Genomic DNA, 144,179 nt, shown 5'->3' with positions numbered 1-144,179 from the left:
TGTATATCACAAGTTCTTTTATAATATTTATTTTATTTTATTTTATTATATAAAATTGATTTGATTTTATAATATTTATTATTAAAAAAATATTAATATAATTCAAAGGCTGAGCCGTTACAATTATTGAAATTTATCCATATCTGGGTCTGATAATTTGTGGTAGCTCGAGAAAGTGAGGCTCGAATGGCGCGAATGGTACGGAAAATATTATCTTACCGGTAAGAGAATAGAAAAACATCCTAAAACGACGTCGTTTTGGGATTTTGAGCCACTCGAGCCACGGAAAATTCGAGCTACGAATCGGAACCGATCTGGGTCTATTCCACACTCTTTTTAATGAAGTAGTGTTTTTAATGAAGTAGTGTTTCGATTTATTGATCTATGAGTGTTTTATACAGATAAAATTTTTAAGGGAAAAACATAAATAAAATTTTAGAATTTGACCTTTTAGCAAAATAAATTGTGTTTTTAATTTTAATTTTTTATTTTAATTTTTTTTGATTGTTTTCAATCTAAATCGTTTATATATTTTCTTTAATTAAAACTAGTAGTATTTTAATGATTAAACTCAAATGATTGAAATATTATTTTTTAGTCATTTTAAGTAAAAGAAATAAATGATGGTTTAAATTTTTTTAAAAAAAATTAAAAATTAAGATTTAAATTGATGAAATTAAAATTTAGAATTTATCTTGGGGTCAAAATTCTTTAAGTTTGTTTTTTTAATTTGTTTAAATTTAAATGTAGAACGATATAACTTTTAAACAAAAAAGGATTTAAATTAATAAAATTCAAATTTTAAAATTTATTTTTTATAAGAGTTAAATTTTAGAGTTTGTTTTTGTAATGTTTAAAAATTTTAATGTAGAATGATGGGTAGCTCTTAGATTTTATATCTTTAAAAAAACAAAAGCCTATTGAAGTGATTTATATTTTTAACCTGAGTAATGATATATAAATAAAATTTATGTTCATAAGTTTTATACAAAATGAGGTGATAAAATTCTATAAAAATAAAAATTTCAAACATAGTTTTCAAAAATCAAACTAAACATAGGTGTTTTATTTTATCTATAAAATCTTTTTCTAAAACAACTTTGCATAATAATTTTAGAGTTAATGAAAGCCAAATAAATCTAATATATAGATTGTGATTGTGATTGTGATTGTGATTGTATGCAGATTCTTTGAGGGAACTGAGATGGGTGAGGCAGCTGAGAATGGTTGCAAGTGTGGAGCTAACTGCACCTGTGACCCTTGCACCTGCAAATGAGACCCAATCAAAATCATCAACCATAATATAGAAATATAATATATAATTAAGTAGTATTAGCAGTAGTGTCTGCGTTTGAGGGTATGGAAGCTTCTTTAAATTATGTAACCTTCAAAATAAAGTGGCCATGGTTGTTTCACGGTTTACTTGGTTGTTTGTTTGGTTTTGTTTGTACACAAAGGTTAGTATGTCAAGGTTGATGAGAGTCTCTTTTTATCATGGGAGGTTTATATATGATAAATATGTATGTTGAGTTTGAATGACTTAATGAAAACTCGTCTTTAGTGTTTGATAAATGGTCTCTCTTGTTTTATAATCACAGTTGCTGTTTCTTACAACAATTAATGTTTTGGATCAGATTTATTGTGATTGTTACTTGTACCAACACTGAATTTAGGTTTTGCCACGTTTGCAATCTCTTGGGTGAGAAGTTCGAAAGTTAAAAGCGTGTTTGATTTAGTTAAAAAGAAGCTTTGGAATGTCACTAGCATTGTTGAAAGATGATTTTACGTTTCATATTTTGAGACTCCTTTAGTTTTAATAACAAAGATGCAACAATTATAGGAAGGTAATTTGTAAGTTTGACCAGTAAAATATAAACAAATATAGAGAACCAATCAACAGTAACAGTTATCTCTCATTTTCATCGTCATGGTCATCGTCACCTAAAAAGTAAGAAAAGTGAAAAAATAAAGAAAAGTAAAAAAATAAATGAGGGTATTAATTAGTGTCACTATTAATGATGTCACAATAAATTCTATTCACTTTCTGTTTTTTTTTTTTTTTTTTTTTTTAAGTGAATATTACATAATTAATAATTATTTTAAAATATTATTTTTAATGATCTCTAACATTGTCCTAAGAAGTATTGATATCCTTGGTGGTAAGTGGCATGTAGTGGTTTCTTTCTTGCCATCATTCTGAACCCAAGTCCAACTAGAAAAAGGCTAATCTCATGGTCTGTGAATCAAATTCAAAACCCTCCTCAAGTTGTGATATTAAAGTGTTTTTGCTTGTATGACACAAAATTATATAAAAAATTCTGATGACGTAACAGATTTTGGGTCGTCATTAACATTAACATTATGATATTTGAATTGCATCTAGTCTGATGGGAAAGCATAAGCAAATCAAGATAATACTAAATAATCATAAATAAAATTGACAAATTTCAATGCTGTTTGACACCAAATGAGTTCTCTACCATAATCATAGTGTTAAAACAATATTACAGAGATAAAAAAAATAATAATAAAAAAAAATAAAATAAAACAGACCATAATCAACAAATTGAATCAACCACATGTTTCACGTGCGTGCTGAGCAACTGAGTGTTGTACAGTGTGGTAGTCAATCAAATAATCCTCTTGCAGTTCTATTGAACATGTTATGAACCTGCTTGGACGAGAGGCCTATCTTCTCCAAATCACTTAACTACAAAATTCAGAATATGCATTTCAGTCTTGCTTCCTTTTAAGAAGAAGCTTGAAGTTCTCATTCATACATTTCTTACCGATTTCAGTGGACTCGTTTCTCTGAGCTCAAGTATGTACTCGGCCATCCTCTCTCCAATTCCCTGGATAAAAATCAATCAGCAAAACTATTGGTAACATGGGTTTCAGGATAATGATGACATTCAATTAGATGATTGATCTCTTTCACATACCTTCAATTCCATAAGTTCCTCCCTGAAATAAAGGTATAGTAGGCAATGGTTAGTTCTTCATGGCTTTTCAGCCAGAAAAAAAAAAAAAAAAAAAATCTGTATGAAAAACATTTGAAACTAATATGCTAGTAGTTGTATTAGTAAGAGGTTAATCCGAAAAATGTTTTCCACCTTCAAAAAATGTCCACGCAAATAAATTTATTTTTTATTAACTTTCATTTTCCATCGTATCAAACGGCAAAAAATGTTATCAAGAAAACATTTCCCAATAAAACAAATTAGAGAAGACACAAAAGCAAACCAGAATTTACCTGCTTGCTGAATTCAGAAAATCAATATATTCTTGGATGAGAGAGCACTGTAAATTCAGGTTACAGAGATTAGGAGATAGAGCCACAAGTGCTGATAAAAAGAGAAACATCATAAAATCAAATGCCACTGCATACCTTTAAATTAGAGCCGAGTGCATTAAATTTATCGAGTGGAGTGCCAATCTTTTGTGATTTTTCACTCGCACAGCTAAGAAGGAAAGGTGTTTTGGGAGTCTTGGGATCAAGAAGAACTGCACATACTTGATCTCTGGAGGACATATTCTCAATGTTTATCTTGGATTTGATGGGAGAAAGAACTTTTCTCAGAGAACTCTGAAGTGCTTTAATTTTCTCACAAATTGGTGAGGATCCATCAAAGTCGGCAGCATTGATAGTTATCATCTTCTCCGCTTTGTCCAACAATATAACTACACAAGAACGAAATAATTTTTAAAGCGTTCAACAACTTTTAAAGCTTTAAACCTTAAAGTAATGGATCAAGTTAGCGGCAAGATACCAGGTGTACATGTTGATTCAAACAAGGTCTTCTCAGCAGAGACCTTAGTCTCCTCTCCTGTATTTTCCTCAGTAGTAACTTCTAGACTCTGTGGAGTCTCTGCATTGTCCTCAGTATGAACCTCTAAACCCTGTGATGAAGTTTCAATGTGTAAATGCATGGCGTTAAATTGCCCTATAGTTTCACTCAGGGGTGAGTAGCAGATATATCGATCCGCCCAAACCGACCGGACTGAACTGATCTGATCCGCTGCATTTTGGACGGATGCATGATGATGAGTGAACGGTTGTGGATTGATTTTTTTCAATCCGCCTAGTTTTAGACGGATGGCGGATTTGAGGTTCATTTGGCCACAACCGATCCGCCAAACCGCGAGCACCCCTAATAATTTGTAACTTTGTGTTTTCAATTAAAAAAGAGTTTAAATATTCTGTTGAATATATTCTGTTAAAAAAGAGTTTTAATGTATTATTTATCTATATTTTTTGGTTTTGAAATCTAACTCTAAAAATAATAAATAAAAAAATGATATATGATAGTAAGTTTTTATTTTCAAAAATAGATATAGATGTAACAATATAGAGGCATACAATTTCCACTACTGCTCTGTTCATGGTTTTGGTGGTTTGAATTATTTTTATATTTTAAGAACCACATATTGTAATCATTTATGTGGATGAGGCATGTTGTAATTGTAATATGTGGATGAGGTATGCAGTGATTGTAATATTCTAAAGTTTCAAAAAAAATTTCTTTGGATGAGACATGCGGTGATTGTAATACTTTTTTAAGTTATGACCGTAATACTTTCTTTTTTTTTTTTTTTTTTTGGGAAGTGTATAAGTTGAATTATGTTAAAAATTTATAAAATTTTAAATTGCCAAACCGATTCGCATCCATCCGTCAATTCACATCCGTCGAATTGGCGGACGGATGCAGATTGATTTTCTTCAATCCGCCAATCTGGTGGACGGATGGCGGATTAGAGATTCTATGGCCGCAACCGACCCGCGCCCACCCCTAGTTTCCCTTTATTACTGAATGCCCTCCTCAGAGTGTAAGGAACTTACAGTGGATGTATGCAGCTGAAAAGCAACATTGGACTGAGCTACTGAAACGTTTATTGAGCTTCCATCTTCTGAAATAACAGCATGCTCTTCTACTTTGCGAAGATACATAGCCTCCTATACAATGTCACCAATAAAATTTTTGAAAATCTCAACTATTATGGTATGGAAGAACATTAGGATGGATTGCGTAGAAATCCATGTTATATGTTTGTGCAGCTGTAAAAACTGTTCTAATATTAATATTAAACAAAAATGATAGACAATTGAGGTTCCAAATTTTCCACTCATAACCTTTGATTAACCTAAAGTGTCCTCGTACTGCTGTGTGTCAAGCATGCGTACAAGAGGAATATATTAAGCCTGTGTTCTTGGATTTGAGCAGAGGTTTGTTACTTTTCCCTTCCCTTTTCCTTCTCCTTTACGAATCTCTACACAAATCCATGATCCAAATACAACCTAAGAAGAGAACATGCTAAGGAACAACTCAGAGAGCCAGGAGTGTTACTTCATCCCTTTACTGTGTATTAGTGAGTGCTAGGTTTTTCAAGCTACAAACAAGAATGTCACCAAATAAATGTTTTACCTTCACGTTTGGATAAACCGGATCTCCATTACCGAATAATTTTTTGCGTGGCACAGCCGAACCCCTACAAACGAGTCAGATAGTTAAGCAAGAGGCTGAGGCATGCTAATGCTGTGTGACAGCAAAAAGTTCAAATCATTATCGTAACCTTTCTTTCACATTAGAAGCACAATGATTGGTGTTAGGCTTCTGTTTTGCAGAGCTGTTGTTGTATGCGCTGGGCTTCTTTGCTGAGTGCATCGAGCTTGGAGTTTTGATTACAAATGGAGAACCAAATGCCCCCATTTTTTGGGCACTTTTTGTCTTGCCTTTTGATTCAAGCCAAGCACAAAGCTTTGCCTCCATATCAACTTTAAGCTTGGGAGTGTCATTTTTTTGAGCTGAAGAAACAAAATTAGAGATGTGGCGGGACCGAGCTGCCAAACTGACCGTATGCACCGATTCTTGATACTCTCCTGGATTCTACAAACAACAATGAAAAGTAAATCTCTGGTAAGGTCATCATAATAAAGTCGTAAAAGAGATGATGGGGTTACTAAACTCCTTACCAAGCAAGCAACCATCAAAGCACGACTAGTTCCGCCAAGAGAATCTTGCAATATCCGGGTTAGTTTGCTTTCACGATAAGGCACTCGGGTTTTGTTGTTATTAAGAGCATAAATCACATTTGACAATGCAAATAAGGACTGATTAATTTTTGCACTTTCTTGTAGACGAATCCCTTCATTACAAGTCCTTCGATTGTCTTCATTACCTGGTTAAATCACAAGTATAATGAGAAAACATGAAACGTTTAAACCTATAAATTCATACTATATGATTTAATTACAATTATAAATAAAGTTATTGGAGAAGTCATTTAGAACCTGCTAAATCTATGAGGTTCAGCTTCCCTGCAACATCAACCCCAGAACCATCATCAGAAGGAGTTGAAACAGTAATTGAAAGTACCCCATGGCTTCTACTAGAGACATCGTTAAGACACGTGTGCGCAACCTTTCTCCTCTGCTTTCCACATGAAAAGACCTCGCGGAATTCGGACATGGAATTAACTGGAACCCGAGATAGTCCCTTGAGATGAATTTGCCCATCTTTGTCTTCCAACACTGCAATTTCCTGTGCTTTGACTTCCATCAGATCATAACACCTGTCCATATAGACTTCATAGTAGGAAATCTCAGCGGTACTTCTTGTGCTTTGGCACAAGGACAGAATTGTTGACATGGCCAGTGGTATTAAACCTGGGATCTCATCAGTACCCTGCATGCATCATCATCCACACCATGGTTTCCATCATAAACATACCAAGAACAATTACGAAAAATGGAAAAGAAAATAACTAAACCAAGCACTAGAAATGGGATTTTCTAGGTGTGTATGCATGTGCAGGAAACATCCATTGAAAATGCCATAAGCATAACTGACTGCTCTAAAAGTTTAAATTGTTAAGAAAATGTCTAACTTCATCAGTCCAGGGTAAATTCGCACACAATCAGCTGCCATAACAAAACATATGTATATAAATCCATACTTAAAATTTGCAACAAACTTGATTCATTTATAAGGAATTCTGGTTGATTTTGATAAATAGGTGCAAATATAATCCTGCAAGTCATGTTAACCTTTTGAATCACAAGTATTTGATCTCTATTTCTATCTATAGACAATTTGTGAGACTAAGGGTCCCTGGTGATTAGATAAACCAAGATTTTGTTGAGATTACACTTTTAGAAAAGCTGCTACTTGATGGGTAGGAGGCAAACCTTGCACCAAAGAAGAGAGAAATAAATGTACGTAACTTTTTGTCTTATTTTTTTTATTTTTTTATTTTATCTCAGCTCACTCATACATTTTTGTTTTGTTTTTTTTTTTGGATTTGGGAGACTCCATGCACAGTAGTATGGGACAAGGTCATTACAACTATTCTTATGACATAAGAATAACTTGTGTAGATGAATCGTGAACACTTCCAATTCGTGAATGAACAAACATGTGAATGCATTAAATTTGTGAAAAAGTTGTTGGACCACATCAACAACTTCTCTAGCAACTTTTCAAAACAATGCAAGCTAGTCATGCATCCTTAAGCTACTCCAACATTACGAGGCATTGTGCTTATCAAAAGTGAACAAAAAAATGCACTCTTCATTTTGCCTAATCACTTTAGCTAACGTGTACTCCAACAAGACTTTTTTTTGTCTAGTCTCTCTTGGCTCTCCATTTGTAGCTAGCCCCATTGCAGACAAGGCATAATACCTAGTGTATTGCCTAGCGAGCATTGAAATTGTGACTTAGCTAGGTAAAATGCCTAACAAGCACAATATAGAGAGTCAGTTGGAGTTGCTCTAGTTCAATAGAGTTATAACCTTTGAATTACATGGATTTAGTACACTTTACTCGTATCTTAAATTAACGTACTTAACAACAAACTCTTACAAACTAGACGATGGTGAAACAAGATGCATTTTTAGTTTCAAAGATCTAAATAAATTACCAAAACAAAAAGAAAGCATTTTAAGTTCAATCAAAATAAGGGCATTTAAAAGTTAAATTCAAATAAGACCTGCATGGTGTAGGTTTTTCCACTTCCAGTAGCCCCGTAGGCGAAGACAGTAGCATTGCAGCCGCGAAACATCCCGGGAATCAAATGGCTGACTTCTCTGTAGAAAATCTTACTCACATTGTTGTCGTCTTGGCCAAAAAATGAATCCAACTTGTAGCACTCGTTCCGACTAGACCCACAAAACACAAAACAAGAATATAAAAACCCTTGACTAAAATTCCAAACAAATTGTGTTCATAAATAGAACAAATGAAATTTCTAACCTGGTTTCTTGATCTTTGAGATGAACAGTGACTTCGTGGTCAGATTCGAGTTCTGAGTCAAGAACAGAGACGCAAGGGGTGGAGTTTCCATTTCTGGCAGCGATTTCATGGGGGAGAAAGGGGCGAATCCTGACAACAACCCTAACTTTTGAGATGGAATTGGAATTTGATTGAGAGGGTTTTGCTGGAGTGGACATTGTGGATGTTTTGGGTTTGTCTAAAGAAGTCATTTTGAGTCTCCCCACAAACAGAGAATGCAGAGAGAGAGAGAGAGAGAGAGAGAGAGAGAGAGGTGTTGGAATTGCAGAAAATGAAGGATGAAAGAGGAGAGAGAGCGTTGGTTGGTTGGTTAAAGACAGTAGAGTTTCGAATGATTTGACCGTTGGGAGTTCGTTTCAATTTGAATTGCGTTTTTTCGTTTAAATTTTGGGTTCAGTGAGAAGGTGCACCGATCTCGTGGATCGCCGTGCTGGGGGCTTCCTATTCCTTTTTTTAACTAGTAAAAGAAAATTAAATAAACAATCCATTTGATTTGGAGTGCTTTAGGGTGGTTTCACAACAATCTAATAAACAATTATTTATTTATTTGTTATAAATTATCACATCATATCTTTGGAGTGATGTTCGGTTTCAATTTTATAAATTTAATTTTTTTTAAATGAGTTTTTTATCTTTCATATATTTTTTTTTAGTGAATATTTTTTAAATTTTAAGTAATTTTTTTTTTTTTTTTTTTTAGATGTATCCTTTGGCACCATAAATATGTAATTATTATTATTTATTATTTATATAATTACAGGACATGTGGCATGGTCCTACTCATTTAGAGGTTATGAGAAGTTATGAAATGTGAAAAGATGATGGAAAATAAAGTAGAAAACATGGAGCATGAAGTGGAAGTTGAAAAAAGTTATGAAAGATCATGTAGTATGAAGTGGAGGAGGTCGAAGAGCGGGTAATTTTAGGTAGTTTTTTTCTACAAATATTTGCTTATAAATAGCCATTCATGGCTATATTGTAAAAGATTTAGAAGTCAAATAAAATACAATTGATTTCAATATTTATTGTCATTTTCCTTATCTTAGGAGTAGTTTAACATAGATTTATATTTTGAAACATTTATTTTTAACATTTCCTTTTCAAAACATTTTATGCACTTCATTTTTGAAGCATAGGAGTATAGATAAGTAATTATTATTTTGATTGCTCACTCAATCATCTTTCTCCGTCTCCCTCATTCTCCTTTTTATTTTTTTTCTCCATACTTGGCAATTTTGAAGTTCTCTCTGTTGAGGCAAAAGAACTATCAACGCAATCACTTGATAATTGGCTTGAATTTAATTTGTAAGGATTTTTTAATCCTTGTTGGCACGCTCGCATTTATGGTATTTTCCTTCGTAGGAAAAATAAGCCAACAATTTTTGGTACGCCCCAGTGGGACGTCAAGGGTAAGAAATGAAAAATAAATTGGATTCATCCATTCTAAAATAGCGTAGATGAAATATTTTGGCGTAAACAAAAAGTTTTGGATCTTCAAGAATAGATCAATTTTCTTGATGAAACAAACTTCCATCCATTATGATATTGTTTGGTAGAAGAAAAAATACATTATTTAATTGAAATAATTCATCAACTTAATATGAGAATTTGCCAATGGAGACATGAGTTATCAACCCTTCTTGTCAAGTCTTCAATGAATGAATTTTGTGAGGTTTTACAAAATGTTTTCAAGTCATTTGTGACTGAAATTAATGAAAATATAATTTCATCAATGGCTTGGGGGGTTCAAGAGCCCGTTTCTAAAGAGCCAAATTATGAAATTAACATAACAAATGAGTATGTTCTTGAGCCAGATTTGGCTAAGAATGAAGTTTCATGCATGGCTGGGGGGTCCAAAAATCAATTTTTAGAGAGTCAAGTTATAAAAATAACATATGGGTGATTTTCAAAAGCCATTAATGGCTAACATGGAAAAACAACCCACTTTGCCAAATAATTATGAAAATTAATTCGGCGAAAGTTATGTTTTTAAAACAAACATAGTCAAGAATAATGAACAAGTCACTGTTCATGAATTCAAAATTTTTGACATTTTTCAAAGTGTCAAAAAGTATGAATTTTCATGGTCACATTATACCATGACTTTTGTTATTCGAAGTCCATTTTGGATTTGTGGATCACATCAAACGTTGACTTTGATGGAATGGCTAACAAATAATATTTCGTTATTGTAATATATTGGGCCAAAAACATGGTTTTTAGTTGATTCATAAAACTATCACAATTTGGTTTTGTGGTTACCTTCGAAGCATGTCCCAAGACACTTCGAAATATATTATTCATTGAAATATCATTTTATAGCCATCAATGGCTAGTTAAAATGCCAAACTAATTTCATAGTAATCCAATTCTTTGGATTTGGTTCGAAGAGATGTCGTGTGCACTTTCAAAAGACGACTTTGATCCTTTAGTAACATATGTGACTTTCGAAGGGGTGGTTTTGTCATCAATAAACACCTTCGAAATGCAACATGGGACGAGAAAACTTTCGAAATGTGTACCTCATTTCAAATATATGTAAAATGGCAATTAATTAATTGTTGAATAATGCATATTTTTTGCATGATAATTAGTGGCTTTACTAATAACAATTTTTATAGCCATTTGTTACATGAAAATGAAACTAGTATTCTACAAAAGTTGGTTTGAAGAACAATAGCTTTGGTGTCTTCAAAGAATTAACAATTGGTTCGAAGCACAAAATTAATATTTTCATCAATGTTTTAAAAACCGGACCGGTGAGGGAACTGGAAAAGAGATCGGGTGGACGGGTCACCGGTTCAACCGTCGGGTTGAACCGGAATCGAACCGTGACGTAATTAATATATTAAAATTATATTTAAATAAAAATATAAGTAATAAAATTATAAATTAAAAATATTAAATTATCTTAAATATTTGTCCTAATATTTTTTTATTGAAAAATATAATAATATATTTTAAAATATTATTAATTTCAATTTTGAAAAATGAAATCAAATATTTAATATTCCCTCCATATGATTTTAATTCAAATAATTTGATTGAAAAGAGAGCAAAAATTTTGGAAGGATATCAAAATTTCAATATTCCCTCCAATATATTTGATTGAATCCCACATGGATTTCTTGAGTCTTTTTGAATGAATTTTTTTCTTATAAATAGGTGAAGACTTTCACAATAATTTCATCAAACTTGTAATGGGATTCCTCACAAGAGGAGACCCTTAAAAAAAAGTTTCAAATTAAAATTTTCTTATATTATTATATTATATTATATATATATATATAAAAAAAATAAGAAAGAACGAAAAGAAATAAAGAATAAAAAAAGAAAAAAAAAAATTCATTTTCACAACCTGGTGAACCGGAACCGGGTCGACCTGCGCGGCGGTTCGACCGCTGGTTTTTTTGGTTCTTCCAAAATAGGTCGGTTTTCCACTATGACCAGTTCAGTGGATGTATCCGGACCGGAACCTCGACCGGTCGGCGATTCAACCGGTTGAACCGGCCGGTCCAGTCCAGTTTTTAAAACCATGATTTTCATTAATTATGTGTGAACTAGAACATATAAATTTGAATAACCACAATATTGGTCAAAAGTTGCTTCGAATGACCTTTTGTCATAATTTTGTAAGCTTCGAAGCACATTATGGAGATTCCGATTTTGACCCAACTTTTGTTATATTCTGGACTCGGCTTTCATGGTTTAATATTGTTACTCATGTATTGTTTTCTCTCATTTGTCTTTGAGTTGGAGTTTTGGAGTGTCTTGGGCATGTTTGGGACAAATTGGTTGCTAGTTATTCAAGTTATTGTTGTCCAGAAATTTGCTTCTTTGCTCGAGTGAGGCTTCTTGTGCTCGAGCGAGCTTTGTGAGTTCCCAGCACTTTTGCAGACCTGCAGAGATTCTGGGAGGGTAATGTTCTTCGCTCGAGCAAAGCTTCTTACGCTCAAGCGACGGTGTGCGTCTGTAAAACTTCTGAAGGTGTGTATTTTGCGCTCGAGCGAGGTCACTTATTATGTCTGGTCGCTCGAGCGACAACTCTTTCGTTTGAGCGAGCCTCGCGTATATCAATTCGCAGCAACTCATTTTTACACAAAAATTTTATATCTTTTCACACAAAAACTTTAGATCAATTCCTTCTCTCTCTAAAACTCAACTTCTCTTTACAAATCCCCTAGGATCTAAGGGTCTCTCTACCCAATTTTTTTTGATAAAAAGTTGGTGAAAAATCTAGAAATCCCCTAGATGTTGATTTGTGATTATGTATCAATTTTAAGCAGTATATAACAATCCCAATTAAACAATCAAGACAAAACGACATAACGATTTTACATGAAAAAAACCACAATTGGACACCTCCAATTGTGATAAAAAAAAATCACGGGCAACAGCCACAAAATAATCCACTAAGAAGATATAAAGGAATTACACAGATATACTCTCAATTACCTAGCGAATCCACGCTCGAATTGAACCAACCTCTATGTGCCTCTTCCAACCCCGTCTTCACCTCGGAATTGTCTTGACGATGAGCCACTCCGGAATCCACCAAAGCTTCAGGCTCGAATTCTTCAGAATCCACCGAAGAACAACTCTCTTTTTTATGTAGAATGAACAAACAAACTTTTGATGTATACTGTTTAAACCATGAGTTGAATATTTGATGAAAACATCAAAGAAAACTAAGCAAAATATCCCCAGATATAAACCTTAGAATCCAAAAAGAAGATCTGGAGGACTTTTCCAAGTTTTGGGAGAAAAACCAACTACTTATAGAAATCCACAGTAATCCTAGTTTTGGAAGAAAACTAATTCCTTATAGAAATCCAAGAATCTGTGTTCGCGCGGTCCACTCAAGCGTGGTAATTGTCACGACCCAAACTCGGCCCTATGGGTTTAGCACCGTAACCGGCCAGTAATCCAAGATTATCGAAGGCCTGCTTAACAGTAGTACAGTAAAACAGAGTACAGGGCCTGGCGGAAGCCAAAACAGTAAAGAAACAAATGCCCAATGAGCTGTGACAGTCTGCATGCAAAAAGATTTTCCAAACATATTTACATTCAGTGGAAAGGTATACACAATATATATACAATCATTCAGAATAGGGATTCAATCCCTATATAACGGTACAGTAAACATTCAGTCTATACAATCCATTTGGTTATTACAAAACAGTAAGACAGTACAGAAGGGGGAGTCCTAAAACACCCCTAAGCCTTAGCATGACAGGCTTGCAACCTCGCAGTGAGGCATGGTAGTTGGCTTGACAAAACTGGAGTAACCCTGACGCTCCCAGCCGCGGTCTGGTGCCTGTACACCTACATATATATATGAGAAGTGAGTTAAAGCCCAGTGAATAACATAATGCGTAAAGAGGTTAAGAATGAATGTCCTTACAGTATGAAAACGGTTCATTTAAACAGTATTTCAGTCGTTCAGGCAGTACAGTCATATGTGGTACACCCATTAGCATAACAGTACAGTAAACAGTAGGTCTTAAAAGACCGAACAGTAAATGATGGCCATCAATCAGTAAACAGTAGTGGTTCCAACAAGGGAACCGACAGAGATCTCTGTAACAGTAACAGTAACAGTAACAGTAGTTGCTAAGGATGCCACAATACAGTTCAGAATATAGGACATACATTCATTCAATTAATAGTATAAGTTCATAAAACAGTACAGTTCAATTGTTCAGAAGATAATCATTTGTGAACATATCTTTACACAATCGTTACTCACAGAGTTTGGGCTACAGTATGCTAGAGCGTGTCTCCCCAGTCGCCAACCCTACACAGTTAACAGATTGAACACACTAAGCTACACAGCTGGGAAAGATAATAACTTAATCCCTAGTTTGCCTCGGTGTGTTCTACATCTATGCCCTCAATAAGATGTCTTAAACTAGGCCTAAGAATGCCTAGGATGAGATGAGGATGCAAAGATGTGATCAGAAAACAGTTTTAGGAGTTTTCAGAAAAACAGAGTCCCGCTCGAGCTCAGGTTTCCCCGCTCGAGCGGTCATGCAACAAAGGTACACGCTTGAGGGTCAAATATCCCGCTCGAGCGTACTGTAAAAGTACTGGATGGGTGAAATCTCCGCTCGACCGACGCTCGACGCCCGCTCGAGCTTGAGACACATGACTCCGCTCGAGCGCCCAATCCTCCGCTCGAGCGGACTGTAAAACAGTGCAGAGATACTGGATGCTCGGATTCCCCGCTCGAGCGTCACTAGCCCACGCTCGAGCGGAAGTGCAGAATCTGGAAAACCCAGATTGCACCTCCAAGCTCAAACCAAGTTTTAATAACTCAAAACTCGACCTCTTGGGCCGAATTTCCAGAAAACATTTGTAAACACATAGAATAACATGATTCAAAGCTCAATTGAGAAATCAAAGCCCAAGGGTGTTTAATTCAAACCCAATTTCAAACCATTTTTCAAGAACAATCCTCAAACATGACATGCATGATCTTTAAATAACTTTCAAGCTTCAAAACATGCTCTAATGAGCCAATTGATTCACAAACATGATGAAAACATGGCCTACACTCAAAACATGGACATGCATGTGACAATTTGCCATGAACTCAACTCAAAATCCAACAATACTAACATGCATGCATGGATTATGCTCTATTTCAACATATGATGCTATTTCATGACTCAATCCACTAAATTTGACATGAATCATGTAAGAACAAGCTCAATTCATAAACAAGAGGGCAATTACTCTACCTTAGGTCTTGAATTAGAAGACTAGGAGCTCAATTTAGCAATCTACACTTCAAATCTCCAAGTTGTCTAAGCCAATCCCTCAAGGACAAATCAATTCTCTCCCTCTCACCCTCTAAGTCTGCAAAGCAATGCAAGAGCTGGTGAAATGTTTTGATTTAAGTGTATACAAGGCTCAACATGTGTGAAGTAGTGGCCACTAAGTGGTCTAATGGTAATTAAGTCAAACTTTGCAATTAGACGCAGTTCAATCTAATTTAATCATACCTAATCAATTTTCAGATAAATATACCATAAAATCACATAAATCATGATGATCGAGAAACATTAATCAATTCCCGGTTCGGCCGTCGATAAGGCCTTCAATTAGCAGTTTAAACACTAAAACATGAACAGATAGTCAAACAGTCAAACAGATGGATTACAGATTAACATACATACTCAGTCAATTCAGTTTCAGTTTTCAGTCAGTCAGTTCAGTACTTTAATCAGTTCAGTTATCAGTCATGATCAGTTCAGTTTAACGGTAATCAATGTTTATCGGTAGGCAGTGGTGAGTGTTATTACAGTCTCCCCTCCTTATAAAGAGTTTAGTTCTCTAAACTCGGGTTACCTTCATTCTGGAAGAAAACAGCATTCAGTGGAAATAGTTCAGGATATCTTTTAGCCATGTCATCTTCCCTTTCCTAAGTGGCATACATGCCACCATGGTTTTGCCAATCGACTTTTACCAGCGGGATTTCTTTGTTTCTCAGTTTCTTGATCCGTCTGTTTACAATCTGTATAGGCCGTTCCTCGTAAGTGTAGTCATCACTCAGCACTACACGGGTAGGCTCTATTACATGGAAAGGATCCCGGAGGTAGTCTCTCAACATAGAAATGTAGAAGACGTTATGCATATGCTCCATTTCAGGAGGAAGCGCAACTTGATACGCCACCGGATTGATTTTCTCAATAATCTCATATGGTCCGACGTATCTCGGTGCTAACTTGCCTTTGACTCCAAAACGAGTCTGGCCTTTCATCGGTGTCACTTTCACAAATACGTGATCACCCACTTCATACTCTCTATCTCGTGTTCTAACATCAGCATAACTCTTTTGTCTGCTCTGTGCAGTTTTCAATCTCTGTTGTATCAGTTTCACTTTCTCAGTCATTTCATAAACAATTTCGGGCCCAAGCAAAGGCCCATCTCCAACTTCTGCCCAGCAAATCGGAGATCTACATTTTCTGCCATACAATGCCTCGAAAGGCGCCATGCCAATACTCGAGTGATAGCTGTTGTTGTAAGCAAATTCAGCTAAGGGCAAATGACTTTCCTAGTTTCCCTGAAAATCAAGGACACACATTCTCAGTAAATCCTCCAGAGTCTGGACGGTCCTTTCTGACTGGCCATCTGTCTGAGGATGATAGGCACTACTCAGTCTCAGTTCAGTACCCAGTGCAGTCTGTAGGCTTTGCCAAAACCTCGATGTAAACTTCGAGTCTCTGTCAGAAACAATGGACACAGGCACTCCATGCAGTCTAGCAATTTCATCAATATAGAGTATAGCCAATTTGTCCGCATTATAAATTGTCTTAACAGGCAAGAAGTGAGCAGATTTAGTCAGTCTATCAACAATAACCCAAATCGAGTCCATACCTTTACTGGAGCGAGGCAATCCCACTATAAAATCCATGGTGATATACTCCCATTTCCACTCCGGTATCGGTAAGGGCTGCAATAAGCCTGCGGGTCGTTGATGCTCGGCTTTAACTTGTTGGCAATGAAGACATTTCGATACAAAATCAGCAATCTCTTTCTTCATTCCCGGCCACCAGAAGTTCAGTTTCAGGTCTTGGTACATTTTCGTATTCCCTGGATGGATAGAAAATCTTGAGTTGTGGCCCTCTTGCAGAACCCTTCTTTTCAATTCAGTATCATTTGGTACACATAGTCTTTCTTGAAATTTCAGTACATTATTCTCAAATTTGAATCCCGGTCTCGGTTTAGATTCTCTTTCTTCGATGATCTTCTTCAAGAAGTCATCCTGTTGCTGTTTCTCTTTAATTTCTTCAATCAGTGCCGGTTGAGCAGAAATAACAGCTAAGGTTCCACCTTGTTCTCGTAAAACAATTTCAATTTCAGATTTTTCAAGGTCACAAAGAAACTCTTTCTGTCCGGTAAGCAAACATGCTAAGTTTCCAATCAATTTCCGGCTTAGTGCATCGGCAACGGTATTGGCTTTTCCCGGATGGTACAATATCTGTAGGTCATAGTCTTTTATCAGTTCTAGCCATCTCCGCTGTCTCATGTTCAGTTCTTTCTGTGTGAAGAAATACTTTAAACTCTTATGGTCGGTATATACTTCACATGTTACCCCATAAAGGTAGTGACGCCAGATTTTCAGTGCAAATACTACTGCAGCAAGTTCCAGATCATGGGTCGGGTAGTTCTTTTCATGCGGTCTCAGTTGTCGGAAAGCATAGGCAATTACTCTCCCATTCTGCATTAAAACACATCCCAAACCCTTATGAGAAGCATCACTAAATACAGTATAACCATCCGTACCTGAAGGTAAGGTAAGAACCAGTGCAATCACTAATCGAGTTTTCAACTCCTAGAAGGCAGATTCCCTTTGATCAGTCCAGTCAAATGATATCCCCTTCTGAGTCAATTGAGTCAACGGTAAAGCAATTTTGGAGAAATCTCTGACAAATCTTCTGTAATATCCAGCCAAACCCAAAAAGTTTCGGACTTCAGTCACGTTGGTTGGTCTAGGCCAGTTCACTACAGCTTCGATTTTCTGCGGATCAACAGAAATTCCATCTTTGCTAACAACGTGCCCCAAAAACATAACATGGTCAAGCCAAAATTCACATTTAGACAGTTTAGCATACAGTTTCTGTTCTCTTAAGGTTTGTAGGGCAAGTCTCAGATGATGTTCATGTTCCTCTATATTCTTGGAGTAAATCAATATGTCATCAATAAATACAACAGTAAAATTGTCAAGGTATGGTTTAAAAATTCTGTTCAATGCAGCTGGTGCGTTCGTGACTCCGAAAGGCATAACTAAAAATTCGTAATGTCCATACCTCGTTCTAAAAGCAGTTTTATCAATGTCATCTGATTTAACTTTCAACTGATGGTATCCGGATCTGAGATCAATCTTCGAAAATACTTTAGCACCCTGTAACTGATCAAATAGGTCATCAATACGCGGTAATGGGTATTTATTCTTTACAGTTACCTTATTCAGTTCACGATAGTCAATGCACAGTCTCAGTGAGCCGTCTTTCTTCTTTACAAACAAAACAGGTGCGCCCCACGGTGAGGTACTAGGTCTGATGAACTTTTTGTCTAACAGTTCTTGCAGTTGTACTTTCAGTTCTTTCAGTTCAGTTGGAGCCATTCGGTAAGGAGCTTTAGAAACTGGCTGTGTTTCGGGAATCACATCAACGGTAAATTCAATCTCCCTGTCAATCAAATCTCCTGGAAGATTATCTGGAAAAACGTCTGGGAATTCTCTGACTATAGGAATACAGTTCACATTAGCATTATCATCAGTAAACACAGTCAATACAGAACACAGATATCCCTTACAACCCTTTCTAATCAATTTTACAGCTTTCACAGATGAAATCAGATACGGGGGAGGTACTACTCCAACCCCATTAAACACAAATTCAGGTAGACCAGGTGGATGAAAAACTATTTGTTTCGTTACACAGTCTATGGTGGCATGATATTTCGTTAACCAGTCCATCCCCAATATTACATCAAAATGATCAATGTTCAATGGCAGTAAATCGATAAACAGATGTGCATCTCCAACAATAATTTCACAAGCAGGGTACATGTATGCACAGGTCATAGATCCCCCAACGGGTGATGATACAGCTAACAGATAATTCATAGGTTCTAAGGGTCTATTCAATTTACGCGAAAAAGCATGCGACACATAAGAATGCATAGACCCCGAATCAATTAGTACATAAGCATTCTAAGTACAAATTGAGAGAATACCTGACACAACGGTCTCGGTATTCTGGACGTTTCCCGGTACTAGGGCGAACACTCGGCCCTGCCTCATAGGCTCTTTCTCGGTAGCTTTGGGGTTCGGTTTTGGTGTAACAGTTGATGCCGCTACGCTTGGTGTAGCTTTACTACTAGCTTGTGGAGCAGAGGGACAGTCTTTAACCATGTGGCCCACCTTGCCACACCTATAACAGGCTCCTGATATCTTGTAACAGACTCACTTGTGATTTTTACCACATTCAGAACAGGGCGGTATTTTACGGTTTCCTTGACTAGACGTAGTCGTTGACCCCGTATTCTGTTTCTTGTTCAATGGACTATGCTTGCCTTTCTTAAACTTAAAACTCTGCCTTTTACCCCGCCATTCAAGCAATGGCGTTTCAGTTTTCAGTGCTTCAATGTTTGATTCAGCCATCAAGGCTCTGTCAAGAACATTTACATAATTCGATAGTTTAAGAACATTTATTCGGTCAAGAATTGCAACATTAAGGCCGCCTTCAAATTTTCTAGCCTTCTTATACTCAGTATCCACCATATGCGGTGCATATCTAGCAAGCTCGGTGAATTTCGTCTCATATTCAGCAACGGACATTGTGCCCTGTCTCAGTTGTTCAAACTCAGTTACTTTTCTGTTCCTAACACACTGAGGGAAGTACTTTTAAAAGAAGGCTCCCTTGAATTGAGCCCAAGTCAGAACGGTATTTTTATCACGGATGAGCATCCACCACCTTCTAGCTTCTTCTTGCAATGTAAAGGTGGCTAACAGTACCTTATGTGCTTCAGAGCACGGGAAAACTTCAAACAATTTTTCAGTCTCCAGAACCCATGCTTCAGCTTTCAGCGGTTCAAGGCCTCCCTGAAAGGATGACGGTTTCATTTTGCTGAACTTATGGGTTAGTGCAATTATGTCCCCATCATTAGGATTCATATTTTGTACATTCACATTTTGTTCCGGTACAGCCGAAAGAGGAGGAGGTAGGGGCTGTTGGTTCAGTTGTTGATCCAGTCTCGCAGTTATCAGTTCCATCATTTGCTCCAGTCTGGCCATTCTGGCCTCAGAGGATGAGGATTCAGTTTCATTTGCAGTGTTTGCGTTATCCATTTCACTATAAGCAGTCATAACAGTTTTAAACATAAGCAGTCACTATTTATACAGGTTCATACTTTAGCATATATTCAGTCAGTCATATCACACACTTATCATGCTCATGAGATGCCCTAATTACTTTTCTAGGACACCCTATAGCTCGTTTGGACATGTGTGTGCGGTATAACTCGTGGTAAGTATCGCTCTGATACCACTCTGTCACGACCCAAACCCGGCCCTATGGGTTTAGCACCGTAACCGGCCAGTAATCCAAGATTACCGAAGGCCTGCTTAACAGTAGTACAGTAAAACAGAGTACAGGGCCTAGCGGAAGCCAAAACAGTAAAGAAACAATGCCCAATGAGCTGTGACAGTCTGCATGCAAAAAGACTTTCCAAACATATTTACATTCAGTGGAAAGATATACACAATATATATACAATCATTCAGAACAGGGATTCAATCCCTATATAACGGTACAGTAAACATTCAGTCTATACAATCCATTTGGTTATTACAAAACAGTAAGACAGTACAGAAGGGGGAGTCCTAAAACACCCCTAAGCCTTAGCATGACAGGCTTGCAACCTCGCAGTGAGGCACGGTAGTTGGCTTGACAAAACTGGAGTAACCCTGACGCTCCCAGCCGCGGTCTGGTGCCTGTACACCTACATATATATATGAGAAGTGAGTTAAAGCCCAGTGAATAACATAATGCGTAAAGAGGTTAAGAATGAATGTCCTTACAGTATGAAAACAGTTCATTTAAACAGTATTTCAGTCGTTCAGGCAGTACAGTCATATGTGGTACACCCATTAGCATAACAGTACAGTAAACAGTAGGTCTTAAAAGACCGAACAGTAAATGATGGCCATCAGTCAGTAAACAGTAGTGGTTCCAACAAGGGAACCGACAGAGATCTCTGTAACAGTAACAGTAACAGTAACAGTAGTTGCTAAGGATGCCACAATACAGTTCAGAATATAGGACATACATTCATTCAATTAATAGTATAAGTTCAGAAAACAGTACAGTTCAATTGTTCAGAAGATAATCATTTGTGAACATATCTTTACACAATCGTTACTCACAGAGTTTGGGCTACAGTATGCTAGAGCGTGTCTCCCCAGTCGCCAACCCTACACAGTTAACAGATTGAACACACTAAGCTACACAGCTGGGAAAGATAATAACTTAATCCCTAGTTTGCCTCGGTGTGTTCTACATCTATGCCCTCAATAAGATGTCTTAAACTAGGCCTAAGAATGCCTAGGATGAGATGAGGATGCAAAGATGTGATCAGAAAACAGTTTCAGGAGTTTTCAGAAAAACAGAGTCCCGCTCGAGCTCAGGTTTCCCCGCTCGAGCAGTCATGCAACAAAGGTACACGCTCGAGTGTCAAATATCCCGCTCGAGCGTACTGTAAAAGTACTGGATGGGTGAAATCTCCGCTCGACCGACACTCGACGCCCGCTCGAGCTTGAGACACATGACTCCGCTCGAGCGCCCAATCCTCCGCTCGAGCGGACTGTAAAACAGTGCAGAGATACTGGATGCTCGGATTCCCCGCTCGAGTGTCACTAGCCCCCGCTCGAGCGGAAGTGCAGAATCTGGAAAACCCAGATTGCACCTCCAAGCTCAAACCAAGTTTTAACAACTCAAAAATCGACCTCTTGGGCCGAATTTCCAGAAAATATTTGTAAACACATAGAATAACATGATTCAAAGCTCAATTGAGAAATCAAAGCCCAAGGGTGTTTAATTCAAACCCAATTTCAAACCATTTTTCAAGAACAATCCTCAAACATGACATGCATGATCTTTAAATAACTTTCAAGCTTCAAAACGTGCTCTAATGAGCCAATTGATTCACAAACATGATGAAAACATGGCCTACACTCAAAACATGGACATGCATGTGACAATTTGCCATGAACTCAACTCAAAATCCAACAATACTAACATGCATGCATGGATTATGCTCTATTTCAACATATGAAGCTATTTCATGACTTAATCCACTAAATTTGACATGAATCATGTAAGAACAAGCTCAATTCATAAACAAGAGGGCAATTACTCTACCTTAGGTCTTGAATTAGAAGACTAGGAGCTCAATTTAGCAATCTACACTTCAAATCTCCAAGTTGTCTAAGCTAATCCCTCAAGGACAAATCAATTCTCTCCCTCTCACCCTCTAAGTCGGCAAAGCAATGCAAGAGTTGGTGAAATGTTTTGATTTAAGTGTATACAAGGCTCAACATGTGTGAAGTAGTGGCCACTAAGTGGTCTAATGGTAATTAAGTCAAACTTTGCAATTAGACGCAGTTCAATCTAATTTAGTCATACCTAATCAGTTTTCAGATAAATATACCATAAAATCACATAAATCATGATGATCGAGAAACATTAATCAATTCTCGGTTCGGCCGCCGATAAGGCCTTCAATTAGCAGTTTAAACACTAAAACATGAACAGATAGTCAAACAGTCAAACAGATGGATTACAGATTAACATACATACTCAGTCAATTCAGTTCCAGTTTTCAGTCAGTCAGTTCAGTACTTTAATCAGTTCAGTTATCAGTCATGATCAGTTCAGTTTAACGGTAATCAATGTTTATCGGTAGACAGTGATGAGGGTTATTACAGTAATTCCCGCTCGAGCGGAGGCTACAAAATTGTGTGATTCATATAAGCTTCACCCTCGAGCGGACGTCCCCACGCTCGATCGTCGAATCACACAATCTAGTACTTTTTCAGGCGAAGCAGAGATGCTGTGAGCTTGCAATCCCCGCTTGAGTGTCCCTTTCCCCGCTCGAGCGGGACGACCAAAATTGGAAAATCTAGAAAACTAGATCCTATGACAACCTCGGTTTTGATCCATGGAATTTGACAGCAAAGAGTCCTAACAATCTCCCCCTTTGTCAAATCCCGGACAATACCATTCTAAAACAGTTTTCCTAACAAAATCACAAAAGTACTAAAACAATTTTTCAAACTATTCTAAAACAATTTTCCAACCAAAATAACAAAATCAACACCACCAACTATGAACCAACATGCACAACCAAATCTCAAATCCATGCTCTTGAACAATTATCTTGAAAGAAAACAACCACACACAAGCCAACCAAAAATATGTAGAACTGGATTAAATAAAAGATAAGTCCATCCATAAACAAAACAACATCCAAATATATTAACCATCCAAAACATATGACAATCCGACTGTACCAAAGACACCACCAAACATATCAAAGTGTTTATGCTAAACAATTCTTGTAAATAGAAAACCAAACTCCCTTACCAACCCAAATCAAGAAGAACCAAACTCCCCCTGACTAAAAGCAACCACAAACACTGAAAATAGTGAACAAGAAGAAAAACAACAAAAATAATATGGTGGAGCAAGAAATGAATTTCAGATTAGTACCTTAAAACACACAAGACTATCCAAGAAGCACAATTACTAGTAAACACAATGTGCACAGTCTGTAGAAGATTCCTCATGAAAGAAAGTGATGTATTATGTGAAAAGTATAGATCCCATAATAAAAGCGTATGTGTGACTCTTGGAGTTCGACAAACACTAGATTCAATCCTAGTAGTGATCTAAAAGTTGGATCTCTGTCAAGAGAATTTAAGCACAACAAAGGAAGGTCAAACCACTAAGAATCAAGGGGTATTTGGTGAGTAAAGGCGGAGGCTCCTCCTCAATTAATGAATCCTTTATTTTTATTTTTATTTTTTTTTACATCTTTTTCTTTTCTTTCTTTTTGCACATTTTTTCTTTCTTTTGCATAATTTTTTCTTTTTCTTTTTCTTTTTATTTTTCTTTTGCATACTCATTGGCGGTTGACACGCTCAAGAGTATGGAAACCGAACCAGAGAAGCATGAATATAATAAGGATGACCTGGTTGGTGACTCTAAGGTAGCCTTTTTCTCATGGCTGGACTACAAAGAATCGAGGGAAAAGCCGTGGGGATGCAAAAAGATGGAAGGTGGTTAAGAGACTCAACATCACCCATGATATGCTAGTATAGGTCGATTCCTCTAGAAATGCAAAAGATCAATGACAGAAGTCCATAGAGAAAAAATAATCATTAAGCCGGAAGACTCCAAAATTTGCTAATCCAAGAGTGTGTACAGAATGAGACATACTCATCAAAAAACACACACTCCAAAACGAGTAATGACCACAGAAAGCACACATATATTAACATGTAATGGATATTCTCATTAATTCCAATATGCACCAAGGACTACTCAAAAATTTCAGGCTTGCAAAACCATACTAAGAAAATCTTTTTGGGATTTTTTTTTTTTTTTTAACTAAAGCAAGAAAAAAAATGAACGAGCACGCATACAATGACAAAAACAAACACACAGAAACCCAAAAACTAAAATGACAAAACAAATTAACACAAGTCAAGTTTTCTCACCCAAACTGCTTTAGTACGAACAAAGTTGTGAGTATTGTGGTTCTTGAGTGGTGTCTTGACGTTGTGATTCCCTTCCCTTTCAATGGGAACCCGTCTCGACGTGGTTTCCAACTTCCTACTTTTAGGTCTAGGCAAATACACTTTCCCATGCAACTTATAACAATAAGGGCGAATATGACCATGCATGCCATAATAATGACAAATAAAAACAGGGTGTACCTTCTTTTCTTTTACCTTACCAACTCTAGGAAGTTTGAGAAGTCCATCCTTATGTTGAATTTTTTGTTCTTCCTTTCCTTGAGTTCTTGTATCATAAGATGTTGAAGCACTCTGTTTTTGCTCTTTCTTACCACCAAAGCCAATGCCACTCTTGTCTGAACAAATTTGTTGAGACCCAATAATATTGTACAAAGTCTTTGATCCTCTGTTCCAAAGACCAATGGTAGCCATAGCACACTTGAGTTCTTCCTCTTTCTTGATCATTAGTTCTTCCAAAGCAACTTGAGACATCTCGAGAGTTTCAATTTTTTCTTCATATGTTGCATAGATTTCTTGTAGCTCGTTCCTCTCTGTCTCACAAGTCAAGAGTTTTGCACAAAGAGCTTGTCGATCATTAGCTATCTTGATGGCATCAATCCTAGCCTCAGAAATCTCATCTTTTAGTTTGACATTCTCACTTTCACATGCTTTGAGTTTCATAGTGAGTTTGTCATTCAATTTAGACAACTTAAGAGATTCCTTATACAACTTTTCATAAGCTTGCTCAAGCTCTTCATCATCACTTCCCGATAATTCATCATCAGTGGCATTCTCAACTAGGCTCTTCGGAGACTCTGTTTGTCCTTCAGTTTCGGAAGCCGCCATGAAAGCAAGGAATTGTTTATGTCCCTCTTCGCCTTGATCTTCGTTATCACTTTCATCTTCATCAGATTCTGATTCATCATCCCAAGTGATGGCCAGGGCTTTCTTCTTCTTCTTCAAACAAGTGGGGCATTCTGAAGCAAAGTGGTCAAATCCTCGGCATTCATAGCATTGGATTCTTTCAGAGTTTCCTTGTATCTTTTCTTTCTCTTTCTTGACTATATGATTAATTTTGAGTTTATCTTTACCTTTAGATTTATGAGTATGAGTAGATTCCAAAAGTTTAGGATTCTTTTTCAGAAAAGATTTTTTAAATTGTTTTATAAAAGCATCTGTAATCTTGAAATCTATCTCATTATCCTCATCAGAATCCTCTCCAATCTATGAGCACTACTAAAAGCAATATCTTTTTGTTTCTTTTTGAAATTCCTATGTGCCTCATAAGTAGGGGTGTGCATAATACCGCCGAAACCGCCAAAACCGCACCGAGCCGCACCGCCAAGGCAAATTCGTTATTATTTGCCAATCGAACCACCGGTTTTTGGTAAGAAAAATGGCAAATTCTAGTGACACTTTTATCAATTCACCAGTTTCTATTTTTCTTCCAAACCGCACCGACTCGCACCGCTATTAAATCATGTTTTATAAGATTCTAAAAATTCTTTTTTACTTAAGTTTGCTTGTTGTTCTATACCTTAGAATATAGTATTACATTACTGCTCGAGAAGAATTCAAGATGTTAGTAATCCAAAATAAAGTTGGATTCCAATTCACTTTTCAATCTTTTTTTTTCTGGCCATGTTGCAAACTTGCATCAGCTCACTTTTCAATCTAAATACTTTTCAACAGTAAACATTTTCAATATATTGTAAACCCTGAATGATATTAATTTTATGTATTGTATTTGATCAATGTAGCTTCCACAGATGCTTGTAATGAATTGATGGCATAGTCGTTGATATTATCATGTTATTGCTACACTTGCTGCATCAGAAGAAAGCTTCGCAAGATGCTTAACATCACGGTATCTCTCGTCTTTTTTTTACTCTTTGATTTAAGTTTTGTAATTTGAATTATATTTTTTATAAACCGCCAATCCGCCTGAACCGCCAAGGCAAATCCACCATTATTTGCCAACCGAACCGCCGGTTTTTTATAAGAAAAATGACAAATTCTAGTGACACTTTTATCAATCCGCCACCCGCCATACGGTTTCTATTTTTCTCTCAAACCGCACCGACTCACACCGCGCACACCCCTACTTATAAGTTTGGAGATTTCCAACCAACTGATCCAGCTTGAGGTTGTCAACATCTTGAGCCTCCTCAATAGCCGTAATTTTTGGTTGGAACCGATCGGACAAGGATCTCAAAATTTTTCCCACAACTTTAGATTCTAGTATTTTTTTACCTAAATTGAAGCTGGAATTTACAATGTCACTCAACTTTGCATAAAATTCATCAAAGGTCTCACTATCTTTCATTGAAAGGTTTTCGAAACTAGACGTGAGCCTTTGAAGTTTTGAGCATTTAACAGAAGGATTGCCCTCATGAATAGTTTGTAAGATATCCCAAGCCTCTTTTGCGACTTTACAATTACAAATACGACTAAACTCTTCAGGTGTGACAGCGCAAAAGAGAGAATTGATAGCTTTACTATTCCAGCTACTATTTTGGTAATCAATTGTGTCCCACTTTTCAATTGGTTTGGGGAATGTTACTCCATCAACGGTAATTGTTGGTTCGGTCCACCCATTCATGACAGATTGCCAAACTTTTTCATCTATTGATTTCAAAAATGATCTCATCCGAGCTTTCCAAAAAGAATAATTGGATCCGTCAAGTAGGGGCGGTCGAACCATAGAAGTTTCCTCACGAATTGAGTCCATTATCGTTTGATTAGAGCGACCTGCTCTAATACCAATTGAAAAATCTAGAAATCCCCTAGATGTTGATTTGTGATTATGTATCAATTTTAAGCAGTATATAACAATCCCAATCAAACAACCAAGACAAAACGACACAACGATTTTACATGAAAAAATCACAATTGGACACCTCCAATTGTGATAAAAAAACCACGGGCAACAGCCACAAAACAATCCACTAAGAAGATATAAAGGAATTACACAGGTATACTCTCAATTACTTAGCGAATCCACGCTCGAATTGAACCAACCTCTATGTACCTCTTCCAACCCCGTCTTCACCTCGGAATTGTCTTGATGATGAGCCACTCCGGAATCCACCAAAGCTTCAGGCTCGAATTCTTCAGAATCCACCGAAGAACAACTCTTTTTTTTGTGTAGAATGAACAAACATACCTTTGATGTATACTGTTTAAACCATGAGTTGAATACTCAATGAAAACATCAAAGAAAACTAGCAAAATATCCCCAGATATAAACCCTAGAATCCAAAAAGACGATCTGGAGGACTTTTCTGAGTTTTGGAAGAAAAACCAACTACTTATAGAAATCCAAAGTAATCCTAGTTTTGGAAGAAAACCAATTCCTTATAGAAATCCAAGAATCTGTGTTCGCGCGGTCCGCTCGAGCGGAGGCTTCAAAATTGTGTGATTCATATAAGCTTCACGCTCGAGCGAACGTCCCCACGCTCGAGCCTCGAATCACACCATCCAGTACTTTTTCAGGCGAAACAGAGATGCTGTGAGCATGCAATCCCCGCTCGAGCGCCCCTTTCCCCGCTCGAGCGGGAAGACCAAAATTGGAAAATCTGGAAAACTAGATCCTATTACAACCTCGGTTTTGATATATGGAATTTGACAACAAAGAGTCCTAACAGTTGGAGCATCTCAAGAGCTACCATTTCATCCGAATAGAGTTTGATTTTGTCGTTTTTTGAAGTTCCTCCACTTTTCCTTTGGGCTTCTACATTTGAGGTAGGGATATTCTACACTTTGTTATGATTTTTAACCTAGTTATTTGTTATCATGTATAAATAGTGAGATTTGGGGTGTTTGGAGAAAAACCTAGGGTTTGGATTCAAATTGAAAATAGGGGTTTCCATGTTGTGTTTTATAAATGAGCGTGGGGTTTTGAATATGAGGTCATTTTGTGTTAGAATGGTAGATTTTAGCCTTTGAATTGATATTTGAATAATGGAGAAATTTGCCCTAATATGTGTTAAATAATTATTTTGTATAAATAATGAGATTAGTATGAGAAATGTGAAATTTGGAGGATGTATGAATGAATGGTGTAGTTGGATTTGTTTAATCACTTACTTGTGGAAATTTGATGAATTATCTATTATAACGATTGTATATCTATTTAGAAATAACTGTATTGGGCTATCGGTGGAGGATAGCTATGATTGTTCTAGAAACTGCATGAGGATTAGGTGAATTGAAACGAAGCATTTAAATTATATCATTGAATATGACGGTGTATAAAGGCATTGAATATACATAATTGATAGTCATTAAATATGACGATACTTTTAAACACATTGTATATAGATGATGTTTTGGGAGGAGAAAAGGGATGTACTCCATGTTTTGGGAGGAGATAGGGGATGGACTCCATTGAAATTAAGTTGGCTGGAATGTCTAGGGTAAAAGTCCCAAAATCATGTGTATACATGGGTGCCGATCTCACAGACGAAATTTTCATAAAATGGCAAGGTTGAAGTGCTTATATGATAATTATGTTGATTGAGAACCACTAAGTTGTAGTTTCAGTTTGGTTATTTGGAGAATTACAAATTTGGTCTATGAATTGAAACAAAATGAATTAACTTAAAATGAATAAATGGGAATGGATTGAGACGCGAATATTGGATCCATGTGCGTTGTCATAAATGTTAAATATATCTCTAATACTTATATCTTAGTTAAACCTCATATATTGTGATAGACTATTTCTATTGGATTTTGGCTCACCCTACTTGGGAAACCACTTTCAGGTACTGGTGACATGCCTCTTCTAAGGATGTAGCTTGGGAGGGCTTTAGAGCTGGAAGCTCTATTTTGTTATTTTGTGTTTAAGTGTTTAATTAAGCCGAGGGCTTTATATGTATGGAGCTTATGACCCTCCTTGTGTTGTAACCCAGTGAATGCCTTGGAAAGATGTAAGCCTGTAAGGCATTTATTTTGTTGTTATTAACTAATGTTACATGCCATAGATTCAGGATGAACATTTATGAATGTATGATGCATGCACTACAAAAAAACTTGTTTTTTGCGACGGTAAACGGCCGTCGCAAATGCCCAGAAGCCCGTCGCTAATGTCTTTTGCGACGGTAATTTGGCTTTTTGCGACGGTAAGGGGGGGTCGCGACAGACGGGGTTGCAAAAGACCTTTGGCGACGGTATGTACCGTCGCCATTAGTTTCTGCGACGGTATGCCAAGTTTTTTGCGACGTCATTTTTCCCGTCGCAAATAATGGTGGAAAAATCACTTTTCGCGACGGCACGTAATTCCCGTCGCTAAAAGTGATTTTTTGAGACGGGAAAATTACCGTCGTTAAAGGCTTTGGCATCATATAAGTATTGGCAACGGCATGGTTTACCGTCGCTAAAGGTGTCCTGTACATTCAATAAGGCAGCTTTTGCGACTGTGTTGGTACCGTCGCAAAAGCCTATTACTGGTTTTTGCGACGGGTTCTTCTCCCGTCTCAAAAAATAAAAAAAAATAAAAAACCCTGTTGATAAATTAATAAAAAAATTAAAATAACCTGTATTAGATAAAAAATTGAAAAATTACAGAATAATATAAATACGTACATAAACAAAAATTGACAAATAATGAAAATTAATAATATTGTTCAATTCATAGCAATACAGAAATAAAAATTCAGAACAATAACGTCGCATAATACATACATAATGTTGCTCCCAAATTTAAATAACATAAATCAAAATCAAAATCAAAATCAAAAGTTTTCGTCTTCATTCGTTCGTGGGTTACAAAAACAAAAATTAGTCATAATCTTGATATGCCCTCATTCCAGAAAAAAGCCAACTGCTACTCAGGAAATATCTGAAAAAACAAGATAAAAATAATTAAAAACCATATAATGTGTTAATATTTTAATTATAGAAAAATATAAAAAAAAATTGATTACTATATAATTAGAAAGATAGTTTAGTAAATAATTTTGACAAACCGAAATCCGGCTCTAACTCCCAAACCGGGAACCCGATTCGAGCCCCGTCTTCTCCCACAAGTCTCTCGTACCTAGGCGGTCGTGTGTGCCAAGTTTCGTGCTAAACCGACGCCGTTTGGTGATTTTGGGGCGTTAACGCCTCGAATTCAAGTTTCTTAAGGAAGTTGTTTACCTAAAGTGAAATCCGGCTCTAACTCCCAAACCGGGAAGCCGATTCGAGCCCCGTCTTCTCCCACAAGTCTCTCGTGCCTAGGCGGTCGTGTGTGCCAAGTTTCGTGCTAAACCGACGCCGTTTGGTGATTTTGGGGCGTTAACGCCTCGAATTCAAGTTTCTTAAGGAAGTTGTTTGCCTAAAGTGAAATCCGACTCTAACTCCCAAGCCGGGAACCCGATTCGAGCCCCGTCTTCTCCCACAAGTCTCTCGTGCCTAGGCGGTCGTGTGTGCCAAGTTTCGTGCTAAACCGACGCCGTTTGGTGATTTTGGGGCGTTAACGCCTCGAATTCAAGTTTCTTAAGGAAGTTATTTGCCTAAAGTGAAATCCGGCTCTAACTCCCAAGCCGGGAACCCGATTCGAGCCCCGTCTTCTCCCACAAGTCTCTCGTGCCTAGGCGGTCGTGTGTGCCAAGTTTCGTGCTAAACCGACGCCGTTTGGTGATTTTGGGGCGTTAACGCCTCGAATTCAAGTTTCTTAAGGAAGTTGTTTGCCTAAAGTGAAATCCGGCTCTAACTCCCAAGCCGGGAACCCGATTCGAGCCCCGTCTTCTCCCACAAGTCTCTCGTGCCTAGGCGGTCGTGTGTCCCAAGTTTCGTGCTAAACCGACGCCGTTTGGTGATTTTGGGGCGTTAACGCCTCGAATTCAAGTTTCTTAAGGAAGTTGTTTGCCTAAAGTGAAATCCGGCTCTAACTCCCAAGCCGGGAACCCGATTCGAGCCCCGTCTTCTCCCACAAGTCTCTCGTGCCTAGGCGGTCGTGTGTGCCAAGTTTCATGCTAAACCGACGCCGTTTGGTGATTTTGGGGCGTTAACGCCTCGAATTCAAGTTTCTTAAGGAAGTTGTTTACCTAAAGTGAAATCCGGCTCTAACTCCCAAGCCGGGAACCCGATTCGAGCCCCGTCTTCTCCCACAAGTCTCTCGTGCCTAGGCGGTCGTGTGTGCCAAGTTTCGTGCTAAACCGACGCCGTTTGGTGATTTTGGGGCGTTAACGCCTCGAATTCAAGTTTCTTAAGGAAGTTGTTTGCCTAAAGTGAAATCCGACTCTAACTCCCAAGCCGGGAACCCGATTCGAGCCCCGTCTTCTCCCACAAGTCTCTCGTGCCTAGGCGGTCGTGTGTGCCAAGTTTCGTGCTAAACCGACGCCGTTTGGTGATTTTGGGGCGTTAACGCCTCGAATTCAAGTTTCTTAAGGAAGTTGTTTGCCTAAAGTGAAATCCGGCTCTAACTCCCAAGCCGGGAACCCGATTCGAGCCCCGTCTTCTCCCACAAGTCTCTCGTGCCTAGACGGTCGTGTGTGCCAAGTTTCGTGCTAAACCGACACCGTTTGGTGATTTTGGGGCGTTAACGCCTCGAATTCAAGTTTCTTAAGGAAGTTGTTTGCCTAAAGTGAAATCCGGCTCTAACTCCCAAACCGGGAAGCCGATTCGAGCCCCGTCTTCTCCCACAAGTCTCTCGTGCCTAGGCGGTCGTGTGTGCCAAGTTTCGTGCTAAACCGACGCCGTTTGGTGATTTTGGGGCGTTAACGCCTCGAATTCAAGTTTCTTAAGGAAGTTGTTTGCCTAAAGTGAAATCCGACTCTAACTCCCAAGCCGGGAACCCGATTTGAGCCCCGTCTTCTCCCACAAGTCTCTCGTGCCTAGGCGGTCGTGTGTGCCAAGTTTCGTGCTAAACCGACGCCGTTTGGTGATTTTGGGGCGTTAACGCCTCGAATTCAAGTTTCTTAAGGAAGTTGTTTGCCTAAAGTGAAATCCGGCTCTAACTCCCAAGCCGGGAACCCGATTCGAGCCCCGTCTTCTCCCACAAGTCTCTCGTGCCTAGGCGGTCGTGTGTGCCAAGTTTCGTGCTAAACCGACGCCGTTTGGTGATTTTGGGGCGTTAACGCCTCGAATTCAAGTTTCTTAAGGAAGTTGTTTGCCTAAAGTGAAATCCGGATCTAACTCCCAAGCCGGGAACCCGATTCGAGCCCCGTCTTCTCCCACAAGTCTCTCGTGCCTAGGCGGTCGTGTGTGCCAAGTTTCGTGCTAAACCGACGCCGTTTGGTGATTTTGGGGCGTTAACGCCTCGAATTCAAGTTTCTTAAGGAAGTTGTTTACCTAAAGTGAAATCCGGCTCTAACTCCCAAACCGGGAAGCCGATTCGAGCCCCGTCTTTTCCCACAAGTCTCTCGTGCCTAGGCGGTCGTGTGTGCCAAGTTTCGTGCTAAACCGACGCCGTTTGGTGATTTTGGGGCGTTAACGCCTCGAATTCAAGTTTCTTAAGGAAGTTGTTTGCCTAAAGTGAAATCCGACTCTAACTCCCAAGCCGGGAACCCGATTCGAGCCCCGTCTTCTCCCACAAGTCTCTCGTGCCTAGGCGGTCGTGTGTGCCAAGTTTCGTGCTAAACCGACGCCGTTTGGTGATTTTGGGGCGTTAACGCCTCGAATTCAAGTTTCTTAAGGAAGTTGTTTGCCTAAAGTGAAATCCGGCTCTAACTCCCAAGCCGGGAACCCGATTCGAGCCCCGTCTTCTCCCACAAGTCTCTCGTGCCTAGGCGGTCGTGTGTGCCAAGTTTCGTGCTAAACCGACGCCGTTTGGTGATTTTGGGGCGTTAACGCCTCGAATTCAAGTTTCTTAAGGAAGTTGTTTGCCTAAGTGAAATCCGGCTCTAACTCCCAAACCGGGAAGCCGATTCGAGCCCCGTCTTCTCCCACAAGTCTCTCGTGCCTAGACGGTCGTGTGTGCCAAGTTTCGTGCTAAACCGACGCCGTTTGGTGATTTTGGGGCGTTAACGCCTCGAATTCAAGTTTCTTAAGGAAGTTGTTTGCCTAAAGTGAAATCCGACTCTAACTCCCAAGCCGGGAACCCGATTCGAGCCCCGTCTTCTCCCACAAGTCTCTCGTGCCTAGGCGGTCGTGTGTGCCAAGTTTCGTGCTAAACCGACGCCGTTTGGTGATTTTGGGGCGTTAACGCCTCGAATTCAAGTTTCTTAAGGAAGTTGTTTGCCTAAAGTGAAATCCGGCTCTAACTCCCAAGCCGGGAACCCGATTCGAGCCCCGTCTTCTCCCACAAGTCTCTCGTGCCTAGGCGGTCGTGTGTGCCAAGTTTCGTGCTAAACCGACGCCGTTTGGTGATTTTGGGGCGTTAACGCCTCGAATTCAAGTTTCTTAAGGAAGTTGTTGCCTAAAGTGAAATCCGGCTCTAACTCCCAAGCCGGGAACCCGATTCGAGCCCCGTCTTCTCCCACAAGTCTCTCGTGCCTAGGCGGTCGTGTGTGCCAAGTTTCGTGCTAAACCGACGCCGTTTGGTGATTTTGGGGCGTTAACGCCTCGAATTCAAGTTTCTTAAGGAAGTTGTTTACCTAAAGTGAAATCCGGCTCTAACTCCCAAACCGGGAACCCGATTCGAGCCCCGTCTTCTCCCACAAGTCTCTCGTGCCTAGGCGGTCGTGTGTGCCAAGTTTTGTCCTAAACCGACGCCGTTTGCTGATTTTGGGGCGTTAACGCCTCGAATTCAAGTTTCTGAAACACAAAGATGTATTTTAGCTTAGAATGCAAAGATAAATTGTATACCTGATCTTCTGGTGGTGGTGTATATGGATTCTCGTCTTCTGCAGATTCCCTAAATGCCCGGTGGCCACTCGATGCATCAGGAACCTATGTTAGTCAGTGCATAATGTGTTAATCATATTCGAATTTCATACATAATCTTGAGTGAAAATTGAACTATCAAACAATTGTGATGTTTATATGGAACCTGTCTGTTGGGATCCACACTCGCCCCCTGTGACACAAGGGCCATCATCTCAGCTCTCATCTGCTGCAAATGTGTAGAGAACTCTGCTCGCAGCTCCTCCCTCAACTCATCCCTTAGCTCAGCACGAACCTGCTGCGTGATCTGATCAATAGTCGATGGATGGGGTGTTGACTGTGATGGCCCAGCACCATCCTTATACACCACTCTGCGAGGCACGATTCTCCCGTATGTGCGACAATATCCATGTCTGTCATGACCTATCAACTCATGGAAAATGGCATTCCTAGCCTCCAAAGTCCGACCATCCTCAGGTAGCATAGAGAGTTGACGCTTAAACTCATCCTGTATTGAATAAGACACACAAGTATACGCGAAATTAAGATGGTTGACACACAAAAAATAAACTTTAAATACAATCAAAGGTGTTTGGAAACTACCAAGGTCTGGATAACCTCTGGGTCATCTACTCTACGTGTCATAAGCCAAACATTCATCTTATCAGTAGACTCCCCCTTACTGGTCATCTAAATTTTTTTTTAGAAATATGAAAATTAGAATCCAAATAATTTGCAAATATACAATGTTTATTTATATAGAAAAATAAAACAATAAAATGTAAACCTCATGCCGTATCTGAGAGAAAGTAGTACGCCCTGTGGTATGAGCTATGCCGTGAGCTCGCCGATTTTTAGCGTTCCTACTTGCAATTTTCTATAACAAGTTCAACAAATGTAAGTATGTAAATATGATTTGTATGTTTACATATCATAAATATAACGTAATTGTATACCTCAGCATCGGAAGTACGCCAATACTCTACAAGTTGTTCCCACTGGCTTGGCACAACGTTCATAGGAACATCATCCTTCAGATTAGGATCAGAGCTTCTAGGCTTGAAATACTTAGCCTTAAGCTTGTTCTTGTGATCCTTCCATATGCTGTTGCAGTTTTTCATGCAGATTGGCTTGTACTCCTCTGGACATATATTCAAATTGTCCTATAAAACACAAAGTTTAAGGCTAAGTATAACACAAATTTGGAATTCGAATTTGTGGACAAAAATATACTTTTACCTTCACATCCTTCCAGATAGCATCAACAATATCATCAGGCACACTGTTCCAGTCAACAAAAGTAAGAGGAACAATGTTACCATTCCGAACAATAATGCCAAGTTGAGTAGTTAACTTGGCCACGTTATCTCCTATTGGGCAGTAATTTCCATCAAATTGTATGTGCAGCTTTTTACCAGTACCCCACTCTTTAATGCCCTTGGCACATCCTCTACCACGCCTAGTCGAGGTCGATGAAGAACTAACATGACCTGCGATATACAATAATAATAAACAATATGCAATGGTAACAACCAAATGCAAATTTAAATAATGTGAATACAAATCATATCAAATAAACCTGATGTGGGCTGTGAAGAAGTCGAAGGGTCTGCAAAATACAATGAGAATAAACAAGTTATATATAATGAACATAAATAAATGTATGTGTAAATAATTTTCATGCAACTCAAAGCAAATTTAAATACCTGCGGATGGCTCATAAGCTGATGATGATAGCTGCTGTGGTGCCATTGATGGTGGACGCACCGATGGTAGGCGTGGAGGCCGAGTACATGGTAGCTGCTGTGGTGCCACTGATGGTGGTCGATATGGTGGTAATGGCCCCTCAGATGCTGGTGGCACTAATGGCCCCTCCGATGCTGGCCGATGTGATGCCTCCTCTAATGGTAGTGCTACTGATGTCCTGTTATGTAGCACATCAGACATCATGCGCCGGGGATGATCAGGCTTCCTCTTCCTTCCCATAATAATCTTCAAGCAATATAACATTAATTGACATTAGAAACATAGACAATGGTTTGTCATCAACTATAATATGACATGATTTGAACTAATACAATTACAAAGACAAAGTAAATTAAGAAATTGATGATTAACTACAACCTTGGCCTTAATTGAATTACTAATGTTGATTACATATCAGCCTATTTGAACATCAACTGTTTCCCCTTCTGCGGCTTCCCTCACCCAACCAACTTCTTCATCACGAAGCATTATATTTTCTTCCAATTGTTGGCTCATGTATGGCTCGATTTGTGGATCAGTTGAACTCATATCAAATAAACCTCTTTGAGACATCTTCACCACGACTTGCCAGTCTGGTTGTAACGGGTCTGCAACATACCAAACTTGCTCTGCTTGGGACGCCAAGATGAAAGGTTCATTGGTAATTCGATCATCTCGGTACAACAAATGATTGAAGTTCACCAACGTGAAATTGAAGACATCTTCTTTCTTTCCGTGAATGTTGTCAATCCAATCACACTTAAACAACACATGTTTCTTCTCATTGGAATATCGAATCTCAACAATATCTGTCAATTGTCCATAATAGTACACAGACCCCAGACGAGGATTCTTGTCTTTTCGACTAGCATAACTTATGGTATCTGCCTTCAAAGCTACACCACAATTTTGTGTGGCTCGACGATCATCCATGGCCTTTACTCGATACCGAAACCCATTCAGTATATACCCGTTGAACCTCCTTGCCAGGTTATGAGGACCATTTGCCAATAGAATAAGCTCTTCAGAAAGTATGACATCAGTAGTCCTTCGCAAAGTTTGGACCTATTTAACACGAAATGTAAAATTTAAAATGTAGATCGACTTAAGTAACTAGAATCTATAGAGTTAAATACATACATGTTCCTTGAACCAAATGTGAAAAGTTTCAAAATGTTCACGCCGAAGTTGATGATCGTCGACGATCATCCATGGCCTTTACTCGATACCGAAACCCATTCAGTATATACCCGTTGAACCTCCTTGCCAGGTTATGAGGACCATTTGCCAATAGAATAAGCTCTTCAGAAAGTATGACATCAGTAGTCCTTCGCAAAGTTTGGACCTATTTAACACGAAATGTAAAATTTAAAATGTAGATCGACTTAAGTAACTAGAATCTATAGAGTTAAATACATACATGTTCCTTGAACCAAATGTGAAAAGTTTCAAAATGTTCACGCCGAAGTTGATGATCGTCGACACGAGGCATTTTGAGCTTAAGTACTTCAAGGTGTTTGCTGTGTAGATTGAAATTTTAGCCATACAAAAATTTTAGTTGAAAATTCAATAAACATAATAAAATATTGAGTGAGTGACTTAACCTACTTTATGAATGGTTGAACCGCGCTTGTATTGCATAAGATGTACCGATGAGCTTGTACCCAAGAAGTATTATCAAGATAAAAGCTTGTGTTTTCACCAGTAGCATGACCCAAATTATCAGCACCACTATAGTTCCTCACGGGTCGACTAGATTTGGTTTCCACATCACTGAGATATTGTGCACAAAAATTCATGCATTCTTCCATAAGATATCCTTTAGCAATTGATCCTTCAGGACGAGCTCTATTACGCACGTATTGCTTCAAAGTAAGAAGATACCTCTCAATTGGATACATCCATCGAAACTGAATCGCTCCACCCAATAACGCTTCATCAGCTAGATGTATAGGCAAGTGCTCCATTATATCAAAAAAACTCGGAGGAAATATTTTCTCTAGATGACAAAGTGTTACAGCGATACGATCTTTAATGTATTGTAAATTCGTCGCACGATTCACTTTCGAACACAATTGTCTAAAGAAATTGCTCAATTCAATCAAGGGTTCAATTACATTCTTCGGTAACGATCTGCGAATAGCCAATGGAATAAGTTGTTGCATCAGAATATGACTATCGTGGCTCTTAAGACCCCCAATGCTTCTATCATGTAAGCGCACACGACGTGATATATTGGATGAATACCCGTCGGGAACTCTTACTTCCTTCAACACTTTCAAGAACAAATCTTTCTCATCCTTGGTCATCGTGAATTGTGCTGGTGGTAAATAGGCTTTATTCGACCCTCTTAACTGCAAATGTAGGGGTTTTCTAATATTCATATCTTGTAAATCACGCCGAGCATTAACACCATCCTTCGATTTTCCTGCAACCCCTAATATTGTCCACAACACATTGTCACAAACATTCTTCTCTATATGCATCACATCGAGGTTGTGTCTTATTAGATTGTGCTCCCAATATGGCAATTCATAAAAGATACTCTTTTTCTTCCAACTATGGGTGCGATGTCCAGCTTTCTCCTTCTCTACCTGTCTCCTATGCCTCTCCTTAAGGTCATCCCTATTGTATTGGGTTAAAATACCCTCAGATTCTAATTGTAGCAACATCTCAATTCCAGACAACAATTTTGGTTTGAGTCTGACTTCCCGACTACCATCAAATGATACTTTATCCTTCCGGAATTTATGGCCAGTAGGTAAAAATCTGCGATGACCCAAGTATGATTGTTTCCTACTATGCTTCAACCAACACGATGTAGTTTCCTTATTGCAACAAGGACATGCATATTCTCCTTTAGTGCTCCATCCTGACAAGTTTGCGTATGCAGGAAAATCACTAATTGTCCACAGTAAAGCTGCATGCATTTGAAACATTTGATTTGTTGATGCATCAAATGTTGACACACCCTCATTCCATAGTTCTTTCAACTCCTCAATCAACGGTTGCATATAAACATCAATCTTGTCACCAGGTCCTTTCGGGCCGTCAATAAGCACAGATAAAATTAGAAATGGTTGCTTCATGCACATCTATGGCGGCAAGTTGTATGGAATGAGCACAACAGGCCAAGTGCTATGAACTATGTTCATCGTCCTGAATGGGTTAAAACCATCAGATGCTAAGCCAAGCCTTACACTTCGGCAATCATTACTAAAGTCAATATTCCGACGGTCAAAATCTTTCCATGCAAGGGAGTCAGCAGGATGCCTGAAGACACCATCATCAGTTCGTTCCTCTGCATGCCATCTCATTAACTTGGCCGTCTTGGATGACATAAACAACCTCTGCAACCTTGACTTTAAAGGAAAATACCTCATCTGTTTTGCAGCTACTTGTTTGCCACCTGTGTTAGGACCATTTGAACCACCATCACCATTTGATTTCCATCTAGAACTGTTGCATATGACACATTTATCAAGATTGACGTCCTCGTTTCGAAACAACATGCAACTGTTGGGACATGCATCCCACGTCTCATACGTGAAGCCCAAATCTGTTGTGACCTTTTGAGCTTTATAATATGAGTCCGGGAGTTTCACACCCAACGGAAACGCCTCATTCAATAACTCAAGCAACATGTCAACAGACTTGTCCGTCCACTGATTAAGCACCTTCAAATGTAGAAGTCGAACAATGAATGACAAAGATGTGAACTTCTGACAACCCGGATACAATTCACTTTGTGCATCTTGAAGAAGTTTGAAATACTTTGCAGTCTCTGCATTTGGACCGAGCTGGGGTTCAGATGCACGGGGATCAGGCCCCTGTGGTTCATCACCCTCAACACTTGTACCGACATGTGGATTTCCCATAGCCCCTTGTATCATTCCAATCATATCATCTCCAATGTCTAAATTAGCTAATGTTTCATTCTCTCGATTACTATGCAGAGATATGTAAGATTCCCCATGATTAATCCAATGTTTGTATTTTTTAAAAAAACCATTCAAAATCAGATGCTCCCGTACACCATCTCGTACAAAATAGTATCGATTCTCACACTTCCTACACGGACAACTGATCATCGAACCTTCAACCCTATTGGTGTAGGCAAACACAAGGAATTCATCAATCCCATTAATGTATTCACTCGACATCCTATTTGGCAAATCAATCCAACTCTTATCCATCATCTGTACACATCCACAAGAATATCTCACCAAAGTAACTCTAAATATAATACCTACACATAAATATTCACTCGACATCCTATTTGGCAAATTAACGAAATGTCTAAAATTCCTATTTAAGAGCATATGATTTGGAAAAAATAAAAAAATAAAAAACTTGAAGGATTGAATGGTAAAATTGATAATTTATGGATGAAATAGAAAAAAAAAATTGATAATTTAAACTTAAAGGATTAGAGCATATGATTAGAGCATATGATTTTGACAAACTATTTCTAATTAGAGCATATGATTTTGACAAACTATTTCTAATTAGACAAACTATATATATATGCATATAATTTTTACTGATTTTGACAAACTATTTCTAATTAGAGCATATGATTTGGAAAAAATAAAAAAATAAAAAACTTGAAGGATTGAATGGTAAAATTGATAATTTATGGATGAAATAGAAAAAAAAATGATAATTTAAACTTAAAGGATTAGAGCATATGATTTTGACAAACTATTTCTAATTAGAGCATATGATTTTGACAAACTATTTCTAATTAGACAAACTATATATATATGCATATAATTTTTACTGATTTTGACAAACTATTTCTAATTAGAGCATATGATTTGGAAAAAATAAAAAAATAAAAAACTTGAAGGATTGAATGGTAAAATTGATAATTTATGGATGAAATAGAAAAAAAAAATGATAATTTAAACTTAAAGGATTAGAGCATATGATTAGAGCATATGATTTTGACAAACTATTTCTAATTAGACAAACTATATATATATGCATATAATTTTTACTGATTTTGACAAACTATTTCTAATTAGAGCATATGATTTGGAAAAAATAAAAAAATAAAAAACTTGAACGATTGAATGGTAAAATTGATAATTTATGGATGAAATAGAAAAAAAAAATGATAATAGTTGAAGAGATATAAATGAAAACAACCATAAAAATAATTAAAAAAACTTAAAAACACTAATTGATAATAATTGATAATAATTGATAAATGTTGATAATAATTAAAAAATAAACAGTTTTATATATATATATATATATATAGACAGATTTATTAATAACCATGAGACAAATCTGTTATATATAGACAGATTTCAGATTTATATACATATATATAGACAGATTTATTAATTAAAGTATGTTCTTAATTAAAGTATGTTATTAATAAACAGATTTATATACATATATATAGACAGATTTATATATATATATATAGACAGATTTATATATATATATATATATATAACAGATTTATATATATAGATTTCAGATAAACAGATTTATATATATATATAGACAGATTTCAGATTTATATATATATATATAGATTTATATACATTTCAGATTTATATATATATATATAGATTTATATACATTTCAGATATATATATAGATTTATATACATTTCAGATTTATATATATATATATATATATAGATTTATATACATTTCAGATATATATATATATATATATATATATAGATTTATATACATTGCATATATATATATAGACAGATTCATATATATATATACACAGACCGAGAGAGAGAGAGAGAGAGAGAGAGAGCATACGCAGAGGGAGAGAGGGTCGTCGCCGGAGCACCACTCTTGTCGCCGGAGCCGTCGCCGCCGCACCATCGCTGTTTTCCTCGTAGGCCGTTTGGGAAATTTGGGGGTGAAGTTAGGGATTTGGTGAGGAGGATCGAGCGGGAGGCAGAAGGAAGAAGGGAGGGTTTTTTTTTTGGACTTTTTGCGACGGTATGATGTACACCGTCGCAAATAGAACGAAAACGGTGCCGTTTGCATTAATCCTTTTTTGCGACGGAAATTTGCCGTCGCAAATGATATATGCCGTCTCAAAAAAAAGGTTTTTTGCGACGGTTTTATTTACCGTCGCTAATACTTCCCCATTTCCGACGCCTCCGCTTAGTTTCATTACCGACGGGTCAGTACCGTCGCTAAAGGCTATTATTTGCGACAGTAGAAGTTACCGTCGCAAAAAATGGTTTTTTGCGACGGGGGGCGCGGCGTCGCTAAAAACCCCGTCTTTTTTGCTATATTTTCCTGTAGTGATGTAATGTCTTTTGTAATACGAACTCTGATGAATGAAAATACACCCATTCTATTATACTCATTTCTCTCATGAGTTGGATTATTTGTATTATTTTGGGGACGTTACACTCCATCTTGTATTAACAGCTTTGAAGAAATAATAATGGTGGTTGTGAACCTTCGAAGCTTTGCCGAGTATTTCCAAGGATGTAATTCGTCCTTTGTCGGCACTTTTGACCTTCGGAGGATGATTTTGGTCCTCTATATCACCTTTGAAGCTTGTTACTAGTCCATAATAGCTAGCATGTGTAATAGCTTGTTAAGGTGAATCATGTTTGAATACTGGCTTTACCTTGAAAATATGAGGTTCTGAATGATTCTAAGTGCAAGCAACAACAACCTACTTCAAAAGGTTCCAAGTTTTCTAAGTGTTTGAAGTACGAATAAAATAAAATTGTTTGATTTCCTTCAACGGATTGGTACCAATTCGAAGTACATATATAATATCTCTTCAAGGCATATATATATATATATATATAATTCGAGACATCTAATCATAATTTCATACTCATTCGAAGCACTTTATTGGTGCTATTATATTATTCGAAGCATTTTGTTGATATTATTCGAAACACTTTATTCCTTAGATTAGTCATGTGCTTGGTTCGGCTCTTCAAAAATTCAAGTGAACATTATTTTTAAGGGCCGCGAGGCGTAATGTTGGCACCATAAATCTGTAATTATTATTATTATTTATTATTTATATCATTTGGAGGTTATGAAATGTGAAAAGATGATGAAGAATAAAGTGCAGAATATGGAGCATGAAGTGGAGGTTGAAAGAAGTTATGAAAGATCATGTAGTATGAAATGGAAGAGGTGGAAGAGTGGGTAGTTTTAGGTAGTTTTTTCCTACAAATGTTTGCCTATAAATAGCCATTCATGACTATATGGTAAAGAATCCATAACTCAAATCAAAGATAATTGATTTCAATATTTCTTGTCATTTTCCTTATCTTAAGAGTAGTTTAACATAGATTTATATTTCGAAGCATTTATTTTCAGCATTTTCTTTTCAAAACATTTTATGCACTTCTTTTTCGAAGCATAGGAGTACAGGTAAATAATTATTATTTTGATTGCTCATTCAATCGTCTTCCTCCGTCTCTCTCATTCTTCTTTTAATTTTTCTTTTTTCTATACTTGGCAATTTTGAAGTCCTCTTTGTTGAGGCAAAAGAACCGTCAACGCAATCGCTTGATAATTGGCTTGAATTTAATCTGTAAGAATTTTTCAATCCTTACTTGCATGCTCGCATTTACGGTATTTTCCTTCATAGAAAAAATAAGCCAACAACACCTCACTTAGATGTATCTAAATAGTAAAATATTTGTGAAAAAATATTTTAAAAACTTAATAAATATACAAAAATATGAAAAATGTATTGAATTTTCATATATATTTTTTTATTTTTGGTATTTAGTGAATTTTTTAAAGATTTTTTTCACAGATATTATACTTTTTAAGTGTATTTATGTTAAGTGTGTCCAAAAATTTAAAAAATTAGCTTAAAATATTAAAAAAATTTGGTGAAAAAAAATACAAAAAATAAAAAAAATAAAATTTTCTAAAATGAAAATTCTAAAAACTAAAACCCAACAAAGTGATTACATTTCTTAATAAAATTATTAAATAAGCAAACCTAAACCATCCCTTAAAAACTTTTGAATTTTCATTTTTTTATTTTTTATTTTTAATAATATTTTAAAAAAGTTTTAGTAAATTTTTTAAATTCATCAACATAAGGCGAATTTGAAAAATAAAAAAATTTTGACATAATTTTGAAAAAAAAGAAGCTAAAGACAAAAAGTTTTTTCAAAAAAATGTGACTTTTTTTAGAGTTGGTTTAGAGATAAAAATTACTTTAACTCAGGTTTAACATTCCACAGTCGCGAGGTCTTTACTCGAGGCTGGGGCTAACGTAGCCTAGTTTCCTTTTTTTTTTTAACGAAAAAAAAAAATACAATTTATAATGTTAAGGATACTCAATATATTATGTAGAAATTAGAGAAAATTACACTCACTTCCCCTGAGATTTCTAATAAATACAAGGACCTCCCTTATGGTTTGAATAATTACACATATTTTGAAAAAAACAAAATAGCTAAAGACAAAAAGCTTTGTAAAAAAATGTGACTTTTTTGGGAGTTGGTTCAGAGATAAAAATTACTCCAACTCGGGTTCAACATTCCATAGCCTCAAGGATTTTACTCGAGGCTGGGGTTGATGTAGCCTAGCTCCGCCTTTTTATTTATTTTTTTAACCAAGAAAAGAAAACACAATTTATAATGTTAAGGATATTCAATATATTATGTAGAAATTAGGGTAAATTATACTCACCTCCCCTAAGGTTTTTAATAAATACAGGGACCTCCCCTTTATTTGAATAATTACACAAACCTTCTCTACTTTACTTGAATTGTCAAGATTCCCTCCTATGTGAACCTCTGTTACCCTAAGTAACAGAACCTGCTGATGTCATCACTAATAAAGTCAAAAATACCAATAATGCCCTCAAAGCAGTTGATCTCACATATATATACCAAGCACAACACAAAGCTCCATAGTGTACAACTCAAAAATTTCAAGCCAAGAGAAAAACCAAAAAGGCAGTCAGAAGTGAATTAACAAAACCAAATCCCCACTTTCATAACAAACATAAATAAAAGTTCATATAATACAATCATAATTGCACAAAATCAAAAATCATAACAAAAAGAAGACCAAAAAAAAAAATATGTCGAACATGTAAAAAAAAAAAAAGGCTTGTCTGGTTGACTGGCCAGACGTTCTGCAGGACATCCCCGCAGACGACCAGTCACCAAACATCTCCCAATCAGATTGCTCATTAGTTTGTAAAGGCGTACAAATTTGAAAAAGACTACAAATCCGAAAGAGACTACAAATCTAGAATTCCAAAATCAAAACAAACATGAGCGAAATTGACTGCTACTCTAGAAAACAAACAGGAATGAAGTATGAAAGAACTAGACTGCTACTCCAGAAAACAAACAGGGGCGAAGTATAAAAGGTTTGAAATCTTACCTGGAAGACCGAAAATCAACTTCTCACAAATCAATCTCTTTCACATTTTGCACTAGCAACGATGATCTTACCAAAATCTCAAGGTTCTTTGTCGTTTGTTCACACTGATCGGTTTTCTTCAAAGATTTCGTCTCTCTCTTTCTTATTTCTTCCACAAATTCGATAGAAATCAGAATAAATAGTGAATTAGGGATTGAGGATATGAAGGTTATTATCGTCTTTTCGTGTTCAAAAGTAAGGGTAATAAGGTCATTTAGTATATGTAAGTAATGTTGTTTGTGCCAATTTGACGAAATGGGAGAACCTTGACAATGTTAAGCAAAATAGGGGAGACTTGTGTAATTATTCAAACCACAGAAAAGGTTTTTATATTTGTTAGAAACCTCATGGAGGTGAGTGTAATTTATCCTAGAAAGTTTGAAACTTATATTATTGTATTTTTTTCAAACATCGAAATAGATAGACTATTTCAGGAATTTTTTGATTTTTTTATAAAAAAGATATGTAAAAAAGTAGAGAGTTAATATGATTTAAAATATATAAAAAAATAATAAATATACTATTTTAAATTGTTCCAAATAATCCCTTAGTGTAATTTATCCCATCCCCCAACCCCCCCCCTCCCCAAAAAAAAAAAAAAAAAAAAATCAAATGTAGGGTCAACAAGGCTGGATTGAACCGGCCCAGTTTTTTCACAAACCGGAGACAATCCAATTACAACTAGGGTTTTAGGGACAGAGACACGCAGACGCAAACCCAAACCAACCAAAACGCTACTCCAACGTTGTGGAGAACCGAGGATGGACAAGAGCATGCTCGGAGATCTCGATTCTCTTCCCGAGGAAGACAAGTTAAGGATGTCCTCCATGATCGACCAGCTTCAGATCCGTGACAGGTTCTCAAATTGGTCTTCTTGTTTTCCCAGTTTTTTTGATTCAATGTTTGTTTTAAGTATACTATACTGCGTTGTGTTGTTGTTAATTTGGAGCATTTCGTATGTATATGGATTCTTATACCTATTTATTTGTGAAAATTTATATTCATATTTGGTTTTTGTGATGGTTGTTTGAGGTGGTCTTGATTTAATTTAGTCAATTTTGGTTGTTTAGGACCTGAGCTTTGATTTTAAAGTCCCAAGTAAGAGTCTTTAGTGAGGCTGTTAGCTAAAATTTTAACATTGACCCCACTAATCGAAACTATCGATTACTTAATTGGGTGACAAAATGGAGATCGAAGTTGATATTTTTTAGGGGAAGGGAGGGGAAGTAAACTAAGGCTTTGTTTGAATCGTGGATTTGGTTAGGGAAAGCGAAAATGTGGGTGAAAAGGTCGGGATTTGATGTTTCATTAACATTTACCCACCTTGGATTTTATATTTCATTTACATTTCACTCTTTATTTATTTATTTATTTCTTTTTTCTTTCCAAATTCCTACCTAAATCTATGATCCAAACATAGCCTAAAGTCATGCTGATGGGGTTTAACATCCATGCTGCTTAGGAGTTCCTTGCAAAGAGGTTTTGATTTGTCTTTCTCTGCTGCAATGGGAATGATAATTAGTTGATGACTTTAGGGGCTTGAATCTTAATTTGGAATTTGGGACAAAGATATTAGATCACACCTCAAAACATCAAATGAAATTTCAGAGGCTGCACCACAGGCCGTTGAATCATTGACAGCACAGGTCTCAACGTGCCTCCTGTATTTAAATGGTATTTATGAATTCGAATACTTTTTTGAGGATTTCTTTAGATCATTTGTTCTTGATATTAATTTATTGCAAATTTAGAAGGTAGAATTGATCTTGTATTCCATATAATTCTATCTGTTATCCGTTGAGTTAGCTTCTTTCAGTTTTCTTTTATTTGTACTAGAAGTGTGGGCACACACTATGTGCGTGAAACAATTAGATCAATCATGACAATTATTTAAATTTGAAGCAATTAAACCTTTCAATCGCTCGATAATGATGAGAGTGGAATTGCAATTAAACCCCAAACCACCCCCAAGTGTGTTATGCCCTTTATAATATAGAATAGACAGAGTGCACATTAATTTCATACTATTCTTCATCTTCTTGGCTTTTATTTATTATATTTCAGATTTAATCTTGTTTTACCTATTCTGCTTCTAAAATTTGTTTCAGCAAAAATGACATAAATAAACAAATGTTTAGTTAATTCTCCATCTGCAATTAATTTTTGTTAGTTTTCCCAGAAAGCAGTGGCTAATTGTGCTTCATCATCAAATCTTTACACTTATATTGATAAAGATCTCTAAGGAAAGCATTTCTATATTGTCCACAATGACACTCTTGCATGAACTTAAAAGAGTTATGGCCGTCAAATGACTTGGCAGAGGGAACCATGCCATGGTCAATACCCAGTGATGGCAGTAGCTTGTCTTTTATTCTCTTAACAAACTAATCTATAACTGCAATTTACTTAGTTTGATCCTCTTAATTGTTATCTGCTAATTATTTTTATACAAAGAAGTTGTTACTTGATGCTTTTGTCAAGTGTTAGATTTAAAAAAAATATATATTTAATTTATTCACACTTCAGTCTCCATTACGCTGTCTTCCTTCCAATGACTTCTGTATCCGTTTATCCTTTTCTGACATCTATCAGATTGCACATGGTTCAGCTTCCAAAATGCCGTCTAACAGCTGTGATCTTGTCAAAAATCTTTTTGTATTAAGTAAATCTATGCGACTTGAATACATAATGAAAATATACCTAGAATTATTTCATACCCCTAACTCATGACCCAAATATTTAGTAATTTTTTTTGATGTTAAATGTATGTTCACATACAATGAAATTGCAGTCATCTTTTGAGGTTGCTGGTGTAGTGATAGATGGCATTGGCTATGATCTAACTGCACCTTTCTGCAGTTTCTGATCTTTGTGCCCCAAAATTTTTTATGCACCAGAACGATTTCTTTTGCTATTGTCTCTCTTTAAGAGAAGAATGATTAAAAATTATACTGTGGTGTGACAGTTTAAGCAATTTATTGACTTTATATGTGCTAATGAAAAATGATACTGTGGTGTGACAGTTTAAGGATGTACAATTCACTGGTGGAGAGATGTTTCACTGATTGTGTGGACACCTTCAGGCGCAAATCCCTTGATAAGCAAGAGGAGACCTGTGTCCGCCGGTGTGCTGAGAAGTTCCTGAAGCACTCTATGCGTGTTGGCATGAGATTTGCGGAGCTCAACCAAGGTGCGGCCACACCAGATTAAGGTCTATCCAATACTTTTGGTAGCAAACTTTGTAACACCCGGAAATGGTTCATGCGGAGAATATTTCTTTTAGATAGTGAATTATTGTCCAGATTGTGTTATGCCCTCATTTCAGAAGTATAAGATTTTTGGTATCTGATAAGTTCTGCAGTTTACAAGAGATCTAATAAGTTTGGATCGTCATACCTTCTTGTTTAATGTACTCGGGATGAAACTGAAAATATGTTCTGGATTCATTGCTACTTGGATTTTGTTAAAATATTCACAAGAATTTATGTGAGGTGTGCTGGTTTTATTAATTTATTGTCCTGGTTGTTTAAATTTGTCTGCTTGTTTATTCTTCATCGCTATCATCATCTTCGTCTTCATTTCTCTAGGGTTGTGTTTGGATCATGAATTTAGATATAGATTTAGAAAGGAAAAGGTAAAAGGCAGGTGAATATAGGTGAAATGTAGTTATTGCATTACCTACTTTTCTGTTTTTATTTTAAATTTTTACTCAAATTTATGATCCAAATACAACTTAGATATCAAACCCATGGGAGGGAAGGATTGTGAGAGCCTGAAAGGGCTGTGTTCACTCATGCATATTGTGCTCTTTGCCATAGTAGAAAATTTTTACTTTGTAAGTTGGTGCACTTTGAACTTACCAAACCTTATTAGAAATTAAAAAATAATTAGAAACATTTAGGGAGGGCCTGTTTGGTGGTAGCATTTGGTAACGTTTACGTTTTTTTGTTTATATTTATAAAAAAATTATAAATTGGTTTTTCATTATTTTTAGAAAAACAAAAATTACAAACACGTTGGTTTGAATAAAATGTTTAAAAAATTTTAAAAACATAAACTAAAAAATATGTTTATTCAAGTTTAAAATATTTATATTTATTTTTATTATATATAACAATGGGATCACACACATTATAATTGAAAAAAAATTAATCAAAAAAATAATTAAAAAAAATTAATTGAAAAAAAATTAATTAAAAAAATTTTAATTGGGGAAAAAAATAATTGAAAAAAAAAATAATTGAAAAAAAAATTAATTGAAAAAATAATTAATTGGAAAAAAAATTAATTGAAAAAAATAAATATTTGAAAAAAAAATTAATTGAAAAAAAAAATTGAAAAAACTAATTATTTGAAAAAAAAAATTGAAAACTAAAAACGTTAACTCATTTTTTGAGTTTACGTTTTTTCTTCAAATTTATAAACTGAGACAACTATTTATAAAGTAAAAATATTATCAAACAAGTTTTTATGACAATTTTTAAATTTTTTGTAAATATAAACTGAAAACTAAAAACAGGATGATTTAAACAGACTCATTTCGTTTGCAGTTTTCAGTTTATATTTACAAAAATTAAAAAAATTGTCATAAAAACTTTTTTGATAATTTTTTTGATTTATAAATGGTTGTCTCAGTTTATAAATTTGAGGAAAAAAACGTAAACTCAAAAAATGAGTTTACGTTTTCAGTTTTCAACATTTTTTTTTCAAATAATTTATTTTCAATTATTTTATTTTCAATTAATTTTTTTAATTAATTTTTTTCAAATATTTTTTTCCCAATTAAAATTTTTTCAATTATTTTTTTAATTAATTATTTTCCAAATAATTTTTTTTTTCAATTAATTTTTTTTTGCAAATAATTTTTTTCAAATAATTTATTTTCAATCAATTTTTTTTTTCAAATAATTTTTTTTCAGATAATTTTTTTTTTCAATTATATTTTTCCCTAATTAATTTTTTTTCAATTATTTTTTTAATTAATTTTTTTTTCATTTTTTCAATTAATTTTTTTTCCAATTATTTTTTTTCAATTATAATGTGTGTGATCCCATTGTCATAAATAATAAAAATAAATATAAATATTTCATGCCTGAAAAAAAGTATTTTTTAGTTTATGTTTTTAAAATTTTTTAAACATTTTGCTCAAACCAAACGCGTTTATAATTTATGTTTGTCTAAAAATAAACATAAACAAAAAACGTAAACGTTACCAAACGCTACCGTTTAGTTTTGTTTCCAAATTATTATTTTGATAAAAACAAACACACAAATATATTTTTGAAATTTTCAAAAATAATTTTCATTCCAAAAAAATCATATAAAAATAACGATTTTTAATTTAGTTTTATTAACCAAACGAGTTCATAATTTTTTTAAAAGGAAATAAAAAATACACAAATTCAATCTATGTGTTGTACAAGTTTAAACTCGCATGGTGCAAGTCTAATCTATAGTGATATTTTTAAAAATTTTAAATTTTTTTTATGTTTGTAATTTTTAGTGTATCACTTAAATTATTTTTAATTTAAAAATATATAAATTATTTAAAAATTTTAGGCACATTTTGGTCAATTTCTTTTATGTTTTTATTTCCTTTAAAAAAATTATAAACTCTTTTGGCTAATAAAATCAATTAAAAGTCATTATTTTTATATGATTTTTTTTTGTTGAGAATTTCAAAAATATATAATTTTTGTATGTTAATTTTCATCAAATTAATTTTTATATTTAAAAAATAATAATTTGAAAACATAACTAAACATAGTAATTACTTTTTACTTATTTTAAATTTTTATTAAAATATATTTAATATTTGTCTTATTTTAAAAGTATGTTTGCCATATTTTCAATGATATTAATTTTATAAAAATTGAAATTTTATATTAAAATTTATATATATATTATTAAAATAAAATGAAACAAGATTAGAACAGATTTTTTTATTCTTTTATTAGAAATGTGATGTGTGTGGTAAGAGTACGTGTGAGAGGGAGAGAGAAAGTGAGAGGGAGGGGGGAGTGAGGATCCTCTCCTTGCAGCTTTCGTGCTTGCGTTTGTCCTTGTAGGTCTTCGGGTCTACTTTTAGGCTCAATTTTGATAATCCGAACCGTTCATATTTTATGATTTGTTCAGTATATCATACCTGTAAAAAAGCAAGTTGATCGGATATCAGAAAGCATATGTTCGGAAAAATGTTTATTAAATTCTTTAAAAAATAGTATTTAGTTCAATTTTTCAAACACATACTTTCTGATATCCGATCAACTTGATTTTTTACAGGTATGATATACTGAATAAATCATAAAATATAAACGGTTCGGATTATCAAAATTGGGCCTAAAAATAGACCCGAAGGCCTGCAAGGACGAACGCAAGCACAAGCTTGCAAGGAGAGGCTCCTGACTCGGGGGGGGTGTGTGGGATCTGGGGATGCTGCTATGACAGCAGCGATACGTTGTGAGTCTGTAGGGGTTTTTTTTTGAATTTTTTTGATAATTTAAATCGTACATATTATAAGATTTGTTGAATAAATCATTCATACAAAAAATAAATTGATTGAAAATTTATAACTTTATAACAAGAACACATTTGTTTTTTAAAAAAATAAACGGTTGATATTATCTTGATAAATTTTGTAAAACAATTTGAATATGATCATGGGGTTATGGATTTATGATTAACTTGATTTTTTTTATATGAATGATATACTCAATGAACCGTATAATATGAATAGTTCGGATTATCGAAAAAGACTTGGAAAAAGCCTACATGATCTCACAGCAAATCACTACTGTGATTTAGTTACAGCAATATCCCCAGGTCCGAGTGTGTGAGGAGGGCGAGAGAGTAGAGAGTGAATGTGTCGAAAAGAGAGGAATCTAGTGGCAATGTGAGTGTGTTATAGAAACCTTTTTTTTTAAAGGAATAAATCTAAGCCACTCATCTCTCTGTGAATGACATGACCAAATCTAAGTTGTCCTCTAGAGGAAGCATCAGAGACAGTTACTGAAGATTATCTGAATACCATTTTATAATGGGTTCGATTAACCGGTGATTTTTGTTTTTATATGATATTACAAGTTTAAATTAATTATTCCTCCCGTTTCAAAATATTAGGTTGTGTTTGATTGTGATTTCAAATCACAATTCCACACCTTAATTCAAGCATGGTGTTTGGTTGTGATTCTCAAATGATGTTTTGAGAACTCTGCACAGAACACCTGCATTGTCCTGTTTTTGACAGACGCGTTTTTTCTTTTGTTGGGGAAAATCTTGCTTGGCGGGACGTCCGATCGGTTGACCGGCCGGCTATCCAGAACAGTAATTTTTTTTATTTTTTAATTTTTTTTTTGCAATTGATTTATATAATCGGAAAAAATATTTTCTGAAATTTTTAAAATTTTTTATGTACTTTAAAATAATTTTGAGTTGTATGTTTAGTTATGAGTTGTAAATTTCTGTATCACATATCAAATGTCACATCAATAATTCCCCACTCAAATCAAAACTCTTTTCAAAACTATTTTCAAAACTCTTTACCAAATAATTTTTCTACACTTAAATCATAATTCCACAACACACAAACTCAAAATACAACTCATACTCTCAAATTACATTTACAAAACACAACCAAACGCGGGCTTAGTTTTTATTTTATTTTGGGTTAATTAGATATAATAATAATAAAAAAACTCAAAATTCCATGTCTTTCTATTTTAAATCTCAGTGTTTTAACTTCGACAAATTAAATTTTGAAATTCATTCCGTATTTCAATTTAAATGAGTTTAAAATGAAAAACATTGGAATTTAAAGTGAAAAATGCGTGAAACCTTAGAGTTTATTTTGTAATTAATCCTTTTTTGTTTTTAGTGATTTTCATTTTTAAAAATAGTTAATTACACAAAAATTTAAAGATTTCACGTATTTTTTCACTTTAAACCCCTCCATTACTTTGGACAAATGGTGGTAGATAGAGAGGACAAATTGGAACATAGATGGAATTTCAAGGTTTAATTTGTTGAAATTGAAATACTGAGGTTCAAAGTGAAAAATGCGTGAAACCAAGATTTTTTTTAAAAAATTAATCCTTTCATATTTTATTATCTCAAAATATTAGTTTTTTTTTTCAAAGATCAAGAACTAAAATAACATGAATTTTATATTTTGTCCTTTTAAAATCATTAACAATAATATTTTTGAAAGAATAATGCTTGAGGGCCCGAAATTAGTGGCTCGAATTTGGCTCAAAATCCAAAACGACGTCGTTTTGGGTTTTGATTTTTTTTTTTTTTCTTCTTCTTCTTCCTCAGTCTGAGAGAAAGAGAAAGAGAAGGAGAGAAAGAGAAGGAGAGGGAGAGGGAGAGGCCGTCGTCGTCGCCGGTCGCCGCGCCTCCGCCTTCGCCGCCTCGCTGCTCTGCTCTGATCGTCGCCGGTCGCCGATCGCGTCGCCGATCCGATCGCCGCCTCTGCTCGTCGCCTTCGCCGCCTCTGCTCGCCGCCTCCGCCTCTGCTCGTCGCCGATCGCCACCTCTTCTTCCTCCGTCTTCTTCCTCCATTTTTTAGGCCCCCTCCAGTCCTTCCTCCCCCTCCTCCTCCTCCTCCCCCTCCCCTCCCCTCCCCTCCCCTCCCCTCCTTCTCTTCTTCGTCTGCTGAAAAAAAAAAAAAAAAAAAAAAAAATTCGGGGCATTCGGGCCACCCCCTTTCGGGCCCTCTATCACTGCCGATTTTTGAAATGTCATAATTGTACTACCCAATGGTAGTTTTAAAAAATTCAGTGTGTTTGGTTTGAGTTTTTTGAATTAAGTTTTTTGAAAACTGAGTTTGTTGATTTTCGTGTTTTTTTTTTGTTTTTAGTGAATATTTTTTAAATTTTAAACATTTTTTTACTTTTTTAGATGCACCTTATTTAGATGTATCTAAAAAGTAAAAAATTTGTGAAAAAGTATTTTTAAAAATTAATAAATACATAAAAATATAAAAAATGTACTGAATTCTCGTTTTTTTTATAAATATTTTTGGTATTTAGTGAATTTTTAAAAGGTTTTTTTCAATTTTTTTTTTTAACTTTTTAGGTATATTTATGTGAGGTATGTCTAAAAATTAAAAAAATTGCTCAAAATATTTAAAAAATTCAGTAAAAACAAAAAAATACGGAAAATAAGAAAGTAGAATTTTCTGAAAAGTGTTTTTGAAAAATAATAACCAAGCATTATATTTTTAAAATGTAATAATTATACTATTAAAAAAAATAGGTTTCTAAATATATATATATATATATATATTGAGACGGAATGAATATAATTATAATAAAAAATAAAATATTTTTTAGGTACCTAGTCAATGGTTAATACTAGTTTAAGGATAATTTGTAAGAAATTGTTAGCTCAAGAGCATAATATTTTTTGAATAAAACTACTTCTATAATAGGGTGTTTAATATGTACTAAATTATTATATTTTTTAGTTTTTTACGAAAAAAATGACATATAAATTAAATTTGAAGTGATGACAGAGAAGTGATATGACATAAATGAGATGATTATGACCAAAATAAGATAATGTGCTAAAATAACATGTACTATTTTAGCACATGCCAACCGTGCCTATCTTACTCATATTAAAAAGTTATTAAAAAAATCAAATAAATTTATATTTTGGGCAAATTACATATACCTCTCTCGAAGTTTAGCTAAATTACAGATATTCCCAGAGATTTATATTTTCATAACAAATTGCCCCCTGAGATTTCTATTTTCATAATCATTTGCTCCCTAATTTGTTATGCAAATAATACATTCGGAGGGATATCTGTAATTTCTCAAACCTCAGGAGGGTATCTGTAATTTTGCTAAATCTCAAGGGGTATATGTAATTTGCCCATTTATTATATTTTTATTCAATGAACAACTGATTTTTTATTTAATTCTCATTCTACTGAAAGAAGAAGAAAAAAAAAAAAAACTTTCATCTATCCTCACACTGTTCGAAATGGGTTGATTTGATAAGAAATGTTGAGAAATGAACTATTTTTCTATGTTTGGATTATAAATTGACTAATGGCTCATTTCGTAACTCAATTTTTTAGTTTAAAAATAAAGTAGTCAAAAATTTATTTTTCTCACTATTTTTTTATATTTTTTTTATAAAATTAAAAAAATTATCCTAAACATACTAATTTTTGAGGTAAATTACAAATATACCCCTTAAAATTTGTTTAAAGTACAGATTGCCCTCTGTTGTTTAGAAAATTACAAATACCTCATTGTTAGTAATTTTTTATTTAACAGAATTAACTAAAAAATGAAATTCATAATTTCTCTTCTATACAATAATAAAATTACTTAAATTATTAATTGAAACATATTTCTAACATCATTAAAAACTGTTAATTAACTTGATAATTTATTAGTAAAAAATGCGATTTGTTATGAAATTTGAAACCTTAGGGGGTGGAATGTAATTTCCAAAATTACAGGGGCGATTCGTATTTTAATCAAATCTCTGGGGATGTATTTGTAATTTATCATAATTTTTTACCTCATATTATAGTAAAAAAATTCAAAAAAATTACTAAAAAAACATGTTTCCAAACAAGTTATAAGAAATGATGAAAATTTGTGAGAAAGACAAAGCCCTTGTTTGGCATGGGGATAATTAGTCACAAAAATACAAAATATGCTAAAAAATCACAAAATGTCATATCTAAATCATAATTATTTTATTTTTTCTTTCACAATAGTAAAAAAAGCAAAAAAGTCAAATCCAAACGATATTTTTTAGCCCCAAGTTAAAATAATCAAAAAAACTTAAAAGCCAAAAACAACTCACTTTCCAAACGAAGCCAAAGGTAGCGTTTGGTTTAATTTTGAAATTACGATTCTAGCAAAAAAAATTAAAAAACTTATAACCAAGTACTCAATTCAAAATTCTTTTCAAAACCCAAAACTCAAAACTATTTTCAAAACTCTATTTTAAAAAAAATATCAATTTTTGTTTTATTTTATTTTATTCTTTCAAAATTATTTTTTATTTTTGAAGAAAGATATATTTTAATTTTTTCAAAAAAACTATTTTGTTATTTTTTTAAGTATTGACCAAATAATATTTTATGACTTAGATATATATAGGTGATCCAAAATTTTATAAAATTAAAAAAAAAATTAAATATTTTAAAAAAATATAAAAAATATTTTAATTTTTAATAATATTTTTAAAATAAAATAAAATATTTAAAATAAAAAAATAAGAAAATATTTAAAATAAAAATTATATATTTAAAATAAAAAAATACAGTGTACAAATGTAGTATATACAACGCGCATTAAAAAAATAAATATTTATAATAAAAAATATTTATCCTAAAAAAAAATTAATACATTTTTACATATGTAAAAAAAAAAAAAAACCCCCAAATAATTTCAAAATACAGCTCATAACCATATATATATATATATATATATATTTTAACTCGTAACCAAACATGTTTCATTTTCAAAACTTATTTAAAATTCTCATAACTCAAAACACAACTTTAGACACTCAAATTTTACGCGCCTTGATCGCTGTTTGATTAATCAAGACAAAAAAAAAAAAAAAAAAAAACTTGATGGGCCAAAATTAAGATTGTCAAAAATTTTAAATAGATGTGAATCCAATTAAAATTGTGAATCTTAACCCATTTAAAATTACATTTTCACACCAAAAGAAAAGTGAACATGTTTTGACAATTGAGTCAATCCAAAAGTATGGGGGCCACAAAGATATTTTGTCAATATTTTGTGGAATAATTCAAATTTAAATGCAAATATGTCCAAAAAAATAAAAATAAATTGCTATTTTCTTAGAAATTAAAATCAATTTTGGAGTTTTCAAAATTAACCATTCTCTCCTAAGCCTATAAATAGAGGCTCTTACTATGTGGATGATGAGACATTGTTTTTGGCTAATGGTCTTGCAAACTCCGAAATGATCTCAAGACTTGCCAAATTCTCTTATAAAAATTATCTCTAAAGTTCTTCAAGCTTAAAAAGAGAGGATTATCAAGCACTTCAAACTTATGTCAATCCTCTCAAGTTATAAATACAAATTTGGTCTCTCTAATGAGATCATTTCAAGAATCGTTTAAGATCAAGTCGTTCAAACTCTCGATCAAGCCTCTTTTTTCCAAGTTTCTACATTCGAAGACTTGAAGAAATTCATCAACTTGTCTAGTTTAACAAAAAACTTTTTATAGCCATTGAATTACAACTATTTCGGAGATCGAATAGAGGATTTGTTCTTTTGCAATAGAGCAAATCTACAGAGGATTGTACGCATTTATTATAATTAATCAAATTAATTATTTGTGCATTTATTTCGTGTCTTAATTGCAGGATACGAAATTGTGTTTATAACAACTCTACATTCAAATCCTTATTTTAAAACTAAACCAAACGGAGCCAAATATCTTATTAAGACTATTTAATTTCTCACAGAAAAAAAATGATGAGATTTAATGATAAACAAGTTGATTGATTGTAAAATATTTATAATACCAAAATCATTTCTAAAACACAATAACAATGAAAATCTCACTCATATATCTTTCTTTTACATAATTTTTTTTTTACTCATCCAAACATCATAATAAAAAATACAATCAGCATGCTTGGTTTCAATTTTATGGATTTAGTTATTTGGAAAATTAAATTTTTTGTTTTTCGTATTTTTTTTTTATTTTTAGTGAATATTTTTAAAATTTTAAGCATTTTTTTAATGAAAAAATACCTTACTTTTTTACTTTTTTAGATATACCTTACTTAGATGTATCTAAATAGTAAATTATTTGTGAAAAAATATTTTTAAAAATTAATAAATACACAAAAATATGAAAAATGTACTGAATTTTTTTTATTTTTGTATTTTTTGTATTTAGTGAATTTTTAAAGATTTTTTTTCACAAATATTATCCTTTCTAAATGTATTTATGTTAGTTGTTTGTAAAAGTTTTAAAAATTACTTTAAATATTAAAAAAATTCAGTGAAAACAAAAAAATATGAAAAACGAAAAAGTATAATTTTATGAAAAGTGAATTCAAATTATTCATATTGTAAATAATTCAAATTATTCAAATTATGGAAATAAGCATATTAGGATATATTACCTTTTGTAAATAATTCAAATTATGAAAATTATTCAAATTATTAGGATAATTATTCAAATTATTCATATTATAAATAATTCAAATTATTCAAATATTATTCAAATTATTCATATTATAAATAATTCAAATAATATTCATGTTGTAAATAATTCAAATTATGAAAATTATGGAAATTAGCATATTAGGATATTTTGGCTTTTGAAAATTAGAAAGGAAGGAAGGAATGAATGAAACTTCCAGAGAAGAGAGGGAAGAGAAAATAAGGAAGGTAAGAAGCAGACTATATATACTACTGATGAGAGAGAGGGAGAGAGTATATTCATGTTCAAATGTGTCTCTCTCACTCAGCCATCACTGTCTGATAAAAAATCTCCCTCCCTGTCCCCTCTGTCTATCCATATATATTAATCACTTTCAGTTCAGCCATTCCACACAGTCTCTCCCTCACGACAGTTTTTGCAGCCATTCACAGTCTCTATCTCTATCTCTCTCTGTATCTCAAAATGGCCGAGTCATAGAATAAGGTTTTTGCCGGCTTTTGGTACTCCATCATAGGCCGTCTCCTCTGCACCAACAGCAGAAAGGAAGATCAGAAGGAGGAAAAAAGTGGAGTCCAGATTTTTGATCTTCAGCATTTTGAGTCCTCATCTCTGCGTCTTTGGCGTTCACAACTGATGCCATGAGGCTGTTGGAGGAAGAGCAGTTTCTTCAGCTGAATAAGTAAATTTTCTCTATATTTCTCTCTCCCCCTTCTTCTTATTCTCTCTAATCTTTGTCTCATTGAATTTCTACAGGAAAGAGAAGGACCCGTTGAAGCCGAAGCAACCGATGTCTGCGTTTTTCATGTTCAGAAATGAGCGACGAGCAGAGAGCAAGAGTGGCTGGGAGGTAATTGAAGAAGGGAATAACATGACAGAGGAACGGAAGAAGCCGTATGAAAAGGTTCAATTAACTCTGTCTTTCTCTCTCAATCTCTCTCTCTGTGTCTCTGCAACAGCAATTTCATATTTTGGGAACTTGCAGATTGCTGATCCCAACAAACCGAAGAAGCCCGCATCCTCATTCCTCATTGCTTGTTTTAAAAAGCAAGCTTGAATATTGATGAAGGAGGCTCTACTTCTCTCTCTCCTTTCCTCTATTCCCCAACTGTCAACTCTTGCTATAGGGTTTTATATGATTTATTCTGTTCAATTTCGTGTTGATTTCTTAAATGGGTTTGGTTTAAGTGGCTTGATTTCTAGAGCTTTATGGGTTTGATATCGTAAATGGGTTTGATTTTACTGTAATGATTTGCAGCAAAAATGTCTGGGTTTGAACGCTTGAAAGGAATACTGTTATATTATTTCCTTGATTCTGTAAATAAAATGTGTGGGAATTTAGGTTTGGTAAATATAGCTGCTGATGACTTGTTGCTTGTGGTACTTGTTAGTATAATAATTCTGGTTATAGTTTAATTTTTCATTTGTGACGATGCGATTATCATCATACAATAATACTCCCTTGGTTTGTTGTGTGCTTTTTAGCATCATAAAGCCTTAGTGTAGCACTTGAATCTTCAAAATGTAAACTTGTCTACCGGAACAAACAATCTGCTGCTGCGTCCAGCTCTTCTGTTTCGGAAGGTAGTGGCAGTGTTACACTCAAGTCACCAGGGATTTGCAGCCCTACTGCTACATCCCCGTCTCATTGGTACTGTTCTCTAACTACTGTGCTTCTGCATTTTAATTGTAGATACTATAGTATGTTATCAATTGCTATAATTGAAGTTTGGGTGCAAGTGAAATTGAATCTGAAATTTGCAGATAATGAATAGTATTGTTTAGTCCATTTCCTTTTATAGACTCAATTCATTTTCTTTTCTTTTCTTTTCTTTTTTCCATTCCTTGATGATTACAAGCCATATGTAATTTACTTGTGTTGCTTAAAGATTGGAACTTGGAAGGGGTTTTAATAGTTATTGAGCTTAAAACCAATAATCTTCTATGAATGGCTGTCATACAAGTGTTCCTCCAAAATAAAGATGCATGAAAAGTTGAGTAGAGGGTCCTTAAACTCAAATACATGGGAAAATGTTGTTAAATGATTCCGAACCTTCCTTTCAAGGGAAATTTGGTTTTATGATGAAAAATCAAGTGTTTTGGGGAATATTTTAAATTGCATTAGGAGGATTTTGGATTTTTATAGAGAATTTTGAATGGGTGAGTTTGTATAGTTGATATGCTTTGAGCCCCTTGGTGCCTCTTTTTAATGAAATTATTTGCTCATAAAAAATTATTTTACAATGCATTAGATTGGATGGATTCATGGAAGCTATGGAAATATCAAGATGTGATTTAGAAGATAAGATTAAAATATGACAATAAAAGGAACTTATCACAAAAAAATAAAATAAAAAATGAGAGTATGGTTTATACTCTAGATCAGTCATAGATGATAGTGTTTGCTCAGACTATCGTAATTTTGAAACAAGGGACATGAAGCACAAGATCATTATGAGATCGGTTTTAATTCTAATCGGCCTAAACCTTAATAGAGAGGTAAAGGGATTTAACATTAGTTTTATGGATACAAATTATCCCTGATTTATGTTTGAAATAAACCATAGATAAAGATGGTACCGAACTTGAATGAGCCTAGCTTTTCGGTATTTCTGAATTTTGGTTTCTTTTATCCAAGTAATTAGATAGATGTATTGGTTTTCTCACTGCTCTGTGGATGCTTTAGTACCAGTAGTTGACATTGTCAAGAATCTTAACTACGAATGCTTTTGCACAACACACAATATCTATAAATTTTCGAAGTTTTCCTATCAAACAAAGGAAAAAAACAAAAAAACAAAAATTTCTCCTAGAGAAAAATACCACAATAGTTTGCTTGAAATGTTTCTGTCAAGTTTTGTAGAAAGAGTTGAGCAGTATAAATATTGATTATGAGAGGATGTAGAAATTATTGGGATTTATTTTGCATGTTGAACTTGCAAGTTGCAGGCGTAAGTGAACAAATATGCTTACACTATTGAACACAAGTAAAAGAATCATGAAAAATGATGAGGAGTCCTACATTTGATTATTGCTCTATTAGAATTGTAGAATGTTTGAGGATTGTGTTTTTGAAGAAGTGTGGCATTGGGATGTGATCTATGGAGAATGACGCCCAGCCGACTAAGGCTGTTTTGTTCATGGATGTGTTCCTCAATCCTCATTGCGAGCATGATGAAAAAGTTTTGAGAAGCCTATGTGGGTTGAATGGATTATGAAATGTTCACAGGTGTATGACAGTGGTGCAACTACCGAAAACATGTACACGATTTGCTATTTTTAAAGGAAAAAAAGAACATGTGAAGGTCATACTTATTTGACATAATGAATCAGATCAATGGTTACTTGTACTTTATAAACATTACTGAAATAATACTAAGATTCTTCACATTTTTTAAAATGAAGGCAACGAACGTGCTTTATTTCTGTATAGTGGATGAAAAACGTGAGCAAATTTTAATGCGTGAAAACAGTAGTTTTTTGACATTGAACTGGAATTTCTATACAGGCACATGTTAGATTGAATTATGCAATGCATTTCAGTCATTTTGTTATGCTATACAAGTACATAATTTCCGTCTTCACTGGTCACAGATCTGTGGTTTTGGGATACTCCCAGTAGCAGAATCATTGCTTTTTTTTTTTTTTTTTTTTTTTTTTTTTTTTTTTTTTTTGTGCTGCAGAAGCGCATATATTTCTTAGGCAGGACCTCTGCTCCTGCTATAAGCACGACTCTGCTTCACATAAGTGTTCTAGATTTGGAAAGTCAATCTCTGTATCTTACATATGGAAAGATGGAGTCATGCCATTTAAAAAATTGGGAGATGAAATCCGACTTTCCCACTTGTACCCTCTCCTACTACCTTCGTGCTCCACCAACTAGAAGTTGGCCTATGGATATTCGGTTATAGACAATTTTCAAATTCTGTGTTTGCAGCAAGTGTAGAAACTTCAGTTTGGTATGCTGTTTTGGTTGGATTGAAAATATAAACATTTTGGAAATGCACAACGGAAACAAGAGAAAATTTGTAAATGCTGGGAAATATAAAGGAAATCTATTAATTGGTGAAGTCAAGCCAAATAATTAATTGATTGGACATGTTTTCGGTCACATACTCTAGGGTGTTGCATCAGAGTTGCGGCCTAAAAGAAAATGTGAGCAAGTCATTGAAGTAACGGCAAACAAAATTTTCAAGTCAATGAACAATTATGAAAGATTTTGTAACAATGATTTAATTACCTATCATTTGACCATTATAACCAAATGAAATTATAAAGCACTATACATAGTAAGTGCATAATGTATTAAAAAGAATACATAGTAAATGGCAAAGAAATATAGTAGTTGTTTCTTTTACATTAGTACAAGGTAATAGCAACCCAAAATCAGCAAGCTAATCCAAATACCTATGTTACTATGTATGAGAATAAGTTCTTCACCAGCCTTCAATTTTATCCTCTTTTTGCCTGCCATTTTTTAGAGAATCAAAGGTATAATAAACTCCATTTATGAGTTCATCTTTCAATCTTTCTCTATTTTATTGTTATTTTTTTAAAAACAAAAATTCTCAAACTATCAAAAAAATTGTATATTGTCCCTATTAACAAAAAAAATTGACTCTAAGAAACATGGATAACATGATATGGACACACTGTCACGAAAATTTTCAAAATAAAATAAAAAATGTACACAACATGGTGTGGAGACCTCAACAAATAAATATATGTTATATGTATGCATGAAAATGATAGCAATTTCTTCATTTTTACATTACATATATATTTATATTTTTCTATATCAAAATAGTTAGAAATTGTTTTTCATATTCTACATATTGGAAAAGAAGTGAGAATAAAAAATTCTAATATATATATATATATATATATTTTAGAAATCTTTTTTTTATAGAATTGGAAGTTTTGGGCTTCAAAATTTCTCTAGTCTAAAGGAGGGTGGATTAAAAGATATAAATCCATATTGTTTTTATTTATATTGGATTTGAAGTTATTTTTTTAAAAGTTGCAATGTGGTTCATGTGTGTCTATATGATGGATATGTGTCCCCTAAGTGTCTGAAGTGCATCAATTTCTGAAAAATACAAAATTAGTTGGACATGTTTGGACATGTGCTAGGAAGGTGTTTGATTCGTGTTGATGTTAGATACACACATGACACTTTCTTAGAAATGTTAGTGCTTCTTAGTTTTGTCTAGATTGGTATATTTTGGTTATTTCTTGGTATGTTTTGTCCAAAAAAATTCACTTCAAAATAGACATGTGAACTTTGGTTTCCTCTTATGTTTCATAGTGGCTCATTAAACAACTCTGAGGCCTCGTTTGGCAATTACATGTTTTAGTCAAAAAGTCAAAAAGTTACTACAAGTTATCACATTACTCTCTCTACTTTTCTGCACATTTTTTTTGTAAAAAGTCAAAAAGTTACTAAAATAACTTGTTCCCAAACGAAGCTTTAGTCTCTTATGTTATGTTTGTGCATTTGTACGTTTAATGTGAAGGGAAAGGAAAATGAAAAAAAAATAAAATAAAATAAATTTAAACAAAGTTATTTTTTTTAAGTTAAGTTATTCATTACTCTTATTTCTATTTTCTTCAACAATTTACCAATTTTGAGGTCCAAACATTGATGAATCATATCACTATTGAAAAAAACCATTCTTGCAAAAATTATTCAGTCCTCTGAAATTATCAAGTTGGATTTAGTCTTCATCAGTCATTGATGGGCCTAACAAGAAAATGAGGGGTTTGTGATTGAGATAGAGAAAGATTTTGAATTTCACTTTATTTATTTTCTTTGTTTATTTATATTTTATGCATAAACGATCATAATTAATTAAAAATGGGGATTACTAAAAACGAACTCTGTTTCTTGGGATTTAGGCAATCGGAGATTAACATGTTATATTTGGTTCTGATCAATCATAATCGGCAACTATTTTTTTTACATTTTCTAAAAAGGTGAGCATAGATAAACTAAAATAAAATCAAACTTGATCTAGTGATTGAAAAAAAAAAAAAAAAAAAAAAAATTCAAATGAAAGGTGATAAGACGTTTTAAGGTGTTTGAGAATTGATTTTTTTAGTGATTTTTTTATATATATATATATATATAAAAGATGTATAAAAAATAGAAAGAATATGTTACTTTTTTTGTAGCAAGTGGTGGAGCCAGAAATTTAGCATAGGGGGCACAAATTAATGATAATATTAATTTTTTTTTATAATAAACAATGTTAAAATATTACAAACTTAAATATTATAAGTCCATTTAGACAAATATGAATTTCAATTAAGGGATTTAAGGTTTAATTTTATAAAAATATTGGAGAGTAACTATTATAAAGTAGATTGAAAAATTATAAAAGAAAAAAAGTCGAGACAAAAATGATATATTTTAATAAGAAAATTTTGTAAAACACAATGCAAAAAAATGTGTATTGTATGTCGCAATTATGATCTTTGTAATTTTTGGTTATGATACACTATGGTGTTAATTATGACGCATTGTAGTGTTAGTTATAACTTAGTTATAATTTCTTGTAGCTGTTATTTTGGTTATGACCTTTGGTCATGACTTATTGTGATATTAGGTATGACCTATTATGATTATTTTTAGATTATGAGTGAAAATGTGGTGTTGGTTATTATTTATTATGGCCCTTTTAGTTATAACCATAAATAATTTAGTTCTAATACTTTTTTATCGTAATTAGAAAGAAAATTCCTAATAGAAGGGAAATTATATTTGTTAGGGTACTAGTAGAATTATAAAAAGTTCAGAAGACACGTGACCACCTAGTCCTACTGTAGCTCTGTCCCTGTTCGTAGTGTTTTTTTTAAAATTTTTAATTTTTGACTTTTTTAGTCACTCCCCAAACACTACCTTAGGGAGTGTCAGTGTTTGGAAGTGGCTAATATTGCCAAAAAAAACCATTACAAAAAGAAAAATGTTAGAGATTCCAAACATTTATCAACAACAATGCTTGATAGTTCGAATTTTCATAACCCAAATGGCTCGAATGTCTCAAAACAACGTCGTTTTGGGAGTATAGTGACATCATTTTGACATATTCGAGTCATTCGAGCCACGCAAATTCAAACTACCAAGCATTTTTCTTTTATCAAATATTCTACCAAATGTCTCACATGGATGTAAGACCCACACCATGTGGGTCCCATATGAGTCTCACACCCATGTAAGACATTTGGTAAACCATTTGAAATTTCTAACATTACTCTTACAAAAAATCAATTCATAATTCTTATCTATTCTAATATATAAAGTGAAGGCTCCTGTCGGTGTTGACACATTTGTATCACGTAAATACCCTTGGGGTCCATTTATTTTGGGAATGGAAGAAGGAATGAGACTGAGATAAAGGTGAAATCCACTAATATTGTGTTTGCTTTGGGAGATAAATAGAGGATTCATAAACCCTCCATATTAGGATGGACTTTGAATGTTGGGATTGAGATGGAGGACAAAGACTTAGCATTAGAAAATTAGTCATCCGCCTTAGTTTTTTTTTTTTGTTTTTTTTATATATATTTTTTACATGTTGGTCATTTTTTTTGAACATTAATGTTTACTATTTTTTTATTTTTTGTTAAGTAAAAATCATAATTTTATTTGTTTTATTATTTTATATTTCTTTTATGTAAAAATAATTTAATAATCCCCACACTAAGAATTATCATTAAAATAAACATAATTTTACTTAATCCCCTCACTCACAATCTCATCTATTCTACTTTTGAAAACAAACAATCCTCGTAATATTTATGTAAAAAAGAAAAGAACAAGACTTGAAAACCAAGATCATGGACTTGGCAAAGCAAGCATTTACCATTTGCACAACAAACTCTATGCGTATATATTTATTTATTATTATTCTTATACTATTTTTTTTTTTTAATTGCGTAGTTTTTTATATAGGTCTTTTCATAAAAAATTTAAAAATATTAAAAAATTCAAATTTCAAATGAACTCTTAGGCTTTGATTGTCTGGATATCAAATGAAAGATATATCTTGGGATTTACTCAGTATATGCAATAAATAAGATATATGGATTGGATAACATATCCCATGCTCATGTTTGTTGAGTTCAGGATATAGGGATGAATATTTTTTATTCATACTTGTTTTACAAAAAGAATTATGGGATATAAACAAGTAACACATTAATGTCTATTTTGTCCATATACCCATCAACAAGCAATATATAGGTACGCCCATTATATCAAATCATTTCCCAATATATATATGTATATTAAATAAACAATAATCAATTAAGTAATAATATAATCAAAATTAACTAATAATATAAATTTGTTCAAAATATATAACAAAAATAATTTAGAATCAATTAAGTTTTAACATTTTTAAAATTATTTTTCTAAATTTAATTGTGTATTCTAAATTTTACAAATAAAAAATACATATTATAGTTTAATTGACAAATTAAAAAAATAAAATAAAATACATATCATAGTTTATTTGGCCCACTTATTTATTTAATACTCAAATTGGTAAATATTTTTTGAATTAGAACTTTGAAAATTCAAAACATTTTAAATTAGTATAATTATAAATATATTTTTTTATATTTAAGATTTTTTTTTAAAAATTGGATTAAAACTTTGAATCTCTTAAAGGAAATAACCTTTTTGTTTATATATATATATATTGTTTATGTAAAAAAATTCAGTTGTAAATATTTAAAAATAAAATTCATGAACATGATTTTTTTGGTTATATACATTCGGATTTCTCATGTACACAATCAAATTTCTTATTGTAAAGCTCATATATAGACATAATCGGATTTCCTATTGTAAAAAGGTAAAATTGTAATTTTAGTTCTTGTTCATCGATGGGATACGATATAATAGAGGGACTGGGTATTGTATATCCTCCCATTTTGGGGATATACAATCCAGTTGTATATTATATCCTCTTCCAAAAAAAATTACAAACACAGGATATATGAGACCCACAGTATATAATCTCCAATCCAACCTTCTATATCTAAGAATCAAACACGGTTTTAGGGCATGTTTGTTTGAAAGGATTCGATAAATGGAGATTGTAATCTATTAGATAGTTAATCTTGGATACATAGTCTATCAGATTATTTAGTTGAAAAGAATGTGTATCCCATGTTTGTTTTCTTAATATACTTGTAATTCCAATGTTTGGTTAGAATGGTATGAAAAAGGATGAATGTTCAAAAGATTATTTTATTATTTTCAATTGTTTACTGAGTAATAGCAATAATAAATTTGTCTTTAATATTTTATTTTTTTGCTAGAATTTTTTAAAAATTAAATAACTAAAACATCAATAAAAATTGAATTATTTTATTTTATTTTTTAATTGAGACTTTTAAATTTGATTTTATCTTACTGAGTACAATATATAATGAAACTAAACAATTTGTCCATGTAATAGTGGAAAAAAAAATTGAATCTTTATCCCACCATTTGGAAAAATTTGAATTTTTTTCCCATCATTTAAAAAAAAAATTAAGATATATGTATTTAGAGGGCAAAAGTGTCTTTTTATAAGTTACTCTGATAGGATTGTTATCTCACCATTTGTATCCCAACTCCCATAGAACACAACAATTTTACATATGAAGGACATGAAATCTGTTGAATTCCTAATCTGATTTATAAATTTTTAACCAAACATTAGACTTTACCATGAAATGAATATGGAGTCCAATCTCCCTTTTTAATCCTTTTAAACAAACACCCCCTTAGAGGATGTTTGACAATTGACTAAAATAATGAAAAAAAATTAACTCAATTTTTAATATTTTTTTACATGTGTTTCATAAAAAATTTAACAAGCACTAAAAAATGCAAATAGCAAGCCAACCCACTCACTTTATCTCCCCTTTAACTGTAAATGGCGTAATGTGTAGTGCAATTTGATCGCTAAGGATGTCGTAGCCTCAGAGATCTCTGATTTGAATTTTTTTTTTTTGTTATAGGAAAATTCTCCCCATCCTCCCATAGGTCTACGGCAGCGCCCCTTACAGAAATCACCAACATGTCCTGTTAGCTATTCTGAGTGAGGAGACTATAACTCTGACCTCTCAAGACAAACTCTACTTAAGTCAGAACTCGTACAGTAAAAGAGTATTGAACCTATACTAAATACTAATTCGATTTCTTGAGCAGCTAAAGGAAAAGAAATCTTGTTGGTTGGCTAGAAAAGAAGTGCTAACCAACCCTGATCTCAAAATGTGGAAAGTAGCAAAATTTTACGGCCAAAGACGCTCATTTTTTTTATTTTTAATTTTTATAAATTTAAATGGAAGATAAAATTATTGCACGAGTTCAGCGGGGCTCACTTCAAATTCCAACCGTTGATTTCAAATCAAACGGTCCACACCAAACCAATCAACAATTTCACCCACAGTTGATGGCGCGTGATCCCCGTCCCACCAAACGCACTCACACTCCTCCCTCTATCTCATCATCAATCAGTTAAAACCGATATTTCGTAAATCGATGCACACAAATCCGCTTAAACCTCGACCCTCCATTTCCAATCCAACGCTCGAAATTTACCCGCCAAGAATCCACACCTCCCAACATGTTCGACCTTTAAAGGATGGCTATATGCGGAGAGTGCCGTTTGAGGTTCAAACTTTTGTCCCCTAACGTTCACGTGAACCGTTAAGGACCGTTAACTGATTATTTATTTATTTATTAGAAAATAATATCCAAACATATTTTTTAGAACTACTTTCTAAACTTAAAGTCTTGTTTGGCATAATCTTAAAAAGACAAAAAGTTACTATTTTATTTAAGTCGCATCACCTCTTTAATACATCACTTCAAATCTAATTTATATTTTATAAAAAGTCAAAAAGTACGCTTATCATCCCAAACCACCCCTTAATATTATATAAGTAAGATAATTAGTTTTTTTTTTTTTTTTATTTCAACGAAAGTAAGATAATTAGTTGATAATTAAAAAAAATATGACAGAAAACGTTGCCATAAATATTTTAATTGACTATCACATTATTGAGTTTAAAAAATAGGTTTAACTTTTAAGCTTAAATAACAACACTTTGCTTGGTTTCATTTTTCAAAAAACATTTCTTAGAAAATTCTACTTTCTTGTTTTCTGTATTTTTTTTGTTTTTACTAATTTTTTTTAATATTTTAAGCAATTTTTTTTTTTTTTACTTTTTAAGCATACCTAACATAAATATACCTAAAAAGTAAAAAAATTATGAAACAAACCTTTTAAAAATTCACTAAATATCAAAAATATAAAAAAATACGAGAATTTAGTACATTTTTTTTATATTTTTATGTATTTATTAATTTTTTAAAATATTTTTTCACAAATTTTTTACTTTTTAGATACATTTAAGTAAGGTGTATCTAAAAAAGTAAAAAAAAAAATGTTTAAAATTTTAAAAATATTCACTAAAAACAAAAAAATACGAAAATTAAAAAACTCAATTTTCAAAAAACTTAATCCAACAAACTCAAACCAAACCCACATATAATACTCTTATATATTCATTTTTTTAGCATACTATAAAATGTGAGGAAATTAGTAAGGTATATTATAAAGTCGTAGTCATTTACTCGAATTCTAAACTTCTAACATCCTCAATGTTCTAAGAGACAGTTATATGGACCATTAGATCAATTGATTCAAAGATTTTAAAATGAGTAATTCTATTCGTAATCATACTTTATTTCAGTGCACATCATTTATATTATTCATATATAAACTTTTGAATAAATATAAAATATTCGAATATCAACTTTTGAATAAAAATTAATTGTTTGAATAAAAATCTTATTTAATAGTTGATATCTGAATATTTGTATTTTATTCAAGTAGATATCTTAATTAGAAAAATATTTAAGACACTTAATTTATTACTCTAAAAAATCATACATAATGATATATCTGACAAATGTCAAATTTTAATTTATTAAACATTTTATAACGTAGGATCTAACCTCATCCCACATTATTAAGAGTCATTTAAGTGATAAATTAAAGAATATAATATTATTGGTCTAAATAATTATATTTTGTTCAAAAATTAATATTCAAATGACGAAAATAATATATTTACTAAGACAGTGTAGTATGCAAATAGAATCACCCTCCCAAAGCATGTTAAAGCAAACTTCTTTAACGGCGCTTAACGGAGGCGTCGGTGACCCCTATTTTATTATTATTGTATTTCTCTTCTCTCTCTGGCTTTCAACGGCAAGGTTTTTTCCCAGAACCAAAGAGAGCTCTTCTCTCTCTCTCTCTCTCTCTCTCTCTCTCTCTCTATATATATATATATATCGACATATATATACATATCTGAGGTTTCTTGGGGTTCAAGGTGTTGAAGCTGTTGTGGACTTGATGAGCTCGACTTCGATTCCCGCCACTTCTCTCAAAGCAGAGGTAGTTTTACTTTCAGATTTTACTAGAAAATGAAAACAATTTTGTGTTTTTTCCAATTCCCCAACTGTTTTCGATAATTTGGAATCGTTTTTGGCTGATTTAACTACCTCTGATTCGCTTGATTTTGATGGGTTTTTTTGTTTTTTTTTTTATACGGAAACCCTGTAATTGTTGTCTGTAAGTGATATGCGATTTGGGTTTTTGATAATCGTGGTTTGATCTGATTATGAGTCCAAGATCTGGGTTTTATTTGATTTTATTGTTGGTGGTGGAGATTTAGAACTATTGGTTGTGAATAGGGTTTGTAGGGGTTCTGCTATGCTGGTTGGGGATTTTTTTTTTTTCCTGGGTTTGGGTTAGATGAGCTTTTTGTTTTTGATATGATGAGTTTTAAATTTTGGTTTTTTGGGTATTGAATGTTGATTAGGGTGTTGGGTTTTGGAGGTGATGATTAGAAGGAGATGGCTGAGGTGAAAATAGAAGAGCCTTGTCTTGAGAACAAACAATCTGCTGCTGCGTCCAGCTCTTCTGTTTCGGAAGGTAGTGGCAGTGTTACACTCAAGTCACCAGAGATTTGCAGCCCTACTGCTACATCCCCGTCTCATCGGTACTGTTCTCTAACTTCTGTGCTTCTGCATTTTAATTGTAGATACAGTAGTATGTTATCAATTGCTATAATTGAAGTTTTGGGTGCAAGTGAAATTGAATCTGAAATTTGCAGATAATGAATTGGATTGTTTAGTCCATTTCCTTTTATAGACTAAATTCATTATCTTTTCTTTTCTTTTCTTTTTTCCATTCCTTGATGATTACAAGCCATATGTAATATACTTGTGTTGCTTAAAGATTGGAACTTGGAAGGGGTTTTGATAGTTATTGAGCTTAAAACCAATAATCTTCTATGAATGGCTGTCATACAAGTGTTCCTCCAAAACAAAAATGCATGAAGAGTTGAGTAGAGGGTCCTTAAACTCAAATACAAAGGAAAATGTTGTTAAATGATTCCGAACCTTCCTCTCAAGGGAAATTTGGTTTTATAATGAAAAATTAAGTGTCTTGGGGAATATTTTAAATTGCATTAGGAGGATTTTGGATTTTTATAGAGAATTTTGAATGGGTGAGTTTGTATAGTTGATATGCTTTGAGCCCCTTGGTGCCTCTTTTTAATGAAATTATTTGCTCATAAAAAATTATTTTACAATGCATTAGATTGGATGAATTCATGGAAGCTATGGAAATATCAAGATGTGATTTAGAACTTAAAATCTTTTATGAGTAAAGCCAATGGCATGGATCGATGGTGATATGCTATTGATACATGTTTACAAGTGTGGAAACTGGTGGTGACTTATTAATGTTTCAAAATATGAAGATAAGATTCAAATATGACAATATAAGGAACTTATCACAAAAATAAAAAAATAAAAAAATAAAAAATGAGAGTATGGTTTATACTCTAGATCAGTCATAGATGATAGTATTTGCTCAGACTATCGTAATTTTGAAACGAGGGACATGAAGCACAAGATCATTATAAGATCGGTTTTAATTCTAATCGGCCTAAACCTTAATAGATAGGTAAAGGGATTTAACATTACTTTTATGGATACAAATTATCCGTGATTTATGTTTGAAATAAACCATAGATAGAGATGGTACTGAGCTTCAATGAGCCTAGCTTTTCGGTATTTCTGAATTTTGGTTTCTTTTATCCAAGTAATTAGATAGATGTATTGGTTTTCTCTCTGCTCTGTGGATGCTTTAGTACCAGTAGTTGACATTGTCAAGAATCTCAACTACAAATGCTTTTGCACAACACACAATATCTATAAATTTTTGAAGTTTTCCTTTCAAACAAAGGAAAAAAACAAAACAAAACAAAAATTTCTCCTGGAGAAAAATACCACAATAGTTTGCTTGAAATGTTTCTGTCAAGTTTTGTAGAAAGAGTTGAACAGTAGAAATATTGATTATGAGAGGATGTAGAAATTTTTGGGATTTCTTTCGCATGTTGAACTTGCAAGTTGCAGCCATAAGTGAACAAATATGCGTACACTATTGAACACAGGTAAAAGAATCATGAAAAATGATGAGTCGTCCTACATTTGATTATTTCTTGATTAGAATTGTAGAATGTATGAGGATTGTGTTTTTGAAGAAGTGTGGCATTGAGATGTGATCTATGGAGAATGACGCCCAGCCGACTGAGGCTGTTTTGTTCATGGATGTGTTCCTCAATCCTCCTTGCAAGCACGATGAAAAAGTTTTGAGAAGCCTATGTGGGTCGAATGGATTATGAAATGTTCACAGGTGTATTACAGTGCTGCAACTACCGAAAACATGTACACAATTTGCTATTTTTAAAGAAAAAAATAGAACATGTGAAGGTCATACTTATTTGACATAATGAATCAGATCAATGGTTACTTGTACTTTATTAAACATTACTGAAATAATACTAAGATTCTTCACATTTTTTAAAATGAAGACAACGATCATGCTTTATTTCTGTATAGTGGATGAAAAACATGAGCAAATTTTAATGTGTGAAAACAGTAGTTTTTTGACATTGAACTGGAATTTCTATACAGGCACATGTTAGATTGAATTATGCAATGCATTTCAGTCATTTTGTTATGCTATACAAGTACATAATTTCCGTCTTCATTAGTACAAGGTAATAGCAACTCAAAATCAACAAGCTAATCCAAATACCTATGTTACTGTGTATGAGAATAAGTTCTTCACCAACCTTCAATTTTATCCTCTTTTTGCCTGCCATTTTTTTAGAGAATCAAAGATATAATAAACTCCATTTATGAGTTCATCTTTCAATCTTTCTCTATTTTATTGTTATTTTTTAAAAAACAAAAATTCTCAAACTATCAAAACAATTGTATATTGCCCCTATTAACAAAAAAATTGACTCTAAGAAACATGGATAACATGATATGGACACACTGTCACAAAATTTTTCAAAATAAAATAAAATAAAATAAAAAATGTATACAACATGGTGTGGAGACCTCAACAAATAAATATATTTTATATGTATGCATGAAAATGACAGCAATTTCTTCATTTTTACATTACATATATATATATATTTTTCTATATCAAAATAGTAAGAAATTGTTTTTCACATTCTACACATTGGAAAAGAAGTGTGAATAAAAAATTCTAATAAATATGTATTTTAGAAATCTTTTTTTTTATAGAATTGGAAGTTTTGGGCTTCAAAATTTCTTAAGTCTAAAGGAGGGTGGATTAAACGATATAAATCCATATTGTTTTTATTTATATTGGATTTGAATTTATTTTTTTAAAAGTTGCAATGTGGTTCATGTGTGTCTATATGATGGATATGTGTCCCCTAAGTGTCTGAAGTGCATCAATTTCTAAAAAATACAAAATTAGTTGGACATGTTTGGACATGTGCTAGGGAGGTGTTTGATTCGTGTTGATGTCACAGATACAGACATGACACTTTCTTAGAAGTGTCAGTGCTTCTTAGTTTTATCTAGATTGGTATATTTTGGTTATTTCTTGGTATGTTTTGACCAAAAAAATTCACTTCAAAATAGACACGTGAACTTTGGTTTCCTCTTATGTTTCATAATGGCTCATTAAACAACTCTGAGGCCTCGTTTGGCAATTACATGTTTTAGCCAATAAGTCGAAAAATCACTATAAGTTGCCACATTACTCTCTCTACTTTTTTGCACATCTTTTTGTAAAAAATCAAAAAAGTTACTAAAATAACTTGTTCTCAAACAAGGCTTGAAGTTGTTTTGATGGAAGCAACACAAAATTTTAACTTCTGTGTGTATTTGTGTTTTTTTTTTCCCCCATTAAGCCTTAAATTGATTTTTGCATTAAATTCCTGGATTAGTAAATTATTGGTAAAAATTGCTTATGATTTTTAAATATATATATATATATATATATATTGTTGTGATTATTAGCTTTAATAATGTGAAACTGATTTTGTAGGAGGACCACAGGCCCTATTAGGCGAGCAAAGGGGGGTTGGACTCCAGAGGAGGTAAGCAATTTCTCTGACACATGAATGCACTCTGACACATGAATGCAGTTGTATTACAGGCCAACTGGAAGCTTATGTTTATGTCGATTCATTTGTTATATTATCGAGGGTCGGATTAGTTCAGTTGAGTTGTTGAGTCTTAATATTGGAAAATTTGAAATAATTTTGGCTTTTACATGGAAACTTATGGTTTTAATTATGGTTCATTTGTGTTTTTATCACTATTTTGTGGATTATAGTGTTGATTTACAAAAACCTGTTCAATTTTCCATAGGATGATACATTGAAAAGAGCTGTTGCAGTTTTCAAGGGGAAATGTTGGAAGAAAATAGGTTCCTCTCTTCCCTTCGTGGTTTCTCTAGTATCTATTTATTAACTCTATTGAAGTTACAATGATGTGGCTAGTATTAAACATATCACGCATCTTGGCTGGATGTTGAGATTTTATATGTTTTCTTGGTATTTGTGTGCTTTTCTTCACGGACCTTCCTGTCAATATTCATAATTTAGCTGATAAAATAAATTACATCTTTAATTAAGGTATGCCATTATCAATTAAACTTGTTTATTAATGTAACAATGGTGGCTACTACGACTGCTGTAACGGGTGGAGAGGTAACCACTAAAACGTTATGTAAAAGCGCTGCGTAATGTTGCTACCGATTTTTAAAATCTTGGTTATAACTAAGCTCTAGTCAGGTCTTCATTGACTTCGCAAGTATTGTTGCACCCAAAATCAAATAACCAAGGACAGATTAATACTTTGCTGTATGGCCAGGGATGGAGGGGAGTGGTGCAGGGGGCAACTGCTCCCTCTGATACTTTGGAAACAATTGGGGTCCGTTTGTATTTTGCGAGTGGTGAATATGAAAATGTAGAATGTCCTCCAATAATTTTGGGAACGTAGTTGGGTGATTTTACAATTTTTTAAAGATGACTTTGAAACGAAAGAGGAAGGAAAATATGAATTCAAAGAGAAAAGAAAATTGAATTATCTGTAGTTTCAGTGCTAATCCAATGCAAGCGGATCTAGCAAAGGGCTAAAATGGATTGAACAGCTAGTTGAAATGTTTTGGGATTGGAGGATCAAATATTTTTTTTTTTTTGGTAAGTCAGGAACTCTCGTAAATTAGACATTAATGCTTACGAAGCCTTGGGTGAGCGATACCCCAGCATCTTCATACAACTGGAATGAAATACATTCTGGAAAGAAAAAAGATAAGAGGCCTTCTTCATGTTTAAAGCCTTCATTAGCTAAAATGCTGGTGCACTTGTTTTCCTCATGGTAGCTGTGGTCTATACTGTTAATTCTGAGCTAGCCCAGGAGGTACCTACAATCACAGACAAGGTTACTAAGAGTGTGTAGTTCATGTGATTGACTGAAAAGAATATCAACCGTGGTTTGGGCATCGGTTTCAACTTCCAATGAAAATTTAATAAACCTCGAGAGTTGTAGTTAAACCATTAACCCAATTGCTATGATACCATAAATTCATAATGTTATAGCAAGTATTTTCATTTATTCGTAATTAAAAATTCCCTGATTATTGTATAACTTTTATATTTAGCTGCATTAATATTGTTATCCAAACAATTTATCAATTTTTGCTGCATTAAAGAGTTGACAATACATACATGAATGCATACTTTGTGAGAACTCTCTGACATTTAGTTTTTGGTGAGGCAATTTACGTTTAAATTCATTATTGAACTAACTAGCAGGTGGGCTTATATTGGATATTGAATTCTATGCAGCTGAATTCTTTCCTGATAGATCAGAAGTGCAATGTCTACATCGATGGCAGAAGGTTCTCAATCCTGAACTTGTTAAGGGGCCATGGACACAGGAGGTTGGGCACCTACTAGCTTCCTTCTCTCCTTGTTGACATCTGCATGTTCACTGGTTTTGCAGTTTGTGTCTAAAAACATATTATTTGGAGATCTCATTTTGTTTGAGGCATTAAACGTTTGCTACTCCTTTGTTCATAGGAGGATGATAAAATCATAGAATTGGTATCAAAATATGGGCCTACAAAGTGGTCTGTCATTGCAAAGTCTTTACCAGGTCGTATTGGGAAACAATGTCGTGAAAGGTAATACTATGAGAAAAAAATCATCACTTTTTTGGGTTAAATTATGAGAGTTTTATTTTTTTGTATCCTATGTATTGCAATTTGCACTTAATGTAGTTTGGTTTGATTTATTTATTGACTTTTGATTGTCATACTTGGATATTTTCAGGTGGCACAATCATCTTAATCCAGACATAAAAAAGGATGCTTGGATGTTGGAGGAAGAATTAGCCCTCATGAATGCCCACCGGATACATGGGAACAAATGGGCTGAAATAGCTAAGGTTCTACCTGGAAGGTATTTATTCATGTACTATATATTGTTTTTGAAATGAAATGAATAGTAGACCATATATAAACTGTCATTAGCCCTTAAAAGGCATGTTGTTTGGCTCTCAATTAGCAAACTTCTGTTTCTTTGGTGATCTCTTGTAAAAAGAAAAAGATGGTTCAATGACTTTTTAATGTCACTGAGATCTAAAGCTTGTATTCATTTGAACAGAGGGAAGAAAATAAAAAATTTAGGAAGTTTTTTTGTGTTTGGTTCCTCACACATGATAGGACTATTTAAAAAAAAAAAAAAAAAAACCTTATCTTCATATTCCGCAAGTGTTTGCTCCCTCACATTAGGCAGTCAGAGCTTTTACTATTGCACCAATCATTGATTATGCAAGGGATAACAAAGTAATGCCAATAGTCTTCTGTTAAAAGTGGTTTTATGAATAAGATGTATTTTATTCAATTGGTATGAAAGACGCCAACTACCTATATTTACTTACATGCGAAGCTTGAGATTGATGCAGCATGGCTGCCCATTAGGGGAAGCCATTTTTCTCTCCTACATGGCACTCATCTGTCACTTCTAGAAATAGAATATGCTGCTCACAGGTACACTTTAAGAATAGTTTAATGAGAACTCGGAGTTTACAGGGTGAAAAAAAGACGAGCATGTAACAGAAAAAGAATATAGTTGTAAAAATAAAGAGGTCATAATGTGATAACTACATTGAAATATTATGTATAAAAACAAAAAATTTTGGGGGGCACATTTTTACAAAATTTTTTGGCCTTCATCTTGTGAGATTCTAAATTTTATTTATGCAGGACTGATAATGCAATCAAGAATCATTGGAATAGTTCCTTAAAGAAGAAGTTAGATTTCTACTTAGCTACTGGAAACCTCCCACCAGTTGCAAAAAATGGTATCCAAAATGGTGTGAAAGACACAAGTAGAACTGCTTCAACTGGAAAAATGCTTGTCTGTTCAAATAAAGGGTCAGATTCAACTGCCCAGACTTCATCAGGAACTACGGATGTTTGTAAAATAGAAGATGATAGCAAAGATCTGGAGTCCTCAACCCCAGTTCAAGATATGGTTGCTTCCTCAAGTGCTCCTGCAAATAAATCTGTTGATTCTGAAGTTGTAAAATGCAATTCACTGTCATCAGATATAAATCTTAGGAGTAGTGATTCAAATATAGTACAAAAGTTTGAGAGATGTAGAACCAACGGTGATATTGATCAAGACGAAGCGATAGGAACATCACTGCAATTTGAAATTCCAACATACGGTTCATTGTACTATGAGCCACCACAATTAGAAAGTTCTGTGCCCTCAGATTCAGATCTTTTGAAAATGTCTTGGATGAGAGAATCAAAATCTAGTCCGATAACATCACCTATTAGTTTCTTCACTCCACCTTGTGTGAAGGGTGGTGGTTTATGTCGGCAGAGTCCAGAATCAATATTGAAAATTGCTGCCAAGACTTTTCCCAATACTCCTTCCATATTACGGAAGAGGAGGACAGAAGCTCAAACACCTATGTCCTCAAAGAAAATTGGGAAGGCTAGTGGGGAAGAAATCCAAGTCGGGTCCCGTTCTTCAGATGAGCAAGAACAAACTACAAATCATCTTGAGAATTTAGGGTTGCGAGATGAAAGTTTGAATGTAAGTCCTGCTTGTCTTGGTAATGGCACCACTGGGCTTTGCAATGGCAAGGCTTTTAATGCGTCTCCTCCTTATCGATTAAGATCCCAACGAACAGCCATTTCCAAGTCCGTGGAAAAGCAACTTGAGTTCGCATTTGACAAAGCGCACCAAGATGGTAATAATAAATCTGTGGATTCAATTGTGGAAGGAAATCCTCCTTTAAACAAAGATTGTTCTCATGCATCAAAGATGGGTGTGACCTAGAACATAAATTGTAAGTACACTATTGAATTACACTTTGCTGGAGGGAGTAGTTTGTGCTTTATACATTTCACTTGATGTCCTTAAAATTTGATTGTTGTTCTATAGTAATTGAATGAGAACTAAGATTGACCTATTTGCAAATTATTGTCTACTTTGTCCAACCAAAGTTACCAAATATATTGCTTAGCTTGATTTGTCTTTTGACGATATCATAATATTTAATTATTGAGCTAATGAAGAGTGACTGTTGTAACATTTGGGAGTGAAAACAAGCTGTCTCAACTTTATATTCTTTGCCATGTCTGTCCCTAAATACATGTGCACAAAAACACGCAGACACAGGTTCGAATTAACTTAATACAATGCAAGCATGATTTGTTAAAAGAGTGAATTGGATTTTGTAATCCAAATATAGATGTAAGATCATTTTTGATGGAGTGGAGAATTTCCGTAGAAGCCTAGAGTTAATCGTTCCCATCTTTGTGATCTAAAAGATTCAACTATGTTAGGTGTTAGCTTACTAGGATAAGAGATGATTATCCCCATATTTTGTGATCTAGAAGACTTAACTATGTTATTTGTTACCTTATTGCCCTATTGCTAGGATTAGAGATGAAAAAAACTGTACCAAATTTGGCAATCTCATTTTGATGTAGACCATAAGAAGATCACGAAAAGTAAAATGAATGAAGGGACGAAGTTTGAAGTTTGATTGATTTCTAGCCAAACTCATTTTGGACCAACTGAAAGCTTGTGTAGTTTAGTTTTTAGTCATGCTACTAGAGTCCTGTTTTATGATTGTTTATGCCAGGTACTAATTTGGATTGTTCTTTATATGATTTTTTATGTTCCACAGGCTAGGATATTGTGGTAACAAATCATGGACTGTATGGGTCACCCATGGGTCAAATCATGTACTTGGTTTTTATTTATGGGTCTTATTTATGGTCAAATCATGTAATTTCTGAACATGGGTTTTAGATAGGTTTTTGGAAGTCATCCAAGTTTCAAAAGTCTAGTTTTCTATTTAGAAATTCAAATTCTAGTTAGGGTAGGAGTCTGTAAAGATGATAAAATTTATTAGAGTCGTGCGTGTGTGTTTGTGAGAGAGAGAGAGAGAGAGAGAGAGAGAGGTGGGATTGTGTGATGCAATTCTAACTCCCAAGTGTGATGTCTGCTCTTAATAAGAAGCCCAATCTTCAATGAACACATTTCAGACTCAGTCCTTTGTTGTTGTTCATGGAATATTCAATGAACCTGGATGACTTGAACCATGAGTTAAAAATAATCTGGCTTGATTATTTTTTTCCCCTTTAATGGCATCAGCTCTTACAATTTTATCACAAGTCTTGTTTTGATTATTATTTTTTTACAGCACGACATTTATTTCTCCTTGATTGATTATTTACTTTTGCTGATTTAGGATCAAAGTTGGGGATACTTCTGAAGTTGGTTGGGCAAGTTTTGTTGAGAAGCAGCTTAGTGTCCAAATAGACTATTCAAAATCCACGAATCGTGACCAAAATCATCCTTGAATTGGTTATCGTCAAGACAGATCGTCCGCAATACACAGAGGTCTTGTCATCACACCATAACACATGAAATTCGGCAGCTGAAGGTTCCTTGTCCATCTGTGTGTATTTGAAGAATATGGACTAATGAGTTCCATTTGATTTGTGAAAGAGAATATCCGAACCATTATGTATATGTACATAAACCTCCCCCTAGCAGGGAAGAAGGGCTTGAGCCTCAAGAAAACATCTTGATTGAAAGTTCATGATCATAACTGGAATTATTTGCATATTCAACAAACTTGGGAGGTTTTACTGCATATTAATAATATCAGTATGTTTGGTTTCAGTTTTTTGAAAATTGAGGGTTTTTTTTTTCGTGTTTTTTTTTTTTTTTTAGTGAATATTTTTTAATTTTAAGTTTTTTTTTTAAATTTTTTTTGGTGTGTCTAAAAATTAAAAAAAATTACTGAAAATATTTTAAAAAAAATTATTAAAAACATTAAAATATGAAAAATAAAAAAGTCAAATTTTTTGAAATCTAAAAACTATAACCAAACATCTCTTTCAGTATTATGATTGTCCTTTGGAACTGCGAATGTAAACTTTCTTATCGAGTTTTTCAGTGACAGTTGCTCCTCTAATAAATTGTGTCGTTATGTGCACAATTGATTCCGAGGGGTTGTTTGGGAATAATATAAAGTAACATATTTATTTTGTGAGTGCTGCTATTAGCACCTACCAAAATTTCTTGGATCTCTCATTCCTTTGGACTCCAACCCTAAATTTTAAATTTTAATAATATTTTTTTAGACACCCCACTTATTATCAAATTTACTCATATTCATAATATTTTTCACAATGAAATGCACACCCACTTGAATCCATTCCAACATTAACCTTAACCTAAATCCACAAGTAAATGCACGCAATTCACACCCCCAGCCACACCCACTCTCTGCCTTCCTCTCTTATCTCTCTCTCTCTCCTCATTAGTGATGTCTCTTCTCTCTCTTTTCTCTCTCTCTCTCTCAAAACCCCTTCAAGACCCTAGCTTTTCCTCTCTCTTCTCTCTCAAACATTAACCACATTTAAAAGTGGTTCCTGAAAACACAATGCATTTACTTGTGGGGTTAGTGTTCTTCGTCGATTGGGATTTCGATGACGTGGGTCTCTTTGGAATTTGCCATTGATTGGGAAATTCAGATGAGAAAGTGAAGATTGATACGAATTGTAGGAATAAATAACAATGTATATATATGGAAAACTAATCTCCATAATATTTTCATAATATTTTCAGAATAGAAAACTAATCTCCATATTTTCACAATGAAAATGCACACCCACCCAATTTGTTCACCACTGTGTAGCCGAAAAAATGTATTTTATTCATAATTGTTTTGTCGAATAATAATGATCCTGTTAGCACTGTATGTCCGAACAAATTTGTTCATCACTGTGTAACTTGAATCTATTCCAATTCACAACTTAAAATAACATGAATTAAATCCATTCAAAATACATAACTTAAATCCATTCCAATTCACTCTTTTCCATTCTAAGTTAGTTTAACAAAGAAAATTACATAACTGACTATCTGCATTAATGTTCGGAACCTATGTATTGAACGAAAAGATTATGTTCAGTACTGTATTACCGAACATAATTCTAACAGTCAGCAAACCAGTACCGAACAGCTCGAACGAAACAAGAAGGACCGAAAACGACCGAGAATATTAATACAAGACAGACAAATGACCAAGAATGTTGTCCTCGTCCTCCATTGCTGTACACAGTGAAATAAGTGATGAAGTATACGTTATACTTGAAGCAAAACTTTCAAGTTCAATAGCGTTGATAATGGTAATGAAGATGACACATTCAGGATTTAAGATGATTATGAAAAATAATAGATTTAAGGTTTATGTTAGTTGGTTATGAAAAGTAATAGGTTTAGGGTTTACAAACATGGAATACGTATAGTTGGAGTTGGAGTTGGGGGTGGGTGTCCAATATTATAGAGTATTAGTTCTTATTGATAGGTGTGTGTTCCATTTAATAATGTCTTTTAATGTAATTTTACTTTAGGGTATAATTATAATAAAAAAAATTTATAAAATGAGAGATCTAAAAAATTTTGACAAGTATTAATAGCAGCACTCTTTATCTTATTTGAATCACATCATCACTTATTTCAGTTATTATCTCTTTATTTATTTATTTATTTTTTTGTACTTTCTTTCATAAAAAGCAAAAAGTTATTAAAATAACATATTTGCCAAATACCGTTGTATTTCTCATTTGATTGCTTTATATCTGTAGTCCTATTATTCAAAGATTGCTGGATTCTGGCAATGTTTGGATGCTAGTGATAAGAAGCTTAATAGTTTGATGGATTCTGCCTTCCCCTAGAATAGTGAATTCTAGCTTGTAAATTTTCCTCCTGTATATGAACAGTACTTGAATTTTTCCATCCTCTTTTTTTTTTTCTTTTTTTTTTTTTTTGTTGTTGTTGTAATAAAGCCTTTCCATGAGCTGAGGGTTCTGTAAGTCAACTTTATTTTTTGTTTTGGGACCGTGAACATGGCATTCCTAAAAGAGTTTTGATTGAGACCCACTTAAAATTCCACCCCCACCACCCCCCCCCCCCCCCCACACACACGTGGGGGTTGGAGATTGGGTGAGAAGAAAAAAGAAAAAAAAAAAACAAAAAACAAAAAATATGGACCAATCAAAAGCAAAGGGGATTGTGGGGGTGTCCCCCTCGAGGGGGTCCGAATCTTTTTTCTTCCTAAAATACAGGATAACAACAATGCTACAGACCCCTAGTGGGGGTCCGACCCCCAATGATGTGGCGCGGCCTCATTGGCTGAAAAAAAAAAAAAATAAATTTTTTTTTTACCCAATCAGGACCCTACACGCACGACCCCAACACCCCCACTGGGGTCGGAGGCATTTTCCTACAGGATAATTACTCGTACTTGTGACATTTGTTCCCTTTAGGCGTGTATGAATGTTTGGCGACATTTGTTCCCTTTAGGCGTGTATGAATGTTTGGAAATTGGAGTGTGCTCTGCCTTGTGAATGATCTTGTTTTACAAGCCTTGATTTTCTTCTCCACAATAGAGTTATTTTTCTTATCAAAACACTGAACAAGGACATATGGTGCACAAACAATATTCAATACTTAAATCCCACACAAAATGAATGGTAGTGCTAAATGAACAAATTAATATACATACTAATATACCAACTAGTGTTTTATCATTATTATTGACCTCACATATTATATAAATTATAAATATTCAAAATTATATCACATCATCTATTAATATATTAATTAATACATCTAGCATTATTCTACTAATAATTTTAAAAATGGGAAATTTGACTTTTTAATTACAAAGTAGAAAATATGTAAGTATAAAAACTCATATTATTATTGATGAAAATCTCACCTTTAAGTTTTTCTAATTTTATTCATGACCTGGCCAAATATATGTAATTCCGTTGACAGCCCAAATAAGAAAATTAAGAAAATAACTCTCAAAATATGCCAAAACTCGTGGAACATATATTATATTTCCATTTCCTCCATCGGCCAGTGTATTTGTCTTTTGTAGTTGCTATATGGTTTATATAATAGGCTGTTTTGTTCATCAAACTTATTAGGCTCATTAACATAAAAGCTTTGTTAATCAATGATCTCAGGACACTCATTAATAAGACTCAAAAAAAAAAAAAAAAAAAAAGTCACACGGGCAAGCTTTTATAATTGAGCTAAGGGGCAAAATGCAGATTAAATCCCAAAGAAGACAGAATTTTAATTACAAATTCATATTTTGCATCCCCATAGAATGGATGGACACCTAGCGCAACCCAGGTTCTTGTTTTTTTTTTTTTTCAGTATACAAGAAGAAACTGTACAATATGGAGAAACGGATGAAGCAGAGTAGCCCGCAACCAAATCTGCTGTAAAAAACAAATTCCAACTGATCCAGAGAAAATCCGAAGTAGCTGCCTTCCCAAAAAAAAAAAAAAAACTGGATGAGATACCAAACAACAATGGAAGCAACAAAGACGTCAAAAAAAGGATAAGGTGACCCAAATCATGTTTGCCAATAAAAAAGAGGCAACTAAAATAAATGTTTTCAAAACAAGCACCAGTACAAACAATTCTCAGTGACATCATTGGTTCCCGGAGTGAAAGCAAGGGTTTAGCATTTAGGGTACTAGTGTCATAAAGAATCATTTCCAAGCTAACCTGAATCGCCTATACATTGGACCAAGCCACGAATTCCCTCCAAGATCCTTAAGTTTAAGCCCCAAAGTAGGAGATATGGATAATTGCATAGCTGACATTTGGAGACTCATTTATCATCATACATCTGAATTAGAATCCTAACCACCTGTGCAATTCAATAAAATATCCATCAAGAGTTATTTAAACAGTTCAGGAGGATTTACGTGAGAGTGAAAAGACAGCAATATGGCCTAATGCTGACCTTCACAAGAATGTCTTCCACAACTTCATGCTAAAACATTAACAAAGCACCAATAGTTGTCTGACGAAAAACCTTGGAACTCCGGTCAAGACCATGAGAAGCCACCTACACATACAGAATGATAGATCATAGATGCACAAGAAAATTGTAACTGGGAGAAAACCAAAACTCAAAAAAGTTCAAACACCTTCATAGCAGGAACTCTAAACAATGTGAATCTCCTAAATTATCTTTCGGGGTATCTTATATAATGATTGTGAATTATAAAAGTCAACATATAAAGTTTGCACTGTAAGATGAGACTAGCCAATAAAGTTGCTTGCCTAATAAGAATATTCCCCAAAATTTAAAGCTTCAATGTGACTTATAGCCACCTAGCCCTAAGATGAGTGTAAAAGGTCTCTTAAAACCAGGTGATGTTTGAGACACCAGCAGCCAAGATGTTCAGTTTCAATGTATGATGATTATGCAATTACAGGAAATAACAAGCACGGACATTAATAAATATAAAAAGTTCCTTTCTTACCATATGAGTAAGGGCTGCATAGCGTTCCTCGTTCAAATACAATGGCTTTCCCCTATGCATTTCCATATCCTGCCAAAATAAAAAATAAAAAATCACTACATGTGCATAGCAATACTCTGCAGTTATGTGAATGCGTGTAATTGCTGTATATGTATGACAACCCAATCTTTTAGGAAAAATATAAATGTATTTATAAAAAATATAAAAATCAGCTAAATGAAAACCCAAAAATTTCCCAACCATATGGATCAGCTGATGGAAAAAAGTAGAAATGAACCCAGAAGAATAAAAATGAAACCTAATAGAAGGCTGCTTCCAAGTTTTCTTAATCTACTACAGAAGTTTAACAATTATGTATACCAAACACCTTGGAGTTAAACCATTTCTAGCCATATCCTATTTGAACAATCCTGACAGGCACACCTTTTCTCATTCTTAAATCTTACATTTTATTTTAAGAATAAAACAATGTAAATGTAGGGTTTCCAATATTAAATTTATAGGGCTGAATTAGACAAATAGCCGAATTAGTTCATAAATCCGATCCCTTCAAGTGGTGTCTTTATGTTGAACAACAAACCTTCATTTAGCAACAACATTTCTGCCTTTTTATGACCAAAAAGTGATAAAATGACAAAATCAAATGGATCTTTGATTTTACAAACTTATTGCTACCTCTTCACCAAATGCATCCAAGTATGGGGAAGGCCAATGTGCCTGACGTGCAGATCTCTGAAGCAAGATTGTGGTTTTCTGCAAGAAGTACTGCTTAGTCAGCTCTTAAAAAAATGCAGCCAACACAAGAAGAAAAATAATACTGTCAAGTGAACAACAAAATTAAAATTAAATTAAGTTCTCAAGCATGAGGCGGCAAAACTTAAAACTTACCCTAATCAACAGGAATACTCCAGTTCCAGCACCGCAGGCCATTGCATGAGTTTGGCACCTACTTTCCCTTAAGAGGCAAGATAAATAATGTCAACAAAGTTTGTAAAATCTGAGTCATAACAGTCATCTCAGCAGCACAACTACTATGCACAAGGAATTTTCAAACTCATAATCATTAGAATACTGTTTGTGTCACGAGACACTTGTATATTACCAACAATATTTTGAGACAAGCTTGTTATCTCATCATTATTGTTACAATATATTATATGAGCCAACAAAAAGATTATGTTTGTATGAAGCAAAGTTTGAATAAAATACTAACAAGTATTGATGAGATACAGACCCGCAGCATATCTTCCCGTTTGGAGAGCACAATTTGCCACACAGCAGGCACAACGCTGGCTCTTCCAGAACAGCTCCGCAATCAAGGCAGTGCTGCTTTATATACCTGATGAAACACACATAATTTCCAATGATTCAAATGATAAAGAACAAAATGGGAATAACAAATGATTGTAACTGTATCTAGAGTTAACCTCTGTAAGAGATCCTGGTAAAGATGTGGCAGATGCATCAACTTAAATGGAACTGCAGGGGTCAAGTGCAAAACAGACTGACGATTGTGAACTACACACTCCATAAAATGATGGAACCATCTTAAGACTACGGAGCGTAGCACTTTATCGTTAAGAACAACATCTAGATTGGGAATCTTAAACATCTTCTCCAGCTTTTCAACTTCAACAAGTTCCACCTTAATGGCATTGGTATATTCCATCATATCGTCAATGGCATGAGATGACCTATCCAGCACTTGAGCCCCATCGCTAAATGGTGCAGAGGTGGAAGAGTTCACTACTTTCCACAACAAAGCACATCTTCGCAAAAAAGGAAAGCTCAAGCTACGAATTGTATCCTTGATATCATAAGAAAGATCAATGTAGTTGGAAACAAAATACTGCTTAGCAATTACATATTCTCCCATAACTTTGGAGATGTCAGTGATCAGGACATCATCGCATCCTAATTCAGTTGCATTGCATTGACATTTTGCACAATATGTGATTATAGCCTGCAATACAATATTTTATGATTATAATACCAATAATGCAACAGAGGAACATTAGAATGTATGCTTCTGGCAGCTTAATGAATAGGGTGGTGTAACAAACCTGAGCTATGGAGACAACGTAGAAGATATGCACAAGGGATAAGAAGGACTCTTCACAAGACAGAAATTGGGACGGAAGACAAAAGAGTACCCACATCAGTGATGAAAAAGCATCACGAGAAAGAACAGGATCGGAAGCTCGTCTCCAAAATTGGATGTCTGGATATGGTACATCCGTTTCAACATTTTTCAAGATAGATAACATGTTAGCTGCGAAACATAACATCAATCAGGAAATTAGTATTTTAAAATCTAAAATAAATCACAAATAATCCAAGTTCTAATAAATAATTTTGGCAACTCGTTCATCACGTTTGACTGACTGCTCACACTATCATATTAACTGATCTAGAAACAAAACTGTTGTGGTTTGCAGTTGTTTACATTTCTCTTAGACCCATTCCACGGGACAGGCCTAAGGCAAGGCAGACCACAGTATTCCATCAGGGTCTAAAATTGTGGTATTCAACGAAAAGAAATATAGCCAATTATATAAAGCGATTAAACTTATTCTAGGTCGGTGAGCATCACAGAATCAACATGAATTTGGAAATCTATCCACAATCAGCGTCTATGATTTACCCTGCAAAACACTACACATACAGTGGGTGCTGATCGCTGACTCAGTTAAATTCAGCTCGTCTGCTTATTAGACTCATTTGTTTGAATTGAAAAAAAAACCAACAAAGTAACAAAAAGAAAAAAAAAATAGACCCACTCATCTTGATGACTTATAGACTAGTTGTTCAATATGAAAATCTCCAGATGAGTTGCAACTATTAGTAAAGCAGTCAGATTCACAAAAATTAGAACTTGATTTAGCAGCTCTGTGAATAAATGTAAATCAGATGCCAAAATTCCCTAGCTCCAACAAGTCACAAGGCACAGCGTGACAGAAAAGGCTGTTCAAGAAAATAATTCTCCTCATTAATGGGAGTAGCAACCATCGAAAAACTAATTGATCATGCAATCTAAGACAGCTACTGTGCTGAATATATAATGACCAAGACAAATTAGAAATGCCTAGAATATTTTCTTCCAGGTGCTGAAAGTGTTCGAAGATGTTTTCTTCAAGAATAGGAGGTTGCCTTGCAGTAATGTTAGGGGAGGAGTCTCCTGTAGTGGCATCAAATGGATGGAGGCAGAAGCAGAGAAAGGCTTTGGGTCTGGATGTTATTAGTATTGAAGGATTAGGTTTGACCATCCTAGCAGGAGGGGTTGAAGTAGAAGGCCTATGTTGATTGGGAAATGGGAAGAGAAGGGATAGGATACAAGCAAGCCAGGGTAATCAGTAGCTAAGGAGTTGGTGGTACAGGAGGGGAAGAGCACCAGCCAGAGGTAGAGAAAAAAGAGCAGGTGGGGGTCACTCCAATGGATTGCACTTAAGCCACTATGCTTCCACCGGTGGTTGATGGGGATAATTACACAAAAGAAGCCAAGGCCAAGGCCAAGGCCAAGGAAATGTAAGTCCAGCAGGTGGTAATATTCTCGTCTTCTAAACTGGATGATAGGAGTCATGGGACAGAGAAGTTAGGGTTTAAGGACTTGGCAAATTTCTCAGGATTCCATGCAAAGAATTTGACAATGATGCAACGAAGTTGTTTGCAACAATTGAAGTAAAAAAGAGGCCAAAATATGGATGCAAATTCAGCTAGGATGAATGGGGAAAGCAAAGCAAGAAGTGGAAGAGACTTTAAAGAATTTGGTTAGCACCATCAATTATGACGGTAGAGATAACGGGTGCTACAGTGGAAGGAAATAGATGGTTTGTTGATGGTTGTCCATGAAAATTAGAATAGCCTCAGATTGACCAACATATATGTTTTTTTTCTTTAATGATCATTATGGTGTCCATGGAGTTTTTGAGCTGATGCAGAGGTTTTCTTATGCTTTGCTTTTGTATGGGGCACCCTCTTTTTCTTTACCTTCTTTTATTTTAAGTTGGTATGACCTATTTAAAGAAAAAGAGGTTCTGCACCATAAAATCTATTTACTTCATGATCATTTAGTCAAGCTTAAGCATGCTAGTACAAGAATTGTGCATACCAAACTGGTTAGGATTTGATCATAAACACAAATCTAGCAGTTGTCATTCATGATGTGTACTAAGAAGCACGTACACTTCTCAAGTGGTCTGTCATGTCGGACACCAACACGACACGACACTCGCTAGACACTTTCCAATACCTGTCGCACACACGTCCAAACATGTCCAACTATTTTTAAAATTTTCTAGACTTGGACACGCATAAGACACTTGGAGAACATGTGTCTATCGCGAGAACACATGAAACACATAACAAGTTTGAATAAAATAACTTGGAATTCAATGATAAAAGAAAAAGAACATATGTCCCTCCATTAGACTTTAAATTTTATTATCTTTGTCAAATAGTAAATATATAAAATTATATATTTTGCATGTCCCTCACAAATTGTGTTCTAAATTTTTAAAAATTGTGTCGGCATGTCCGTGTCATGCTTCTGAGAGTGTGCTTGTTCAAACACAAATCCAGAGTAGTAAATTATGAACAAACCAAATGGAGGTATAATGGTATCAAATACTCATGATAATAACACAACACAAGAACAATGTCATTAGAATCTAAAAAGTACACAGTAACAGCAACCATACCTCCTTGTCTGTATATCTGGCTCGGAAATTCTCCCTGTCTGTATATCTGGCTTGGAAATTCATCTAATGAAACGCCAGAGCATACTGACTCCGCAAAGAGCTGAATACCTCTCAAACTTAGAAGAACAGTAAGACTGTTCTTTGTCCGTGTGCTTCGCACAATTTTTAGCAACAAAGATAATATAAACCCACTTGAAGATTTGAGTTCCTTATGTAAGGCATTAAGGCCATAATTTGGAGCCAAAAAAGTCCTTCCGCAGCGAGATGCAATTTCAGCAGATATAAGAGAGTACTTAAGAGTGTCCCACATAATTACCGAGTGGCTTACCCTTGCAGATCCTGAAATCCTATCCTGTTTGCCTGGAAAATACATTCCAGATAGTACACGAAACATGGATTCAGGATTTGGTCTTATCCTTCCATTTTGATGCATTGGAAAATCTTTTAGGATTTCACTCCTCCCAGCAACATCAGCAGCACTACGTAAAAGAGACAGGGCTTCCCGAAAGCGAAGGAAATCAGTTTCCCTGTTTGCAGAGGATAATTGGCCTGTAGCATCTGGCCAACTGACAGTTGACACCATTGGTGGTCTAGAAACCTTTTGAGAATCTCCAGGTAATGCAGGCAATGCTGAATTTGCAAGTCCACGACATACAGGGCAGAGAAACTCCCCCTGAGATAAAAAGTTCATTATTCAAGATACCAAAATAAACAATTGCTATCAACTGCAGAAAATGAGAGACTAAAGCAGACTGCTACCTGATCTGGATCTACAATGAGTCCTTCAAAATCAATTCGTCTAACATACCTGTATTAGCAGCGTAAAAACATTAAATATGCCTTTTCAATAGATGCACATGTCCAGCAACATGTTTAAAGAAACCCTACTTTATCAATATTATCGCGACTGTGAAAAGACAGACAGAAAACTTTAGTTACAAGTGTATGCCTATGTAGCAATGTTCAATTAAGTACGCATGTTGAAGGAACCTTGAAATAAAGGCAAGTTTAAAGCTTGGCTGCAGAATCACTTAATTCCTTTTGGTTGTCGGGATATCATGAAAGAATTCAGGAAAAAGGGAAGTTAAGAAAGCTTGCTTTTTCACGACAAAAATCTCCTGAGAGGCATTTTCTTATTAAAGGACGGGAAAACATTTAAGAAAATACTCTATTGGAGGCATAGCCCCAAACAAACACTCAAAATTGAAAGGGTAAATTACATTGACACCCCCTAAGTATGGTTTCCATCCCTAATATTCTGGAAATTACATTCCCACCCTTGTGGTTAATAGTCTTATTTTACAAATCCCCGCTTATATAAAAAGCAACAACTCCTAGTAAAAAAACAGAGGAAATTACATTTGGAAAAAAAAAAAAAAAAGGAAAGGGAAAAAAAAATACCGAAGAAATAAAGCAAAGCAAAGAGAGGGTGCATGAGTTCAATGTCTTCATTCCGTCTAAATAATTACAATCACAGGGGGGTTAGTGTAATTTCCTAAACGTCAGGGGTGATATGTATTAAATCCAAACCTCAAGGAGGTGTAAGTGTAATTTACCCAAATTGAAATAGTTAAATTCACATTTTCATTCACTGTTCCTATTACGGAGCATCACATCAATTGATGCTTCAGTTCATGGTTCCTTAGTATAAGCTTTAAAGTCCTGGGATTCTCAAGTGATTGAGACATAATTATATTTGTAACAATAGTAAGAGACAGTTTTGAGCAATCATTCTCAAAAAAATAAACTTCCTTCACACGTAGAAGATCATAAGTTCATAACCCTTAGGTCATAATCTAGGAACAAGAGAAATAGCTTCAAAAAATTATAACCCCAAAACTTACTATAAAAAATTTTAGGTGTTGCATCTCAAGACGTTCAAAAGGCTCATCTTTCAAGGGGTAAAATCCCGCCAAATAAAATATATTCAGATTATGCTGAACGTGTAACATAATAGTGCCTAGGATTTTGGGATGGAGGACTTAAAAAATAAAGATTATAACTTAGTAGGACTTACCTTTCTTTCAGTGATGATAAATAACGATCAAGACATGCTTGATGCACAGCATGCCCACAAGAAGAAACATGGATTCCATCACAATCTAAGGGACCAAAGCCATCATATGCTGCAAGAGGTGAAGAAGATTCTGATGGTGCTGCATTTCGTGAACGGGTATTTTCCGAAGCAGGATTCTCAATTGTCTCTTTTGAAAGAGAGGCAATATATTTTCCAAGCAAAAGAGATTCAGCACCTCCACTTGTTGAATGCCGTTCAACTGTTGGTGACGTCTGATCATCCTGTACAAAATCTGAATGAAGCAAATTATCATGCATTTGTTGACGAATGGACAAGTACATGTGTTCTTCTAATGTCTCAAGGGAACATGCAGTCCTTTCCCTTGTATCATTTGATGTGCAAGGCAGTTGAATATTCCTAACCGAAGGGAACCGAGCCTTGATGAATTCAAGAAAAGCATTGACTTCCCTAGGCTGTCCATCAGAAGCAAACTCATTTACCGCATTTTGAATCAATTGATTCAACTGAGAAGATGAAATCAGCCCTGAACTGCTTGAGGCAGTGTTCCTATCAGATGTAACACTCATCTTGTTTGAATGGTTAAGAACATTCTCCCCGTCTGACTGGCAAACTTGTTCCCATGATGGGGGACCTCTGTCAATGAGACTCAGAAGCCTGGATTTCTTGTTTCAAGAATACAAATAAAAACATCCGTATGAGTTTAAGTTGGAATTTAAAACAGAAAAACAATTTGTAATCACTGAAGCTCAAATGATAATAATAATCAAGTCAGTCCCAACTCAATAGGACTCAAAAATAAACACAAACATACGTCAGGTAGACACTTACCTGGAGAAGAATCAGAAAAGATAGAGGACCTTTAGAATTTGGGTCATGGCAAAGAGAGCAGACATCTTGTGTGGGCTCTCCACTGTCGCTTCTGATATCAGAGGGGCATGCTTCTTCTCCACCTTCTGAACCATCCAACCCATCATTTGTAATTGAATTAATGCTTGCCAAAAATTTGGATTGCTGGGCTCGCATTTTTTCCTGCATATCAAATGTAGTGAGATTTTAAAAGACATTTCTAACAAGGGCTTAACTAGGTCTTGTGCAGTCACTGATTGATCCAACCTGACCCAGGGTAATTTTGGTACAGTTATCATTCACATCTGTTACTAAAACAAGAACATAAGAACCAACCACTGGCATGTATTAGGCTGATAATTCAGGCAAACAAACTGAAACTAGTAATCTATTCCTTATATATCTGGGAAATTAACCAATAATAAACAAAGAAACCGATCGACCTGACTTGGTCTTCTAAGTAAATTCTCTACAATTTCATTTCACCATTTGGGCAAACAATTGTTTACTCCTTTTGTTGAAAATGCCATGGAGGAAAGTCTATAAAAGACATAGTATGACATCTCACCAATATGGCCGCTTGTTTCTCTCGAGCTTTTGCCTTGAGCTTATCACCTTCAGAAGCTGAACCTCTGAGATCTGTACCACAATTTGGACCAGGATGGGACAGATGATTGACCACCTCAGGTGCAAGTTTGTGCAGTATAGTCATACATCCAGAGTCAACTTCTGCAAACTTCTTCAATAAACTTTCAATCAGAGAGGAAAGGTTGAAACCACCAGGTTCCAGAAAGTTGTTTGGCTTTTCCTTCCTATGCATCCTCATCAATGACACAAGAAGTGATAACAAGCTCTGGTCCCCGGATCTATTAGCAAATCCCATATATACTTCTTCCCCAGCAAAAGCTAAGATGGGAATCGAATCACCAATGCAACACAATTGATCACCAAATTCCCCTTTCTGACAACAGATGTCTAATGCTAATGAGAGCAAATGCAATGCTGTCAGCAGAACTCCATCAGGTGCACGTGATGCAGTTGACTTATCAGTGTAGACAGCATAAAATAATACAGCACGAATGATTTGGAGAACCATCTTACAAGTAGCCACTCTAGCAACTCCACTGAGAGGATTATATATCTTTGTCCATTTGGGTAGCTGAGTAGTCAGTGCAGAAGCACTGCAAAAGCGCAAGTATCTTTCTTCCGCAACTTGCAAGTCCCTTGAGTTCCAACGTGGATGATACAAATCCAGTTCCTTCCAATATTGCAAATGCACTTTATACATACCCTGAAATACAGAGAAATTTCAGGATAACTATTCAAATAGCATGTCAATTCAGAAACACCTAAAGATACTGCAGGCCACAAACGAAACCTGATTCATGCCAGACGGATTGGAATACACGGCTATTGTATCCAAAATTTTCTGAAGCTGATCAATTTTGGAAAGATCACGAGGCAATGATTTCACCAACTGACTGCGGGTGGCATCTCCAATTGCTAACTTATAAATTAACTCTCGTTGCAAACACTCAGCCATATTTAGTCCACAAAACCTCCTTTCTTTTACTATTTGTATAATAAGAGTAAGCATCTCCTGCACCAGGACTGGTTCATACCTGAAAACATAGACCGTAAGTAAACTTTTTTTTTTTTTTTTTTAAAATATCTATGTTACTGGTTTAAGCTTTAAAGTAATAAAACAAATTTCCTGGTTCATTAACAGAGTAAGGTTGAAAATGACCACCACATGACAGAGGCCTATATATGCATACACAGAAAGATGTAAAATTCAGAACCAACTTTCTGTGATATCAATTGCCATCCAACACCTCTTCATGAGTTTTTTTCAACCCATCTTTCACAGATCATTATAGGAACAATACACATAGGCCTTGTTTGGCATGATTTAAAAAAGCCAAAAAATCACTATCTAATTTAAGTCACATCATCTTATTTAAGTCACATCACCTCTCTAACAGATCACTTCAAACCCAACCCATATTTAATAAAAAGTCAAAAAAGTGCACTTATTTAGATCATCCCAAATCACCCTTATGTTTGTTATCACCATCAAATCATCCCAGTAATGCAACAGGCTGGAGTACTGCCACTAGGGAGTCAAAGGGAAGAACATGCTGCACATCCGGGATTTGCACATCTTGCTGCCAACAGCACCAAGCCCAGAATTGTCACTCCAGATCCTAAGCATGCATATTAATGTCAAGATGTTTTGCCTTGCTTTACCATGCCCCACAGCATCCACAAAAGCACACGCTCCATCATATATACCATTAGGCTTATGTAGCAGTACTAGTGTTAAGATGCTTTACATTGCTTTATGGAGAAACTTAAAGCATGTGCTCCACATATACCATTTAGCTTATGCAACACTAATTATGCAAGTGAAGGGCACATGCAGTGAGCATCAGTCCTTGAAGCACTTTCCTATTAGCAACAGAGGCAAAATTTCCTAAGACTAATCGCAACTGCAAAAGTCTTACAAAAGAACTACACATTCAGAAGAATTTCAATATCCACATGTATTTTTTCCCTCCAGCATAGAAAATTAATACAACATAAAAAAATCCAGCGATTTTCATTATTAACTGCTAAATAGCTCATACATAAGTTCCTGAAATTCTCAGTAAATCTAACTAAAGAAAGCCAAATTTCCATTAAGTAGATTTTTACAATAGTTCAAATCCAAATAAAAAACATCAAATTAACACCAATTAACTTCACTCCATTAAATTATCACCCTATATTAGCAACTCACTTAATCCATGGATATTTAAAAGAAAAAAATTGAAAAAAAAAAATTATTTAGCCATGAAAAACCAAATTTAAGATACCAAAAGTAAATGTTTAGGTTACGGAAATTCACAGATTAGTTTACGATGGTATATATTTAAACACCACTAAAGATAAAAACACAAAAAATGGTAACACCACCTTTCATCAGTGAGTTGATGGACAAGTGAAGATACAAAAATAGTATTTAAGTACTGAATAAAGTTATCCACACTAAAAATTTAATGTCAAACGATTTAAAACTTGCAGAAAACTTGAACATAATGTTAGAATTTTGAAGTTGAAAGTCATAAGCAGATGGCAAAAACAAAAAATAAAAAATTAATGACAAGAATCTCAAACGGGATGGTTTATTTTATTTTTTTTGGATAAATAAAGATTTATTAAGAAAGCATTAAGGAGATGCCAAAAGAATACAAAACCAACCCCTCAAACAGGGACCTAACCAACTAAATCATCCACAAAGTCTAAAACAACAAATATATTAGAATCTCAAACAAGATGGTAGAGGCGTTTCTTTGCAAAAACATAAATAAATCTACAACTACAAGAGGTTGATTGTATGTTTCCCAGGCATCCTTTCCAATTTATTTATTCGTTCATTTATTAAATTTTGAGATGCAAAAATGCGACATCAAATAATGATTAAATAGAAAGATGACGTAACAAAAAATTTAGCCACGTGTTCATCAATATAAAGATGATGCAAAAATTTAGCTACATGAATCCTGTTTTGCCATTTTACGCAATCAAGAGCCAGAATCCAACTAAACCACATATTAACATGATTTTGTTTCTTTCTGTCACGAGTCCACGACCCAAAATAATCTTATTTGTACCCTAGCATTACCTCGGATATGGAGAATGATAAAATTTTAATAGGATACTCAACACAAACAAATTATAGAGCATTTTTCAAAATTCAAAAGGATATTCTTTGCTACAGTTCATAGATGAGAATAAATCATACGAATGGGCATTTAGAGAAGGTATTGTATGGATTTCCATAGTAAAAAATTGTCATTTTGACTCACTTGTCTTAAGTACTCGTTTTTAGAAATAATTTAAATTTTGGATTTCAAGTTGTTCTAGGCATGTTTAGGATAACACAGTTTGATAATGATGATAACTACATAAAAATTAACCAAACATTGTCATTGAATAAATTAATCATATGCACCAAATTTACATTTTCAATCATGCATTATGAAATTAGATATTATTTCATTATGTTTATGATCTAAGCAATATATATTCCAAATAGATATTGACATGTATCTATCTACATGTATGTATTTAATGTGACATGAGAAAAATGACTGGGCAATGACAGTAGCAAGAAGACAAAGTCATTGCGCTAATGTGTGTGTAAAGTTAGGCACATTACACGATTAAGGAGAATTTTTGGGTCAGACCAAAATAGTAAGTGTTGAAGACTCAGAAAAAAAGTGACACAAAGACTCACAATAGTCATAAATCATATAAGGTCCCAAGCGGGAACAAAGGAAATCATGAAGTTTGGTGGAACCAAGGTAACATATTCACCAAAACAAACATCATATTAGAGGGGCCACAGAGCAATTACCAACTTTGGCAAGTGGCGGCCATTGCTGCTCCCCTTTATCTATTGTTGCATTTATAACAACATTGAAGCACAAATGCTTGAAAATTTTACTTAAATTTTTTCTAATATTGTCCGTAAAACAAGGTAGGCAAACAATATATTAGGAACATACTTCAAATTATAAAACCAGATCAGTCATAAATATATGATTTCATAACAAAAATCTTCAGCACTGGAATGAAGAAATTGGAAAGATGAGTTACATACTCACTAGACCGTTCAGGATGTAGAGAGAGGAAATTTGACAATCCGAAACGCTCTAAAATTCTGTTGACGTAAAGATCTGCTGGAGCTAAAGCAGCACAGCACTGCAGCAGAAGTAGATCAAGCTCTAAACCTTGCTCGGACCTGTAAAAAGGAATCAACAAAGAAGACATCCTTAAAAGGACCAACAATCATGTACAAGTGAAGCAAACATTTACATAGATATCACATAATGCATTAGTCTCAGCATACCAGCGAACTGAACGATACCATTCCCAAGATAATATGGCTGCATCCCCATTCTTCCTCCACATTCCAGCATGAACCTGAGCGCAGAATACTCTAATTCGTAAAGGATGCTCCATAATGAAGGCAGAGAACCCATACGGGTGGCACCCTCCTAGAACATGCCCGAAGAAATCCTGGCAGATAGTTGATGAATCAGCAGAATTGGCACTAATTGTGCTGGGCAAAGCGGACTCACCGTAACATCTTCTCAATGCTCTTTGTAAAACCAATGACAATAATCGATGTAAAGGGATGTGAACAGATATATCCTGTGAACTAACATCATATACTATATCTGGCCAATCTGACAGACTTAGAACACGTAGTGCTTCTAATTCAGTAGCATAGTCTACTTCCATCGTATTATCATCAAAAGCAGCGGGACTAGCATCCTGTCCCATGACTCGTCCACTTTCCAAGTTGATACCTATGTGGAATCCACTGTGAGCTGGTGAAGAACCCTGTCTACCTTGAAGTTCGCTTGAACTCGTAAGTTTACTGCTGGCTGAAGGTGCATTATATGACCTAAAAATGGATTTACCCTTCCTAAACTTCAATAGTGTTTTCTTGAATGCAAAAAAGTTGTTCCCTGACATGTTCGCTGCTTTCGGTGATAAGACATTAAAAAGAGCTTCTGACGTATTATCCGTTCTTAACCAATTTTCAATAGCCTTCAAGCACTCGAATGTTAACCATGAAATAGAAGGCCGAATTAAAAGGATATCAGATTTTGCTTCAGCAACTCTGGATGCAGAACCTAATGTACAATTCCTGCCTGTTCCACTACTAACGGAGCTTTCCTGCGAAAGCCTTCCGACTTTGGCATGTCTTGGGCTATCTCGATCATCATAATCTTTTTCATCATCTGTCTCCTCTGCAGTACTGATAGAAAATGCCCCTGCCACTAGGAGAGAATGAATGTTTGCAATAGAATGACCTAAAACAAAAGGCAAATGCATATTTTCATTTTCTTCTTCTATATGAATGCCTGTTTCTCTCTTTTGAGGGTTCATCCCTTGCACAAAAGCCAATAGCCTCATCCACATCCTTGAGATATCTCGCCGATCATGGGTTACATACTTAGGTACTATGGCATGGCTCATGACAAATCGAATATCTTCAACCACACGAAGAGTTGTTTCATACAAATTTCCCCACTTCGTAACCTGCAAAGGACTCTAATTAACTATCTTGCTCTAAATGCAAAAATGGAGAAGTAAAACTATTTCAAATTACAGTTTACAAATGAATTGAGCAATTAGAATACAAGACTAAGAGAAAAGCTACATGAATTCCTCAAAAACCAATTATCCCATTATTGTACATGAGAATTGGATTCACAGTTGGAATGCATCAAAAAGCAATCAATGAGGGGGACAAAACAAGAAAAAGAGAGAGGAAAATACATATATATATATATATATGCATGAACAGAAGGGTTTATTATTATGCATATTAATTGTGTTTGTGTCCTTTTTCTTCAAATTGATTTGTTTCTCCCCACCATATTTGTTGATATCCCACAGAAACTAAAAAGACAACACAAGATATGGTAAAAACCAAGTGCACCATGAATGAAAACATCAGCACCTCAGTTTATACACAGAAACAAAATCCAAAGAAAATGAACACTGCACTCCACAAGATGTGCAACATGGACCTTAAGAAACTATTCAAACAGCTTTCAGATATCCTTGGGAGGGGCCATGCACTGGGTATAGCAGGGAAATAACTCTTTACATATTACTATTAGCTATACCTGGTTTAACAGTTTAGGGTCACACAAAAAATAAAAAATAAAAATCTTCGGTTTTTCATTACAAAAAATACTTCCTTCAAAAATATATTTATAAAAAACATCATAACACTAATTTCGAAGTTTAAAGGATGGAGAATTAATAGATATGAATCTACATTGCTTCCCCCCCCCCCCCCCCCCCCCCCCCCCCCCCCCAGCCATCAGATCTTAGGCTATTTTGTGCAAACTTGTAATGTTTTTCATGTGTGCCTAAAAGATGGGCAAGTGTCTCCCCACACGTGCCCAAAGCATGTCCAAGTCGAATTTTTTTTAAAAAAAATAATAGGATATGTTTGAATGTATGTCCAACATGTGTTGGGAAGTATCCAATGAATATCGGAGTACAACACGAATACGCTACCTTACTAGAAGTGTTTGTGCTTCTTAGACCATGACCAATAGAAGGCACTCAATGATCACCCAAGCAACTTAAAGCATTCAATGACATTGATGAATCAACAATTTGAAAATATGGAATTGTTTGGAGCAGTTTATAGGGGCTGCTTATAGCAGCTTCTTTTTTTCATTTTAGGAATATGTGTCAAGGTGTTTGTTGTAACTTCTGCTTACAACTTATGAGGCAACATAGCTTAAATAAGCTAAAACAAAACTAATTAGTGGGAACCTGTGAGAGAGGGTACTTTTAGCTTCTGCTTTTTTATTATTAACTTTCAACTTGCAAGAAGCTACGCCAAACTTGCCAAAAGTTCTTGCAGCAGAAAGTGAGCTATAAGGCAGCATGTAGAACATAATGGAGCACACATCATTCGAAATGTATACACATATGTATCAGATTTTATGAACTTTATACTCCCATAGGAAGAGTCAAATAGTTTTATTCAGCAATTAAAAGCTACAGATCCACATTCATTAGAAACTGTACACTGCACAGGGAATATGAAAAAATAACCGACCAAGTTAAGGACTCCCTAACAATGCCGCTCTTAAGAGAACATAATAAATCATCAAGTGCGTACAAAAGAAATAAAAGTCAATGCACTACCTGTAATTGTCCATCTTGTCCAGTACAAGAAATAAAAATGTCTTCCAGACATTCCAATAGCAAGACCAAGAGATTCTTTTCCTTCACCAGGCATGGAGTCAGAGTTGGCACAGTGAAAATTTGAACAGAAAATGTGGACAGCAGCGGATACTTCTTAAAAACAGCATCACTACATTCTTTTACGGCTTCACTGACCCGAGTTGGATAATAATTAAGAAAGACCTTTGCAAACTCATATTTGAATAAAGGTTCACCCAACAATTTCAAAAGTAACTCATGAAGCTTCTTTGCGACATCCTCACTCAAGAACCTCTCTGCCATCACCAGAATATCCAGTAAACCAACTGACGAAAACATTCTCTCAGAAATTAAACTGAGCAGACTTTCACTACACTTGCAAAACTCCAAAAGCATCTGCACCACAGCAGATGTTAGCACATCTGCAACCTTTCCGAACTCTGTTACATGATCATCTACTGTAGGACTTTGCTGAGATATAGGATCTGCAATCGTTAGCTTATTTTTCCAATAGACAAGAAGCAAATCAAGGACAGGCCTCACAGAATTAGCAAACTCCTCTGAAAGGGGTTGTATCTGTTCTGCACCTTTATGCTTCGAACAAAAGCCCTCGCGCTTCCAAGCAGTCACGTCTCCACAATCACAGCAACCACCACCCGTATAGATAATAGAATAATCATGGTCCTTGTGGTTCCCATTCTGGAAACAAGGAACACAAATCGCACAGGTCGGGTCATGCTCACATGTTCTGCAGCGGTATGCTATATCATTGTTACCCCAAACAGCCCCACAGACACCGCGCTGGCCAACACTCATTTTGGCTAGGTTATTCAACGCATCACCTGGTTCACCCTCAAACATCAACCACTGCAACCAAACCATGCTTTCATGGAAATGATCTGCAAGCCTTGGGGAAAAAGCCTCCTCTTCCTCATCATCATCATTTGGTAAGATAGCAGAGACCAGATCAGGTATTTGGAACTTGTTATCCTTAAGAAAAGTAACTAGACTAGGCTGGAGCTTCTCAAGATACTCTGCAGGAACACCTTGCAGGGAAAGTCTCTGCTATGAAATAAGAAACAAAATGTAAACACCATCTATATATAAAATATATAATTCTCACCGGAACAAAATTGGTTTACACAGGTTCAATTCTGAATACAAACATTGCAAACAAATGCATATCGAATTATACAGAAATAAAAATTTTAATTATTTGTATTATGCTCTGCTGATTAAAAGTTCTATTTTCCTAGACTCACTTTTATTTTATTTTATTTTGGATGAGTTAATTGTGATATGCCTTGTGTTCTTTTCCTTCTTAACATTCTCAACTAATGTCAACCCAAAAAATCAAAAATCAAAAATCTAAAAATCAAAACTTTTTAACCAATTATTCAAATTGGAGTGAATGATTAAGAAATATATCAGCCTAAATACACCAAACCCAGTAAAAATTCCAACGAAATTGCTAGAACTACAGAGCTAAAGCAAAAATTACAAACGAATACATAACTTCCTGCTGAAATTGGATGGTTATACCACGAAGAAGCAATTTTTGACATAATTCATCAACCAATTGACAACTAAAACAATCAGAATCAGATATTTTGAAGGTTTTTCGAGGCAACCAAACACGGAAAGACAGAAAAACGAGTAGGTGAACCTGAAGAATACGATCTCGAGGCGAAATGGTGTCAGCATCGGGAGGCGAATCAATCTCCATTATGAACATGAACCGAAGCCAATCGGCGCAACAACAGGCTCTGAATTGAGTGGTCTCAGTCCCCAGGGCTGAACCAGTACAGTACTCAAGAGAAACCCTAACTATTTTGGGGGAGTTTGATCTTCGATTTCGGCATCGTTGAGGACTGAGCTTTCTCTCTCTAGGTTGGGTTAATCGCTTTCTCTCTCTAGGGTGGGGTAATCGCTTTCTCTCTTCTTCTACACTGATGATGGTTCACCTACACACAGGATAAATGCTCTGATAGCATGTTTTGCTGTGTTTTCATTATTATTATTTTTTTAATGGCCAGCTTGTCTCAAGTTGAGATCAAAATTGGATCTGTTCTGTTCGGTTTATGGAATTTATTTTTTGAGTCTGTTTTGATAATCTGAATCGTTAATGTATAGAACTCGTTAAGTAGTACATGTCTATAAAAAATTACATTAATTAGATATCAATAGTTATGTGATCAAATCAACTTTGTATAAAAAATAGACAGTGAAACAATTAACGGTTGATAAAAAACTGTTTTGTTTATATAGCTATCGATATCCGATCAACGTGATTTTTTACAGGCATAAAGTACTCGACGAGTTCTACACATTAAACGATTCGGATTATCAAAACAGGACCTGTGGTGGACCTCCACAGATCCAATAGTACAATCCAATCCGATCTTAGACTGGACAAAAGTCATTGCCTTTTTTAATTTGATTATTTGATACTCCATTTGGTAACATTGACAACTATTCACTGATTGTCTGGTTTATGGAAGGTTCTTGATGACCTATTTCTTTTTAGAGATAAAATAAACAGATTGGTAGTGAGTGGATTGTTAATAAGGAGATTGATAGTGAGGTGATTAGTAAAATTGTATTTATTTTGATAATAGTTGTTAGTGTAAGAATTGTTAAATTAAATAAATATAAAATAATAAAAAAAATAAAAACATTAAACATTAATGTTGAAAAAAAAAAACCCAACATATAAAAAAAAAAATTGCAGTTGACTAGACGTCCGATAACACCCTAAACTGAACGGACTATTTTCTAATACTATCTCACAGTCCAGACTACTAATACCTTCGCCCAAGGCCTTTCATAGTCCGAAGGGACTACCAATCCAGAGTATTATAAATCAAACAAACATGATTTATGTCCATTGTTCATCACTAGGAGGCCTGACTGGACTCCTGCAACGGAAAACAAACGGGATCTGAGTTCAATGAGTTGAGTCTGTAAGAATTCTTTTCGAATATGGCTTAATGTGGCTTATGCATGATTATACTAGATTTATCTCATTAAGCAAGATAAATGTACATCAATTAGATGGTGACTAATTATTGTTGAATGCACATATATATACATAATGTATAGAAGACTAATGGAGATAGTGTAAATGCATTGAATGTGATAGATTCATTATGAATGAATCTTAGAAATGCATTATGTATCTATTATGAATGTAGAAGATATATTAATCTATCTAATAAGTTTATTAATATAGAAAATGCATTATGTATCATGAATGTAAAAAATACATTAATCTATTTAATAAAGTTCATTGAATGAATGGATTCTTTGATAGAAAGAATATTAGTATAAATAGTGTAAGGTCCCAAACCACACTCTCCATCACAAAACTCAAGTTGTCACCACAAGAAGGCTCCCATCACCTAGAGAGAGAGAAGTGATTTGAAGATCTTAGACAAGTAAAAAATTTGAAGATCAAGGTCTTCTATTCAAGGTTTCTCTTTTTTAAAAAAGGATTTCATATTATCATAGATCAAGATATGTATACACTTATTTTGTATAGTAGAAATTCATATAGTTTTCATGTATAGAATTGAATCCTTAATGGTTTTTAGTTTATGTTCCGCAAAGTTTTCTATCAATTGGTATCAGAGCATGGTTCTCAATTCTGATGCATGAAACGTATAAGTATGAATTTCATTTTATGATGATGTGTTTATGTAACAAGTGCATAACCTTGATTTACACTTGTCCAATTTTATTTTTATTTTTGGCCAATTTTTTATTCTTTTGATATTAAAATAAAAATTGAAAATTATTGAACAAGTGGTAATTAAGATAAATGTTTTACGCACTTATAATGTTTTGTTACAGACCTTATGAGTTGAAACATTGTTGATCAGTCCAACGGAGGTTCAACACTATGTATGTTTGAACAACCAAGATGATTAGTATAATAATTATAACAATAAGTTTTTCTGCCCAACGGTGATAAACTCGTTACGGTTTTAATGATTATTTTATTTTATTTTATTTTATGTTATTTATTTTTATTAGTCATCTCATTTACTTTTATTAATTGTTAAAATATATTGTTATTCGGCCCAACGAAATGATAACTTGATTTCCTATCTAACTATTATGTTTTTTAGTTAGATATATTTAAGTTGTGGTGTTATTTTTATGACATGTGAAAAGCAGTTTTCTTGATTATATTATGTAATGGATATTATGTGTTTGCAGCATTGAATCCTACTACAATTAATAGTTACTTGTCTGGTATTGAAGTTTTGAGTTGAACTAATTTTAAGAAATGGAAGGAACAAATTGGAATTGTTTTGGGAATTATGGATTTAGACTATGTATTAAGAGAGCCAACTCCTACAAAGCATAATGATACAAGTTCTAAGGAACACATGGCTTTATATGAAAAATGGGAACGCTCTAATCGCTTAAGTCTAATGATTATGAAAGGCTCAATTACGTCTACAATTCAATGAGCAATCCCGGAAAGTGCAGTAAGCTATATGAAATCTATTGAAGAACAATTCATTGGAACTTCCAAATCCCTTACTAGTACTCTCATGATTAAAATGATGACAATGAAATATGATGGTTTGAGTGGTGTTCGTAAACATATCTTAAAGATGAATGACATGGCCTCTCAATTAAAGGGAATGGACATGAAAATTTCTGAAGGTTTTATTGTTCATTTCATTATGACTTCTCTTCTTGCGTAATTTGGTCCTTTTAAGATCAATTATAATACGCAGAAAGATAAATAGAAGATGAGTGAGTTAATTGCCATGTGTGTTCAAGAAAAAAAGAGGCTTAAAGCTAAAAAGCCTGATATGGCTCACCTTACCACCTTGGGTCCAACCAAAAAGATTTTCAAGAAAGGCAAAAGTAAGAAGAAGAAGAATGCAAATGATGAAACTCACAAAGCTAATGAAGAAAATAAGATTCGATGCCATTTCTATCGAAAGAAAGGTCACATAAGAAAATACTGTCCAGGTTTTAAAAGTTGGTTGGACAAGAAAGGTAACACTCAATACTTTGTGTCTTATGAATCCTTTTTGGTAGATTTTTCACCAAATTCTTGGTGGATTGACACTGGTGCAAGTATTCACATAACAAATTTCATGTAGAGATACCTTACAAGTCGGAAACTAAATAAAGGAAAACGAACCATTACGGTTGGGAATGGAATAGAAGTGGACGCTGAGGCTATTGGCACCCTCCGTCTAATTTTAGACTCTGGTTTCATTTTAGATTTAGTAAACACAGTTTATGTTCCTGTTTTTACTAGAAACCTAATTTCTATGTCACAACTTGATTCCTATGGTTATGAATTTAAGTTTGGAAATAATAGAGTCTCTTTATTCCACAATTCTCATATGATTGGTTCTGGTACTTTATATGGTAATCTTTATTCATTGAATTTAGATTCCACTTATGCACAATCTCTTTTATCCTTTAATGTAAACGACTTGGTAAATAAAAAGAGAAAGCGAGTGTATGAAAATTCATCCATGCCGTGGCATAAGCGCTTGTGCCACATATCAAGAGAAATGATGGAACGTCTTATTAAAGACGGAATTTTAAGTTCACTTGATTTTTCTGATTTTAGTACTTGTGTGAATTGCATTAAAGGAAAATACACAAAGACAAAGAAAAAGGGTGCTACTAGGACTACTGAAATTATTAGACACAATTCATACTGATATATGTAGTCCTTTTACTATTCTAACTATTTCTGGACATAAATAATTTATTACTTTTATTGATGACTTTTCTAGGTATACTTATGTGAATCTTATTCGTGAAAAATCAGAAGCACTGCATATGTTCAAACTCTATGAAGCTGAAGTTGAAAATCAACTTGGTAGACGGATTAAAAGTGTAAGATCTAATGGAGGTGGTGAATATTATGGTAGATTCACTGAATTGAGTCAAAATCCAAGTGCTTTTGCTTTATTTTTGGCTGAGAATGGTATTGTTGCTAACTACACGATGCCTGGTACATCTGAGCAAAGTGGTGTAGCTGAGAGATGAAACTGTACTTTTTTTGACATGATGAGAAACATGATGAGTAACTCTTCTTTGCCAGATTACTTGTGGGGTGAAGCTTTAAAAACTGCTATACATGTTCTTAATAGGGTTCCTAGTAAGGCTGTGCTTGTAACTCCTTATGAGTTTATGAGTTGGTAGGAAACCTAATTTGAATTATTTACATGTATGGGGTTGTCCTGCTGAAGCAAAAATTTTCAACCCACAAATAAAGAAATTAGACCTTAGAACTATAAGTTGTTTTTTCATTGGATATCCTCAGAGATCAAGGGGTTTTAGATTCTATTGTCCCATTCATAGCACAAGAATTATTGAAACTAGAAATGCTGCGTTCTTAGAGAATGAAAACATTAGTCGGAGTATGAATCTCAAAAATGTTTCTTTGGAGGAAAATCGTGCTTTTACGCTTTTCACGATTATCTAAGAAAATGTAGTACCTGAACCTATTGGTACTCAAGAGATTTCTCACATTGAAAAAGAAGTTGTCTCAGTTGCAGAACAACATTTACGCATATCGCAAAGAGAAAATAAACTAGCCATATCAGATGACTATGAGGTTTACCTAAATGAGTGTAATATAGGCTTGGAGAACGATCCTGTTTCTTATGCCCAAGCCATGAATAATGGAAATTCAACTCAATGGTTAAATGCCATGAAAGATGAGTTAAAATCCATGAAAGACAATAATGTCTAGAATCTTGTAGAATTGCCTAAGGAAACCAAAACTATTGGATGCAAATGGGTTTTTAAAACCAAGCGTGATCCTAAAGGCAATGTCGAAAGATACAAGCCAGATTAGTTACTAAAGGATACACTCAAAGAGAAGGGATAGACTATAAGAAAGCTTATTCTCCCGTTTCTATTAAGGATTCCTTGAGAATAGTCATGGCCTTAGTAGCTCATTATGATTTAGAGTCATATCAAATGGATGTTAAAACAGCCTTTTTAAATGGTGACTTGCATGAAGTGGTCTACATGGACCAACCTGAAGGTTTTCAGGATGAAAGCAAGGAAAATATGGTTTGTAGGCTTAAGAAGTCCATGTATGGTCTAAAGTAGGCATCTCGACAATGGTATCTTAAATTTCATGAAGTTCTCGCCAAATTTGATTTTAAGGATAATGTGGTTGATCAATGTGTCTACCTTAAAATCAATAGGAGCAATATCTGCATTATAGTTTTGTATGTTGATGATATATTGCTTGTTAGCAATAATTTGGGAATGATACACGAGACAAAGAAATTCCTTACGAGAAATTCCTTGCTGAAGCCTCTTTTGTCATTGGGATAGAAATTCACCGAGATAGGTCTTGTGGTATTTTAGGATTGTCCCAAAGAATCTATATCGAAAAGGTTCTTAAGAGGTTCAACATGTAGAACTGTTCAAGTAGTGTTGCCTCCATAATTAAGGGTGATAAATTTAGTGAATTTCAGTGTCCCAGAAATAATTTAGAAAGGAAACAAATGAAAGAAATTCCTTATGCCTCTACAGTTGGGAGCATTATGTACGCTCAAGTTTGTACACGTCCTGACATATCATTTGTGGTTGGTATGCTTGGTCAATACCAAAGCAATCCCGGACTTGATCATTGAAAAGCAGTTAAAAAAGTGTTACGATATTTACAAGGCACTAAGGATTACATGCTCATTTATTAAAGAACAGACAGCCTTGAAGTAATTGGTTATTCAGATGCTGATTATGCTAGATGTAAAGACACTCGAAAGTCCACTTCTGGGTACATTTTTATGCTTGCTAATGGACCCATTTCATGGAAGAGTCATAAGCAGTCTCTGACAGCCTCTTCTACTATGGAGGCAAAGTTCATAGCATGTTATGAAGCCATAGGTTATGCAGTATGGCTAAAAAATTTCATATCTAGATTACAACTTGTTGATTCAATTTCGAGGCCCTTACAGATTTACTGTGATAATGATGCTGCTATTTGGTTCTCCAATAATAACAAAACTTCAGGAGGATCAAAGCATGTTGATATCAAGTATCTAGTTGTTAAAGAAAGGGTTCTGAATCAGACTGTTTTCATCTCTCATATTGGCACTACACTCATGTTGGCAGATCCTTTAACTAAAGGTCTCACACTTAAGCTCTTTCAAGAACATGTTATGCACATGGGCTTAGTAGAAAGTTTATCATGTTCATACTTGAAATGAGTGTATGATCATTGTTATGTTATAATCATCTTATGTTAGTAATGATTATGTTTGTTGTTTTCATTCTTCATACTTGTGCACAATTTAGAAGAAGATATAAACAACAGGACCGTTATAGATGAATTAGCATTAATCACCATTATGTTGCTAATGTCATCTCTGTGATTTAAGATTCACTTATTCATGTTGATAGAAAATATTAACACTATAACCATTGTACAGTCTTGATTAATGTGTAAATCACTGACTACAATGATTTGGTGCTAATAATTTCATTGAACAGAATCTAATAGTGATGGTGCAATCTTCTAGTGGGAGAATGTTGGCCATATTATGATAATCTAGTGACGTAATATAATCATACAAGCCAAGTGGGAGATTGTAAGAATTTTTCCTAAATATGGCTTAATGTGGTTTATGCATGATTATACTAGATTCATCTCATTAAGCAAGATACATGTACATTAATTAGATAGTGACTAATTATTAATGAATGCACTTATATATACATAATGTATAGAAGACTAATGAAGATAGTGTCAATGCATTGAATGTGATAGATTCATTATGAATGAATCTTAGAGATGCATTATGTATCTATTATGAATGTGGAAGATATATTAATCTATCTAATGAGTTCATTAATATAGAAAATGCATTATGTATCATGAATGTAAAAGATACATTAATCTATTTAATAAAGTTCATTGAATGAATGGATTCTTTGATGGGAAGAATATTAGTATAATAGTGTAAGGTCCCAAACCACACTCTCCATCACAAAACTCAAGTTGTCACCACAAGAAGACTCCTATCGCCTAGAGAGAGAGAGAGAAGTGGTTTGAAGATCTTAGACAAGTGAAGAACTTGAAGATCAAGATCTTCTATTCAAGGTTTCTCTTTTTTAAAAGAGGATTTCATATTATCATGGATCAAGGTATGTATACACTGATTTTGTATAGTAGAAATTCATATAGTTTTCATGTATAAAATTGAATCCTTAATGGTTTTTAGTTTATGTTCCGCAAAGTTTTCTATCAGAGTTGATCACAGGGAGAGCATCATTTAGTAAATTACATTTTGCCTTCGTTTAGCATAAGCTAAAATGGGGCTTTTTGGTTAAAATAGTCACAAAAGACAAAATTAGGTTTTTTAGCCCAATAAGACAAAATATCATATCCAAACTATAATCATTTCATTTTTTCTCTCACAAAAGTCAAAAAAGTCAAAAAAGCCAAAAAGTATATTCCAAACGAGGCTTTTTAGCCCCATGTTAAAATAGTTAAAAAGTCAACTCACATCCTAAACGAATTCTTGTCCCTTCTATAATTTTATTTTAGGCAAACTTCACTTTACCCCCAGTGGTTTGGGCTGTGTGTGGTTTACCCCCCTGACGTTTGAAAATCACCACATAACCCTCTTCTAGTTACTGGATTGCATAGTTCACATCGTTAACATCAGAAGTAAACAGGCTATTTTGCCCTTATATATATAACCTTTGTTTAGTATTTTTCATTCAACAGTTGTGTATTTGAGAAGAGCAAGGGAGAAAACTTAGGATTTGATATATGAAATTAGGGTTTTGATTTAACAAATTAATTTAAACAACATAATTTCTATCAATAAATAATTTATTTAATGTTCAATTTGCCTTCAAGTTTAAAGTTCAAACCAATTATTCACTTTTTTTTTTATTGGTTGGAATTTAGTGAGCATTACACAATCAATTGTGAAGATTGTTTCTGCCAATATATATATATATATATGTGTGTGTGTGTGTGTGTGTGTGTGTGTGTGTGTGTGTGCAGTGGTGTAATTTGAAACAAACCAATTAAATCAACACGTAAATATTACATACAAATCTGTGAACATTGAGATCGATTCAGATACGAATTCATCAATAAATCGATTCGAATTCGGATACTGTAATTTGAAATCACAAATGGATCTATGGAGTACCTCTCTTGCGCTCGCGACTCTTGCCGGAGGCGTGAACGACATTGTTGGAAGCGTAGTCGATGGCGACATTGGAATTAGAGTCTTGAGGTTGCTTCTATTAGTTATTGTTTGATTTTTAGGATTTATTTAGGTCAACATTTTAGTTCCTCCCTGTTATAGAACTGAGATTTGGGTTGTTAATGTGTTTTATCTGACTCTTTTAAAAGCTCTCATGTGTGATTTCATAATATGAATAGATGTGTAGTGAAGAGATCACTAGGAAATGTAAATCATGATTGATGCTGATCTGATTTCAGGTTGAATTGGTTGAGCCACTCCATTCTATTATTGTTAGAGAGAGAATAACATTTCCACGGTTCAAAGGTGATTTGGATGATGTTTTAAACCCTAAGAAGAATGTTTGGGAAACAATTCAAGTGGATAACACACAGACAATCAATTGGTTACTTGCTACAAAGACCTGTCTTTCACCACTTTAGTAGGCATTTGCAAGGTTTCATCCATATTTGATGGGTCAATAAGGTAGGCAATGATACCACCTCCTTACACAAATTTTGGAGTTCATGAAACCCCAAAAGAAAGAAAAAAATAATCAAGATTTTGAACAAAAAAGAAGAGCAAACAAGAATTTAACTCTTTTTTTTTTGTGTGCGTGTGTCGTCTATTTTTATGTTTCTATCTATATCTAATTGTAGAAAGAAACCATTTCCGCATGATGAATTTTGTAATAGATCTAATAGTCATCTCACCTTCTTTTTTTTTCTTTTTTTTTTCTTGGGTAGAGGTTTATATATCTGGATATTGATGATGAAGATGAGGGTAGGTTTTGGAAATTGATGATGAAGCTTGGGGAATTTTAGTTATTTAATTCGGTGGGAAAATCATCTTCCTATTTCCATTTGCATATTAGGCGTGCATCATGCACGGACTGTTATGTTAGATGGAAATGCTAACTGTGCAATTCAATCCAGTAACCACAGGGAGGTTATATGGCGATTTCCAAACGTCTAGAGAGTAAACCGCACTCGGCCCAAACCACATGGGTAAAGTAAAGTTTGCCCTTTTTATTTTTATATATAAATTCTTTTCAATACACGTACTTAATAAACACATTTTCAGTATACATATAAAAAATATATATTAAATTCTCAATGCACATCTCTTTATTTAAATAATACCATCATCTTCAATTTTAAAATTTTATTCGCTATCGTTGTCACTACTCTCAATTTCTTATCTTCGCGGCCACCACCATTACTGTCATTCATAGATCATCTATTGTGATGACCGGTCATGTTATTCATTTGTTCCTCTTTGTTTAAACCTTGATTTACGATTGTTATAGCGTCGGATTTTAGTGTAAGGTTTTGGTTTGACCGTTGGATTGTTGTTTTGAAAACTCTTTCTCAAAAATTTTCATTTCTTATTCATTGTTGTTCCGAGTTTCATGTGTTTCGAAATGTGAGGGTTGGATCCGGAGTGACCAAGGTTGAGTTGGAGATTTTCTGGGCTGGAGGGCTGAGCCGCATGTGCGGGGCCTTGGGCCTCACGTGTGAGAAACTGGGAAGTTTCTGGGTTGAATTCTGCTTAAAAGGCAGGTGCGGAAGGGAGATATGGGAGAGTACCGCACGTGCGGGGATCAGTGCCACACGTGCGGGACGGGCTAAGTTCGAAATCTCTATTTTTCTCCATTCTTTTGGGCTATGTGTATCACTTTTAAAACATTTCCTTCTCACTCTAAAAATCATTTTACTCCTCCTTCTCTCTAAAAACCTTTATCAAACACCTAGAACCCTTAATTTCTTGCAATCCATTGGGTTTTGATCCATCACCATTTACAAACTTTGGAAAGCAAAGCGAGGACTTCACTTTGTGCGGTGGAGATCGAACTTCTACACTTTTGATTCTAGGGTTTCATGAAATCTCTTCATCAAAGCTTGAGGTAGGGATTTTCTTAGAGTTATATATCTGTTTTGCAAGTTTTTGGTTGATTTTGAGAGTTCCTCTTTGATTGTTTTGAAAATGAGTTTTTGGCTCAAGAAATTAGTGGCTTGTAAAAAGAATTCATCATTTGTTTCTTTTTTAAAGATTTTCTTGAATAGTTGAATCACATTGGCTTAAAATGATGTTTTTAGTGAGGTTTTACTCAGAGATGAAGAAATGTCTAGTTTTTATGAAAAACTTAAAAATTGGGGGTTTTGGAAAAATGTTGGAGATTTATGGATTTGCTTGGGTTAAATGAAGGAGTAAGTGGAAATTTCATGTTGCAAATATGGCAACTTTTTGATACATGAGGATTTGGAAACCTTACATGAATTTATTGTTAAATGCATATACTTATGTAGTTATGAAATGGCACATTGTTGAGTTCCATGAAATATGAGAATTGTGATTTTGGAAGTTGATGTTCAAAACATTGCATATAGTCTTAAAATGACTAAAATGTTGAGAATTGTACAAGATGAGGAAATGTTGCTACATATTGATAGATTTAATCGAACATGTGGTGGTTTTGTGAAATAACATTGAAGAGAGGAAAATGGGAAATGTGGTTGTTATGGTATTATTGTTAAGATAATTGAAAATGAAGGAATGTTATGATATATTGATAATTGTTGCATTACATATTCATTCAATTGATTATTATACACTTTGAATTGAGTTTGGAATGCTTACATTAAGAAAAGAATATTTTGAAATGAGAACTATTAAAATGTTTTGGGGTAAATACATTGGTAAGTCCAGATAGGAGGTGTAGATGAAATTGATTAAGTTGGCCTGAGTGTCCAGGGTAAAAGACCGAAAACACGCGCAGAGGAAGTACAACTTTCGTTCCGGTTAGTAACCGGTAAAGTGGGGTTTTGGTAGTGCTAGTTATGCTTACTTGCAGATATGGATGGCAATATGAACCTGGCTCGATGGGGACCCGAACCGCCCCATCCTGATAAATAGGGTTTTCTCCAAAAATTATTCCCCATAAGGCCGGGGCTAGTATTAAAAAATACATCATCAATGATTTTCGGGTCGGGGACAGTGATAGGTTTCCCAACCCCGGCCGTATATATATCATTCTCTGACTCTCTCAATTCTCTCACTCTCTTGTTCTTTTCTCTCTCCAACTTTCTCACTCTCTGACTCTTTCAACTCTCTTTACTCTCTCACTCTCTTGTTCTTCTCTCTCTCAACTCTTTGACTCTTGACTCTTTCACTCTCTTACGGTTTCACTCAACTCTCTCACAATCTCGATGGTTCTACAATCATCCAAGAGACAGAAATTGCCTCTTCTGTCGCTGATCCTCCATGGACTTCACACCTCTCATTTGCAGCTTTCATCTTTGGATCCAAATCCAGAATAGATCGCCTCCTTCGTCATCTCCGCTACCACCGATTGTGAGATCTAGATCCAAATCGGAATAGAGTTTTAGAGAGAGAATCAATGACTGTTGATGATTTTTTCAGATCTTTTTTTCCTTTCTCAGATCTTTTTTTTTTTTTTAAGTTGATGATTGTTGTTGATGATGATGATGATAATGATGAATTGAAACATACTGAAAACCATTTTTTTTGTTTTGTTTTGTTTGTGTCAAACAAATTTTTTTTTTAAAAAAAAAAAGTCGAGGTCTTTTCGGGGTCGGGGAAACCCGATCCCCGTTAGGGGATGGGGGTGGGGATGGGGGGGTGATGGCGTCCCGCCGGGGATCAAGGGCGGGGATGGGGATTTTTATACTTTCGGGGATCAACGACGGGGAGTGTAATCCCCGGGCCCGCCTCGGCCTGTTGCCATTCCTACTTGCAAACACCAACCTAGGGATTACCTGAGTCGTATTTACCGCCACTCTGAAAGAAATTGTAAATTTCTAAATTGTTAAGAATTCAAATTATCATCGAGCATGGTGGTTTTCACAAGATCAAAAATGCAATCTTCTTTTAAATGGCATAGCATAACATTTGCATTTCATATTGGGAATCTTGCATAAATGTATATACTTTGTTAAGAATTCTCTACTGGGCTTTATGTTCACCCCTATGGGATCTTGGTGCAGGAAATGACATGGTGAACCCGCCAATTTAGAGCGTGGATATGTGTATATAGAGCACAAAGCTCTGTTTTGTTATGATTGTATTTTGTAAGCCTAGGGCTATAACTGTTTGAGTCCAAGAGACTATTTTTGTGTAATCGGGCTTAAGCCAAGTTCTTGGGGGCATTTTATTTACTTTTGAATTTGACGTTCTACATGCTATAGATTCATGTATGTAATATCATTGAATGTATAATTCGCATGTGGGACTATTTTGTACAACCTTCTATGATCAATGTTATGATGATTGGGGAATTGCTATTATTCTTTAATGAATGTTGATTGATGTACCAAGATTATGTTGGGTAAAATTTGGGGTGTCACATCTAGTGTTATCCTAGGCCTCCATAGTCAATCTCGAAAGTAGGGGGTTCATGGTGGAAGGTGCTTATAGGCAAATGGAGAAAGAGAAGACGATAGGAGATAGAGAAGTGAGAAAAATGGAGCTAGCGATGAATGATGGTTGTGGTGTTTTATAATTGAGTTTAGATAGAAGAAGACAATGGTATTATGGTATTTTTATTTTATGACAAAATTATTTTAAGAATTTTTTTTATTAAAGTGTGTAAACTGAATGTAATTAGTATGTGAAAATATAATTATTCTTTTTGCTTAGCTATATTTTATTTTGGTCTGTAATTTTTTTGTTCACTTTGACCCTTTATATTTTAATTTTTTTAATTTACTCAAAAAGTTAATTTATATTCAAAATTAAATAGAAAATGATATAAAAATATTTTATTTTATTTTATATAAATCACACATTTGACACAAACTCAAACTCTAATATAGTAATATTTTTTTATGTTATATAAGTAACATTTTTTAATCTAATTTTGAATAAAAAATAATTTTAAAAATAAATTAGAAAAAATTAAAAACACAAAAAGTGAAATAAAGGGAAAAAAACTTTAAGAACTAAAATGAAAAAACATCAAATTTAGGGGGGGAGTGTAATTTACCCCTGCTATTCTAATATATAGGGAAATTCTATTTTCACACACTAAATTATCTCTGTGTACATCTTTTCTCAATCCACACATTTAGTAATTTGATTTTTACTTCTTTATCTCAGTCCACACACTTCACATTCCAAATAAGCACTCACCTTCTCTGTGCACATCCTCTCCTTCCATCATTTCTCATTCTAAAAACCTTAACCCTAACTACACCAGCTACTAGCGACAATGACGACAATGACAACAATGACATCAACCACCGCCCATTCCCAGCCTCTTAATTATTCTTATACAGCCCTTCACACTGCCGTCACCTCTATCGCGATCATCGCCGGTCGTTGTCACCTCTATCGCGATCATCACGGGTCGCCATCACCTTGCGATCCACCTCCCCACCTCTCCCCAAATCTTCTCTGTCCCCTCCCCAATCCTCTCTGCCATCGCAACGCAACCTCCCTTCTTTACTACGATCAATCGATTAATAGAGAAAGAAAAAGAGACAGAGAGAGATTCGATAGTTGATGCTCGAACAAACCCTATAGATTCGATAGTTGATATCTGTACATACTCAATTGGTTCGGCGATTGATATTTGAACAGCGGCAGTCTGTTCAGCACTAGTTGTCCGAACAGTCGCGATTTCTCCAGCAATCTACAGAGAAAGAAAAAAGATGAAATGATAAGGTTAGGGATTGAAAGGAGTGGGAAAAGTGAAAGGAAATGCTGTGTATGGTTGAGGTTTGGGTATGGGAGGCGATGACCAGCGGTGAAGTGGCTGCTGAGATAGTAGTGGGTGAGATGGTAATTTTGTTAAAAGATAAAATTGTGATTCTGAAAAAATTCATTAATTGTGTGGAGTAAGAAAACTTGGTGTATGGAAATAGAATTTTCCCGATATATATGTAAATCGTAAATAGTAGTACATGCGGTCCACAAATTAGTCCAACCCAACTTTTATGATGGGCCCAGACCGCTTTGCATGTCTGGGATGGCATCAGCCCTAACAAATCATTTGTTCTACTTCTACCCTATGACCCAATATTGAATTGAAAGAAATTTCCTTACATAATAAAAAAGCTAAATTACACATATCATTCATTAAAAATATAATAAAGAATTAAATATTGTGTAATTTAAAATTTTTAGGTAATATTTGATTCATTAGAATAAAATTGAATAGAAATGTCATTCTATCAAAATATGCATTATCATGTTTCATTAGACTAAAAAAATAAGGAGCATTTACACACAAGTTTCATTTTGTGAATTTATACTCCATTAAACCCGAGAAGGTAATTTGTAAACAAATTGGGCCGAGCTAGGAAGAGTCTTCTTTAGGAGTTGGACCGCGTAATGGGCCGAGATAAGGGCTGGTGTAGCTCGGTCTTAGGCCAAGAAGACATCTCATATTTTAGGTTTGGGCCGAACTATGGACCGAGGTATTGGTAGAAAGAGGACCGAGCTAAACGATAGCTCTACAGGGCGTCATCTCGAAGTCAAGACTGATAGTAGTGCTTAAAGTATCACAGAGCCGAAGTAACTTGGCTGACCGCAATGTTAGCCGAGGTAAAGATGTCAGCCGAAATAAGTGGGCTTGATGGTTAATCGAGGTATTAGAGAGAAAGGATGTCGGGCTTGGTATAGCTCGGCCAGTCTTGGTATAACTCGGCCGGGCGCCATCTACATCATTACTTAAGCGTGTGACCGAGGTAACTTAGCTCGGTGTGGTTGCAGCAGCTTATTAAAAGGAGGTAGCATCAATGGCGAGGGCCGAGCTGTGTATAGCTCGGCAGGGTGGCATCCGTTAGATCGGCTTTCGATCACATAGTCCGAAGGGCAGGGGACCGAGATAAATCAGTTCGGGCAGGAATGTATAACCGAGGTAAAAAGTTCAGCCATCTCACTTGGCTTGCAGTGATGAGACTCCTAGTAAGACTCTGCTAAGGAGAGTTAGAGTCCTACTGGGATTGTGTAAACCATCTCACTTGGTTGGTAGTGAGTGGGAGTATGACTCCTAGGAGGACTAAGGAGAGTATAGTCCTACTAAGATTGTGCAAAACCATCTCACTTGGTTAGTAGTGAGTAGGGTGTGTGATTCCTAGGAGGACTCTCATAGGGAGAGTTGGAATCCTACTAGGATTGTGCCAAAGTAAAATCTATAAAAGCTCATGATCAGACCTTTGTACAGGTATCCCAATTCTTACTTTAGAATACACAGAGCTTATTGTCTATTGTCTAGTTGCTGACTTAGGCATCGGAGGGGTTTCCGGCACACACCCGCTGGTTAGCTCATGTTTGTGTTTTCAGGTGGCAAAGTGACGACGTTTGGAGGAGTGCAAACTTGATCAACAGGATCATACGAGAAGATTTATTTCTTTCCCGTACAAAAACTTAGATAAGATTTTGAGTAATTCTATTTTCACAAACTAAATCTCCTTAGGGCACACATTTAATGAATTTATTCAAAATCACATTTTTATCCTTTAATTAAATTATCATTTAGGACAAATCTTTATCTTTTTCTATTTTCCCAATACACATCCGAACATGTCACAACCCAATCCCAAGGGCTTAAGGTTGGAATCACAACTTACTAACTTTTTCTATTTGTAGCAAATGAAACTGCGCAAGCAGAAATAAAAATAATTAAACAGGAAATTACTCTATTTTACTATTTTCATAAGAGAAATACATTTATAAGGCTTTTATTATTTTATTATTTAGTGACCGGCACCGAGTAGAACAAAAGGGAGCAAAAATATAAAAAAAGAGAAGAAGGGGAAAAAAAAAGTGGTTCAACATCAATCCACGTGCGGGTTCCATTTCATGACGTTATGGGTTTCCTCTACATTTCGTCACCTGAAAGGGTAAGAGCTATAAACACAGAGCAGAGTGAGAAATATTATGCCAAGAGTATATAGAATACAAAATAATCATGGATAGTTAGTTAAGCCAAAATATTTACATAACTCAATTTGGTAAATAAATCATTTAAGTGGCAGAAACTGAAATACAGAAATTATGTAAATAAATAACTATAACCACGGTACAGAACATAACAGAACGAAGGTCACAGAAGTGACAATCAGAACATAAGTCAATGGATCCATGACAAACAGAGGACCACGGAGTGGCCAAACAGAGACCAATGGTTATTTAAGTCCCCCAAGGTGTGGGACTCCCGTGGTGGTACTTACAAAACATAATTGTTTATAAGGTTATAGTCAAATATTCTTTAAAATTTAAACAAATATATCCATGAGTTTCATTTAAACAAATAGAGTTTAGAAATTAATCCACGTAACTGAAATATTTCTAAAACATAACTTGAATTAATATTACTTATAAAATATAATTTGTATAAAATAAATTATGATAAGTCAAAACATACGTGAAATATATTATGGTAACTCAAGGTATAATATAACTTACCTTAATATTGACCCTTAGCCTTTCTTTCACTATCACAACCTTCCTACTATAAGTACCTACTTTAATAACTTACGTGCCTCTCCCTCTCTTTTCTTTTCTTTTTATTTTCTTCTCATTGATCTCAACAACTCCATGGATATTGATCAATTCTTTCCCATTTATAGGGAAGCAAAAGCGTCCTGTGGCCAACGCGTGGCCGATCTCGAATCCTTCTTTGAATTTGCTTCATAACTCACCTGGATTTGCTCATTATAACCATAGATTAATACTTATCTTAATAAATATTTAAGATAATTACACTTTGACCCAGTTTTCTAATATAACTATATAAACAAATTAATCCCTAATTAAATTATACTTCATCGTATATCCACATAAAGTTCTTTATTTATTTTACTACCAAACCCATCATTATTATTATTATTATTATTATTATTATTATTATTATTATTATTATTATTATTATTATTATTATTATTATTATTATTTATTTATTTATTTATTCTTACTTTTATTTTTATTTATCTACTATCTTTAACTTTAATTTAGCCCAACTAGTATTATAATTTCATATTTATGTTAATTTGGCCCCAAATAATAATCCCTAATTAATCCCATATTTGATAACCTAATGCCAAATTAGATTATGTATTTATTATTATTTATTTAATAATATATTATTACATACACTCACAATTATATATAACTATAAATATTTATGTGGTATTTAATTAAACGTTTAGAGTGTCACAGAACATATAAGGTTTGGTTGGGTATTAACCTTTGAACGGATCTAGGGTTTGCAAATGTTAGGCTCACGACAATAAAAATATTTGTAGCGGTTGGGATCGTGGCGGAGAAGGTTGTATAGGTTAGGGTTTTGAAGAAATGGTGGGTAACAAGGGTATATTAGGGTGGTTTAGGCAAAAGCGGGGATGGGCTAAGAGTAGCAGTGGCAATGGAGGGCTAAGAGTGGTGGTGGTGGCGGCAACATCAACGGTAACAGCGACATTCCAAGTTTTCTGAAAGAAGAAGAATAAGTGGATGAAAAATAAATTAGGATTTTGAAAATAAAAGATAAGGGCATTGTTGGAATGAAGAGATGTGTACTGAGAATATTTTTATTTTTGATGTGTACTCTGAAAAAGTATTCATTAAGTGTGTGTCCTAAGAAAATTTTGTGCGTGAAAATAGAGTTATCGTAAGATTTGTTACTCCTTCAAGGGGTGTCTCTATTTACACACCACCTTTCATCTTAAGGCATACTATTAATTAGTTTATTTTTTATTACAATATTAACCTAATGTAAAATGACCACAAAAGACAAAGGCTATGATATATACCTTATGTAAAATTACCATAAAGGATAATAATAAATACAATACACACCTCTCTTCTGAAACGTTACTTACATATATTCTCTCTCGAGAATCCAAAAATCCAAAAACAAAAACCAAAAACCCTTAAAGAAATAATAAAAAATATAGGTATTATTGAAGATTTTGATTGGACTGAATGATAAATGCATCTGGCAATATTGGTTTGGAACAATGGAGCAAGGAATGGAATAATGGAGCAAGGAAATGGTTAGTTTTTCATTTTTTTTTGTTTTTTTTTTCTCGTTTTCATGTATTTGCTGAGTGGTAAACCGTTTGTATTCGTTTGGATACCTAGATTCGAACAATGTACTTATGTAAAACTATCTACAACCAAATAAGTTCTAATTGTTCAATTTTCTAATGTCAAACATAGTCCACATGTTCGGTTAATAAGTTCCGAACTTATAGCATTTGTTTGGTTTTCAACAGTTGAACTTTGAACTTAGCTCGACTTTGTTTTTCCGAACATTTATAATAATTTTTTTTTTTTTTGGTTTTTCCAGAACTGTGCATCCATGGAGGGGGTTTTAAATCAGAGGAGAATGGAGTGAAGTCGTCTTCAGCATGAATGGAGATCAGTTTAGACTGGTTCCCAAACCTTTGGGATGACAATGAAACAGAGAATGGAGGGGGACGTTGTGTGTGTTTTTGAAGTGGAGGTGTAGAATATGGAAGATTAAAGATTATGGCTGGGGTGTGTGAGTGAGTAAGGGTAAAGATGGAAGATTGTGGATGGGGTATGTGAATAAGGGTAAAGATGGAAGATTGTAATGTGTATTGAGCAAATTTATTAATTATCAAATTATTAAAGGTGTGCATTGAGTAGTGGTGTGCCTTGAGATGAAAGGTGGTGTGTAAATAGAGGCACCCTCTTTCAAGTCCTATTAGTTTTTAATTGACAAAATTACCCTTTAAACAATGGTTGTTCATCAATTAAAAAAAAAAAAAACAATGGTTGTTGTAATTGTTTATAAAAGAATATGGTGATGTAACATTTATTTTGATTTTCAAAAGTTCAAAACATCATATTTTTTACAATATGCATTTATTTTTGATAATATTTATATTTTTAGAATCAACCCAACGAAATCTATCAAACATGACTAATATTAATTTTTTATTTACAATTTTCTTAATTTCAAACCATAAATTAAAATTTTAAACAAATAAAGTATCTCTTTCACACATAAACATACATAAATAAATTGAGAAATATCACAATTATGAAACTAAGAAAATTGATGAAACAATTATATGGAATATTTCTGTGCAAAACTGAGAAATTTTTCAATTTTTTTCCTGTTTTAAACTTGAGAATGTTCCCAATTTTAAAACAAGAAAAAAACTAAGAAATTTCTAAAAAACTGATAATATTTTCAGTTAATCCCAAAAAAACTGAGAAACTTTTCAATTTTACTGGATAGTTTTTCAAACTGAGAAATTGTTAGTTTCATATAGCTAAAAAAAAGAAGTTATTTTTATAAAATTTTATATTCAATTATTTGATAGATCTCATTGCGTAGACTTCAAAAATATAATTTTTGTTAAAAATAAATATATATAATAAAAATTATGATTGGTGGATAATATTGTCATGTGGTACACATATAACACACACTCAATGAATTGACACTTTTCAATTCCTTCCGCCTTTTAATAAGGGTAAAACAATCCTATATAATAATAAATAAAAAAAATGAAGTAGGACATAATGGAACACTAACCTTACCAATAGAACTTTTAGACAACTAACCCCAAAAAATAATGATAAATGCATTACAAATAGAATCATATTTTACTATTTTAAGGGAATAGTGATAACTAGTCTTTTAATTAATAAAATGATAGTAGAGAAGGTTAGTTTTAAAGCTAAAATGAGAAAAAAAAAAGAAAAAAGAAAAAAAAAGAGCTTTTGCGGTCATCTTAAACAAAATAGTTTTTATTCCTATTGTTAAGCATTATCAACAATTAATTCATTTAAGTTAGACTTCAAATTTAATTTAGAGCCATCTTTGTTTTTAATTCACAAACCTTCGTTCTTGGTAAACATATACAAAAACATAAGAATTGTTACACATTAAAATTTCTCTATTTAAAAACTATACTTGAAGTGATTCCATTCATTTAAAAATAAAAACAATTCGAAACTCATTGGAAAAGTGAATCAATACCTTCCTTGATTATTTGAACTCAATTTGTAGTCGCCAATTGAGGCTCAAGGGCCAATAATCACTGTAGTTGTTATACCTAGCTTGAGATTTTATTTTGTGGGTCTAAATCCAGCTTTAGTAATGTGAGTTTTTTTTTTTTAAAAAAATCAAAACATCACATTACAATAGGGCTCTCCCATTAGAGCTCTTTTATTAGAACTCCCAATTATTTTATTTTTTTTGTATAATTTACAATAATTCCCACTCAAGATGTCACAACCCGCTTCCCATACCCAAGGGTTAAGCATCGTGATGGCCAGTAAGTGAGGTTACCTCCGGCCAAATCTTAAACAAATCAATAAACGCAAGCAGAAGTTGTTAACATAAATTTCAGAACATAAACCTTACACTTTGGATCATTTACCATGTGTATTATCAAGAAATCAAGACAAAATGACATACCTGAATCCATTGATGAACGGTTAAACGGAAGCATGATTATCAATGAACTCTTTGTTATTGATTATGTTATTGCCTTCTAATCCTTTCCCCTTTGGTGCCTTATGTTTCTCCTTGAGAGGATTTAGAAAGAAAAATGGCAGTGTTCTTATTTTTCACTTGGGAAGGAATAGGGACCATAACCTTTTAAAGGTTGTAATTGGTTTTCAAAACTGAAAGGTTGTGGAAGTTCAAAAGGAATGAAAACCAACTTTAACCATTATTGGTTTTAATTTCTATTTATTGGTTTTCAAAACTGAAAGGTTGTGGAAATTCAAGAGGAATGAAAACCAACTTTAACCAATATGTTTTAATTTCTATTTCTGCCCCTCATAGAAATAGAAATTATACAAGTAGTATCTACACATTAGGTCCACAACACATATACCCTTAAGCCTATTAACTAAATTGAATCACTTAAATTGTAGGCTTCTTATAAATGATAACACCGCATTTAATTATGTGGTCCCATTGAGACATTATCTAACAATCTCTCACTGGACCACATATGTATCCTGAAAAATGTGCTTAACTTTAGTGAACTCAGAAATTTGTTATCATAACTTGAGGGTATCCAAACAATCTTGTCCATTAACTATATTAATATAGGATCAAAGCGGTCTTCGTTACATCAATCGTAACTCGACCCACCAATGGTCACGTATACTAATATAGATAAATGACATAGATCAATCATGGATACGTGGCATGGAAATTACATGTGATGTGATCCATACATGCCTATTTCCAACTGGTCCTACTTAACTTTATTGAGATCAATACTTCACAATACGTAACAGAGCGTAATAAACTGAATATTTCATTTCTGCAGAAATTAATCTAATTACATAGATAAAACTCAAGGCTGACATAAAGCAGTAATATAAATACAAACTCCCACTAAACCAGAATGTTCTCAAATAGAACAACACCCATCTGAGCAGTGTGCTCATGAAAGACCTTGGGTGGTAGTCCCTTCGTAAGTGGATCCGCTATCATGGAGTTTGTCCCAATGTGCTCTATGGAAATCTGTCCACTCTCCACTTATGAGAGTTGGAACTTTCCATGGCTTGACGAAAGTTGATTGGATCATCTTTCGACATTCCATTTTCTACCTCATGTTCTTGGAGATATACAATATAATCATCTGAAAATGCAAATCTCCTTTCTCTGGTGAATCGCCTTAATGGCATAGATTCTTGAGGTTGAGGTTGTAGAGTTTGTTCCTCAGGAACAATTACCTCATCTTGAATGGGGGTTTGAACTATATTATCTTGAACAACATTGTCTGGTTGAGGATCCGAAATTACTTCTCGAGCAATGACAGGTATAGGAACCTGTGATTGGTCAAAAGTAGTAGTAGGAAGTGGGATTACTCCTGCTTCCTCCTCAAAGACAATGTCTTTAACTGGATTTCTCCCCCCAAACTCAACATCCTCAAAAAATGTTGTAATTACCTCATGTTCACATTAAGTTACCAAACAGATAATCTCTAAATAAATTAATTTAATGACAACATCTCAAGATACCTAGCACAACATTAATACCAAGCCTTTGGGTAGTGATATTAACTGTAAGTGGTATTCTTGTTGTAATGACCAAACATTGACAATAAGTTATGTCAAATAACAAATCTATCTTTTGATGGATTTATTATTCACATTAGGTTTTCTTGACAATTGGCACATGTTTATCACCACAAAATGTATGTCTTTGGACCGATAAATACCCGCATGAGATACACAGACATGAACTTCAAAACATTCCATATAAAACAATCTAGACAAGAGAGATCACTTTTGTGACATTTTGTTTGAATTGACTTATATTGAGAGTGTTAGAAAATTAAATTTCTGTAGACGTTGTATGAAATTACATTAAATTTAAAGATTTCTAAATTTGTGACCCCGTATATGTTATATAATCTGCAGCAATTCTAATTATATATATACATATATAAATAGAATTGACGGGTCCAAAAAACAAATAGTTTTTTTTTATGATGTTCAAAATTAAACCGATCAAATCGCAAGATATATCTATATATATATAAATACATGGTGTTCATCCATTTGAAAGAAAAAAAAAACTGCCCACTGAATCATTTTACAATTCCAGAAAACAGATTGCCATTTTCACAGAACAAAACAGGAAAAAACAGAATTTACATCCATAAGAAAATTCAGAATCTGATTCCAGGAAACTAAATAGAATGAATAAAGCATATCAATTCTGATAAGACACATGGTATGCATGCTCTGATACCAATTGTTAACATAAATTTCAGAACATAAACCTTACACTTTGGATCATTTACCATGTGTATTATCAAGAAATCAAGACAAAATGACATACCTGAATCTATTGATGAACGGTTAAACGGAAGCGTGATTATCAATGAGCTCTTTGTTATTGATTATGTTATTGCCTTCTAATACTTTCCCCTTTGGTGCCTTATGTTTCTCCTTGAGAGGATTTAGAAAGAAAAATGGCAGTGTTCTTATTTTTCACTTGGGAAGGAATAGGGACCATAACCTTTTAAAGGTTGTAATTAGTTTTCAAAACTGAAAGGTTGTGGAAGTTCAAAAGGAATGAAAACCAACTTTAACCATTATTGGTTTTAATTTCTATTTATTGGTTTTCAAAACTGAAAGGTTGTGGAAATTCAAGAGGAATGAAAACCAACTTTAACCAATATGTTTTAATTTCTATTTCTGCCCCTCATAGAAATAGAAATTATACAAGTAGTATCTACACATTAGGTCCATAACACATATACCCTTAAGCCTATTAACTAAATTGAATCACTTAAATTGTAGGCTTCTTATAAATGATAACACCACATTTAATTATGTGGTCCCATTGAGACATTATCTAACAGAAGTAAAATTTAAGTAAAGGCACCAAAATAATCATTGGAACTTCTATTTTTATTACAAAATGTACGGACCAAAAAGGCCGATATTTATATATAAAAAATATCATAAAAGTGTTGTGTGTGTCTATTCCGCAGCTCCACGTCTAAGACTTTCTAAAAGCTATTTATGAATTGCTTGTTTCCTGAAAATTGGTAAAAAAACTATAAGCACATAGCAGAGTGAGAAATATCATACCAAGAGTATAAAAGACACGAAATAACCATGGATAGTTAGTTAGGTCAAAACATTTAAGATACCTTAGTCGGAACAAATAATCCTTTAAGTAGCAAAACTGAGATTATTTTCATTTAAGTGACAGAAACTGAAATTCAGAAATTATGTAAATATATAACCATAACCACGGTACTGAACAGAATAAAACAGAGGTCACAGAAGTGACAGTCAGAACAGAGGTATGAATTCAAGAGGTGGCTCGTACGGATTTTAGAGGTGGCTCACACAATAGTGTAGCACTTAGCTCCGCACAGCACTTTGCTTCGCACAAAACAGAGGTACGGATTCAAGAGGTGGCTCGTACGGATTCTAGAGGTGGCTCCCACAATAGTGTAGCACTTAGCTCCGCACGGCACTTTGCTCCGCACAGAACAGAGGTCAATGGATCAGAGGTCACAAAGTAACCAAACAGAGGCCACAAAGTAACCAAACAGAGGCCAATGGTTATTTAAGTCTCCTAAGGCGTGGGACTCCCGTGATGGTAGTTACAAAACATAATTGTATATAAGGTCATAGTCAAATATTCTTTAAAATATAAACAAACATATCCATGAATTTCCTTTTAAGTAAATAGGGTTCAGAAATAAAACTACGTAACTGAAACCTTTATAAAACATAACTTTTATTAATATATTAATAAAATATAACTTGTGTAAAACAGATTTTGGTAAGTCAAAATATACGTAAAATACATTTTGGTGACTCATGGTATAATAAAACTCATATTAACTTTAATACCTTACTCTTTTCCACCATCATAGACCCTTTTAACTTTTATTATTTTTTCCTTCCTTTCCTTCCTTTCCTCTCTTTCTTCTTTCTTCTTTCTTTCTTTCCTTCCTCTTGCTTTCCTTTCTTCTTTCTTCGCCCAGATCAGCGCCTTCCTATTTATAGGAAATAAGGCGCATACGTGGCAGATTCGATAATAATTTCACAAATTTGTTCTTATTCTTAATAAATATTTAAAATAATTACTTTTTGATACAATATTTTAATATAATTATATAAATAATTTAATTTCTAATTAACTTATACTTTATCGTATATTAACATAAAATTAATTATTCATTCTAGTATCACACCTATTATTATTATCATTATTATTATTATTATTTTGACCCTTAAATTTTTAATAATTATATTATTTTACAAAATTACACATAATAATATATAATAAATTATATATTTTTCGAATTAAGATTAAATAACATTAATATATATTTTATAAAATAATTAAAAATCTAAGTTATTACACAAGAAATGTTCTTAACAAATTTGCAAGTCAAGAATTGTTTAACTTAGTGTTAAATTTCTCTTTGATTCTTAATTTTGTCACCATCATTTGCGGCTAGCCGAAAGAGAGTTATGTAGGGTGAGTTGGAAGTTTATTGAATTCTTAAATTTCAAAAAAAATTATTTTCCTGGACTGTGGGCCCTCCAATAATGGGCTCCACTGTCGACTTCGTACCTTTTTTTTTTCATTGTTTTTGAATTGCACAGTCCAATCTATAGGATTTATTTCTTATATAATTTACCGGTAATGATACATCTCATTTAAAGTGGTGTTTTAAAATATTACTAATGAGTTGACAAGTACTAAAAAAAAAAAAAAGACACAAGCAGTGAGTCCCGTCCACTGTCACACCACTAGTGATGTGACAGTGGACGGGACCCACTGCTTGTGTCTTTTTAGTGGTGCTCTAAAGCATCACTAGTGATGTGACAGTGGACGGGACCAACTCATTAGTGGTGCTTTTAGAGTATCACTTTTAATGGTATCAAGCATTATTGATAATTTACGCACAAGTATTATCGGTCCAACTGCATGATGTAGTCAACTCAACTCGAAGTATCAATCCATAAAAAATTAAGAAATTAAGGATTGGTTTGACATTGGCTAATATAGTCAATTTTTTTATGTTAGGACTTTTTTAACCTCGTTTAGTTTTTGTGTTAGAATTTTTTTGATTTTTGTAAAAGAAAAAATGTAATGATTATCGATAAAAAGTAATATTTTGCCTTATTTACTTTTGTAATCAATTTTATTCTTTTTTTTTGTAATTATTTAGCCCCAAAAAGAATGCCATACCATGGCTAACTATATAATGCATATGATTAAAAATTTACTTTTATGATAAATTCTATGTAACTAAATTTATTAACTCAAAACATTCACTCCATCCCAGACACTATATATTTAGGGGGCCTTAGAAAATTAATTTTTTAGTAATTTTTTTGTTATAATATGAAGTAAAAAAAGATTTAGAATTTTTTTGACTTTTTTTTTTTTAAAAAAAAGGAAAAAAAGAAAACCCTTACAAAAAGTAAAGAAAAATGAATAAATCTTTAATATTTTTATATAAATTTTTTAGTAATGTTTTGATTTTTAAGTTATTTTTATTTCTTCCGAAACAATGCCTTAGTTGTTGTAACATCAAATATCCAATCAATATATATATGAAATATTAGTCTGCCTCTCTTTTTGTGTCTACCTACCCATTCATTTGTCATCTCTCTTGTACGGGGAGGAAATAATTCTCCTCGTATAATCCTGTTGACCAAGTCCACGCTCCTCCGTACGACGTCGCTTTGTCACTTGAAAACACAAACGTGAGCTAGCCGGCGGGTGTGTGCCGGAAACCTCTCCGATGCCTAAGTCAGAAAACTTGACAAATAGACAAAGCTCTAAGTTCTCAGAAAGATTGTGTTCAATTACCTCCTCCAAGGTGATGCTTGTGAGCTTTTATAAGTTTCCCGTGGCACAATCCTGGTAGGACTTGTATTTCTCCATGCAGAGTCCTCCTAGGATTCATACTCCAAAGGATAATGCTTATCCTTTTACACCCTCCCCCACTGCTTAAACCAAGTGGGATGGTTTTCTCCATAGCCGAACTACCACACGACCGAAATAACACTGGCTATGCTGAGCCACAGAGAAGGCCGAACTATCCTTAGCTCGGTCTTCTCCTTTAACTCATTACTTCGGCTGCCCCTGTTCAACCTTGGTATGCTTAGATCAAACTTCCAAGTAACAAGTTCTGACCGACTTAACCAGAGTGTGTCACGACCAGACTAATTCCGAAACCGATTTTCCCAGAACATACTGCGACCGGACTAACTCTAAGACCGGCCCTACTCCGAGTTGTCTCTGGACCGGAGTAGCCTTACTCTTCCTTGGGCCGAAGCAACTATCTCTTCTTGAGCCGGAATAAACTCACCTCCTTGGGCCAAAGTAACTTTGTCTCCCCAAGGCCGGAGTAACCTTGCCCTCTAGGCCGGAGTATTCAGTACGGCCTTTTTACCTAGTCCTCTGCGTTTTGGGCCTCAAAACCCAACTCGAAGCTCGGCCCAATTTTCCCAAAAATTACCCTCTCATCTCTTACCCTCTCTGTGACGGCATTTGTACCAGACTCAATAAATTTGAGTTCAGTTATAATTGAAAATTTACTCTTATTTTTTAACTAATATTTTTTTTTATGTACACTTCGTCGGATTCTTTATTTTGAAATTTTATTTTATTAAATATTCATTTTATTAGTGGTAGACCGAATGAATGATTGGGTGGTCGATCACTTGGTGAAAATTATTCAGTCAACCACACCACTTGGTGAAAATTACCCAATTTTTCTATTTATTTAGTGGTCGATCAGGTGGATGATCGAGTAGTCGACCACTTGGTAAAATTTTCTTTAGAATAAATAATAAAATAATGTATAACTTATGAACAATTTATTACTATATCAAGCGATGCATTCTAGCCCCAAAACTATTGCAAGGGTTATTTTAGACTTTGTTTGGCTAATATAGCCACAAAACCAATATAACAAGCCTGCTGCAGATGCTCTAAATACTTGTTTTATTTGTTACTTTTTCATTCTCCCAACATACCCTTACATATTTGAATTTGAGTCATCAACAAAATCTAATAGTAAAATGAATATAATTTTTTAACAAATATTTAAATTTGTCATAGAATGAAACACACATGTTTATTTCTTCTTTTTTTATTATTCAGTAAAAATAATATAAAATAAAATAAATATTTTTTAAATAGACGGCCGAGTTAAAATTCCTCATCCCATACCAACCTAAAATGGGCTCAAAATGGCAAACTATCCTAGTTCTCTGGGGAGTTCTATTTACACCTAAAAAATATTTAAGTGAACCTAATTTTTCAGTACATCTTATTAAATTATTTAGGATTATAATTTATTCTTAGTACATCATATTTTTTTCCCAAATTATCCTTTTGAGGTATGTCCTAATAAAACAAATTAAAAAATTCAAATTATTTTTAATTTTTTTTGTTCACATACATATAGGGAACACGATCAGGGAACCTGACATCGGCAAATGAGAATGGTGAAGGAGGACGATGAAGAAGAAGAAGAGGGTGAACTTCGTGTTCGGACTTCCAAAATCGAATAAAGTCAATTTGTTCAGACTTCTAGAACTGAACAAATTCACTTTGTTTGGTTGTACATTGCCAAATAAAGTGAATTTATTCGGTTTTGAAAGTCTGAAAATAGGTTGAATATTCACTTTTATGTAAAAAAAAATACAGAAATCTATAATTATATTTTGATATTTATATGAATACTTACTTTCTTTTTGATGGGTTGTTTAAAAAAACTACTTTCATTATTACTTTCATCCATTGTTTGATTTTGTTCAAATTTCTTCTATTTGTAAGTAACAATGATATTGATGATAATGGAGAATTTAGGTGGGGTGGATTGGAGTTTTGGAGTGAGGAAGAAAAAAAATAAAAAATAATTAAAACTTTGGAAAGAAGATGAAGAGATTTGAATATGAAGAATACATGTAATTGATTAGACTGTATTATGAGAAAAAATAATATTTTATTTTAAGGTTTAATATATATTGTCCTTATTAGTACATTCACATTAAGATGTAATATGAATTAAAATTTTAAAATCTGAGTTGGCCAAATTGAGATAATTTTTTATTTAAATTAGAATGGCCTCAGTTCTCTAGGCGGAATATTTATCTAATATCCTATAACATTATGTTGGGTTGGACCATTAGGCCCATGCCCATCCCTACTTTGCATGCTCGTTTGATATCTATCTCGTTACTTTCTTATTGCGCATACTTATTTCATTTCTCATTTGATATCTTCCTTCCTTTCGCACGCTACAAGAGAAATGACATCTCTTTTGACCTTACCAGTTCAAGTTTCTTGTCATACTATTCACAAAAAAAAATTATATATAAGACCATCTAATGATCCACAAGACTCAATAGAACAAAGTCTTTTGCCCCAACGTTCAAAACATTATATTGTTCACGCATGCCCTTTAAGCACTTGGGGTTGGTGCTATCCCTTATAGGTACATCACCCTATTGTGAGTCTTTGAAATCGTGTCTCAAATTTATTTTAATAATCTGAACTGTTCGTAATGTAGGGTTGTTGAGTAGATTATCCATGAAAAAATTTAAGTTAATTAGACTTCTGTAACCCTTAACAAGGCCAAGTTTATGTTTAGAAAACATAAATGGTTAGCATAATTTTTTAAGATTATTATTTAGCTTCATCATGGGGTTATAGTTATCCGATTAAATTCATTTTTTATATGAATGATATACTTAACAAACCCTATAATATAAAGCTCGAATCATCAAAATATGGTCCGAATAAACCTCACAGGGTGTGACAACACAAGTGTTGTAGCACCCACCCCAAATCCACCATTTAATTTGAATTACTATAACTACAGTTGAATCTTTGAATTGTGAAATTGTGTTTTAAGCCTCAAACCTAGTCATACTTGAATGTTTGAATTTGTCAACAACGGAAGAGATAGAGCAAGAGTAGAGAAACTGTGTGCTTTCAATCAATGAAATTGCATAAATCAAAAATTTTTTTTGGTCATAAATGTATGTTAATATTTTTATTTAATAAATTGTTGACTAAAAATGACATTTTAACTACAATTAATTCGGTGATACACCTTTATGAGTAGTTCGTTAGTATACTCTGACAACATTTGTTGCTAAATTTTATGTAGATACTCCAAGTAGTCATTAGTAAAGCGCGAGGTACATGTGGCTTTTAGTTAATTAATAAAATTAAATTGAACTAAACGAAGAAGATGCATTATAAACTTTTTTGAGTTTCAAGATTGTTAACTAAAAACAACATTTTAAGACCATCTCCAATGGCGAACCAAACTTGGCATCAGATTTGAATTTTGGTGAAAAAGTCACTTTTTAGTGCTCCAACAGTTTCAGCAAATTGGTATCAAAATGAGAATTCAACAAAAAAATCATCAAACTGAGAACAGGCTACAGATTTCAGCAAATTACTGTGTGTGACCATTGGAGGAGAGGCACCGATCAACCAGCCGGTTGCCCAGCCAGTTGACCAATCGGTCGACCGATTCATCAATTCTATGGCAGGTTTGAACTGGTTAGTTTGAACTGTGAACTGGTTGGTTTGAACTGCTTTACTGTGTGCGTGACTGTTGGAGATCAACTGGTCAACCAGCCGGTTGCCCGATCGGTTGACCAACTGGTCGACCGGGTTGATCAATTCTGCGACAACAGCAATGAACTGGTTTGAACTGGTTTATTTTGAGCTAGGTTATTTTGTGGATTATGAATAATTTCAAGAGTCATATAAATTTAAATCCCCTTCAAAATATATTTGAAATTATTACCTCTCATATACATATTTCAGAACTAGCCATTCTAATAATTTACCGTTGGATGGACAGAGTATTTTGAAAATTTACCGTTCATGATGTGCTCTATAAAATATATCTATTTCGTATATCAAGCTGACAGAGTTTTTCATTTTCAAAATAGCATTACATTATATGCTGTGAATTTTGTTTTTTTTGTGTCATTAGAAATTTTTTTCCCTTGAAATTTTAATTTATAATATCTGATTAAATTATCTGATTCTGAGGTTGAGTGTATATCATTCTAACATTTTTCAGTAAGTTAGATATTGTATGTACTGTATTTTTTCCAAACTATGGAAGATTTTGAAATGTTTGAGGAATCACAAATGTTGGAGCACACTGAAATTAATTTTATGTCGGAAACTTCACGAGAGCAGAACACGCAGAACAATGATAATCATTTTATTTCAGAAACTTCTCGTGTTTCTCATGGTAAAGCGTTCACAATTATAGAAGATGAAACTTTATGTAGATCTTGGTTAGCAGTCTATCAAGATCCCATTACTGGTAATAGTCAGACTATGGCTATATTTTGGGAACGAGTACTTGTTTATTTTAATTCACAATTGAGCGATGAATCAAATCGAAACCGTATTTCTTTATCTCACCGTTGGTTTGGCATGCAAAAGGCAATTAATAAATTCTGTGGTTTTCTTGAACAAATTCAACTGAGGCAACAAAGTGGAACAACTGAGGCAGGCATGGTAAAATTTATTTGTGTTATTAAATATCAATTTTCTTTTGTAAATGTATACTTGTTATTGAAATGTTTGTAATTTTTTTTTGTAGGTCGCTGAAGCGAAGCGGATGTATCATGCAATACAGAAAAAACACTTCACATTTGATACATGTTGGGATATTTTGCGCCGAAGTTGTAAGTGGGATGAATTTCGATCACAACCCAAAAGAAGCACGCAACATGTTGATCCATCTTCGAATCCACCAACTGAATATGACGCATTTCAATCCAACCAGAATAATGCAGTGCACGAACAACCATCTAATACATCAACACGATCAATTGGTACTAAGGCAGCGAAAGAGAAGTTAAAGAATCAAACAACGCACGATAGTAGATTTGATGAAATGGCTGCCAACCAATCCAAAATTGTTGAAGTGTTATCAACTATCTCCGCTAGAACTATTGAGCGAGATGAACAAAAAGCGATAGACCGTGAGCAGAAGGCTGCAGAGCGTCAAAAAAGGGCCGAAGATAGGGAGGAGCAACTAAAACTTCTATCTATGATAAATGAAAGAGAACAACGAAATGAAGATCATAAAATAATGTCAATGGACATGACAATTTTAAATCCTATGCAAAGGGCGTACTACGAAGATCTTCAACGACAGATTTTATTTCGAACAACTAATAGATTGCCCTGAAAGGGTCTGTATTAGTGGGTTTCATCTATTGGTTTTATTATTTAAAAATAGTAGTATATAACTTGTATTGGTTAGTTTTATTGGAATTATTAATGTGATAAGTAATTATGTAATCACAATTTTATTAAATGGAACATAATGATTTATGGAACATCATATTTCAAGTTCAATGTGGATTTATGGATATTTCCTATTCATTTCTTTTTTAACTAAACAATACATAAGAAACAACAAGAGCAAGGCATAAAAGAACCTGCAAGAATAGAGCAAATCATCAGAAACATCATATTTGAAGTTCAATGTGGATTTATGGATTTTTTCCATAGTTTTTGCCATATTTAAAGTTCAGATTTTATGGATTTTTATTAAACATCACATTTTATGAAACATCAAATTTTATGAATTTTTGCCATATTTGAAGTTTAATGTGTAATTGTTGCCATGTTTTTTTTTGGGAGATCTTTAGTCTGTAGTTCAATGTGGATTTTCTTTAATTAATCTCGTCTTCTTTAAAATGATATTTCAAGTGAAGTCCATTGACTACTATAGCATGATTTATACCAGAAAATCATAACTGAATAATGACCTTTTTGTAGCATTTTCAGAATGTACATAATCATGTCCTTTGTCAAATAGGCATTAAAATGAAAAACTACAATATGAAGTGGTAATAACTGAATAGGCCAATGTCATAACTGAATAGGTTTTAAATAACCTCGTCCTCTTTAACAAATTGACCCAACAAAAGGTTGTTAAAATAACAAAATACAAAACCATGCAAATACATAATGTCAAACACATCAACAGTCATTATTTGGTGGTGGTGGTGGTGGTGGTGGAGGAGGGAAGTAGTTATGGTATATGTCATTTACGCGATGCTCAATCCTATCTATGCAATTGTTTGCCACTTCATGACGTCTGTCAATGTCCACACGGAAGTCACAAATTGTTGAATTAATGAATTTTGCGCAGTGGCAAATGTATCAAACTGAGTACCCAATGAATTGACCTGATTAGCCATTTGATGTTCCCATTGAACGCATTGATTACAACGTTGTTCTTCCATGGCCAAAAACTCAGTCCAATATTGAGGTTGTTCAGTTGATGGCATCACATTGGCAGGAGCATCTTCTGGAGCATCATCTGGTGGGACTTTATCTTCTGAATCTTCTGGAGCATTAGCACTTCCCATTAAATTGGAGGTTGCACTAGCACGGGTCGCTGTATACTGATTAATGGGTGAACGGATTTTGATCTCCATTTCATCTACAAGGCGAATCCTAAAATGTTTGAAAATTTTTGTCAAGAGTGCCCCAAACAGTAATGACCGGCCCGTGAATTGAGCTTGATTTGCAAACATCATTTCTTTCATAATTATGTAACACACATCTAATTTATGGCCAACTTCAAAACAGTATAACAAATAGGCATTAAAATATGGGACCGCATCATGATGTCCTTTTTTTGGAGTGACATTTTCTACAATCCACCGGTGGAGAATCCGAAGATAAGGTTTTAAATGTCTTGCTTGTAAACTAGTCCCAGTAAATCTGTTCTGACAAATAGTAGTATATACATCAGTAGCATTACCAACAATATTGGCTAACTCAGCCTCACTCTGAAAATGGATATTTTCATCACCTACCTCAACTCCAATAATGCTTGCTAAAGTTGGAATATCAAACTGTATACCCTTTCCTTTCACATATGATAAAAGAGTAAAATTTCCATCTTCTTCCTGAGTACCTCTTAGGTGAACATAAAATAGAGATATCAGTCGTGGATATACCTTTTGGGATAAATTAATTAAATTTAGCCATCCCATTGCTTCAAGTTTACTAACTAATAGTGCATCATATTGAGGTGGTAGATTTACCGTCCTCCCTGTTACAATAGGTCGGCTGGAGAAGTTTGAAAAGGCTAGTTCATGACTTTCATTGAGTAAATTATCAGTAGGATATGACTGATTTTGAGGCTGTTGTTCTTGGCGTCGTGGAGGGTTGGAACTTTCACTAACTTGTGGTCTCGCTCTTTTAGTTCTAGGTATGATGTCAATATCTGTTAAATTTAAATGAATATGTGTTACGTATGAAAGCTGAATTACAGTTGGCTTGGTGTTTTTCTGGTGTTATGCTGAATATAAATATAGAATTCAAACATGATCTTAAAATGAACTTAGAATTCAAATGAATATAGTTTTAATATTACAATGGATATTAAAATGGAAAAACATGAAAGCATTTAGTATGCATACTAATTGGTTTTGCATACTAATAGAAAATGCATACTAATAAAGTGCATACTGAAATGGAAAGCATTTTTATGCAGTGTTTTTACTTCATGTTATGCAGTAATTGGTGTATGCTTAGAATGGCACATTAATTTTTATATTATAGTGTTTTAATATTAGACAAAATATTAAAGTGTTTTTACTTCATGTCATTTTTATATTGAAGTGCATACTAATTGGTGTATGCTTAATGGCACATTAATTTTTACTTCATGTTATGCAGTGTTTGTTGTTCAGAAGTGTATACTGAAGCTAAAAATCATCATATGCTAGTGAATGTGTTCTGTATCACAGAAGTAAATTTTTAAAATATTGAACATGAATGTAGTTTGATTAAAACATGAATTTTATGCTCTTGAGAAGGTTAAAGTTGAACAAATAAAGCATGAACACTGAAAGGCAAAAAAAATAAATAATAACAAAGGGCCGGTTGACCAACTGGTTGACCCGTGCCATGCAACCTACTCTGTTTTGGATGCTGCCTTCTTGTTCCTACTGATGTTAGCTTTCTTGATTCAGATGGTTTGCCTTGCTGATTCTGTGGATTCGCACTTACAATATAGTGAATATGCAGAGTTTGGGATTAGAATTTGGTTAAGCCGAATTTGAAGGTGGTGGTGGAGGGAATACAGTGAATGTGTTCTTATAGAGGCAATCTGTGGGCAGAGGTATTCAGCGAATAGAGTGAATTTTTTGATGACAAGTTTGTATACAATCTTGAGTTGATACAGAGGGTGAATTATTGAGGTAGGTGGTGAGGAAATTAATACTCAACAACCGTGGTGTGTGTAAAATGAGGCATGGTAGGTGGAATGAATTCAATGAATGGTAGGTGGTGTGTGTAAAATGAATGGTAGGTGGTTCAAACGTATGCAGTATCTGTAGTATGCCATCAATGTAGGTGGAATGCATTTATTCACTGACTAAATGAATGACAACATTATTAAGTATTTTTTTAACTCTGTATGTTGAATGCATTTCAACTGAGGCAATAAATGAATGACAAGATCAACATCAGTAAATGAATGGCACATCAATAAATTTGTATAAATTTGTATATACACAAATAATGATTATGTAGTAATTTAAGACATTATTATTAAATTAAGATCAGTAATTTAAGACATTATTATTAAATTATGATTATGCAGATGAACATCAGTAATTTAAGACATTATGATTATGCACATGAACATCAATAATTTAAAACATTATAATTATGCATATGAACATCAGTAATTTAAGACATTATTATTAAATTATCATTTAAGACATGATTATTAAATGTGCATAAATGGATGTGGTATTATCATTTGTGGCACATCAATACTGAATTAAACACAGAATTTAAGGCATGATGATTAAATTTATGTGGTATTATCATTTGTAACTGATTAAGACATGATTATTATCATTTGTAATTCTCATGAATTGAACACAGAACAATTCTGAATATTAAAAATTGGATCATTACAACAGCACATCATCACATAACTTCTGAATTACTTGGTTAATATAGTGCATCATAATGAAGATTACAAACAAGACAACCTTCCATTCCAAAACTATAAACAAAATTACATGTATTGATGTGGTGAATTTAGTGTTCACCATGAAGATGCCACATATGTTCTACTAAATCATTACGGAGGGCATGATATGCATCCTCATCTCTAATACCTAAATGACGAGACAAAAATGATTGGAAGTCATTGGTAGGAGTAGAGGAAAGTTGCACTGGTGTGTTGTTTGATGAAATTTCATAATCGAAATCAAGGTGCTCCTCCCTCTCATCTTCGACAATCATATTATGTAATATAATGCAACTCTTCATTATGTTGTCAAGCATTTTCGGATCCTAAAAGCGTACAACACCACCTATAATTGCGAATCGAGATTGAAAGACTCCGAATGCCCGCTCTACATCTTTCCTGGAAGACTCTTCATCATTGCAAAATGTTGTATCTTTGCTCCTTGGGGAGAAGAAATTGTTCGAACCAATGTTGCCCATTGAGGGTATATACCATCAGCAAGGTAATAGCCCATATCATAACTATGTCCATTGATAGTGTAATGGACAGGGGGAGCTTTACCTTGCGTAAGATTAGAAAACAAAGGCAATCGGTCCAATACATTCAAGTCATTGTGTGAGCCAGGCATTCCAAAAAATGGATGCCAAATCCATAAGTCATAAGATGCTACTGCTTCAAGAATAATGGTTGGCTTTTTTTGATGGCCTACATATTGACCTTGCCATGCCTTTGGACAATTTTTCCACTCCCAATGCATGCAATCTAAACTTCCCAACATACCAGGAAACCCCTGAACCTCTCCAATAGCAAGTAATCTAGCAATGTCAATTGGTGTCGGAGATCTCAGATATTCTACTCCAAAGATTTCAATCACTGAATTACAAAATTGTTGCAAACTTTGAATTGTAGTGCTTTCCCCGATACGTATGTAATCATCAACTGCATCTGCTGCGACACCACATGACAATATTCTCATCGCTAAAGTCATTTTTTGTAGGAGAGATAATCTAACTACATGAGCTGCATCTTGTTTTTGAACAAAATATGAATTGTGTGCTCGGATTGCATTCAAAATTCGCAGATACAAAGGACGACGCATTCGAAAACGTCTCTGAAATATTGTAGGTGAATACACTGGTGTAGACACCCCATTTTTGACCGTCCTCAAGACTTGGACGTCACCGGTGGGGACACTCGGTGATTATCCATGTTCATGTTCGTTTTGAGTTCCCGGAGGCCTTGGTTGCGCGCCTTGCCTCAAGATCTCTCAACTTGTTCATCTTGCGTTTGGTTTTGCACCAAATACTTGTGTTTTTGCTTTAAGGGGTAGGGAATGGCTTGTTGGCCATCCCCACACCCCATCGGCCTTCCTTTTGCATCACCGGCCATTAATTGCTGACACCGGCCATGGTTTCTTAATACCAATGGCCGGTCGACACTCTATATTGCCGGCCGGTTATCTGTTTGGCCGGCAACCTCCTTTTTTGGCTAGTAACACCTTTTTGCCTTCTTTAGGCATAGTGCATGCCAGCTGTGCCAGCTGGAATACACCAAACCTACCCTGGGGCTTACATGTGGCTGTTTTGCCCCTTTTGCCCCCTTTCGGTCAAAGCTTCTTGAGGAAGCTTGGCCAGCTGTCTTAGCTTCCTCAAGAAGCCTTGACCTCCTTGCCCCATTTGCCCCCTTTTACTTAGCTTCTTTGAGAAGCTTAGAACCATTTCTTTTGCCTATATAAGGACCTCTCCTCCTCCATTGTAAAGGGTTAGCAAAAAAACAAAAAAGACAGAGCTTATACATATATTCTGATATATATATCCTCTATCTCTCTATATTTCCCTCTCTCTCCTCCTTTGTGTGTGTTTTGTGGCCTAAAAGTGTATTTTTACCTTAGTTTTGCACTAAAACACACACCATCACACCTTACTCCGACCTTGAGGGGCTTGGAGGGTTTGTTCTTGAGCTTTTGGGCTGATTTTGATCAAAAGAAGAGGGCTGCATTTGCTGTTCATCAAGAGTTCTTCAAGGGTAACTACTTTACTTTAGTTTTCCCAATCTTGCATTGGCTTTTGACCTGTCTTGCATGTTGATTTAAGCTTTGTGTATAACTGAAAAAAGTGTTGTATTTTTATGCTTAAGACTCTTCATTAAGGTTGTTTTGGTGTTTGGGGTCGACCTCCCCCTCTTAGGCCTCTTTTGGCCTCTTTTTGTGCTCTTTCGGTAAGCTTCGTTTACCTTAGAGTCTTAGAGTGTTGGCCTCTTTTGGCCTCTTTTAGAGTGTTCTATTTGCATTCATTTTTGGGACTTGTTATAAACTGGAAATATGCATGTTTTGGGACTGTCTTTCATCTGTCTTCATGCTTCATGATAAAATAATGCATGTTTTGTATAGCTATAGGCCAATGCGTATGCCCAGTTTTGTGTTTCGGGGCCATTCCATGCATCGGGTGCCATGTTTCCATGTTTCGGGATCATTTTGCATCACATTTCAGTGCTGAAACTTGCATGTTTGTATGCCATATTTCGTGCCTTGCCATGCCTTGTTAGAGTGGCATTTATGCCTTAGGATCGGTCTTCGGTTTGCGTGCATGTGTGCACGCATTTCGAGTGTCTCATTTTCATCTCATGGCTACTGATGTGAGTGTGGCTGAGGTCCATTCATGTTGGTATAAGTTCATTGTGCATTGTGTATGCCATTTCATTTCATAGCATTGTGTATGCTAGGTTGTATGTTAGCGCATCGTGTATGCCATGTTACCTCGTGCATCGTGTATGCCATTTCATAGCATTGTGTATGCTAAGTTGCATGTTAGGATTTGTTAGGATTGCATTCATGAATGTCATGCATATTGCGTTGTGTTTGGGATAGGAGTTAGCCCGAGCACAGGAAACGAGAGACGTTTCGTACTTCGAGTGACGGAACGTGTCTCAATTCCCAGTCACCGACACTCCGGATTATCCATGATGGAGTTTAGGTCTTGTTGTGTTTATATGTGCATTCATTTCATATTGAGTCGTGCAATTCGACTCCTCGGCCATCATGCATCGATATGCGTGATTGGTGGCACGAGGATCGATGACTACACTCCTTGAAGAGTAGTCATGCATACATATGTGAAAATACTTTGCCATGCCCCTTTGTTGCTCTCTGTTGCAGCAAATCAGAAATCGGCAGCCTTCTGGAGCTTAGCACGCATTCCAAGAACAATTGTAAACAGAGGCAAATCGGGGCATCGCGAGGGATTCTCCGCACAAGGCAACCTGAGCATGCATCATTCATCATCCAGAGCAGATTCGAGGCAGTCCCTGGCTTGCGTGCCAATTTATTGCTTTCCTGATTTAATTTGTTAATTAATTAGGGTTTTGTATATATTCGGACTGTAATTATTCATTTGGGACTGTATATTATTTATTCGGACCCTCTGCGCGAGGACATAACTGTAATAAGTGTGTGTGTGTGTGATGTATGTCTTCCAACCCCACGTCTTTCTCTATTTTATTTACCCGCTTATGATGGTTAGATTAGGGCATGTTTCAATTAGCATACAGTATGATAGCATGTTTGCATTCATTCATCTGTTTTGCATGCACCGGGCTCGGCGCATCATACTAGCAGCATTGTATTTTCAATTCCAAGTTGAATACATGTTAACTGTAGCATTTCATATGCCATGTCTAGAACAGCCGAGCCTGCTATAGTTACATTTTTGCATGTGTTGCATTAGGCATTTCTATATAATTAGGATCATGCATGGATTTCTAATGAGCTTCTGTTTTGGCTTGGAGTACTCGGTAAGTTCTTATGCTTTAGCATCCTTGCATGAGTGTGAGTGACTGCCATGATAGCATGCTTACCATGAGGCTAATTGCTTATGTGATATATCTGCCTGGATGCCTGTGGGTGAAGGTTGGGTTATTTGGATTGGAACAATTCATCAAATGTGTGTTTTAAGCCTACTAGATAGTGGCAAAATCATGTTTTCTAAGCCCACCTGAGGGTGGCAAATCCACGTCTTAGCCTACTTGCAGGTAGCACCATCAAACCATTTTCAAACAAACAAACATGAAATGTTTTGTTCCAATTCAGGCGATCCAGTCTATACTTGTATGTTGTGTGCATCACATAGTAAATCTAGGCTAATAACCGGAATAAGAACGCATAATGTTTTCAAAAATAGATATCATGGTTAGTAGAGGCCGATATTTGATCGGGTGAGCGGGGGTGCTTACGAAGTGACCTTCCCCAATCGTACCCAAGTTCCCGAGCCGAGGCAACTTTGGTGATGACGGACACGTGGCCTTAGGCAACGAGTCAGGGTTTTCCTAAATTTTTCTAAAATAAAACATTTAGGTGGCGAATCTGTATCTGGCTAAGCAGTCCATGTTTGGCACTTCTTTCAAAATCTGTTTTCTCAAAATGATTTGCCGGATTTGGACTCTTTGGTTCAGATTTAGAACCGTGACAATTTAAGAGTCCTGAACTGTAGTGAGCCCAATATCGAACGGAACGGGAAGGACTCACCCTCCCGGGGCGTTCGGGGACGTCTACAGTTTCTGGCGACTCCGCTGGGGAATTAGAGAACTTGACTCGAACTCATGATATCTTGTTTTGACTACACTTGTCTGTTTCTTTGCATTACATGTGCATTGGTGCGCCTAGGACACCGTGTTTGCCATCTGCTATTCCTGAACGGTTTGCCGGAGGCTTGTCTTGTCAAGGCATGACCATAAGGCTGACCGGTTATGGGCTCTGCCTGTATGGGAACACAAACCCCGATTTTACTGGGGCGTCCTTTTTGACCATTCGACCTAGTGCATATTCGGAATCCATAGTGACCATTCCAAGCTAGGACAGGTTGCTTACCTGATTTAGGTTGTTTGAAACCGCTGCGTGCGTAGTGAAACCCTAGCTCCTGACAAAATAGGACAGGGAAACCCTACCCCAACATAGGGTTGTTTTGGCTCTCACTTGCTTGCTATGTGCTTTTAGGGTGTGTCCCTACAGGAATGCATGTAACAGTTTGCAAGTCTGGGTATCAGGCCTACGGGCATCAGTATCTGGGAATCAGTTTTATCTGAGGGTATCAGTTCAC

At 34.4% G+C, this 144,179-nt stretch overlaps 9 protein-coding genes across 14 annotated transcripts in view; 4 read left to right on the top strand and 5 right to left on the bottom strand.

The window, feature by feature from the left end:
• MT2B (metallothionein 2B) overlaps positions 1–1,572 on the top strand; it is a 2,620-nt gene extending 1,048 nt beyond the window's left edge. Inside the window, exon 3 of the mRNA XM_028222015.2 lies at positions 1,186–1,572. Coding sequence (XP_028077816.1) covers positions 1,186–1,276 — 91 coding nt within the window. The 3' untranslated portion in view covers positions 1,277–1,572. The remainder of the gene's footprint in view (positions 1–1,185) is intronic.
• Positions 1,573–2,412: 840 nt separating this feature from the next.
• On the bottom strand, positions 2,413–9,301 carry LOC114279734 (ATP binding microtubule motor family protein). The gene is made up of 13 exons (XM_028222014.2): positions 8,250–9,301; positions 7,987–8,155; positions 6,290–6,683; positions 5,972–6,177; positions 5,572–5,885; positions 5,424–5,487; positions 4,841–4,954; positions 3,771–3,900; positions 3,389–3,681; positions 3,254–3,300; positions 2,943–2,964; positions 2,790–2,852; positions 2,413–2,710 (listed from the first exon to the last, which is right to left on the bottom strand). The coding sequence occupies exons 1-13, from the start codon at positions 8,477–8,479 to the stop codon at positions 2,627–2,629; spliced, it is 2,130 nt and encodes a 709-aa protein (XP_028077815.1). The 5' UTR covers positions 8,480–9,301; the 3' UTR covers positions 2,413–2,626.
• A 24,910-nt stretch (positions 9,302–34,211) lies between these two features.
• LOC145820839 (uncharacterized) lies at positions 34,212–36,174 on the bottom strand. 2 transcript variants are annotated; one of them, XM_082917386.1, is made up of 8 exons: positions 36,057–36,174; positions 35,930–35,959; positions 35,590–35,840; positions 35,307–35,513; positions 35,138–35,227; positions 34,954–35,040; positions 34,517–34,858; positions 34,213–34,416 (listed from the first exon to the last, which is right to left on the bottom strand). In XM_082917386.1, the coding sequence occupies exons 1-8, from the start codon at positions 36,100–36,102 to the stop codon at positions 34,228–34,230; spliced, it is 1,242 nt and encodes a 413-aa protein (XP_082773512.1). In that variant the 5' UTR covers positions 36,103–36,174; the 3' UTR covers positions 34,213–34,227. The 2 variants fall into 2 exon arrangements, with proteins under 2 accessions (XP_082773513.1, XP_082773512.1); XM_082917387.1 differs by lacking the exon at positions 34,954–35,040 and having other exon boundaries at positions 34,212–34,416.
• Positions 36,175–37,273: 1,099 nt separating this feature from the next.
• LOC145821362 (uncharacterized) lies at positions 37,274–38,075 on the bottom strand. The gene is made up of 3 exons (XM_082917868.1): positions 37,705–38,075; positions 37,517–37,616; positions 37,274–37,441 (listed from the first exon to the last, which is right to left on the bottom strand). Exons 1-3 carry the CDS (start codon positions 38,061–38,063, stop codon positions 37,274–37,276), a joined length of 627 nt encoding a protein of 208 aa, XP_082773994.1. The 5' UTR covers positions 38,064–38,075.
• Positions 38,076–46,106: 8,031 nt separating this feature from the next.
• Positions 46,107–49,024, top strand: LOC114279736 (mitochondrial import inner membrane translocase subunit Tim9). The gene is made up of 2 exons (XM_028222016.2): positions 46,107–46,371; positions 48,539–49,024. Exons 1-2 carry the CDS (start codon positions 46,277–46,279, stop codon positions 48,723–48,725), a joined length of 282 nt encoding a protein of 93 aa, XP_028077817.1. The 5' UTR covers positions 46,107–46,276; the 3' UTR covers positions 48,726–49,024.
• A 21,837-nt stretch (positions 49,025–70,861) lies between these two features.
• On the top strand, positions 70,862–81,348 carry MYB3R-5 (myb domain protein 3r-5). 2 transcript variants are annotated; one of them, XM_028222018.2, is made up of 9 exons: positions 70,862–71,165; positions 71,593–71,772; positions 75,159–75,210; positions 75,485–75,542; positions 76,966–77,060; positions 77,200–77,303; positions 77,452–77,580; positions 78,387–79,486; positions 80,900–81,348. In XM_028222018.2, the coding sequence occupies exons 2-8, from the start codon at positions 71,627–71,629 to the stop codon at positions 79,474–79,476; spliced, it is 1,674 nt and encodes a 557-aa protein (XP_028077819.2). In that variant the 5' UTR covers positions 70,862–71,165; positions 71,593–71,626; the 3' UTR covers positions 79,477–79,486; positions 80,900–81,348. The 2 variants fall into 2 exon arrangements, with proteins under 2 accessions (XP_028077819.2, XP_028077818.2); XM_028222017.2 differs by having other exon boundaries at positions 70,920–71,165; positions 71,621–71,772.
• Positions 81,349–84,762: 3,414 nt separating this feature from the next.
• PRT6 (proteolysis 6) lies at positions 84,763–103,350 on the bottom strand. Of its 4 annotated transcripts, none has more exons than XM_082917382.1 (19): positions 103,018–103,350; positions 101,334–102,413; positions 98,497–99,698; positions 98,248–98,388; positions 94,978–95,221; positions 94,168–94,890; positions 93,582–93,782; positions 92,733–93,415; positions 91,475–91,523; positions 90,716–91,388; positions 88,082–88,290; positions 87,446–87,981; positions 87,232–87,357; positions 86,907–86,973; positions 86,694–86,771; positions 86,019–86,087; positions 85,493–85,597; positions 85,252–85,396; positions 84,763–85,008 (listed from the first exon to the last, which is right to left on the bottom strand). In XM_082917382.1, exons 1-17 carry the CDS (start codon positions 103,084–103,086, stop codon positions 85,523–85,525), a joined length of 6,225 nt encoding a protein of 2,074 aa, XP_082773508.1. In that variant the 5' UTR covers positions 103,087–103,350; the 3' UTR covers positions 84,763–85,008; positions 85,252–85,396; positions 85,493–85,522. The 4 variants fall into 4 exon arrangements, with proteins under 4 accessions (XP_082773508.1, XP_082773507.1, XP_082773511.1 ...); XM_082917381.1 differs by having other exon boundaries at positions 84,763–85,004; XM_082917385.1 differs by having other exon boundaries at positions 87,253–87,357.
• A 5,512-nt stretch (positions 103,351–108,862) lies between these two features.
• LOC145821361 (secreted RxLR effector protein 161-like) lies at positions 108,863–109,879 on the top strand. Its single transcript, XM_082917867.1, has 3 exons — positions 108,863–108,947; positions 109,062–109,487; positions 109,851–109,879. The coding sequence occupies exons 1-3, from the start codon at positions 108,863–108,865 to the stop codon at positions 109,877–109,879; spliced, it is 540 nt and encodes a 179-aa protein (XP_082773993.1).
• A 29,598-nt stretch (positions 109,880–139,477) lies between these two features.
• Positions 139,478–140,065, bottom strand: LOC114279711 (uncharacterized). Its single transcript, XM_028221995.2, has one exon. The coding sequence runs from the start codon at positions 140,063–140,065 to the stop codon at positions 139,478–139,480; it is 588 nt and encodes a 195-aa protein (XP_028077796.2).
• Between the last annotated feature and the right edge of the window lie 4,114 nt (positions 140,066–144,179).

This window comes from Camellia sinensis, chromosome 3 (assembly GCF_055761805.1).
Source record: "Camellia sinensis isolate YWXY chromosome 3, ASM5576180v1, whole genome shotgun sequence".
Taxonomy (NCBI): Eukaryota; Viridiplantae; Streptophyta; class Magnoliopsida; order Ericales; family Theaceae; genus Camellia; species Camellia sinensis.
The sequence above is the reverse complement of the archived record's forward strand: the minus strand, read 5'-3'. Positions and strand labels throughout refer to the sequence as shown.

Excerpts from the sequence above, each read along its gene's own strand:
- LOC114279734 (XM_028222014.2), bottom strand. The coding sequence starts at position 8,479 with ATGACTTCTTTAGACAAACCCAAAACATCCACAATGTCCACTCCAGCA. Across the intron at positions 6,684-7,986 it reads GAAAAACCTACACCATGCAG|GGTACTGATGAGATCCCAGG; the intron begins GTCTTATTTGAA and ends TGATGCATGCAG. Across the intron at positions 6,178-6,289 it reads GAACCTCATAGATTTAGCAG|GTAATGAAGACAATCGAAGG; the intron begins GTTCTAAATGAC and ends TGATTTAACCAG.
- LOC145820839 (XM_082917386.1), bottom strand. The coding sequence starts at position 36,102 with ATGGCACCACAGCAGCTATCATCATCAGCTTATGAGCCATCCGCAG. Across the intron at positions 35,514-35,589 it reads CTATCTGGAAGGATGTGAAG|GACAATTTGAATATATGTCC; the intron begins GTAAAAGTATAT and ends TGTGTTTTATAG. Across the intron at positions 34,417-34,516 it reads GTGTGGATCCCAACAGACAG|GTTCCTGATGCATCGAGTGG; the intron begins GTTCCATATAAA and ends TGACTAACATAG.
- LOC145821362 (XM_082917868.1), bottom strand. The coding sequence starts at position 38,063 with ATGGAGCACTTGCCTATACATCTAGCTGATGAAGCGTTATTGGGTGGA. Across the intron at positions 37,617-37,704 it reads GCGGTTCAACCATTCATAAA|CAAACACCTTGAAGTACTTA; the intron begins GTAGGTTAAGTC and ends CAATCTACACAG. Across the intron at positions 37,442-37,516 it reads ACATTTGGTTCAAGGAACAT|GTCCAAACTTTGCGAAGGAC; the intron begins GTATGTATTTAA and ends CGTGTTAAATAG.
- LOC114279736 (XM_028222016.2), top strand. The coding sequence starts at position 46,277 with ATGGACAAGAGCATGCTCGGAGATCTCGATTCTCTTCCCGAGGAAGAC. Across the intron at positions 46,372-48,538 it reads CAGCTTCAGATCCGTGACAG|TTTAAGGATGTACAATTCAC; the intron begins GTTCTCAAATTG and ends GTGGTGTGACAG.
- MYB3R-5 (XM_028222017.2), top strand. The coding sequence starts at position 71,124 with ATGAGCTCGACTTCGATTCCCGCCACTTCTCTCAAAGCAGAG. Across the intron at positions 71,773-75,158 it reads GCTACATCCCCGTCTCATCG|GAGGACCACAGGCCCTATTA; the intron begins GTACTGTTCTCT and ends CTGATTTTGTAG. Across the intron at positions 75,211-75,484 it reads GGGGTTGGACTCCAGAGGAG|GATGATACATTGAAAAGAGC; the intron begins GTAAGCAATTTC and ends AATTTTCCATAG.
- PRT6 (XM_082917382.1), bottom strand. The coding sequence starts at position 103,086 with ATGTTCATAATGGAGATTGATTCGCCTCCCGATGCTGACACCATTTCG. Across the intron at positions 93,783-94,167 it reads AGAAACAAGCGGCCATATTG|GAAAAAATGCGAGCCCAGCA; the intron begins GTGAGATGTCAT and ends TTTGATATGCAG. Across the intron at positions 86,974-87,231 it reads TCTGTATCTCATCAATACTT|GGAAAGTAGGTGCCAAACTC; the intron begins GTTAGTATTTTA and ends TTGCCTCTTAAG.
- LOC145821361 (XM_082917867.1), top strand. The coding sequence starts at position 108,863 with ATGAAAGAAATTCCTTATGCCTCTACAGTTGGGAGCATTATGTACGCT. Across the intron at positions 108,948-109,061 it reads TGACATATCATTTGTGGTTG|ACAGCCTTGAAGTAATTGGT; the intron begins GTATGCTTGGTC and ends ATTAAAGAACAG. Across the intron at positions 109,488-109,850 it reads GGCAGATCCTTTAACTAAAG|AATCTAATAGTGATGGTGCA; the intron begins GTCTCACACTTA and ends TTCATTGAACAG.
- LOC114279711 (XM_028221995.2), bottom strand. The coding sequence starts at position 140,065 with ATGAGAATATTGTCATGTGGTGTCGCAGCAGATGCAGTTGATGATTAC.